This window comes from Melozone crissalis, unplaced genomic scaffold, assembly GCF_028551555.1.
Source record: "Melozone crissalis strain CALT ecotype California unplaced genomic scaffold, PUWL_Pcris_2 ptg000007l_1, whole genome shotgun sequence".
Taxonomy (NCBI): Eukaryota; Metazoa; Chordata; class Aves; order Passeriformes; family Passerellidae; genus Melozone; species Melozone crissalis.
The window spans coordinates 10,068,023-10,212,201 of record NW_026535785.1 but is presented as its reverse complement, the minus strand read 5'-3'; the positions used below and the strand labels follow the sequence as shown (position 1 = coordinate 10,212,201).

Below are 144,179 nucleotides of genomic sequence, written 5' to 3'. Positions count from 1 at the left end.
AGGATTCATACACTGGCAGAAAACACAAAGGCAAGGAGATGGCCAAGCTTCTTCCAGGCCTTCACTGCAAAATCCTTGCCCAGTTCTACCAGTAGAACACCATTATGCCTTTCTCTCTCTTAACTAGGCTGCCAAGCTTTTCCCACTCTAAATCCAAAGATGCTCAGAAGTCAATATTGCATGCAAGCCTCGAAAATGAAAGACTTGTTTTTAATCAAGGCTAACAAAATGATGAGCACATTGAAGTTATCATTTAAGCCGTCTGGGCTAATCCTGTTCTTAATTAAAAAGACTTTCCATTCGAGGAAAAAAAATAAAATCAAGATATATACAGTTAAATTAAAGTGTTACATTTTGGGAACTTTTTTTTTTCAGGTTTTGGAAAGAAGAGATTTTGTGAGAGATCCTATTAGCTGATACTATTCTTTGTTTCTCCATTAGCAGCCTACAGGCAGAGATTTCAGGCTCGGATACAAATAGAATATGCCAAAATAGTTGTTTCTGAATAACTTCACGTGTGGACACTTTTATTCTGGAATAAGAATACAGTTATTCAGAAATACCTAGGCCTACTTTAAATTCAGACCCTGCATTAATCCAAATTAGCTTTCAAACACAGCCATCCCTTAGGCTATTAGAAGCTTGATTGTGCCTGGTATTACAAAGTTGTGTAAGAGCCCTCTCCAGCCATTCTGCCTGTAATCAAATTTATTCTGAGTTGCACTGTGGGGAAAGCAAACTGAGGCTTACATTATAAATGATTTTGAGGCTTTGAATCCATGTTTTTCTTGTAGCTTTTTCATAATGATCTCTGTCAGCTGTTCAAAGTGCCTCTGTCACTACCATCAGGTATCGCTACTTGCTCTGATTGATTTCATAAACCAGGGTTCAAACATGCACTGCTGGATCAGAATTAAATGTATTTATTGTGAGTCTGTGAGCCTCTATAAACTCAGAGGATATTTGGGGGGCAGTAGAGAGTCTTCAGTGCTGCAGTGCTAATGGAAAGGCTTTTCATTTTGGATGTGTCACTGTCATTTCACTGTTGTTAAAGTATTGTCCAGCCAGGAACAAAGATGGGAGAATTTTTTGTAAAAGTCAAAGTAGAGAAAATATGTAGTTAGGCTGCTTTGGAAAACATTGCCTGTCTCCAAGTGTGTTATTTTCTTCCAGATGCCATAGATACTTTATAAACAGAGTTTAGCAAGCAGCTCCAAGGGCTTGTCTACACTTGAAAATTAATTTGGATCAAGACAGAAATGAGAATTTATAGTACAATATGTCTTTATAAAGTTGTTCTCCTCACATTAAGCCCTCTGGTGTTTTTTCATAAATATATGATTTTTGAGGTCCTGTCCAACTCAAGCCATTCTATGATTCTCTGGTATTCCTTAATGAAAACTACCTTGTATTACATGCACAGCACATAAAACAAGGAAGCAGGTAATTTTTACATCTTTTGCTAAACAAAGAAAACCACTGGAACCCAAGTTCCACTTGGGAAAATAAAAAGAAAAAAGAAAAGAGTCCATGTTAATCAGTGCAGCATTAAACAAGTTTTAAGTGTGGTCCCACCCTCAACATTTCTCACCCATCACTACATCAGTATAAACCTTGCTCATTACTGACAGCAACCTTAAAGAATGTTTATTTCTTAAAAAATAATAAAAAGCAATTTAAAATGTAGCAGCCATTGACCAGCTGGCAAAGAAAAATGCTGCAATCTATCAAAGGGGAAAAAAAATATGAAAAAAGAAAGGAGATATTAGGGCTGCAGAAAATAGACACAAGGAAGTTGCTTCTGCCAACAGAGTTTAGTAGAGATTGTGGGGTTTTTTCCAGATATACTTATTTTTGATATATCTGGGGATCAATCTATCTTTATAATTCCAAATTAGAGCATGCTTGGAGTTACTTTTATCTATGAAAAAGCAACAAAGCAACTTAAAAAGTGACACTCTTCAATGCTTACTTAATATTCTACTTTTCTTTCTAATTGAGTGAGGAAAAGTACCTTCACCTTTAATACTTCTTTCAATGGATTTTCATCCTCCACATTCCTAATACTTGAGGCACATTCTACAATCCTGTGAGAGGCTGCTGATTTTAGCCAAAAAGGAGAACATCTGTTACAAACTGAGTGATGGAGAAGGAGATGTCATCTTTCCTGCAGGCGGAACATAAATGCAGTGTCACCAGCTGACCACAGAAAAAGAGAAGGATTTGAAAGTGACAGAGATCCGCACAACCAGAGGCCTGAGAGGAAAAACTCTCTGGCAAAACTGATTTGAGTTTAGTGGAATATGGAGCATCATGTTGTATGGTCCTTCAGACCATGATCTCAAAAGGCTGAGTGAGGGTATTTTATGCAGAGTGCCATTGAAAGTCAATGCACAGTATGTAAAATTAAACAAGAATAATCCTTTGCAGAACTGAGGCCATGTTTAGTTAACCTTTTACAGAAAAAAAGAGAAATCTTAAGGTTATTTTCTAAGATTCTATTAAGTCCTGCTGTATTTTAATAGAAATGAGGATTTTGTTTCATTTTTGCTGCTCAATATTTACACAGTTGAAAAGAAAACAAAATATTAATCCAGTCTAATCTTTTCAGGATCAAAATCCCAAACAACACGTGTGAGAAATGCGGAGGAAGAGATAAGCAAGAGGGAAGGTCTCTTATATACAGCTTTGCATGGAGTCAAATCCATTTCAAGAGTCTAATAAGAGCTTTAGAGATCTAAAAAAAGACAAAAATTTATTTTTTGCATGTAGAACACTTTAAAGAACAAGTTGCCTTCAAATTTCTGTCACTGACGACAAGTCAAGGAGAGCATTAGGGAATCATGACCATAGAGATGCCAGAAAAATTAGTCAGAATGGATCATGCTGCCAGATCAATCTGCTTCCCCAAACCAAGAATGTGGTCTGGACAGCAGAGAAAAGGAAAAACACAAACCACATTTTTAGGACAAGGAACCAGCAAAAAAGAGAGTTGTTTTTATTAAAAAAAAAAAAAAAAAAAAATTGCTAGCCTAGAAATAAATACCAAAGTTTAGGGAAAGAAATAGGAAATGTGCATTTCACCTCAAGTGGCTGTCCTGGAGCCTCAGAGCCCAGACCTCCATCTATAGCACCTCTACTTTGGCCACAAAGTACAAATCTGATTCCCATCTTCTGAGGACATAATTGTTGCTTTTCCCTAAGAAAACAATCCTTTCAGGATGCAGAGTCCATTTTCTCTTCATCATTGAACAACCTTCTGAAAACAAAGAATTTGGTCAACAAACTGTCAGACCCTAAAGCTACAACTATTTTATTTTTCAACTTTTATTCAACTACAAACAATGACAAAAACTCCAAAAGAAGTGGAACCACAAAGACAGCAGCATTCCAACCTTCTATGGAAATCTTTGACAGATAGACATGAGCTGAAAGAGTCCAATGAGGTCTCTGGGGAGGAAATTAATTGTGTGTAGGTAAAGGGAGACTTTGGTAGAAAAAACCATCCTTTTCCATTTTGACCATCCATTCTGTTATGGCAGTTCAGTAAATGATGCTCGGGGTGGAAAGATATCTAGGAAGAATACTGGGCATTAATGTTTTTCAAAATACAGCGAAAGAAATGCTACCAGAAAGCCAAGAAAAGCAGTATCAAGCAGAAGGAATATGTAAAAATTGATCAGTGAAAGGAAGTATTAATTAAACTACTTCAGACAACAGAATGGAAATGTCCTGAACCCCCATGTTCACACAAAGGAACTGCAAATGACCAAGACAGCAAGGGAATCTGTCCAGAACAGCCACAGCTGAAACAGTTCTGTGTCTCACCCTGTCCCTGTACCATCAGTAATTCCTCTCCTTCAAACCAAGGCTTTTGGGATAATAGATGAGGCCAAAATCATCCCCACCTTGCCTTTTTCTAAGGCAAAGCAGCTTCAGAAGAAGCTTAATGCAGGTTCAGCCCAAATCTCCCTTGTCATGTGGGAAATGATGCACAATTTTAAGTCAGGCATCCCAAGAGAGTGGCAGGCAAACGGATAGCTGCCTTTGTCCCTGCTACCACGCTCCTTGTCAGACACCCTTCCTGAGAAAGGAGCTTTCAGAGCTTTCAGCAGCTTCCTGACAAGGGGTTCTGAAAAGAAATGTGTGATCTAAAGCAAACCAAACGGGGTGCTGTTCTTGGCAGAAAGGGATCAAATCCCACGTCAGTCAGAGCACAGCAAACTCTCTTCCACTCTGTCAGATACAATTTGCCCATTTCCCTCCAGCCAACTGTCCTCAAAAAGTAAACATTACCACAAAAAAGCAATTCAAGCTGCATCACCAAGTCAGGTTTAGCTTATTCCCAAGTCACCTCTCCCAGATTCACTGGACTAGATCACTGCATGTGGGGTAATATGGCAGAAGAGAGCACACACAAACACCACACAGAAGATAATTGCACCCACACAGCCTACTGCAATCAACAAGATTATAAATGGCAAGTTTTTAACTCAAGAAATTAGTTCTCTTCTTCTACTGACACAATGAGTTAGACACTGTCTCCAAATTTCCTCCTAAAATAATTAACTTTGCAAATTACATTTCTCAAGTTATCCAAACATGGCTAATTATGTGTATTTCAGAAACACACACACATAGAATGGCCTGGCAGATTATATGGCATTGGTTTTCTACAAACCTCCCTCTTGACTGGAAGGCAGAAGAGGAAAAGTCATGAGAGCTACTAAAAACTCTCAGCAAGAGGGAACCAGGACCTGACAAAGACACAAGGATGCATTTAAACCTTCTCTTGGACAAGAGTGGACACAGCCAATTCATGAGACTTTCCTTGGACAATTAAGTGGAATTTAATTCCTTGTTACCTCTAGGACAGCACAGTGAGTGTGCACAGACATAGTTCTGGTTGCAAGGTTTGCCATTTTCCCTGTTTAAGTGCTTCCTTACAGGGAGCAGGGCAGGAGCCTTGCAGACTGTGACCCTTGTGTGTCACAGAGCATCCCTATAGATGCTAACACCAGTATGAATGTCCAGGGCAGAGAAGTGCACACAGTCCTGGGAGCAGAGCTCTCACATGCTCACAAGCACAACCACAGCAGAAACAGTCTCAACTTCAGGAGAAAATGCAGGGGATTCCCTTTTATCTGTGTAGTACTCATCCTAGCATCCCACATTGCTTTTGTTTTCTCATTTTTACCAGTGACACCACAGCTCTAATCAATGCCACAGAAACATGTCTAAATCATGGATAGCCTATGGTAAATTGTAAGAACCCACATCAGAGACCACCAAGATGCTTCTGTGCATCAGCTGAAGCAGGAGATCCCAGCTCCTGTAACATCCAAACACTCACAGAACCACAAAGCTCAGACATTGCTTGGGTGGCAAACAGAAGATGCTCCATCCACTGGATATGGTCTTCCCAGAAGTCATGGGGTTATCCAAAGAGAGTTACTTTAGCTTATTAAGTCAAGATTAAGAAATACTTTCTAGGAAAAACCCTGAACAACTCTCATAGTTCATGATGGGAGAAACATTATTTATCATGAATCAGAGCATGCTTAATTCACACACGTGCCTCAAATAACACACATTATTAAAATGGTCTTTCTTATGAGCAAAATCATCATCCAAATTTTTTATCTAACACTTTACACGCAAACTGGTCAGTAAGAACATACTGCCTGAGAGCTAAACATATTGCATAGAACACGGCCCACTTCAATCCCTAATCCCTCCAAAAAATGAGCGTTGTCAGTCCATTTCAGGTGGCCACATTATTGCTTTTATATATATATGTAGTCTAACCACAGTCCTATTTCATCCATCACTGTTACAATCCAACTAGAAATACATCTTTATGCAACATAAATACATGTATGGTTATTATCTGGACAAATATTAGATACTGAGATGCTGACCTGCTTCTTTGTAGACTCCCCACTATGCTCAGGACCTTTGTTGTGCGTCAGTACTTGGTCCATTCTCAGTAGATAAATGGCCATGAATCAGAGGAGACATTGCCTCCTTCCACCTGCCCATTTAACTGGAAAGGTTCACAAAGTCTGCATTCAATTCCTACATTCAAATTATCACCAACATCGACAAGATGCTGAAAATTCATTTGGAGTGACCAACCTAACTCTTCTCTTTTACTTTGTTATTCTCAAATGACTCACTATTTTTGCCATGACTCCCATTTGGCAACGTGTACTCAACAGGAATGCTCCGTTATTTTTTTGAAGTTTGCACTTGTTATAGCGTGGTAACGTCTCACCGGTATTTGAAAAAATGTTCTTTTCCCAGATACCAAATATACTCAGCTGTCTGTGAGCAAAGATTGTAAGGTATTTGAGTAGATCAGCTATTTTACTTTTCCCTGCTACATTAAGGAAAAAAAAAAAAGGCAACTACAACATATTAAACACTAAAGCAGACTGCAAGGAATAAGTTCAAAAGTGAAATGTTCCCAAAATCCAGTAGGTATCTGTAACAGCAGGTTTCACTTAAAGTGGCTATCACTTTACTAGTTTTAACAAACTTCAAAGTAAGTGTCCTAATGCTACTCATTTTGTGTGTCTGTTTTACATCAGTCACAATTCTGTATCATGGTTTCACTTCTGCCCGATGCTTATAATGAATTTTTGTAACTGGAAAGCACATTTAGTGTATGGATTAAATTAAGAATGGTTTTACAAAGCAGCATGATAGCAGACATTTATGTTATTAACTCACTTTTTTACATATCTGCTGATATGTTGTTGGGGCACGTTAAAATATGGTATGGTAATCCATACCACATCCACCAGCAAGATAAATATACTTAACTGAAATAAAATCAGAGAATCAGAAATCAGTTTCACTAAGCTCTGTTTCATGTCACTGAAATATGGGAACATTTTTCAAATAGAACTATTAATTTTTAATTCATTATACTACTTCAATTCAACGCAAAATGGCTAATTTTAATAAACCAAAGTGTCAGTGCTGATGGTGAAATCTCATACAGATGGAAAGCTATTCTCCTAGGAATGCAGCCTGGGAGTGATACCTTGCATACCAAAAAGGTATTTCCCCAACATGGAATTTTTATGCTATTTGCCAGCACGTGGAGTGTGCTGGGTGATTTCACAGCCCTTGGTCTTTCCCACCCTGCAGGGCAGTTCAGGGGAGTTAAAGTCTCCTAAAATGAGTTCAGGAGCACTGGGCACAACACTTTCTACATTCCCTTAGAAGAAGTCAATCCCAAAAGAAATGTTGTGGCTCTACTTTCTGTAAGTAAAACAGCAAATGAGGAAGGAGCTCCTGATTCTCAGTTACAACTTATTTTGCCTCAGCCTTCTTCCAAAACCAACTCTGCTGTGTGCCTGCAGTGACCCTACTGCTCTGGGATAGGGAATGGCCAGCACAACAAGCGCAGACTGGAGTTCGATGGGCTCATTGGAGATGAGGGGTTGGCACACCTGGCCCACAAAACACTTGGAGTTCAGACACAGCCCTGAAGAAGTGATAACAACACAATGAGCAAGGGGAAAAGGTGTTCCATCTGCTCTGTCAAAGGGGCAAAATGTCATCTTATTTTTTCAGTCATGATCCTTCAGGTGCTAGTGTCCCTCAGTGCATGTACATCTACTAAGGTCACTCTAAGCAGTTGTTCATAAAACTTTTCACTTGGAGAATTTTTTTCCCCAATCACCTCCCAAAAAGTAGATCATTAAGAGATGGTGTAATTAATTCTATTTTTACACCTTTCATTTTACTAGAAACACTTGATTCTGCCTGGGCCAGTTACCCTGTGTCTGAGTCCTCTAGGACACGCACACAGTGTTCACACTTTTGCTGGTCACCAAAGATCACCAGCACTCATTTGTTGAAGGGAAGGCAAAAATCTTCTTACAGATCCCAGGAGCAAATGGCCACATCAGATGTATTTCTAAGGCAAAATTAAACTATTCCTTAAGGCTGTAATAAAAACCAGCCATTGGAGCTTATTTTAGGAGCATTTCATTGATCCAACAGTATGAAAAAGAGAGGCTGAACTCCATTAGCAGGAAGAACTTTATCAGGCACACATGGATTTATGCTGCAAGACTGAAACTTGTATTCCCCTCTCCTCTTCTCCCTCACTACACAGGTCTTGTCCCTGGAAGCAGAGAGGAGTCTTGGAAAGGCTGAGCCCTCTGTCCAAACACACACATCTTTGCCTGCCTTTTATCATAGCAGCCAGGTCTCTTAAGCCTTGTGTGGACATAATTTCATGAAGGACTCGCAATGCCTGGCAGAATACAGTGAGGAGAACTTGACCTCAGGCCAGTCCTTTTCCCTCCTTTGTGCCCAACTAAATGGTGGTGGTGAGGGTGAAAATAGAAAATACACTTCATCTTTGCAGGATAAGTGGAATAAGGGGCTTTTATCTTTGATTTCAGAAGCTAACCAAACCTTCCAGGCAGCTGTTGCTGCTGCTTGCCTCCATCCAGCCTTAGCTGAGGCTGTTGCTGATGGCCCAACACCAGAACTCATAGATAGCCTGGGTGTGAATCCACAGAATGCACAATAGCAGGAATTGTCCATGTTTTCCTGTGCCCTCCCCCAGGTACATGTAAGTGTGGTATTTAAAACTCTCAGACATCAGCAGTTCTGCATATCCAGATGTCATAGCTGCCTCCATCCAAGAGGAATTATGATTTATTGTAATTTTGAGATTATACAACAGTTTAGTCATTTTAGAGTACAAACAACTACTTTAAAAAGCTTACAGATAAGTTATTAGTGTGGTGGAGAACTCCTTTGAAACAGTAATTTAATTACTCCCTCCCTTGGAGGATCTACAACATCTAGCACACATAAAAGGAGCCATCTCAGGTACTGACTTGTCCAACAGTTATAAAGACATAGGGAGACATGAAAAGAAGATGTTGAAAAATGTGTAACCACAGAGTTCAACAATAAGAGGAGTCAAAATGATAAGATATCAAGGATCTTCGCAGTCTTTAAATACTGCTAGAGGCCACATAAAAAAACCCACCAAAATTGTTTTCAACTGTCTGTATCAGTGGTTGAGCCCTATTTAATCAGTGTTTTTTGGAGCCAGAATCCTCTGTCTCAGATGCACACAGCTCCACACACCCTGATCCTCACCTGCAGCTATCAGCACACACAAAGAGCAAAAGCAGTACTAAGTGAGGATTTTAGATGCCCCCACAAGGTACAGAGGGCTGGACAATGACAGCCAAGCCGCCCAAACATTACAGAGGAAAGAAGAGAAGGTTATCCCAAGGGACGTATAGCAAATATTTTCATGGCATTTCTATATTTCAAGTTTATGGTGATGAAATGGAGAGTTTATTCAATTCATTTGGGTTCTGGGCCTTGATTGTCCCAGAGACAAGAGCTCCATTTAGCAGCACCTTGCAAGTTTAGGTACTCGCAAAATTATTTCAAAGAAATTCTTGACAAATGTTTTGTCAACTTTTCTGAATGCAATATTCAAAATGTACACTCTGTAGAAACAATATATAAACAAAGAAACCTGCTAAGAGGAGGAAACATCTTAACACTTAAAAAATAATTAAATGAAGCTATAAATCTTGGATCTTTTTCAAACAACCAAGCATGTTGCAAATATTTTATGTTCCAGATGAATTTTACTAGAATTTTTATGAATTTACAGTTTTCAAAAGCCTGCAAAAATGAAAGACTGGTGAAAGCTGAGCATTTGATACACATTTAAGTTCCTCTTCTTTTTTTTTAAACTCAAGTAGGATAGTTCACTGACTGTGTAATAGTTCCTCCCAAGGTAATTTGCTGTGATGCTAAAAATGTTCCCATAATACCAGAGCCAAGATTTTATTTTATGATAAAACTAAAAAGCATATAAATTATGGGTTGCAAAATAACCAAGGATAACACTAATTTATGTAAATGTGTACTGTACAATACAAAGAAATATTCATTTTTGAGCAGCATATAATAAGATTAAAAAATCCTGCTGATTAAACAAATAGCCTTTTTAATGCATTTGGGGTTAGATGGAGAACGTTTCCAACATGAAATAGAATTCTGCTAAATTAAAAACACGAATAAAAGAAAATTAAAGAATGAATTAGAAACAACAAGCTGTATTTCTGATCACGGCCAAGAATACAAACCAGGTAAGACAAAAGAGAATTTTATATGAAGTATTGTCTATCACCCACCTCATCCGCCTGTGTGATCACAACCTCCGGCATGCTGCTGCTGTTGTCACCTTTTCATCCTCTTGCCAAGCTTCTCCTGTTGCTCCATGATGCAGGAGATGCAAAGACGCACAGTCCAGCACTTGAGCAGCACGCTCCTCATCCTCTGTGCTGGCTGAAGGCTCAGTGCCTGCTCCAAAGGCTCTCAGGGCCCCTTTGTTGGCACCCTGCACACCTGAGAGCTTACCTGAGCCTCCTCAGAGGTCTTGGTGTCACCATGACAAACTTTGTGCCCTGCAGAACAAAGAAAAGACAAGACATGAAGGCCCTTTCAATAGGACACTGACTCCTTTAGCTTTGCCATGAACTGTATTTGATACATGAGGGATCCTAAGCATGTGTGATACAGAGAGACTGCAACATTTTAAAACCTGTGTAGAATCTTTCTCAGGGACGGATTCTGCAAAACAAAAATTTTTACAGCAACATTCTTCTGTTTCATAGAGAAATCCGTCATGCACACAAAAAGACACCTGCACACATTCTGCATCAAATAAACAAGCAAGTCCCAGCAAGTGGAAGAGGGTTTTTTGAATGCGCTCACTGCTACCACAACAGTCAGACTACACTCCCTAGCCGGAGCACTGTGAGGTTTTTTTGCAAACACCAAACACCTGGTGCAGGCTGAGCTCTGGAACCCATCAGAGAGCTGAGCACAGCTCTCCAGGAGGGATGCCAGAGTGGTATTGGCACCACAGTAAAACTCCTCTTATTAGCAATGTGTTTATATACAAAATACAACACATTACACATCCAAGTAATTTAAGCTCGGGGCAGTGTTGTTGAACTCCTTCATTTCCCACATATGTGATATTCCAGCCCCCATTAAATTCTAAGTTTCAGCATTGCGAGGATTCTCACCTAGAGCATTCAGCACACATCTCTTCAGCCTGCAAGCATTTATTGCTGGACATGTGAGAAAACACAACCCCTCCTTTTAAAAGCTATCCACAGACATACACTATGCAACATAGCATTATAAAGACAAAATATTTCATTACAATTATTATTCTAATTCTTTTTACTTTTGTCTCTGACCAAACATAACTTGACATTACTTTCCCCCACAAAAAAAAAAAAGTTGGCAGAGTATCTCTTTCCAAATGACACATGACATAATTTACTACAAAAGGGAAATGTTCTGTGACTAAAATGACATAATGTTGATTTCCATGCAAAGCATGGTCTCAAGGATTTACAGATAAGACAAAAATGACCACATATACGTCTAGAGTTTCACTTAATAAATCTGTGTGGCAGATTTACACCAGCCATTTACACCCCAGTGAAGCCATGATGATCCCTGCTCACTCAGACACCAAAATTCATATCTGCATTTGGGGACAGTCCAGGTCTTTGGAAACCACAGCATGGCCTCAAATGCACACAAAACTCATCCTGGAGGAGCACCACCACACTATAAGAAGTAACTTTCCATAACAGTGAATTCACAAGGTATATATGTTCAGCCCTTTATATGTGCTGCCCAGTATCAGGGTTACTGGGCAGAGAGCAGCTGTGTTGATTAAAATCTGAACACCAGATACCACTGAGTTACTACTACATATTTTCATGGTACAACTTGCAATTACATCATATCTTGACCCACAAATGGAGCAGGAACTCAGATACTCTATTCATTATTTCCTAAGAATGCTGCAGATGCCCAAACACTTCCAACAGCTTCAGAAAACCAACAGACAAATTGCAGGACCAGCTCAACTTCTCAGAAACAGGTCCAGCTCAGTTCCTGCCCTTACATCTCCATGAACAATCCCATTTGCTGTCAGTTGTGTTAAATGGGCAACTTTCTTACTAGTCAAGCAGAAAAGATGGGGTGGGGAGGGGTAATCCTGCACACCCAGTGTGACACGGCACTGGAGGAACGAGCATTAAATTAGAGTGAGAGGTTATAAGTCTGACAGAAATCTGATCTGTATTCCCTAATTATGGAGGCTCACTTCCACAAAACTGACACAAATGTTAAGCCAAATTAAATGTTGTCTAATTAACTATCATACACAAGCCTTCAGAGCGGGATGTCTTCATGTTATTTAGCGAAGGAACACGAGCGCTCGCAGATTATCAGCCGAGGCAGAGCTGCCACCCCAGCTAACTGTTACAAGGTGAAGCCATCCCAGTCCCACACATCCCTTCCACGAGTTCTGCTTGTAATGTTTACAGGAAAAGGCACATCAGTAAACAGGGCTGGGGGAGCTGCGATTCAGTGGCACCATGTCCCCAGCCAGGTGCCACAAGCTGTTATGAAAGGCCCAACTGATGGGCTGAGGGCAGATAAAGAGAAAAAAACCACCAGTGTTGGTAATTCATGAAAAACTACACACTGCCATGACAGCTACAAGTGCCAAGTGACAGCTGTCAAGGTAAATGGAGTTTGGGAAGCCTTTCTTAAAGGATCATCTACATGTACATGTTATTTTGGGGGGAGGGAAGAATTAAGCGTGAAGATTTTTGTATCTATTTCCTCCATTGGGACACAAGTGAAAAAACTAATTTATGATGCTCTTGATTTCAGCATAATCATTCTGGATTTTGACTGGGAAAGATAGAAAAGCATTTACTTCCTTAATTTCAGATCTTGCATGGTGCTAAGCCCTTCCTGTGTCATCAATACCAGGAAGAGTCTTGAGTATGGCTGAGGCTGGAGGGAAGAAGGTGCCAAGGCTGGAGGAACCTTGGGTGTGGGAAGGGAGAGAATTGAAGGCAAACCATGCTATGACATGGTAATGGAGAGCAGAAAGAGATGCCCTTCACAAGGGCTGCATTATCTGCAAGAGAGACATCACCCAGATTAGTCTCAGTGCTAATCCATAGTCTAGAACTGGGAGGAGCTGAGCGAGACAAAGCAGCATCTCAGCATGGGTCAGGCTGCCTTGGCACTGCAGCTTTCCCAGCAGAGCAGGGAAGGGCTGAGGGCTGCCCTGGCTCTGAGTGGGTAGCAGGGCTCAGCCAACATGGATCTGATTGATTTGAAGGGGTTTTGTTCCTACCACAGGAGGAAACAGCTGCAGCAGCCCGAGCAAATCAGCCGCCATTTCCCATACAAATCACTTCTTATCCTGTCTCAGCCTCCTGAAAACATGATTTTGTTTGTTTAGGAGCAGCCACATTAAAATGCAATAGCCAAAGCACTGGAAAATTGATTTGTGAAAATTTTAGAAGATCTACATCCAGCCATGGTTTAATGGCTAACACTGACCATGCACAATACAAACACACAGAGCTCTACTGTTTACAAGCTCTCAGAGCATGGTAGGAAAGGCACCTCACAAAAAAAAGGGAAAATTGGGCAAGGAAAGTGTGAACAAAGCCTGCTATTAACATAATTCTCCCTAATTGTTTTACAACTGTTAAATTGACAGCATAAAAGGCTCTACTATTATTACCAGCTGTAGTCTATCTCTCTCTATCCACCCTAAGCTTCCAAACACTCTAGCTACTCAAAAACAAATGGAGCCAAACATTCAAGCTTAAGTCAAACAAAAAGGAGGATCTTGGAAGTTTAACACCCGCTCACACCCAAGAACAAATAAAACCTTGCAAGGACCTATCCTTTCCTGCTGTCTCCAGTAACAAATCCATCTAAGCTGATGAAATTTTGCATTGAGCATCTTCTTGAGCTGCTATTCACACCATTCCTGGGGCCTCACCCATAACAGATTGCTGCCAGTGTTTCCATGTCACTGTTTCCAGGAGATGTGTGCTGGGAGTTCATTCTCATTCCTGACTAACCATCATTAGACTGACAAGAAACAACAGCACCTCGCTGTAAAACCAAGCACCCGGCCTTGCCCTCGGCGCCTGCCCTGCACAGATCCTCACCTGCAGCTGCTCTGCTCCCCAGCAAGGCAGCCAGGGGGGCAGATCCTCACCCTTGCCCCAGGACAGGGGGTGGTGTCCAAGCTCCTCTGCTGCCACACGACTACTTCACAGAAAAAAATGACACCATATTAAAAGCATTAATGTCAAAGGAAAAGCTATTAATAGAGTCCACCAACTGATTACAGCCTCACAGGATGGGCTGAGTGGGAAGGGTCCCACAAGGATCGTGGAGTCCAGCTCCAGCCCTGCACAGGGCCATCCCCAAGACTCACACCATGAGCCTGAGAGCTCTCTACAAAACTCTCTTGAACTCTGTCAGGCTGGTGCTGTGACTGCTTCCCTGGGGACCTGTTCCAGTGCTGGCTGGCCCCTGGGAAAAGAACCTTTTTCTAACACCCAACCTAATTACAAGAGGTGAAGCCTGGCTCCCTTTGCAATCCAAATGACTGAGGAGCCCTGTGTGAATGGGATGATGCTGACAGCTCATGGGTGAGACTGTGGCCTGGGGAGCAGCTGAAGGGGTTTTCATTCTCTTCTGCCTCCTAAAATAGCTATTTCCCAGTTATTGGAAACACCAGGATAAAGAAGAAATGGTGCAGGTCTGGGCATTTCTATTTATGCTTTCTATTACTCAACACATTGTGCTTCCCAAAAATAAATAAACTATAACCACTTTTGCTTTTAAACAGATATTCTAAACCCCAGTGTCTGACTGTGCACAGTGGAGTGAGACAGGAATAAGGAGAAGACACTTAATTTGGGGAAGGGGGAAAGACAGTGGAGAAATGGGGTAAAAATGAAATCAGGATTCCATTTTTCCAGTCAAGATGCAGTTTGCCTCCACTCTTACAGGTCTGATCCTCCCAAGATCAACACAAGCACACAAGCTCCTTACACCTGAGTATCAGCATACATGACCTGACTTGTCAAACAAAAGAAACATTAAAAAAAAAAAAAAGCATTTTCTCAAGGGAATCAAACACGCCCTGTTTCCCCTTTTACCACAGCCCCGTGCTGAACTTCAGAGCCTTGCCAGAGGCACCTCTCCTTCCCTCCTGTCTCACACAACTCCTGTGTCCCGGCCCAGCTGAGCTCTGCCCTCTCTGCAGTGTCCCACAGCTGAGAGCCCATCCCACACCCGCAGCCTCCCTCCCCACACAAGTGAGTCTGAGCACCTTCCTCCGGTGTGGTTTGCCAACCATGCCCATCACTTAAACCCTGTGAAAGCAGGGAGAGCACACAGCCCCTCCCATTGTCCTCATCCCCATGCTGGAGGTCCTACATCTACACTGGATTGGATTTGCTCAGGATTATGACAAATAATGCATAATTAAAGGCAAAGCCCAAGGCCCAAATTGCTCTGGAAGGCAGAGCACTGGCAACTCTCAAAATCCTTCTGAAGCCATCAAACAGCTTTCACGTTATGACTGAAAACACCATTTGCAGCTCAGTGAGCAACTTCCTGACATGTGGAGTTCCCTGCATGGTCTTCATTCTCCTTCACAAGAAATTTTCTGTGCTTTCTAGTTTTCCCCAGATAGCCAGAACCCTGGTCTGGACCCAATCAGATCCAGATCAACCCTCCCACATCCCCACAGTGCCTAGAGAATTCTGGAAACACAGTGCTCACTATGATGCTTCCTGACAAAACAAATAGGTGTTTTGTTGCCTAGCAAACAAATGTGGTTGATCTTCAAGTTATGGTTGAGAATGATGAGAATAATGTTCTTTTAATAAAGGTCCCTTCCCCACTTGTAGGTAATATCTTGTGAATTACATGCCAGTTTAAAGTTATCCTTTATATTTGGATTAGAGCATCACTGCAAAATTAGTAACAAAGTACTTGGAAGATATTGCCAATTGTTCAAATTATGGTATAAGAAACTCAGAAGTAGAGAACATATTCTGATCATTTTTTAAAAAGTGGTTTTAAACAAAAAGAAACCCTTTAGAAATATATAACAATTTCTTTACCAATGAGCATCAGAAAGAGGAGGTGAACAATTTCCATATAATTGACTACAAAGACAACAACCTGCTGAAATGCTGAGAGAACTTTACCAACTTACAGTTTGCTTGTGAAAATCTAGCAAGGGCAAAATAGAACTACAATCAAAGTCTTATACCTATTGTTTTAATGGGGGAAAAAGGATGTTTCAAAGCCTTCCTGCAGTAGCAAACTGCTAAGATCATCAGCCACAAACATTCACTGTGTAGGAGATGGAGGGGAGCTCGCTGCAGCCAGGCAGCCACCAGCAGTCCTTGTGTGATGACTGCAGGCTGAAATAGCTTTCTATTGAAGAAAGCAGCAAATAAACCATGTGTCCCTCTTATCTACTTGTTCATAGCATCATTACCTTAGATTTTAAGCCCAAGACAGTAGCACCACTGAGATTTCCATACCCATGGGATTGCATTCCACTGGAAGCCCAAGGCCAAGTTCAAGGAAGGCTGTAAGAGCACCCTCCCCAGCTTCAGCAGTTGTGCCAGAACAGCAAAATCTCTACCCTGAGAGCATATTTTCCTGGAGGCCATGTAATCACCTTCCTTTTGACCCCTTCCCTCTCTCCCTCCTCCAGCTGTTCCCTTTCCAGCCAATCTAAGCTTTCTGTGTTCTGTGTAATTTTTCCTCATCTAAATGCTGCAAACACAAGAGTCCCAAATTATAATATTTTTCAATAGATGCTTTTATTTCAAAGAAACATACCTCAGTGCTCAGAAATTAATATTTTCAAGGTATAGATAACATTTATTTTTACAGTTATCTCTGGCTCAAGCTCTGAATTTCTAGAGAGAATAATCTGTGTATTTCGCCCTCGCACAAGTAACGTGCCTCTCCTTTTCCACCCCAAAAGAAATATAATAGCAACCTCAACCACTCAAAGAAGTTTGTAACATTTCCATTACAAACTTATTTCAACCTACAATTACCAAATTACTTAATTATCATAATTAGATACGAAGCTTTACTGTAAATTAAGATTAAACTGGGTTGTTGAAATAAATGCTAATATATTTAATTGTGGTAATTATTTTGGCTTCATTGCTATTCCTCAACAGCAAGTATGACTGAATGACATCTCTACATGGAGTTACCCAAGCTCACCATGCAGCAAAGAGCAGCAGCTCAGTGTCTGAAGCAGAGGGCACTTTTCCCTGTGTACCTTGACTTCCAGTGAACAGATATTGATTTCCACTGGAAGCTAATAGCTCTTCATTTTTACTTTCAAGGTTTCAAATTAATCTGATAATGGTTGAAACCTCTTCTCTTCCAAGGCATTACTGGTAGACACGAGGAGTTCCTCCCAGAGACGTGGACTGAAGCCAAGGATTGGAAGTGAGCAGGTCTGCTCTCACTTTGTGTGGCTGATGAGGAGAAGTCACAGCCCTAACAAAGCAAAAGGCAGCAAGGGACTGTTATCAAATGCACTTTTACCCCTGCCCTGTCTTGTCCAGATCTGCATCAGGCTGCCTGTTTCAGCACTTATATTTGAACTGAAGCACAATTCTAACTGTAGATAATAAAGGATGTTGCAAGGCTCACAGGAAGAGGAAACAAACTGCCTGTCCCTCACAACCTGTAGCAACATTTGAGGCCAGATCTCTGCTGCTGCAGCCACACTGTGTACTAGCCAGATCCATGCTGTTAGCTTGTTTAGTATATACTAAAGGCAGGTACAGTAAATTTGATTTGCAACCCGTCTCGTCTCATTTACGTGATGAAGGCAGTGCAATAAAATACCTCTGACACATTACACTGGCCTATGACATGATGCCAATGGAAAATGACATGTCCCACCATGCTGAATATGATAACATTTATCTGAATATCTATGATGCTTTTTTAAAATCTCTGAACAATTCTAAACTTAGCCAAAATCTCTAAACTTAGCCAGAAAACATAAAAAGATAAAGCATGGAGTGAAAAGAATACTTATTTTCTCACCATCTCACTTGACTCTTCAAAATTAGCACAGGGCTCAGCAGATGGGGTCAAGCCACTTTCAAAAGGCATTAAGAAGCCTTTAGAGATATTTTCAAAGTAAACATACAAAATTAATCCTAAAATAGAAACCTTTCAATATTTATTTTCAATATTCTTTGGGATTTTCTTTTATGCAAGTCCTGGAACAGCACAGAGAAGATTTAGGTTCATGCTAAAAATGAACTCATCAGCCACAGTCTTTATCCCAGGGCTGGGGAGCCAAGGCCTGACCCCAGAATCTGCACATGAATCAACATTAAGCCTTCATGGGCACGCAGCATTTCCCTCTAAAGGCCCGAGAACGCTTTCTAAGCACTAATGAATTAAGTGTCCAGCACTTGTGTGAGATAGGGAAACACCATCCTTCTTGTAGGGACCGTGGGCAGAAGGAGGTTAAGTGATTTGTACAGGGTCACCAAATAAATCTGTGTAAGGCACAGCAGAACTCATGTATTCTGTCTCCAGGCCACCAGCCCTGGGGTGAGGCCATTCCTCATCTCCACCCCAGGCACGAGGGCTGGGGCTTGAGTCACCAGGTGTGGCAGACAGAACATACATCTCACACATACATCTCCCATCTCCCCCTAATTACTGGTACTTGGAAATAGTCACATTTTTATTTCTTTCTCCCATGACAAAGTTTTACCAGGCTTAGAAAGGTCAAAGTAATTACATGTAAATGTGTCATATGTGTTAGAACACCCTGCAGGAACCAGTCAGGACTCTTGAAGGCCAAACAGATGAGGAGTCTGTAGGGGACTGGAAGAGGGTCCATCAGAGCCTTTCCAACCTGGCTGTCACCTGCAGACAATTCCCCTGGAGACACACAGGGTTTCAGGCTGCTGAGAGCTTTCTGAGCAACCAGCAGCTCCCTGCTCTGAAAAATATTTTGTTTTTCTCGCCAGCTTCAGTAATGAGATTAAATTAAGGAAAATTTTAAATTGAATACCCAGGGCAAGAAACCAACTTCCTGGTACTCTGATGTATTGAGCAAGGTAATCTCCCAGAGGAAGTGGCAGAGCCCAGATTGCTCAGAGCCAGACAGGGCCAAACAATCAGTTCCCTTGTCCTGAGACAGACAATTTCTCACCTGCAAATGGGCATCTTTCCAGCAGACAAGCTCAGCCTTTAACAAGATAGGATTTTTTTCCCTTTTGTACACTCACAAAGAAGAAAAGGCACAGCCAGTGGAAGGGAGACAGAGCAGCCAAGAAGGATCCTGTGAGCTTTCCCTACCAGGAGCAGGTGGGCTCACACACAGGAGATGGGACAAATTGGTCAGGAACAGAACTGACTAAACAAGTACAAGAAATCCACATAACCTCAAGTGAAAAAGATCATCTGTTAACTATTTCTGTGACTGCATGCACACAGCCAAGTGGGATTATTTTACACAACTTTTATTTACTATTCTTGCCATACTTAATTAAAAATGCTTTCATTCATCCAGTTTCATTAAATTATCCATTACCTCAGAAAGGCCAATTTAGACTTACATTTCAGTTTGAGAGCTCAGAAATCTACTTGTGATCTGCTAGAGCAAGCAAACCAGCAGGAAAAGTTTCAAAACCAGAAGGAATAAAACCCCAGCGCTGCTTACTCTCACTGCTGGCAAACCCAATATATTTGAAACACATGCAGAAATTCAGAACTACTCACAAAGTGGGTTTGAGCTGATGCTGGTGAATATCAAATGAATGGTTTTGCAATATGTAAAAGACTCACTGGGAGCCTGGTATGATCTGCCAAAAGCAGCCTTGGAAAGCTGATCTCCAGAATGTCAGTGACCCAGCTGCAGCACTAAACCCCACCAGGCACTGTGGCTCCTGTTACACCCAGCTCAAAGGTTGGGGCTTCAGATGTTTGCTCTTGTACAGGGCTTTAGAAACCTGAAAGAATTTCTCAGATGCTTTTTCCAACAAAGGAAAGGAAAAGAAGGCAAAGCAGTTGACATGATGCTACGTGGTTTTTTGTATTTAAAAACAGTCCCTGTGCATTATTTTCCTCCACCTTTTAACCATCCAGTTTTGTCACACCCCTTATTCCCAAGCCACAAGGACCAAAGCAAGCCTCTGCTGGAGAAGCATGGATTACCTGCACTGCCATGGGCAAGCTCCTGCAGAGATAAGGCTTTTTGGGGACTGTAAGGAGAGGAAACAGTGCAAAAAGACCAGCTGTGAGACTTAGAATGAGTTTCTACCATGTTGTTCTTGGTCATATTCCACAGATTACCCATTCAATCATTATTTTACATAAAAAACATATAAAATCACTATTAAATGTCAGATAAGTTCAGAAACTAAAGCTAAGAATTGTAGAACATCCTGTGCTGTTGGTGTCCAGCCCAACTGGCAGGTCCTCCCTTGTGCTGCCAGAAAAATATCCCCTTTTCTTCTGGCTAAACAATACTGACTACATAAAGCCAAATAAAATGTGTGACCAGAATTTGTGACTACAAATAACTTCAGTCAGTCTGGGAAGGGCAACCATCAGGGTGTAAATATGTCCTTCACACACAGGCTGCCCAAAACCAGCAGGTTGCAGCAGCACTCTTAGTGGCACTGGGGACACCTAAGTGCAGCAAATTCTCAAGGGAGGTGGTTCTCCCCCTCTACAGGTTCTCATGAGAGCCCACCTGAAGCACTGTGCCCAGCTTTGGGACCTACAGCATAAGAAGGACATGGACTTGCTGGAGTGAGTCCAGATGAGGGCCATGGGGATGATCAGAGGGCTGGAGCACACCTGTGAGAGCTGTGGCCGCTCCGACTGCAGCAGAGACAGATCTGGGGAAGCCTCATAGCACCTTCCAGTAGCTAAAGGGGCGCTAAGAGAGGTGGAGAGGGACTTGAAGGGCATGGAGTGATGGGACAAGAAGGAACGGCTTCAAACTGACAGAGGGCAGGGTTAAATTAGATATGAGGAAAAATGTACATAGAGATGTTTAGCTGAGATGTTAGGAACAATTGCCATGAGGGTGGCAAGGCCCTGGCACAGGGTGCCCAGAGAAGCTGTGGCTGCCCCATTTCTGGAAGTGTTCCAGGCCAGCCTGGATGGGGCTTTGAGCAACCTGATCTAGTGGAAGGTGTCCATGGCAGAACAGGATGGTCTCCAAGATCTCCTCCAACCCAAACCATTCCAGGATTGCTCATGAGCTGCTCAGAGTTGAACGCTTAGCTGGATGATCAGCCCAAATGGTCACATTGTCTCCTCTTTCCCATGGGCACCTAAACCACTGCCAAATCCAGCAGACAGAGCTCTGAAGCTCCTTCCCCTTTCTTTCCCACCTCCCTGAGAACAGGCTACATCCATGGTGTGTCTGCACAAAGGCCAGGGACAAGGAGGGGCAGCTCCTCCAGCAGCCCTGTCCTGCCTCAGCCATTCCCCGATGGTGGCACCTGCACCATCCCCAGCTGGGGCAGATCTGCCTGACCACAGGCTGAGGGTCCTGCAGCCTCAGGGTCACAAATGCAGCTCGACTGGAGGTCTCTTGTCAAAATTCAGGCCTTTCTCCTCCAGAGAGCTCAGTACCTGTACCCAGTGCTCCAGCTTCTCTTCACCATGGAGCTCACTGCAGGGTTTATACTTATCCAAACAACAGGTTAACAAAACCCTACAGCTCCTTCCTTTGCCCCATCCCAAAAGAAACCAACATCAGAGAGTGCATTCTGCATGGCTTCAGCAGGTAACCCATATGCAAAAGTCCAGCCAAGCCCTCCTTGCAGTTTGCCAAATTTCATCCATTTCACTGCCTTAATCCAGGCTGGTTACATTATTTCAGCTTTTTCAAAGTTCAGCAACAAATGTGTAATGTTTCTGTCTATCAAGAACACCAAGTTCCTTTGCTGTGTTGTGTCTGATGGGTCAAATCCCCACTAAATCAAGCTCATCATAAAGCAATACTAGCACACATAAATTTGAGCCTTTTAGTGCAGGCCTTTCATCAAGTCATAATGCTGTCCATGCAGCAAAATCTAGACATTTTGGAAAGCCTAATTGTAAGTTCAGGCTATGAAATGCTCATTTTCCTATTTACACCTCTTTTTATCACCACTCCTTGTTGCCCTATGCTGTATATTGATTATATATTTATACAGCAAGAGAGAATTGTGGAAAGAGCTGTGTGTCATTTGAGAAAAAGGGAAATAAATAAGTCTACTTGGCAAGACTGAGACACACTGGGTGCGTACATGTCACTCTTTCTACAAAAACACACAGTGATTGCAGGCTCTGCTGTAACCTAAATTGTAACAATTACAAAAGTAATTGTTAAATTACAAAAAGACATCAAACTCTCAGACCTCCCGGGGACCCTGTGCATTTGGCCATCCTCAGCAGTAAAATGAAAGGTGGGTGTCCCCTTTGTCACTATATCATGAAAACCAGACCAGGTGGCTAATCCTCCTCAGGGAACTTGAACCTTGGCAAAGCATCTACCAGAGGCTGAACAGATGCTCAGGCACTCATTAACCAATTCATTTCACCGTCACGCACACAAATGGGAGTGTAACACAGAGCTCACAACTCTGCTTCCACCCCCACCAGTGAGACCCAAAACCTGCCCCTTGCTCATTTAACATGGCCAGGTCAGTGACAGGAGTTTAACTTTCCCAGCCATCTGGGAACACGCTGGTCAGCAGCACAACGCAGCAGGAACCCAATTTCAGAGCTTTTGGAGCAGTCGGATGGAAGTTTTGGGATTATTTCGGGGACTAGCTGCTGTATTTATAACAAAACAGTAGCAAAGCCCTCAGATCCCAGTCTGCAAGCCCTGTTAGATGAGCTGCCACTGCCACACCACTGGCAGGGGCACTGCTGCAAGCAGGACAGCGGCAGCTCCCACCCCATCAGCACTGGCAGCTCATGGGTTTGAGCAGGAGACCCAGCAGCAGCACCAGGACTGGGTCTTGAAAACTGCTCAAAGATGACCTGAAGCATCACATTACAGTATCAGGGTGGCTCTAATACCTCTAGCAATTACCTGAGGATGGGATTGTTAAAAAGAAAAGGAGCAACAGAAAAAAACAACCAAACAAAAACACCCAAACAACAGCAACAAGAAACCTTCCCATCCCCTCCCCCCCCCCCCAAAAAAAACCCAACAAAACAAGGCCACCAACAAATGACACACAATGAAAGCCTTAGGAGAGAATCAGAGATCTAAAATACTGCAGGAGTGTGTTTTTAAAATATCATTTCAATAATATAAATACAACAGGGGATGTGAGCAACAAGTCACAATAAGCAAAGCAGATTTTTTTCCTAAGACTAGTTTTAGAAGTTTAGGCCATTAAATAAGAGGCAATATCTAAAAGGGACACAGAAAAGAAGTTAACCCTGTCTCAAAATACAGTTATAAACAGAAACAGAGAAAAACTCTCCTGTCCAGCTACTTCATTTTCATGCTTGACAATAACTGAAAGAAGAGCATCAGTATCAGCAGAAGCAACAATGTAAGGAGAAAGAAGGAGCAGGACTCCTGTACACAGCTGCACTTTACTTTCAGTTCATTTACTTTCTCCTAGCATAGCATCAACAGAGAGCTGCTCCATTACTTTGGTAAAACCAACAAGCTACTGGAGCATCATTCAGTCAGGGCTGCAGGAAAACTTCCAGCAGTGCCCAGATATTTTTGCAGGTAAATCTCATTTTTTGCACTAGGTTCACTTGTTTAAACAACAGAAACATCCATCAGTATAATGCTGGATGTTTGGTCAGTTAGGTGTTTTCAAAAAAACGTGGCTATGACCAACACCACACCACTACCAACACCACTGCAGCTCCTTTAAAGGTGTTAGCCCAAGTTCATATTAAAAACCATACTTTGAACACTTATTTCCTGAAAAAATTATCTTAATTGGTGAAATGTAACGAAACGTGCTAAAACTAAACCCTGCCTTAGGCATCAGGGGCTGTCAGAACAACCAAGGCTGGACAGGAAGGAGGTCCCAAGGAAAAGTTTTGTTTTGTCTCTGCCTATGATCTGCCTGCCTGCCAGAGAGCTCAGAGCACAGTCATACCCACCAGGCAGCAGCCAAGGCTATGGAGAGCCTTAGAAGTAATTTTAATGGTCTTTGGCAGAACAAAGCTTCTCTAAAGTTTGTATTTTTAGTCTGTTTAAGGTAGGAGTTGGTGATGGAGTAGCTTGTAACATGCCTCTGAAGAGGCAATGCTGGTGGATTTTGGAGCCAAATAGGGAATTTTATCTTCAAAGAATGAGAAACCAGCAAAAGTCTGAGGCTGCCTTTGTGTGCTTTACAGCACTGGGCAGAGGGGGTACAGAGACTGGAAGAAGAGATTCCAAAGAACAAAAATAAAGCAGAAGGGAGAAATGCCTTTCCAGCTGCCAATCTCCAGGCAACTAAACCCACAGCCCCCCTCCCTCCCCGTCCTCAGGGAGAGACAGACCAACTGCTGCAGGACTTACAGAACTGATCCTGCCAATGACAGACACGACCCAAGCCTCAAAAACCTTAGGAAAGAGCAGCTCTGTAGACACACACTTTAAATAAATAAATAAATCTCTCATCCCAGGCCAGAATAGAGACTTAGACCCCAGATCACTGACAAGACAGGCAGCAGCGGTGCCGCTGTCACGTCAGTGCAGCTGTTGGCTCATCCACAGGAGAGGCTCAGCACAGCTCCCAGGTGCCAGCGCAGAGAGCTCAGTCCAGGTGCAGCTCGTCCTGCTGCAGTCAGGGCTGCTGGCAAGACCCAGCTCTATTCCCAGGCCTCCTAATTGCATCAAAGGCAAGGAGAGTGGGAAAATGCCACCATTTCATTTCAGAAAGTAAGGGCTGATGAGGATTATTTACACACAGCAATAATTCACAATTACATCAAACCCTTGGGTACCTTAATTCTGTGCATCACACAAATTACAGAGCACAAAGGGTTTCTAATTGCAAGTCTCTGGGAAAAAGCTCAGGGAACTGGATCAAAGTAAGTGGGATGGAAGCACCCAGGAAAGCTCAGAGATACTCCACAAGGTTCAGTGTACTCAGAAAATGCTCCTTCCTACACTCTGAGCCCCAAATTCATAAACCTGTTAGAGAAAAGCTAATTTTCTCAGGATTTTTCACTTGCTCAGGAAACAAAACTGAAGCCCCTGATTCTCTACAGAGTGACCTGCAGCAGAAAAAAGTGCTTGCAAAGCAGGAGAGCAGCAGCTGAGGCATTGCTGGTGCTGGAAGTGGCACTGAGCAGTCCCTGCTTGCTTCTCCCAAGAAACAGACTGTCCTGGGCCAGTGCCATCCACACAGCAGGTCCTTGATGCATGTTCAGCTCCAACACGAGCTCTATCCTGCCAGCAGGTGCCAACTGGAACAAAAACACCTTCAAAAACAAGTAGTCCATTCCTCTGCTCAATTGTCCTATTTCTGAGGAACAAATCAGTGCTTTAAGGTCAAAGCATGCTGTGCCCAAGTACAGCTTTTTTATCTCATTTAGAAGATGCACAAGTGCCTTCAAGCTTTCCTCCTTCCCCTGCCGTTCCAGGGGAAAAAGGCCCAGCAAAACAAAAGAGAAATGAAGTCAAATGTGCTTTATTACTTATTAGTTGGTAACATAATACTTGTGACAAGCTGAACAGTTGTAGCAGGCGGCTGTGGAAGTCACTACAGTGTTTAGAACAAAAACAGGAATGAGAGACAGCTCTGAAAGGGAGATTTTAAGCACAGCTCAGCCATCCTACCATGCCCAAACCAAGCACTGTTATTCAGTTAATTTAGTGAATGAATCCCTCAGGGTCTCCAGCCATCTACCACTACAGCTCATTAGAGCCCAATATCCGACTTTTCATGTTGTATCACTGAAAGCACTTATGCTTAAAATGTAATTAAACTTAAAACAAACAAGGGCTGGTCCCCCCCCTCGGCTGCCCTGGGACGTGCCCCAGCCCTGCCCCACGGCCAAAGGCACCCACCTCTGCTGGGGTATTTGGGAAAACACCCCCTGCATCCCACCCCACAGGCTGACATTTGCCCCAGCGTTCATCCTGTGAGCAATTAGAAATCTAAATACTGGGTGTAATGCCTGGCTGTTGGGATTTAGCCTCTTACAAAAGAGTAATGCAGTAAGACTTGCTGTCCAACAAGGTGTCTTATTGAAATATCCCAGGCTGGTTTGCTTGTCACAGCTGTCGTTTCAGCCATTTGCACTTACACTGTATTGCTTTCATTACAAAAATAGAAATTTGTGTCCTAAGTGCTGTTACATTACTAATGCTAAATATTTAATTCCCCGGGGTTCTAATTATGGTTGAGCACTGGCAACACTGATTCTACTTTTTAATAACAACTGTAAAAGCAGTTTGAGCATTTTTCAATTAATTAAATACATAGTGTACGAGTAACCTCTTGTCATTTTGCCCTCCAGGACCTGAGCTAATTTGCGTGGAATAAAATGTTTTGAAAATTAACTGATATACTGGTCTGATCATTGTTGTTCTATTAAATTATAGCCTGCCAAATGAGTGGTGTATAATAGTTACATACTGTACCATTCCCTTATTTATGATGGCATGGTGATTTTTTGAAAAAAACTTCTCCAGCACATTTCTAGAGAGCACACTGGAGATGCCTAATTAGCAGGCAGGAGATGGTCCATGCACCACGGGCATCAGTAGACTTAGAGTGCAGGGAGACTTCAGCAATGAAAAACAAAGCCTCTCTCCATTCTCCAGACCTCATTTTCACCTTCTTTCATAGCTGAAATTAAAAGTGTTAATTAAATGACTTTCTGCTGCATAAACTCCCACGGATTAGTTAGTAGTTTACACTTTAACACATGGGAATTGACTCGCAGTATTAAAACACAAGTAGCTTAGAAATGTTTGTCTTCAACTTGCAGAACCCAATGTGAAAAAACTTGTCCATAAAATGGGTTTTTTAGACGACAAAACGACACTTAAAAATACCTAGCCTGCTCATGCAGACAACTAGGCATAAAACTAACTTCTCCTGCATATCTAACACAATGCTAAAATTATAAAGTGTATTTTCCATTTACACAGTCCCAGAAGTTTAGAACACTGACACACAGCAGCACCTTATGTATCCTGGTAAGGGGAAACTCTTGTCAAAGTCCCACACTAGAGATGGGGACTCAACTGGGAACAACTTGGCAAAAAACCCTGAAATTTTGAAAATGTCTTTTCCACATGTTTATTCATAGCTGATGAAGAATGCTCTTTCAGCATGTATTTTGATAGCATATTTTATTTTACAGTGTGCAACAATGGTAAATTGAACATATTGCTTGAGAAATGCTTAAGGTCTAAACATTACAAAATATACAGGCAAAAGTTTGCTCATTTTAGCCGAATAATTCAATAGTAATGGCAACATTCTACTCTGAAATCACATGAAATACACATGATAGATAAACAAGTCTATTTTTTCACAACTTGCAAAAGCATCATGCTGGAACATTGCACTCATCATACTAGCCAAAATGAAGCCCAGCCTCAGTATATGCTGAGTAAGATTCCTTTCTTGCTACCAAAGCACTCACACAGTAAGAACTGCAATCCAAACTAAGAAGGGATGTATTCCAGTTTAAAAAAATAAACTAATTAAAAAGCCCCACAATATAATGCAGATTACTTTTCATACCAAGAAAATCGGGATTTTTAGTCAGCATTTAAACACTTTTTTCCCCCCAAATAAATACTAAATAGAATATACAATCACTGCCAAATGAAAGTGCCCAGGTCAAGCATTTGTTTGTAGGCGTACAAGTATATACATAAAACACATACAGAGATAAATACAAAGAACACGAGCAATGTATTGCAATAACAGCTCTCTTCTTAAAGACAGATTTATGTAACAGCATAAAACTTGGAAGTTATCTTTACTACTATTAAAAGCTCCCCAGTATCTCTAGATGTCTGCCTTCAATAAATCCTGGAAGCATTCTGCTCACATACTGAGTTTTAAGGAATGTGCAGCATATGTCAGCTTCAATAAAATCAGTACAGTTCTTTAATTACTCCATTCACCCAGCAGCTACTTTAACAAAGTATTTCTCTGAACATGTAAAAATGTAAAATACCCAAAAAACCAGTCATCTATGTACAATAACCACTCAGCATCTAACAATAATGGATATACTGAAGGACAAAAACGTGAGTTGTGCCAAGCCCATATTTCTCAGTGACTGACTGTAAAGCATTTCGAGTCAGCACTAAGCTTTTAAGAATCTAATCCTAATCAATTGTAAACAAAGAAATAAAGATCATGTCACAATATACAATGCAGTTGAGACAGCCACAATGCACAGAGTGTCATCATACCATTTCAGAAGACTTTAAGCATTCTCCCAAACAGAGTAACACCTTACCTCATCAGAAGGCTTCAGGTTCTGCCCACACAGAGTAACACCTTTCACTTCAGAAGGGTGCAAACTTCTATCCTTCTTGTTCTTTAGCCCAGCCCTTTATACCCTCCTGTTAATGCCCTGCACCTGTGTGCCCATCATGGTTCATGCATTTCACCTGTGTGCCCCTCACTGTCCATGCCCTGCCCCTGTGTGCCCCTCACTGTCCATGCCCTGCCCCTGTGTGCCCTCTGCTCCCTTTGGTGGTTGCTCAGTGCCCCTGGGCACTCCATGGCTCATTGCTGTCAGTGCTGCTCACCTGCTGCTCACAGCTGCAGCCCATTGGGGATGAGGCTGGGCCAGCCCCACCCCAATTATCACAAACTGGGCACCTACAAGATCTCACAGTTACTTCTAAAATCTTAAACACTAGCACCTAACTTAAAATACTTTTCTTGCTTTTTCTGATTTGCACAGCATTCTTCCCAAGTAAAATATGGACTTCTGCGTGAAAACAGGCTTGTATATACAAGCTGAAAAATAACAACACCTATTTAAACACATGAGCTAATTATACCTGGCATTTTGGACTTTGGTGGTAATGTATTGATTGCCACAGAGCAGAACATACCCCTGTTGGCCAAAACCAAAGGTGCACAAGATTCAGAAATCTACACGGAGACAACCTCTCCCCTTCTCCAAACACTTCTGCCCAAAAGTCTTTTCATGGTACAGGACAGCAAACACCATCTCCCCAGGCTGTAGGGCACTTGGAAAAGTATGACTTGCACACATTTGGTGACAGCATGGCAACAAAAAGCCTATTAAACAGAAAAAAGGCAGATAACTGGATACAATCAACTTGCAATCATTTTCTTGTAATGTGTTAGTGAATGGATGCCAGCTAACTAATCTTAGTAGAGAGCAAACCTAATTTATCCACAGCAGGATGTTGTCAGATTATTTTCAACCTAATAATTATTTCTAGCAGAAAGGCAATGTTACACTTTGTAGAAGTAGACACTCTGTAGAAGACACTTGCCCTGGAAAAGATGTTCATGCGCTGTTTGATTAATGTGGATGGGGCGAGGATGGATGAACCAGATAAACCCACCTCAGCCAATGAAACACCCCACAGGAGCAAGCAGTCAGGTGAAAGAGGATCTTTGAAAAAGGCATGGCACTAGGAGACAGGAACATTCCCAATGCCTTTCCCAATCTTTTTTTGAAGATAATTAATTACCTTTGGGTAACTTTTCAGTGGAAGCTGCTATTCTATTCACATATATTTGCCACACTGAGACTTCGCACTCCCTTCCAAGCCAGAAGGATGTCTAAGATGACCCAGTCTGACCCCAGGTGTTGCAAAAGCCACAGAAGCCAGTGAGGTATTCCTCTACCACCCCCAGCCATTTGTTCAAGCTTATACTTCTATAAAAATATCATCTTCATTCAAAAGATAGAAAATCTAATGTTCACTTTCTAATAATTTCTAATGATTCATTGGTCTTATTAAAAGTTTGCTCCTTAGTTTGTCATAAGCTGATTTTTATCTCTGTGTATTGTCAACACATATTGCTGTAAAAATGTTGTGTTATGTCTGGAGTATGCAAACAGTCATATAAAATCAAGTGTTCCATTACAGATGCAAAGATTATTGTCAGGAATGCACTTTTTATTCAATCAAGTTAGAACTGAAATTAAAGGAGTTAGAAAGTAACCATACAGTACCAGTTAAGAAGGTAAACTATGTTTTCTCCAACATATTTGTGGAGAACTTATATAAATGTCATGTGTTTATAATACTAAACACACCCTTATGATTGGGATTCCTGATAGATTCAGACCATATTCAACAATCACCAAAGAGCCAGGAAGTCTACCTGAAACCAACCTCTTATTTAGAATATTTATAAGAAAATCTGCCTTCCCTGAAGTTTTACTTTGTTGTCTTTTTAGCACTACATAAACAGTATGGCAGTTTAACTATAGTATTTGATGGTTTTAAGTGCTTGGATGTAAAATTTTACTCATCAGCTTAACATCCATGACAGTGCTCTATGTAAGATGTTATTTTGCACTACTGGTTTACCTGTGTATTACCACTTAGGCAGGAAAATAGATTCCTAGGCAATCACAAGCATTTCCTTAAACATTTCAATCTCAGTACTTTAATAATCCATTTTAAGATAAAAAGTCATATGGATTATGGGTTGTCTCAGAAAGCTGGGGAGGTCATTTACACTTAGTTCATGGCCAGGGGAGACATGTGACAGTCATCACTCCTGAACCCAGCACTGAGAGCTCAGCCATGGCTCAACCCTGGGCTGCTGCAACAGGGCTCAGCTCTCACACCCTGGAGCTGCCCCTTCCTCCCACACCTGGCACTTGATTTTCTTCCCTTCCATATGTACAGCATGGCCACTGCATATTCCTCATCCTTTACCTTAAGGACAAATAAAAGATAATGGCCAACTCAAAACCTGAGCTGGAGGTTCAGTCCTTTCTGTCACTGTGTTTTCACCTGGCAGTGCCCCAGGAGGAGACACAAGCAGTGCTGCTGTTCTCAGCTTTGTCTTGTTCTTTGTATGCCCAGGAAGGCACCTACACTCCACAAGAAGGGTCAGTGTGGAAGAAGCTGTTCAGTGCACTGCTTTCACTCACTATGTCTCTGAGTACTAAAGATTATCCATACCATTGTAATTCTGGCACAGGGAATAGCAAGAACTTGGATGCCTCACCAGACTCCAGCATCTACTGATTCAACACTGTAGAAAAGCAACAGCAGCCACTCCTGCTGGAGCTGTTCTCCCTTCTCCACTCAAGGCAGCTGATGTGCCAAAAGCAGTTCTCCTGAGGCATGTGTTGGCTGAGGCAGCCTCTTTGATGAGTAAAAAATGTGTTCTCCAGAAAATGCAAACACTTGTACCATTCCCACACCTTGACCAGAAACATTTTCCTGAAATAGGTGCCTGGCACGTACACACACACACCAGTTCTCTCCCCCCATCCTGGCACACACAAGGAGTAAGTCAAAGAGCATGGGTTTATTCTGCATTATCCAGGGTGTCCCTGGAATGTGAATATTATGCATGACAGATCTGCACAGCTTTCTAACACGTCCAATTTTTACCACATCCGAGAGATGTAACCGCACCTGCTGAAAAGGCGACACAGCAGGGCCAGCCCTCAGCAACTCTTGTCAACACAGCACCCTTCCCAGACATGACGTCTGCACAGCTGGTCTGTGCACGCCCTGTCCTTTCATCACACTGACCCAGGGCACTGATAACTAATATTTGATAACAGGATTCACTTTGGCTGAAGCCAGTCTGCGTGTGCTCAGGGAAACAGCTCAGTCTGCTTCCCTAGCAGGGAGAGAATGGGCAAGCAAGCGTGCACGAAGCCTCCTTCTTTACCCAGCACAGCTGCTGACAAAGGAGCCTGTATCTCTCGCCTTCTCTGAAGTTAATCCCACCAGTTTAAAGCAGACTTGTGAAAAAGCATGAATCTGAAGTTACTCTGAAATGCTACTCCAAGGACACATTAGTTCCACTAGAGTCAAAGTACGCGCCAGACGCAATAGGTCGAGTTCTAGTCGAAGAGATTGCACAGAAAGTAAGAGCTAATAATTCTTAATTTGGCATAACATGACATTCCCAACAGCTTCTCTCTCTCCTTCCAGTAATTGTATCTTGGCAGTGTACATATTAAAAAATCATTGCACAAAAGACATGTGCTGTTGGGGAAAAAAAAAAAAAAACAAAAACCAAGACACCTTTCTGTTGTGTCATTCCAAAAACTGAAGACACCTTCACTGAAAGGGAAAATATGCTGCTCAAAACACAAAATGGACAAAACCTCATTCATTTGTTATTTGTTTAAGAATTACTAAAAAGAAAATTTTTGCAGGAGGTTAGGGCAACAATAATTCAGACATTAATAAATTAAGCATTGTAACACTAAGTATTCCATTGAATAAAAGAATTCCAGCAAGAAACTTTTCACATGGCATTCAACAGATGTTAAAATAAATGAATGATGCAAGTTAAATTACTTCAAAAATAGACTTTCCAGCCTTTTACCATAATGACAACATTCAATAGTAAGATACAATAGCTCTTTGTAGCCTAAAAACTGTGGTTTTATTTTACAAAAATTACTTCCAAAAGCATCTTGTCATGACAATTGGGTTTTGAGGAAAAAACAACCTGTCATTTGATAAACAGTAGAAATTAATTGTCATTAAAGCCACTTAAGCACTCCTCCTTCCTGTTATACTTCTCATCTTGGCAGTAACTGGTAAGATTTCAGGGAGGCTCAGTCATTGATGGCAGGATCTAGAAAAGAAACAATTTTGCATACAGTTATTCTTGTTCCCAGGTTCCAGTTATTGTATTTCACCAACCTGCACTCAATTGGCTTCCTTCTGCCCCTGGCATGGGCACAGTGGACCATATAAATCACTGTTCCCTGTTACAGCTTACCCCATGAAAATATCCAGGTGGCTGCAATCCTGTGGTGTTAATATCACACACAAAGGTAACAGTAACAAAGTCCTGGTAACAGAGCCCTGTTATCCAGCAACTGTGAATTGCTAATACCAGCCAGTGCTTTAGCCAACAGGGACCAGACATTACTCGTTATCATGCAGTTCATTACTTATGGAACATGGTTGAACTTGAGCCTGTAACTTCTGGAAAATGCACCACTCATCCACAGGAACATACCAACAAAATAAATGGAGAACCAGATGCAATGGTTACAGCAGAATTAGAGAACAGGCAAACTAAAACTGCACATTTCCTTCCCCTGTTCCCTCCCAAAAAATATTACCCAAGATTTTTTCTGACTAAGCAAGCAGCTTCAAGAGGAAAGGAGGACATGGATTGGGCAAAGAAAAAAGCTCTGAGCCTTGCATACCCAGACTAAGTCCCGTTCAACCCCAGGAGGTTGTGTGCATGGCAACCCCATTTCCAACATACAGAGTAATTAATTGTATTCCCACATTAAAGCTACCATGGCACACCTCCACCTTGGCAGATTTCTAGCTGGCTTTAATCCTTTCCACCCTCCACATGCCAGGTTCCTCACACCAACTGGCCCTCAGTGACAGCTGAGTTTTCAATGCCATACAGTACCTTGATGCAAATGGGTTTTGCCCTTTTTTCCACCTTTTGCTAGGCTACACTGCCACTTAGTCACTGCACTGACATAACAACTCCACCTTCTCTGCTGCAGTGCAGCTGTACATCCACTGATGTGACAATGGAAGTGAGGGCTTCATCCCTACAGGAACAGAGCTGCCTTTCAGTTTGCAACTTGCATCATTTTCATGCTGAGGACAGAGCATATGGTCCTTCGAAGGGACATCAAAATAAATATGACAGGTCAGTGCAATCATCATACTGAATGAATTCAAATGATGCCGTATCTAAAATGAAATGTGTGCACATAATAAAGATTCAAATGACAAAAAAATTCCCCTACCCTTTATCCTTCTCTGAATTATTTATGAATTCTGCAACTCCAGCTGTTGCCACCAGCCCAAGGACACTACTTCATTTTGGGAATGACACTTCATATTAAAAAATAAGTTAACAAAAGGAAACAAAAAAAAAAAAAAGAAAATAAGGACACTGCGGGCTTTAAAGACCACAGAAAAGCACAATACATCTTTTCCCAGCTCTTACAAAGGAAAATAATCAACAATCAATTCTGTTCATGTTTCTCAACTTGTTTCCATAATTCCAGACAGAGATTTCAACACTCATGCATTAAGTCAGCCATGCCTTTTTAACCATTGCAGTTAAGCAAGACACTCACAGGATCTTGGATCCCTCACAGATTTTTATAGGGTTATCTCAGTCTTACAGTTCACCATAAGCCATATGCCAACACACCAAAGAGTGTGATACTATCTGCACTACTGACAGCTTTTAATACATAAAATGGTCATTCCAAAAGAATAAAATATTTGCATGTATGGAATTGATTTTGGGAAAGCAATAATTTGTCCACAAATTGAAACAAAAAGAAGCAACACCTTCAAAGTGCAGTTTAGGGCACAAAGAATTGGTTTCAATAATCATGACATTTACATGAGCAAATTCTACATAGAGCTGTCTGCCCACTTGCAGACTGCTCTGATTTGGATTCCATCACACCTTAGTTCTTAGATTTCAAATAAGTAATTTGGCAATGGGAAGGAGGCAGCATGGAGAAGGCTTAGCCAGCAAGCACAATTTCCATCACCTACAACAGCATGTTCTCATCTCTCACTTCAAACTAAACTTGTTTTAGTTGGCTGGTCTGTAGAGCAGATAGATAACACAGAGGCTGAACAAACAGGAAAAGAAATTTATAAATCCACCATTGGTTTTGGTTGCTACTTTGTTCATAATGGAATCAAGATCTGAATTGTTACACAAAACCACCTACAAGAACATACTGATGCACTGTGTTCACTGTGATACTGACTGAAATGGTCAAAATTAGCAAGTTGCTCAGTGCTGAGGGACATACAACCCCTACACAGGAGCCCTTCATGACTGACCAATAGCCTCATTTCTGCCACAAATGATATCATTCTGTTTTCTACCCATGATCTTAATTTCAGTGTTTTCTATCTTTACCTAACTGAACAGCAATTGGGCTTATGTTCTGCTCCTAGGAGATTCCAAATGCCACAAGAACTTTTAACCAATTAATTATTTAGCATTTTTTGTCTGAGGTTTTTATTTTCTCCTCCATAAAAGTGGACTAACGGTTGTCCCAGTTCTAACACAGAAAGATGTATGAATAAACTGCAGAGCTTCCAAGGCACCATCATCGGACATCTCCAGTATCACCCACAAATTAAAATAAAAAGCCAAAACCACACCATTTGCCTTTAGTGCCATGGACATGGTTCAGGTCTGAGCTGGAATGTCAGATATTCAATAAATAAACTCATCATTGAGAAAGGCAGCAAAGGCAGAGTTGTTGCCTGTCTCACAAGTGAAAAATGCCAATGGCATGCAAGCAGGGATCTGCTGTTACTCAGTTTGGTACCATGAGCTCATGCAGCGTTATCCAGGAAAAGGAGATGTTGTTAAAACAAACATTTATTTGCCCTTCAGTCTACAGCAGAGCTGGCACCCAGCCCTGAACAGTCAGTCTCCCTCTTCCTCGCTACTGTGGGAAAGCTACTGAACAAGAATCCCCCCCTTCCATCTCCTGCTGTTGGCCAAAGAAACAAAAAGGTACAGAAACAAAGAACAGGCAGAGAACCTGAGGTGTGTAAAATGTCACTGAGCAGGAAGTTAAGGTTCAACACTGGAACATTTGTAGACCTCTTGCAACATTTACAAGAGCCCCAAATTCTCCTGTTGTCACAGCTATATATTTCAGTTTATTAAAAATTATTAATATTCTGCAATATTTCAGAAATATGCACTACAATTATTTAGTTGTAACCCACTCAAACGTTCATCACACTTTTTTTTCTGAAAACTAGCAAATTAAAAACAGGAACATATCTCACATTCCAGGGTTGCCATTTAACTCTCAATGCCACAGGTTCTCAAGTGCCTCCTGAAATAGTTTCTAGCTGTGCTAAAGGAATGACATTTGGAAAAAAATCACCTGTGTGCTGATAGGAAAACATCCTTCTGAAGATTTTCACAAGCTAGCTGGATGCAATTGAAGTTAGTCCTCAGAAAATAAGAAAAGTCGTCTTCATGCCCAAACATGCTCACTAAATGCTTCTGGCTATGACATTATTTCATAATTGACACATTACACACAAACAGCCCAAGAAAATATCTTTTTGTCTATGTCTGGATTACACGGCTATTTATACCCAGAGCTTCTGCAGAGCCTTCCCCATGTTGCACGATGCTCTTGAATACAAATGACCAATTGATCCTTTCACATGATAGGGTGGGGGATTTTTTAGTGTTCAATACTTCTAATGTTTAAAAAAATTGCACCTCAACATGGTCTTTAATCCTTACCCTGAACAATTTGAGTACATTTGTATTAATCTATTAGATGCTTTTCCACACCACACCTATGGCACTGCATAAATTACTGTAATTTAAATGAATTACTGCTTCACAATTCTCATATGGTAAGAAACATGCAGTATTATATGTTATGGAAAGAAAAATGTGCATTATGGTAACTAAGTTTTATACCACAGTATATCTAGGTGCTCATAAACCAGCCATTCTAAACTGTTGAAGGACAATATTAGACTGATCACACAGAACACACATCAGTATGTCAAAAAGTCAATAATAGGAAATTAAATCTACAGTTTGTTTAGATATATTCCCATGCCCATATTGAGATTCCACATTAAAAATGCCATTAGGCTTGCTGAAGAATATTACTGCAAAAGATATTTACACCTATAGTAATTCTATCTCTGCCCTGGATAACTTGCATTTTCCTGTGTTTAATCTACTGAAACATATTGAAGAAAAAACAACTTGGAGAAAATAAAAAAGAAAAAATAAACAGTAAAAAAACCCTGAAGTTCTTTTGTTACACTACTCCACTTATTACCAATGTTCAAGGATGACTTGTTTAAGACTGCACATTTCAACTACCTAACAGTAAAGAATGAAAAGCTTCTTGCTACAAGCTAAAAAGAAAGTCTTTACCATGCTCCTTGAAGAGCTCATTTTCACATTACTCAGGCTTCATTATGCTGAATCAATATTCGTTTAGTCACTGGGTTATTGACATATTTTAAAATAAAAGTATACCCTTCAGCTACTGCACTCATTACGGGTAATTTGTCTTGTCAGGGAGCAGGGAATATTATCCCAGTCTTTCAGGGGCTGACAGCCCATGGAAATACCTCCCCTTGGTTACAACTGTAAATAATTTTAAGGTAAAATATTGAAAAATCAATGACTGTTTCCTGCAATCTGTCACAAACAAATCAATCATAATCTGCACAGCCAGAGAGTATGATTTGAAGGAGATGAGAGCAGATGTAATTCTTGGCTGGAATCTCTCATTTCAAAATCACCTCACATAATGGTGTCATCATTTAAACACTTAGCAGTCACTGCAACTGCCACTCATAACATCTAGTTGGACAAAACCAAAGGAAGAGAAGGAGAAATGCCACTGCTGTTATGTAAACAAACACTTTATTTCAATGGTTGCAACATTAGCAAATTTCACAGATATAACAACAAGGCTTGCCCCTCCACAAACGTCCAAGGTGCTTTTCCTTCTCAGTGGAAGACTGCCTACAAATGAGCCTCTCCAAATGCAAAGCACTCTGAATTTTAAAACCAAACTATGCCTCATAAAAGGTGAGAAATAATATCTGGTACTAATACTACCTCTAAAAATATTTTATTCACTCCAAATTGCTCATAACAGAATTATGCATCAAATTCTTAAGAGATTAAGACAGGAGAATTATCTGAGGTACCTTTGTCTTTTTAAGAGCAATAAGGATTTCAATGCTTCTTTGTCCTCTACATATTACATTTCACATCTAATTTTCATTAAGCACACACTGACTCAACTTTAGGGCAGGAACCACTGCAAAGTATGTACGAAAGAAAGTCATAACCTACATAAATTAATTGCTAATATATTTTCAACTTGCATTCAAAGTTAAATGTTGTATATGGAATTACATCTGTATAAAGGATCAATTTATACATAAATAATTAGCTACTGCACTCAGAATGCTATAAACTGACCTTTGTAAATGTGAATAAATTGTGTAAAACTAATTTATTTTTACAGAGTAACACTTATGCTTACACTAAAATTATTTCCTCATTTGTCCCCCCACCTCACTACATTTTCACCCCAACATTACAGTGTTTAAAAGAATTCTCTGCAGATAAAACAGGATAAAACTGTTGTGCAACTGCAACCACAGGCCTAAGACTGTATTTTTTGCACAAAAAAAATTTACAAATGCTCATGGAGTGTTTCCCTCTGGAGTCTATAATTTGAGCTCTTAATCTTTAATGTGCAGAGCCCGTTATCATATACTCATTTTAATCACATTAACCTTAGCAACTCCTAATTCTGAATATTTATCTTACAACTGTGAGACTAAGAAAAAAATGCAACCAAAAAGATGAAATTATTTTCTCTTTTCTTGAAAAAATCCCTTAATACTGTTTTTAAAAATCAAAGAATAGGGCATATTGTACATCTAAGTAAACCTCTCCAAGGTTTGCCTTCCTTTAAAGCAGGCTTTAAGTCTCTTTATCTTCTACTTGGAAAACATACATCTCTAACTCTTTATTGATATACATCAAAACCACTATTGTTTGTAGCAGCTGGACAGATTCCCTTTCTCAGCAAAATAAATTATTAAAAAAAAAAAAAGAAACTGAAGTCTTAAAGAAGCAGTTAGTGCCTTAGAGGCTAACTAAGTGTAAATATCAGCCATGAAGAAAATCAGCTTATTGTGGGGAAAGGCCACTCCACAGCCAAAGGAAGCAGGAGGAGGCAGTGGGTGAGCAATTGCTAAAAACCAAAGTAGCTCCTAGAAATGAGTTGCAGTTCCCCACTCTTTCCCTGGATGAGATCTGTAATGAAGCTATCCAATAGACAGCCCCAGGCTCCTCAGCCCCCTCACACGTCCTCCCTGGCCCAGGGACAGTGACAGAGGGAAGCCCTGCTCCCCAGGCTGAGCCATTGTGCGAGGGGAAGCGCGGCGCGCGCAGAACGTGCCGGCAGCTTCCCCCGGTGCCATTCCCCTGAGCCAGCTTCTCATTTCTTGTGACAATCACCTAATTAGGTGGGTCAAGAATTGCAGAAGATAGAAGAGATTCATTCTTCCTTACATGCCAGCTCTGCTATTTGTAAAAAGGAAGGCAATGGCTCTTCTACTCCATTGTAAGGCACTTAATAAATGTTAATAATAATTAAGTCAGTCACATCTCCCAGACAACACAGTCAGTTCTTTTTTTGCAGTATTTCAGAACTATTTGGCTCAGGAGGGAGCTCCCACAAGCTCCAGACAGAAAAGGACTCACAAATTCCATCCTTCAATGCAAGAGGTCACAGAGGGCTGTGCCACAGCAGACATTTCACAAGCCCTGAGGAGCAAGAGCAGCACATGCTGCTGCACTACAGATGTTAATAGGTCAGCACTGAGAGTGCAATTTCCTGCTGGACAAAGCATTAAGATGCTCTAACAGCTAGTAGGACTGTGAAGTCTTTCTGGTTAAGAAGTTTAACTAGATTCAATTTCTTGAATGAAAAGATGTTGTTTGTTTTTTTGGTGTTTTTTAATATCTCTATCAAGAAAAAAAAGCACTACTGGTTATGCAAAGAGCTGAAAAAAGAAAGACACTGGATTTGAAGAAGCTGTGAGCATTTCCTCTAGTACCCACCTTCTCCACTTACTGCTCTCACTCATAATGTTCATTTAAGTCACTGGCATATGTTCATTTATTTAATGCAGCTCCACATGATCACTAAACAACACAGCAATGCCATATTACATCATGCAACATTACTGACATGGCATTATTAGCAATACTCTACCTAATGAAGTTTATAAAGTCTTCATGTTTGGGCATTACAGAAAGATGAAGAATGCTGCTTTGAAATAGCTCCTGCCTTCCAATTCTGTCCTTCCCTTCTTCAGCATTGCTGAGACCATCTCACTGAGCTCATCTGGAGACAACAAAAACAGAAAAAAACAACATATGTGCACAATATTACATGCACTGTGCAATTTTCTCAACAGAAATGGAATAAAGTTGATGTATCTGGAAACATTAATTCTACATTTTGTAAGTGACTAAACCCAGCACTACAAAGGGAAGTGCCCCAGCTCTAATGCTTTGCTTAATGAATCATATCATACTCATAGCAGATTACTTACCATTAACTCTGAACAGGACTTAATACGGTTAAAAATACTGCAAGCCCAGCTGCATTCTGGCTTTCTACTGGGTCACTTCCCATATTCAGGCAGGTACAGGATAGGATGGACTGCTGGGTTCATTTTCCCCACTGTGCATCTCACTGCTTCTCTCTTGGGTGCAATCTAGAAAGGCAAAAAAAAAAAAAAAGGGATATGTGGACAATAGGGGCTGGAACAAAAACACAGCATTTGTCACTAATTCAGACAGCATGTTTCTCTGACAAACAAGGATTACAGACTGAGCAATGCAAGGGTTTCTTCACCCATTGGTCCTGTATGTTTGTTAAATCCCACAGACACTATGTTAGTGCCACATCCCACTGGATGGTGTTCAATCCTGCACGTTCCAAGAGGTGCACCACGAACAGGTGTCCATGGAAGTCCAAGATCTGAGCAATATGGTGGTTTAATGGCATTTTGCTAATGAAATAGTGGCAGCATTGATCACTTGCTCAAAAGCACAACAGTCTAACAATTATATGAGCATGGACACCAATTTCCATCTGAACAATTCTGAGACAAGCAGAGCTCCTGTTAGGTAAACTGAGGCCAAGGTTACACGAACAAATCTAGGTCATAGGATGTGCCAGGAACATCCAAGCAAGGAGAAAACAAACCCAGGTCTAGCCCCTTGCCTGCTATCAAGTCTTCCAATCCCTTCTCAGCCAGCCTAAAAGTCTCTCCACCCTACCGCAGCCTCCTCCCAAAGAATGGATAACCTGGATGACCTCAGCTTAAGTTTTACTTAGGGACACAGCAGCACAGTGTATATTACAGGGAATATCAGCTGAACTTTAACTGAAGCAATAAATTAAATACTGAAATAAACTTAAGAAAAAGCATAAAGGAAAAAAATACCTTTAAAATTACTTTTGAAACTTAGGCTCTACAGAGCTGTCCTCTTCCCAAGAGACATTCATGAAACCTAATGCCCACAGGAGCTGGGAGACAGCAAGGTCCTTCCTAGATAAAAGCCAGAAAGTCAGCACAAACAAAGCAATTCTCACACTGCCAATATCATAAAGAAGTCATAGGCACCTTTTTATAATGACAGAGTATTCTTAATAAAAGCTTCAAGCAGGTTTTACAGCTGCATATTATCCAATGAAACCAGTAATAAACAGCACTGTAGAATTATTTAGTGCAACTCCAATACGCTGAGAGTCTCAAGCTGGGTTTTATTTATCACACAGGCTAAAATGTTTGTTCTTGGCTTTACAGTAGCAGCCAAGCCTGTAGCTATCTTTTATCCAGCACACTGCCATCTGGATATTGATACTTTGCTATGGGATATGAAAGAAGAGCATAGTTACCTAATACAGCTTAATTGAAAACACAGGACCTACATATTATACCGTGCATTATTTTACACAAAATTAAATCTGAAGGGCATGAAAATTTCTGTAGATGTCAGCAGAGAATATTTCAGAGGTAAATGCTGTGTTCGTCATCTGCGCTAGAAATGCTAAAAAATACTGTGAAAAATATGTGCTTACAAGAAGAAAAAGCTCGGTTTTGCTCTGTTGGGAAAAAAGAAATTGCTCAGAAAAGTGCATCTCCTTCAAGAAGAGCAGGAGAGTAATCAGTCACATATTTATTAGCACAGTAAACTCTGTTATAGTGATCCATATTCACCTTTCCATATTCACCTTGAAAGGTGAATATGGTTTGTTTTTCTCCTCAAGCAATGATTTAATAATAAAAAAAAAAAGAAAAAATGCTGGTTCTATAAATACATTCACTTTAATCTGCAAAAAACAGCTTTAAGAATCACCTACATCTGCACCACTCACATTAAGGAATACAGACTAAAAAGCTCTAATAAAACCCCAGAAATTATGAACTGTTAAAAAGAATTCCTTGGCTGTAAGGCCAGAAAGGCTACCTGGCTTTATGTTTCTCCTCAGAGAGGTACTGCTGAGCTCTTGCAAACACCAGTCATAAAGACTGCAAATATATGTAAGTAAAGTAGATAAAGCACAAAACCTTTGGAACACAACGCTGCTATTAAGACACTCATCTCTGACACCCACACTGAAGGCCAGATTCCAGCTGCAGGAGCTCCCACCACACTGCAGAGCCTGCAGGCAAAAGGGAATTTGCTACCATGAGGGAAGCTATGGGCTCAGGGAGATCCCATAAAACAGCACAGGGAGCCACAGCCATCCTTCCCACTGAACTGCTCCTCATTTGCTGTAAGAGCCAACTAACAGTAGATGTGGCTGGCTTTAAGTGAAAAACTTGTTCAAGACATGAAAGAAAGCAGTTTTTCACTTTTCACTCAGAGTCTATTTTCTGCATATGTCCATGGAACTGTAAGTAAAATAAACCCTAAAGACATTCTTAACTTAGTCCATACTATACCAACAAATTCAAGCAAATAATGCCATTTAAGTTAATTACAGGAAACTTCAAGGAAACTGAAATGCAGTTTCAGGTTCTCCCATGATACTGTCAAGATCTTTGGAGTTACATGCTCAGTACAATAACTAGGTGCTTGAAAGGCTTGTCAGCTGCACTTCTGTATTTTATTCCACACACTAAAAAGGCTGCTGAAGCAATTTCTTAAAAAAAAATAAGACTGGAGCTGATAATCACACTTCTTTTAGCAGACAAGAAGTAATTTAAAATAGAAAGGCTTGGAGAGAAAAACAAAACTCAAAGCTACCTAATACCCAAATGCTAGGCACAGAAGAGAAATTCTAGGTGTTCACGAGTTTACACCTCTCTCTCAGACCACAAACACAGAGCGTGTGAACAAGGAGCATCTCAGGCAGAGGAAGTTCAGGAATAAGAAACAACAGAGCACTGAGGGTGTCTTGCCCAGAGAGCTCCTCCTTGACCCAGGCTGAGAGCCACAAAACACCAGCACTTCCACTGCACCTGGAACTCCCAGCACAGCACCTGAGGGAAGCAGCAGCAGTGTCTGCAGGAAAGGGCCCTAAGTTTTACAGCCAATATTTTACATGCATTTTTTTAGCTCTTGCCCAGTTAATAATGTATTGATTTAACATAGAAATACACAGGCCCCTCCCTCCTCTTTGCACACTAATTAGTTTTACTTCTATGGTAGTGCACAGATGAGAAAGAAAATTTTCTCTTCATGCCTAATTAAAAGAATGAATATTCACATGTATTTATTTTTCTCTTATGAGTTGTTAATACTTTAAAATATACTGTATGAAACATCCCTTATCAGATGTTTCCAGCAGTAATTTCCCCTACCATCTGAGTCTCACAGATTTTTTTTTTTAATAGGACAGCTTTAACTGAAACAGGGTATCTTGTAGAGGAATTACTATTTTTTTTTTCTTTAAGAGGACTCCCTTTAGGCTCACGTACATAATTGTTGGGTAATACTGTCCCAAACTGAACTGGAGAAACGAATTCAGTGTCTAAGGTCAGGTATTCTGATAAAGAATTATCAAAAAGGTTTTGAGAAAACAGCCTCCTTCTCATCTACCCCTGTAACAAGAAAAAAAAAAGGAAAAAAAAAGTTGAAATGATCTCCTAATGCATCTCCCTTCATAATTCATGCCGAAAGATGACATTTTCTCAGGATCTTAATTAAGATAATGATGAACACCTGTGTCGGCATTCTTTGGCAAGGCAGCATTATCCATCATAATCTTTTAAGTACTCTCAAAAAAACCCAACAAAATCGTATGAGGGAACCAATCTGTTGCCTCTCCTTGCACTAAGTTTTACATCTCAGACACACAGAAGAACGATTAGATCTTTAAGGACTGCAATAAAAACAGGATCATTAGATTTTAAAGTTTCAACAGAAAGTAGCTATTAAATTAATTAAATTAAGGTGTATCATATCCAAGATAGCCAAGTTTAACTCCATTCACTATAAGCCACCTGGAACCAAACCACTTACAGTTAGAGCATACCAAGAGCTGTACTTTTAAACTATAGTTTGCTGTTACTTTTAGGATCATTCTGCCTCTTTCCATTTGTTTCTCCCAGAAAGAAAATATTCTCAGCTGTACATTCATGCCCTGATTTATTAAGCCATTTTATGCTGTACTCCATTTACACAATCTAAATGAAATCATGCAAAAGAAACCAGCGTAGAAAAAACAAATATGCAAATCTAAATGTTGCCATATTTTGGGTCACGTTTTGTGCGGTAATCTCAAATCCAAGTTCCTCTCATACCAAAAACCCTACTGGAGTCCAACTACTAAACTAACCAATGACCCTTTTAACAGCTTTGCAGGACCAACCGATCAGACTGAAGGCTATAAAAACAGGGACTTTAATTATTTATTTGCAGAAGCTGAATCTAAATTCACATGAGTAAATTTAAATAGCATGAACAGGGCACAGCCAGACTGTAAATCTTTCCCACTGTTAAATAAGATTTTAAGGGCAAGTGTTTTTTCTATTGCATTAGCAATTTATCTTCCAAAAAATTATGAGAAAAAATATACAAAGTCCAGAATTTTAATATCAACCTGCACTGTTATAGTTTCATTGGCAGCTGCAAAATGCACAAACTCCTAATGCCAAGAACTCATCCATACCTTCAAATGCACGCACGTTCAGCAAAAATGCAGAGAAGCACCAAATGCATCCTCAAGCCCCACGTTTGTTAACAGCACTGATGAACAACATAAGAGTCTTGAAACAAACTTCTTATTTCCCTTCCAGCAAGTGGTTGAAAAGTCCTGCAAAGCAGATTAGTCTTAGGCTTTCACATTTTAATATGCTGCTATCAGAGGAAAAAGTTGCTGTGACTAGTCATTCAGTAAAGCTATCAATGTGCAAATAAAGCAGAAAATAGAGACATCCTTAAGAAATGAGTCTCAAATTTGATATAAAGTGAAGGTGACAACCACAGCAATAGAACTATAAACTAAATGTTTCAATATCTTGAATAATTATCTACAGTTCTTTTAAAACTGCAAAGAATATAATAGTGGCATAATGTAGTGAGAATGTCAGTTTGATAGGCACTTACAATCCTGACGGCATAAGAGTCCTATCACTACCGTTTATTAATCAGCTCTGGTATTATGTTTGCAAGGCATGAAAGTATGCATGAACTCACCACAGTTTCCAAAATGTATGCCTACAGAAGAAAGATTAGTGGAACATCAGAAATAAAGAGGGTAATTTTACATGACGTTAACCTTACCTCCTCTTCAAAAAAGTCAGATGCCATGGGAAGATGGTTAAAACTTCTGCTTCTTCCTACAAAGAAAGGAGCACGGAAAAGCAGTTAGTTATTCTACTCACATATAAAATGAATGTTAAATGTATAAAACTTGACCAGATGATATCTCACTCCCCGAACAAGGGGGATTGTCAGAGGATTATGACAGAAGAGCTTTCGAGTGGAGAAAGAAATGCAGTGCTCCAGAGCGATCGCTATAATGAAGCCGGGGACAAATACCGGTGACACCGTGCAGTCGAAAACTGATGAAAGTGCACACCTGTGTGGATTGAGCATGTAAGGGAGCGTGCGAGCCGGGGACGGACCCGTCCCATTTACCGGGGCAGAACCACATGGAGTTTAAAGAGACGAAATTCCGCACACCGCACATGAAAAAATTAAATTAAAAAAAATCAAAACAAAAACAAAACGGAAGGCGAGGGAAACGCAAGAGGATAGAGGCGGGAACGGCCAGACCGAGTGCGGCTCGGCAGCAGTCGAGGAGGAGCCGAGCCCAGTGCGGCCCCGCCAGTCCCGCCCGGAGCTGCCGGGACCCGCGCGGGGCCAGGGCCGAACCGCGCCGCCCGTCAGGGGGCGCCCCGCGGCGGGGCAGCGCCGGCACCGAGCGCCAGAGCGGCCCCCGGGCCCCGCTCCCTCACCTCGGGCCCGGCTCAGCGCAGCCGGGCTGCCCCGGGCCGGGATCAGCACAGCTGGGTCGGGCCGGGCTCAGCGCAGCCGGGCTGCCCCGGGCCGGACCGAGCTCAGCGCAGCCGGGCTGCCCCGGGCCGTGCCGCTCCGGGCCGGGGGCGGCAGCCGCGGGCCGCAGCGCCTCCGCGCGCCGTCCTGTCAGCGCCGCCTCCGGATTCCGCCGCAACCGCGCCCGTGATGCCACCGCCCCTCCACACCCCGCGCTGAGGGACAGCTCCGCGGGCCCGTGGAAGAAGCGGAGCGCCCGCCGCTGGCGGGGGCACAGCCAGTCATGCGCCGGGACGGCCGGGGGCGGGCCTGGCGGGGCCGCGGCCTGATGGGTACTGTAGTGCAGGGCAGGGGACGGGGTTGACTTCGCTGTACGGCGGGCAGCGCCCGCCCCGCCGGCTTCGGTCCTGAGGCGTCCCCCCCGAAGGCAGTGCGGACAGCGCGCCCTTCCCGCCCAGCCCCGGCTCTGCAGCGCGGCCGCTCGGCGGGTCCCAGCCTGCGCCCGGCTGGGGGCTCTGGATGCTGCCGCCGGGACGGAGCCCCGGAGAAGGAGGGAGGGAGGGAGGGAGGGACGGACGGAGAAAGCGGGGCGGTGTCGGTGTCGCCTCCACAGCGACGCGGAGAGCTCCTGCCCCGGCCTGCCCGTTTTAAAACACAGCCCTGCTCCTCGCGTCTTCGCATACGCCCCGCGGGGGAGGGCAGCGAGAGCATTAGGGTCGGGAAATGCAAAAGTTAAAAAATAAAATTAATTCTGAAAATATAAATCTTATGCTATCTCTCCCTTCCCTCGACCGAGAAAGGCACGGCGGATCCCGATGGCCAGGGGTCCGCGGCCGCTGGGGCAGCTCCTTTCCTCAACTGCAAGGGAACAAATATGCGAGGAGGGAATAAATCGGGATATGTTTCTATTGAGAAATATATCTGGTGGAATCACAGGAGATTACATCTTCTGATCGGCAGGGATTTATCCCGGTTCATATGGTTTTAATCTGCTTTCGCCTCGACCCTTCATTGAGCCGAGGGCGGGGGGAGGATACCCGGTGTGTTCCTTAGATCCGCGGGCAAACCCTCGCTCTGAGCGGTGTCTGCGGACCCATCTCAGCCCCCTCCGCTCCCCTCCGGATCGCCCTTCTCCTGCGGCCGGCGCTGGGAGTCTAAATCCAAGCCCTCCGCGAAGCTGATCCCCGCTCCTGGCCGGACCCCGCCGCCGCTCCTCCCGCACAGCCGCCGCAACAGGTCCGGTGGCGGGGTGGCCCCTGTCCCCGGGAGGGACCAGCCGAGCAGCCCAGGGACAGGGCTGCGGCTCTTCCCCGACGAAAACCTCCTTTTTTGTTAAGAAAATCAAAACTAACAGCACCAGCGGTCCGCCGTATATCCCACCTCCAATGATTTAGCGGAGGGAGGGGCAGGGGCAGAGAGCACGAGGAGGGGTGGCTGTGGAAGAGGGGGAGCCGGGCGGCTAATAAATCTTATTAAAGATCTATTTTTTTTTTTCATATACTGATTGGCTTGCATTCCGGCGCAACGCGGCTCCGCACGGTATTTAGCACATGCAGAAAGTTGGAGCTGATCTTAAATGGCTCGGAGGTGACTGCAATCCAGGAGCCGGCGCACTTGAGCCTCTGAGCGCTGGGGAGGGCCAGGGAAGCGCGGAGCCCTCCCGCTGGTTGGGCCCGGCCGCGGCAGCCCAGCGGGGTCCTGCCAGTCCTTCCACTGACAACACCCCGCGAAGGAGGAGCCTCGCCGGGCCGTGCTGAAGGCGTCAGGAGCTGCAATTTCCAACTTAGCATCTTGGCAGGACCCTTCGGAAAGCGAGAGCGAGGAGGAAGGGGGAAAAAAAAAGCCCCCCAGTGCAAGGGGGAGAGAGAGAGAAAGAGAGGAGGGGGGGAGGGAAAGAGGGGAAAGCGAGGGGGGGAGAAAAAGGAGGAAGCGGTGCCCGGCTGCAGGCGAAAGCGGAGCAGCAGCCCCGGCGCAGAGCAAGGTGCCGCCTCTGCCCAGCTGGCGAGGGCGGAGAGGCGCCCGCGAAGCCCCGGCCGCAGCCGCCCCAGCCCGGCAGCGCGGCGGCTCCCTCCCGGCGCCTTGGGCTCCCGGGTATATGTGCGCGCCTGGCCATGTCGTATCCTCAGGGTTACTTGTACCAGCCGTCAGCGTCCTTGGCTCTCTATTCCTGCCCGGCGTACAGCACCAGCGTGATCTCCGGACCCAGGACCGATGAACTTGGGAGATCTTCTTCGGGCTCCGCTTTTTCCCCTTATGCCGGATCTACCGCCTTTACCGCCCCTTCCCCGGGTTACAACTCCCACCTCCAGTACGGCACCGACCCGGCCGCCGCCGCCGCCGCCGCCTTCACATCCTACGTGGTAAGAGCAGCCGCGGGCAGCCGACACCGCGCCGGGCACGACGGCATCCCGTGGGCGCCTGTCCCCCCCTCCCGGGCCTGCTTTTTGTTCCCATTTTATTTTTGAGATCTCGGGGACAAAAGGGAGCGCGGCTCACCGCCTCGCCGCCCAACTTTCCCGCATCGCCGCCGTGCCCTGCCTCACACTGTTGCTGGCGGCAGCGGCGGGCAGGGCCGGGCGCGGGGGGAGCCGCCGGCACGGCCCGGGTGAGCAGGACCATGGCAGGCGGGAACCGGTTTCATTCCCTTAAAAAAAAAAAATTAAATGTGTAAAAACCACCAATCATAGTTCTGCAACAATTAGCTTGTTGTGATTGAAAAGGGAATGAATTCAGGACGGGTCGGCGATGGGAGAAATGCGGGTGATAAATCCAGGCAACTTTCCCCTGCCCGGCGATAATTAGGCTTAAATATTGCAGAGCTCTAATCCCATGGCCGCGAGCTGCTCCGCGGGGCTGCGCGGGGAAGGGAAGGGAAGGGGAAGGCAGGGCACTGCGCCGCCGTGCGCGCCCGCGGGGCACCGCGGGGCCAGTGCGAGTGCGGGACATCCACACCGCAGGGCTGCGGCCACAGCCAACGCCCCTCAATTCTCCCCAAAAACCGGCGACTTTGGCTCAGCTTCTCGTCTGTGTTTAGGGCAGAGTTTTACAGTTCCTTCTTTCCTTTTTCCGTATCTTTTCTTTAGCCTTTTTATTGTTTGCCCTTCATCTCCCCCTTTTTTGTTTCTCTTTTATCTTCTTTTCTTCTCTCTTTTCTTCTTGCTTTTATTTTTTCCTCCTCCCGTCCCTGGGCAGGGAGGAGCGGCCCAGGCCGCCTGGGCCCAGCAGGTTGTCTGCCGCGATCGCAGGGCGGGGGGAAGGCTCCCGTCCCCTTGCTGCTGTCCGCCCCCACGCCGCGCTGCCCACTTGCTTTTCCGCTCCTGCATTTGGGGGAGAACCGCTGGATTGCTGCAAGCAGCCGGCGGTCTCCTGGGCTCGGAGACTACGGGCCCCGGAGAGCCCCCAGGGCCCTTCCTCCCGGGAAAGAATCGGGGGACAAGCCGGGCAGGGCCCGGCGGCGGGGGAGAGGCTGCGGGGCGCGGGCAGGGGCTGCGGGCAGGCCCTGGTGCTGCCTTTGCCCTGTCATTGCCGCCCGCGGCCGCTGACCTCGCCCCGCCGGGCCGCTGTCCCCTCTCTCCCCAGGGCTCGCCCTACGACCACACGCCGGGCATGGCCGGTTCCCTGGGGTACCACCCGTACGCGGCGCCGCTCGGCTCCTACCCCTACGGGGACCCCGCGTACCGCAAGAACGCGACGCGGGACGCCACGGCCACCCTCAAGGCCTGGCTCAACGAGCACCGGAAAAATCCCTACCCCACCAAGGGCGAGAAGATCATGCTGGCCATCATCACCAAAATGACCCTCACCCAGGTCTCCACCTGGTTCGCCAACGCGCGGCGGCGGCTCAAGAAGGAGAACAAAATGACCTGGACCCCACGAAACCGCAGCGAGGACGAGGAGGAAGAGGAGAACATCGACCTGGAGAAAAACGACGAGGACGAGCCCCAGAAACTGGAGGAGAAGGGGGACCCCGGGACTCCGGACACAGGTAGGACAGCGGGCCCGGCGGGGTCAGCGCGGCCGCGCCCTCGGGGCTGCCCCGGCGCGGTGCGGCGGTGTTGGGGCGGCCTTGTTCCCCCGAGCGTGCGGCCGGAGCGGGGGGAGCCGGCGGGCAGCGCCGCGGGCCTGGCCACGGCGGGGACCGAAGGGTGGGCGGCGAAGTGGGTGGGCGGGTTTGGGGGCGCAGGGCGAGACCGAGAGCTGCCCCCCCACCCCTGTCCTTTCTCCCCCTACCAGGAGCGGCGGATCCCAAGGCAGCGCCGGGCTGCGAGCGCCTCCAGGAGTCCCCCGGCCCCCGGGAGGCCGAGAGCGGCCTCAGCGACTCGGATTGCAAAGAGCTGGCGGAGGAGCGGCTCGACGGGCCGCCCGTCCCCCACAAGGCGCCCGGCGCTTCCCCGCTGGGACCATGTCCGGCGGGCCGCGAGGAGCCCCCGCCGTACCGCCCGCCCTCGGCCGCCGCCGGGCCGCCGCACGCCGCCGACCTGCACCCGCTGCTGCCCGCCGCCACCGGCGCCTCTGTCATCCACTCGCCGCAGCAGGCGGCCCTCGCCAAGCCCAAGCTCTGGTCGCTGGCCGAGATCGCCACCTCGGCGGACAAGGCGAAGGAGGCCGGCGGCGAGGCGGCGCCCCCCGGCCCCGCCGTGCTGGGCGGCAGCGGCCCGTCCCGCTCGCCGCCGCGGCCGCGCTCGCCCGCCGCGCAGTGCCCCTTCCCCAACGGGGCGGTCCTGCCCCGGCCGCTCTACTACACGGCGCCCTTCTACCCCGGCTACACGAACTACGGCTCCTTCGGGGCCCTGCACGGGCACCCCGCCGGCGGCCCCGCCGCCGCCGCCCCCGGCGCCCACTTCAATGGATTAAATCAGACTGTCCTCAGCAGAGCCGAGAGCCTGGCTAAAGACACTAAAATGATCAGGAGCCAGTCCCAAGTAGACCTTTGCAAAGACTCACCTTACGAACTGAAGAAAGGTATGTCCAACATTTAATATCGCCTATCCCCTCCTGGGACTGTGGTTTTGTTCCTTTTTTTTTCTCCCCTTTTTTAATTTATTTGAGAGAAATAATAAATTGCTTTGGCAGTTATTTTTCCAGTACCAAAAGAAAAACAAAACAAACAGAAAAAGACCAGCTCCCCCCTCCCTCCCAGCCCCTCTTCAAAAGTTTATAGAGTCTATTTGAAATGGCTGGTGGAAACCGCCCAGAAATGTCTTAAGCAAGTGAAAAGCAAACGAGTGACACGCTCTCTCTCACACACACAAAGAAGAAAGATTTGTATTAAATCTTATTCTGTATATTTAATGTAGCTTTTTTGTATTTAAATTGATAATACAGTATCTTTGAAGTAAATTATGAAATCAAGACAACTGTACAGGCATTAATGTTGTTTTCGTAATATAAATATATACATTTCTGTGTCTTTTTCCGAATTGTTTCATAGTTTTAAAATATATATATACAAGTTTAATTTAATTTTTTATGCCTATTGTTTTTTTTCCTTGGGTGTGAGTTAAACTATAATGCAAAAACGAGACAAAAAAAGGAAATAGGTTATACGTATTAGATTTAAAAGAATCCAAACCTGCAGCCGCCTTTGTAAAATGCAAATATTTAATTAAAAGAGATTTTTAACAGAATCAAAACCGCTCTCTTTTTGCAATGGGCAGATACGTGCATAGCTGCGGAAAAATAAAAGCATGTCTTAAAAGAGACGCGGGGCTCCATTTAGGACCTCTCAGTAGTACCTGAAGCCTTTTTGGAAGTGGCAGGAAATTTTTAAGAGGTCGGGGGGCTGCGGAGGCGAGAGCCGCCCGCGGGGCCGGGAGAGGCGAGCGGCGGCGGCGGCGGGACGGGGCCGGGAGCGGGAGGGACGCTGTTCCCAGAGGTGAAGGCTTAAATCAGGCCACGCACAAAGGCACTTGTTAGAAACACCAAATCGAAGCGCAGTCCCATCTTTTAACCTAATTACTTCCAATCAGTGTCGTGTTTTATGCAAAGCAATCAGCTGGTGAACTTTGCTAATGAGTTCGATTTTCTGCCAGATTTAGCCCGCGTCGCTGCAGCGGCGGTGCTGCGGCGGCAGCCGGGGCTGCCCGGGCGAAGGCGCTCGGTGCGGCGGGGGCGGCCGCGGACCCTTTCCCTTTGCCTCTGCCTTGTCCCGCCGCCCGGCCCCGGTGGCGGCCCCGCGGTGCCCGGCCCGCGCTCTGGGGCGCTGCCGGCGGGCCCGGGGCGCGCAGCCCCGCGCAGGGCGGGCGCGGGCGCGGTGCTCCCGGCGCTGGCAGGTAGGTGTCACACTCGGCCCGGCTTTGGCTGCCGCCGCCCGCTCGGCCGTGCGGGAGTCCCGCGGGGCCGCGCTCCGCTCCGCGCTGAGGCCGCAGAGCCGCGGCCGGTGCGGGACAGGCGCCGCGATCCCGGGGCAATGCCACCACAAATCCCTTGGGTGCGGGGACAGAGAGCGCCCCGAGCCCCCCCGCGCCGTTCTGCTGCTCCGCAGCCCCAGGCAGGGGGAAGCTGTCCCCGAGCGGATTCGGGGCTCTCCAGCGTGGAACCCCCAAGCAAAAGTCAGCTCCCGCTCGTGGGGCTGCCCCAGCAGCCCGGGTCCCCTGCAAAGGAATAGTGGCGAGGGCTGCTCCAGCACTGCGGGAACGGGTCCCTCCTTGTGCCGTGTGCATTTTGGGGTGTCAGCTATACGCTGACATCCACACTGCTGATGTGATGGGAGTACGACTGGGACCTCTGGGGCTGGTGCCGAGACACCCCTCCGTTTGCTTGGATTTTTTTTTTCTTTACGAGCCAGATAATTATTTTGTAATCTCCTCAACTTTGTCAGAGCCATTTATTAGCTGTAACAGGTTTATTCATGCATATTTACATTTAAGGGAATTTAAATAGTAGTTTGTATTTTGAGTTTTAAAGATGTTCGCTTGGTTTTACGATTTTTTGTAGATAATTTGGTTTAAAATCAAAATTGTTTCAACTGAACGTTCAAAGAATCAAATACTCCTGGGATAATAGTATGTTATTTTGCCATTCTCTTAATGATAAATGATTTTTTTAAAAAACGCTCGAATTCCTCCGTTGGATATTTCATTTCCAGTCAGTGAGACCTGCAGGAAGGAGTATTTTTCGTGCAGCAGTGAGCTTTACTGGACTCACCTGCCTTGTTTAAACGGGACAAAGTTCTGGCAGCGAGGGGCAGGGTAGCGCTGGCCCCTGTGCCAGAGGGAGCGACAGAGCCCCTCAGGACCGCGCTCCCCAGACAACAGGTTCCGCAGAGGAACGACTAACCTCAAAATAAATAGGTTTCAATTATTCATCTAGCTATGGATTTTTTTTAATTGTCGCGCTACCTTTCCACAGATGATCTTCCGATCTCAGAAAAAGCTATTTTGCAAAGCAGCTTAGGAGCTTCGCTCGTTCAAAAGCCTTATTCCTTATACTCAGGGCTATTCTGAATAGGTCTATTAGCGATCTCAATATGGTTTTCGTTTGATGTATAAATTCCTAAGGGAATTAACCGTTTCCTTTAGGTTGCAGCCTGTCGCCTATTTTAAACCATAACTATTATTGTAGCCCAAACGATTTCATACAACAATTTTATTCATCACCCTTTTCCCCTGCCACAGGAGATATACTGTATAGCCATCCTTTAACATAAGCACGAATTTACCAGTTTCTTTCCCGTAACAGAGTAGGGGGGAGGGGGCAGCATTCGCCTTTTTTGCCTCTGGCATGTTAATTTGTTGTTTAAAAAAGGAAAAAAAAAGACGTGAGGATATATTAAAATAAAAATAACGCCTGCTGCCAGTTAGAGCTGCCGCGGGTTACTCGGAACAGCTCTCGGAGCAGCCGGGAGCGACTCTCCCGCTGGGAGCAGAGCCCTCCCGGGCCGCGGCTGCCCCGCGGAGCTTTGGGGAGCGAGGGCTTCGCTGCCGCTGCGAAGCGCTTTTTGGGCAGCTGAGGGGGAAGAGAGGGGATGGAGGTGGGCTCCTCCAGCCTGGGCTTTCATCAGCTCGCCTGGCAGCAGGTGCTTGCCCAGGGGTGCAGGTGGGAACGGCCCAAGCTCCGCTCCCGGAAGAAAGCGCTGGCCCCTTTCCATGCCCGCTCCTTCCCCTTGCCGTCCCGGGCCCCACGGCACGGCCCTTGCTGGGGCGGGGGCGCCGCGACCCCTTCGCTGCCCGCCTGGACGGCGCGGGTGGAGCGGCGCAGGTGGCAGCGGGGCCGCCCTGTCCCGCAGGTGACAGTCCCACATCTCCCCAAAACCCCCCAGCGCGGCCGACAGGCGTGGTGGCGTGGCTGGCCCGGCTGGGCCCACAGGAACAGCTCAGTCCCCAGGTCCCGACCGCGGGCCGAGGATCCGGGACCCCAGAGGAGACGAGCGGGGGCTCCCGGCGGCAGGCGGCACTCGCCGGGCAGGGAGCGCAGCTCCCCTCGGGGAGCGGGGGTCGTTCCCCTCCTCGCCCGTCCCAGCCAAGCGTCTTGACCCCGGGGAAGGATGAGGCTTCCCCGGAGAAAGCCGGGCAAGTGTCCCGAGGTCAGGCGTGCCCGTTCCGATGGGCCTACCGACGCCTCAGCCCGCCCGGGATGAGGGACCGACCTCAGGTGGACTGCGAGCCCAGGGCTGCAGCCACTGGTCCCATCCATCCCAGCCACGGCAAAATTCTCTCAGTCCTGGAAGGAGAGAGACAGAGCTGGGGGTGCGGCCCAACACAGCCCCCGGGCTCGGGCAGGGAGTCCCGGGTACCTCCAGCCCCGATTCTCGATCGCGGGGACGGAGGGCGAGAGAGGCGGGGAGCCTGGCGCAGCCCTGCTGCTTCCTCCTTCACGCTTAAAAACAAAACAAATCCTAATTTAGACCCTCAACACCCCGGACCGTGTTTACATCCCCCCCGCTGCTCTCCCCGCGAGTGTTGCCTTTCCAATTGTCACGATTAACCTACGGGGCTCCCGCTCGGCGCGGAGCCTCCGCCGCGGCCGGGACGGCGCGGTCGCGTCTAATTGGCTTATTGGAGCTCCCCCCGCACACCTCCCCCGCCCCGGCGAGAGGTTCTGAGCAGCATCTTCTCTTGCCGTGCCTAGGAAGTACGTGAAAGCCCCTCTGCCAAGAAAACACGGGAAATCACACGGTCAGCAAGTTTAAAGGAGACGAATAAAAAAATATCACAGGGGTTTGCAGAAGGGAAAAGTAGAGGAACTTCAACGCAAAACTAAGACGAGTTTAGGAAAAAACAAAAACAAAAACGAAAGAAAACAAAGGAAAATTCATCCCCACGGCCCGGTCCGGCCGGCGCCCAGCGCGGGTGCGCAGCCGCGGGTATTCCTCAGCCGGGGTGCGGTGCGCCCGGCTCCGCAGCGTTCCGCCCGGCTCCGTGGTGTTCCGCCCGGCTCCGCAGCGTTCCGCCCGCCCCAGCAGCAGCAGCCTGGCTCGGGCCAGGCTTGGAGCCGCACGGGAGTGCTGGGGAGCCCGCCCGCCCCCCTCACCATCCCCCTCCCGCTCCCCTCTTTCTGTGACCTGCCACGATTATTAGTAAGGACATCTGTGGCTGGCAAGGGAACAAGTGTTACCAAAACCAGAACCGGCTGTTTTTCCAAATGAGCAATATGTTAATTCCTCATCCCCCCTCTGGTTTCTTTAAAACCTGGCACAAATACATCAATGGCGGAGAATAAGGAGCCTTTGCAGAGAACAAGTGGCAGTTTTGAATTTACCTTTTGTGTGCGCCTCAGATGCAATCTTGAGGCATTTTTTCCCTTCTCTCCCACAGAAAAAGAGTGTTAATCTGCCCTATCTTGGGACCCAAAAGGATTGGAGTGGAGTAGATATTCACTGGAATCACATAGGGGAATAAGGGTCTTGCTTTATTGAATCATCAAATCCCAGGAATGAAGCTCTTAATTAATTATGGGTGCTAAAAATTCAGGCCAGCTGTTTCTTTTTACTTGGCTCTGACAGAGAAAGACAAAGTCTACATCGAGATCTTCTAAGGCGCATTCAGCATAAATCAGCGCCCTCGGCGGCGCTCCCGGCCGCGGCGCGACCCGGCGGTGACAGATGGCGCATTGTCCCCGCATTCCTCCACCGCGCCTCCGCGGGCGCGGAAGCGGCCGCCCGGCGGCGCGGCCCGACTCAAACCGGGGACCTTTCTCTGCCAGGGAAAGGGGGATTGCCCGGGACCGGGAGGGACGAACGGGCCGCGCCTGGCCGAGGTGCGGGCCCTGCCCGACGGGGCGGCCGCGGCAGAGGCTCCTGCGCAGGCTCTGCCTTTTCTTGCCCGAGAGCGCTCCGCAGGCGCCTCCTCCGCCCCCAGCAGTCCCACAGCGCCGTTCTCAGTCCCTGCCCCTGCTCCGAGGCTGCGGTTGGAGCCCCGGCACCTAAGGCCTCATCGGCCTCCCTCGCTGCACCCAGCACCCTCGGCGATACCTCCGCGGGACCACCTGGCGCTGGAGCGAGGGGCCCCCAACATGGGCCCTTCTGCTTTTCTCCCGAAGGCAGAAGCGTTTCCCTGCGCGGCCGCGGAGTCCCTCCGGGAGGGCTGCGCCGGGCCCCGCAAGGGGCGGGAGGCAGCGGGGTCGGAAAGGCGCGGAGAGCCGCGCAGGAGGTGCCGAGAGGTCACCTGCATCCCGCTCCCCGTCCCCTCTTTTGGGGGGCGGCCGCGTTCGCTCAATGCCCGGTGCTCAACGGGAGCAACCCGCGCTATTTTCATGGCCAGTTCGCGGGCGAGGGGCTGCCCGAGCCCCTCTCGCCTCCTCCCGCACTTTTGTGCCAGGGAAATCTCTGCGGGTTCGCCTCGGCAGGGCCGAACTCGGCAGGCTGGTGCGGGGGTGCTCAGCGACTCCCCGGGTTCGTACCCTGCCGGGCGCTTCCAGCCTCCTCAGCCGAGGATCCCTTCACCTCCAACTACCAGAAAATAAATGTCCTCCGCACGGCGTTACTCATCTGTTATAATTAGAGCATGTGCGAACTCGCAGCGTGCCGGGAGCCCGGCTCGGGTTGATGCAGGCACTTGTGCAAGAACCACCTCGTTGTGCCGTGGCGCGGGCAGCCCGGCAAGGGCCGGCTGGGGCCGCATCCTGCCCCGAGCCCGGCCTGGCTCGGCTCGCCCCTGCGTCCGCGACGGCAAGGGAGCGGCATCGTCCTGATACTTCTTTTCCCCCGAAATTGGCTCTTATTTGCCTAAAGCTAACCACAGACCTCTCCACGCTCATGGCTGATGGATGCAAATGTAAATGTGCACTTATTTAATTGGATCAGGTCCCAAGATAAAAGAGATAAACGGCTCCCAGTTTGCCAAGTTATTTTCAGAGGCATGCAGTGATGTGTGGAGGGAAAGTTAATGAAGAGGAGAAGAGACATACTGTACTTAAAATACCTCAGGTCTAGACTCGGGGAGAGGGAAGCACCGAGCTCCGCCGCTGCGGACCGGCGGGGGCTCCGCGCAGCCCCGCGCAGCCCGGCCCGGCCGCAGGTACCGCACGTAGCTCCTCGCCCGAGCCGCGGAGGGCGGGGGGAGGCTGCGCCCTGCGTGGCAATTAATGCTCTTCCCCTCTTCCCTCCACCAAAATTGTTCTCCGATCCTGCCGTCTCCCCTTGTTCCTCCCCGTGTTCTACATCCGTATGCATGAGACATTAACAGACGGTTATTGATACAAACATAGTTTTTGTTGCTAAAGGCCTTCCAAAACAAATTCTCCGGCTGAATGCCAATGTATGCATGTTGGCTGGTGACAGCTGATTAGTGAAATGATTTACGGCCAAGTTAAAAAAAATGATACTGTCAAAGGCAGCAATTTGAAAAAAAGATAAGACGGTACAGCCTCAAGGCTTCCCACTGTAAAGCCACCCAACAAATCTAAACCTACACTACAAATACCTGAAACACTCAAGGAATCAATTGGTCGCAGATTAAATACAGTCTGTATTCTGACTCGCCCTGGTAATCTGTAACTCTCCACAGGAGCAGCCCCTCGATTTATGCCTCCAGCCTCACCTGCGGCAGGGCTGGCTCCTGCCCGAGCTGCCCTGCCGGCCTCCCAGCATCCCTGCAATCGGAGACTTAGGCCTCCTTTTTGTTTCAAGACTTTTTCTCTCATTAATTGATTAAAAAAATCCCCCTTCCTTCATTTCTCTGCAGCTCTTCTTCATAAAGAAAGCTTTTGCTCTGCAATAAAGTAAGAGACTTTGATCCCAGATCATCCTCTTAGGCCTTCCAGCTGAAATCAGCGGAGAAACTATGTGGAGTTATTGTTCGCACTTGCTGCACTTCTGATTCAGAAAGGGCTGATTTATTAGCTTGTCAAGGGAAGCATTGTTCAGGAAGGCAATCAAAAAGCACTTACCTAGCTAAACTAAAATTACTGCCTTTTCAGTGGCTAATTTGTATAACTCCCATGGAGGAACTTGGGTAGTGTTTGATGAGGCATAAAATGATGATTAATGAATTTATTGGCCTGCTGCTCATCAAATAGGAGTAGTATATCTTTCCTCTATTGGGCGTTGGGTCTAATGCTACATGTCTGTGTAAAGCAAGTCCAATATGATCTCCTTTTTAGCCCCCTTTTAACCCCCATGACCTGAAGAATATCACCGTGTAACAGAGGCAACATCAGGGGACTGCAAAGACAAAGAGCCCGTTTGATAAAACGCTAAATGAGAAACGCGAGGAAAGTTGCTGCAGGGACAGATCTGCTCAGTTTTCGGCTTTCAATCACTTTGACTACTGAAGTGGGAAGAATGTAGAAACTAGATAAGGTGTGAGAAGCGAAAAGAAAATGATAAACCAATTTTAACTTTCATAAAGGATCCAGCCAAACAACTTCATTGCTACTTGAAAGAACGAGCGAGTGCGGGAAGTGCTGGGATTCCCGAGCAATCAGGCATGCTGCAGCACCTCACCACCCAGCTGTGCATGGAGACACGGGGAAGATGCCCCCAAAGTGGCCACATCCAGGTTACTGGTATGCCAGGTTACTGGCATGTAACCTGGTTACTGATACTCTGATCAGATTTGGTGCAACTATTTTGAGCTGATACATTTAATGTCCTTTTTCCTCCACTGAAACAGCTTTCTCCTCTGCTCGGTGTTTAATGCTCAAATCACTGTTTTGGGGCTAAGGGCTTCTGAGAGAAATTGCTCACTTTCTCCCTTTAAAAACCCCTAAATACTAGGTCCCTAATACTAAATTAATTATGATTCAGTGCCCACCTGGATACACGTGTGACTTACAGGGTATCTTATGCCCTACACATTGCTGATTTGAACAGATTGAGACCCCCCAGAAGATCAGAAATGTTGCTGACATTTTCAAAAACTTGTTAAAATAAGTTTTCCTGAGATTTAAAGTCAGAGATCTTCTCAGGAATGAATCAATTTAGCTCTTAGCTTCCATGCACAGTTCCCTGTTCCTGCAGCTGTGAAGCCTGTAGAGAGATCTGCAGCTTGCACGTCTCCCAGTGAAGCTGCACATGCCTTATCTGGAGCCTGTTGCCAAAAAGGCAGCATGTCTCATTACCTTTTGAGGTTTCTCAGAAGAACCCTCAGGCCTGTGTGTCAGCAGCCCACCGTGCTGAAGACTGAGAAGGTGCAAGAACATTTTGCAGAACTGCTGATGTGATCAGCCCTTGCTAGATGATGTGATGTTTCAGGCTCCCATAAGGCCCAGAGGAGCAGGAAATGGTAACGTGGGGGTACCTGGCAATCCCAGCAGCTCTCTCTCTGCACCTTCCCTTTGTGCTCTGCATGCAGAGCCACAGCACAGCCTGCTCTGCACTCCTTCAGAGGCGACTCAAGAACTGAAAGCAGGCTGTAGATGATCCTTCCTTTTGCTCTCTTGTGTTACAATGCAGTCTCTTCTATATATTTTTTTTTTCTTTCCATGACCTGTTCTGTTATGGGCTGTATTAGATTATGTTTCTGGAAAGCTGCTTGGGAATTGACTGAGTCAAGTCCAGATCTCAGCCCAGGAAGGCAGGAAAATTGCTCTCCTTAATTTTAAGGGACTTTAGCTCATATTTTCTGAGAAATTCTTCAATTTGGCTGTTCCATATTAGATAAGAATTGTGATTTCAAACATTCTTGTTTGCAAAATACAAGGTATGTAGCAAACCAAGAATTGTTCATTTTTCAGATCTGTTTAGAAATAGTTTCTGGAATGGTAAAAGGAATATACTCCTGACCAATCTTTACTTCATCAAAACAAAACTTTCCTGAGAAAACACACTGGCTTCCTTGACAAAATGAAAAAGGCACCCATCTTATGTTAACAAGATCAGAAAACATTTATTTTCATTCTACCAATTGGTATTTGTCTGAGACACTTTTAGCTGAAATGATCCTCTGGAAAATAATGTTTATAAACATCCTTGAACAAATAGCACTCTCCTGACACAAGCCTACCATCAATGTACCTCTCAACAAGTTTTATCTACAAGTCCTTGACTTGTGACTGCTTTTACAAAGGCTCTCTGTTCATTAGCAATTTAAGGTCACTTTAAGTACTTGTGTCATGAACACACAGCACAGCCATAAAATATATGTATTAAATGCCAGCTGCATTAATATAGGGGTTTATTTTCCTCCACTTGGCTCCCCAAAGCAACATGATCTTACACATTGATGAAAAAAGACGTAGTTATATTTGCATAATTACAGCAATATTGTAAGTCTTTAGTGCAATAGACCTAAGAGGCTGATTTATGATTAAATATGTATGGCTAAAAGTTACCATGCTGGGTGGTGTGCATAGCATTAGACAATGACAGTTTTGGGACATAATTGCTTTAATGTGGGCAATTAAGACTAAGTGCATGTGATTTTAGTGTCTGCCCTACATTCCTCTGAATGATTACAATGATCAATACACATGATTTGTAAGTCGCTTCCTATTGATCGAATGGTAAAATGTTTGACCTTCCTTTGAGGAAGTAATTTGCTAAATTATGACACCACATAAAGTCTTTCTTGGTTCAGAGGTGAGGGGTAATGGTGCTCAGAATTAGAAAAAAATAAAATAATTTTTCCCCCTTTTCCTGAAAGTCAGTCTCTGTAATGTCTCCACCAATTTGCTGACTTTCACCTGTGGAGGGAGGAGTCTGACACATTCATGTTTGAAAACAGGGAAAAAAAGGGAAAAATTGAATTGCAAACCCATTCCATGTTTGCAAGAAATCCTCTTCATGAACTTTATCTGTTTGCTCTATGCCAAATCATGAGGAAGTTCTGGACCACAAGATCTCTGTTGTTTGCAAGCAGCTGGAGAAGAATGTGCAGCAGCAAAGCTGGGGAGCGGAGCACACGGGGAGCGCCGTGAGCAGCTGGGACACGTGGCACTGCTCCCTGGGCTGCCTGCCAGGCCTGATTTAGCTCTGCATGCACAGGACCAAATAGCCTCCACTATATCACATTAGCAGGTACGAAAAGCAAACCAACAGTGTTCATGAAAACACATTAGCCAATGAACAGTAACTCAGTTACAGCTGAGGACCTTCCTTCCAGGCTAGCATTGCCATCCTAAATGCACACAGTTGCAAATTAGATCAAAAGTAATAGACAACAATGCAGTGAGATGTGTCCGGTTCCAGGGGTTCACAGAATCACAGACTCAACTAGGTTGGAACAGACCTTTGAGATCATGGAATCCAACCTATGACCAAAAACCACCTTGTCAACCAGACCATGGCACTGAGTGCCACATCCAGTCTTTATTAAACATCTCCAGGCACAGTGATTCCACCATCTCCTTGGGCAGCCCATTCCAATGCTCAATCACTCATTTTATGAAGAACTTCCTAATGTCCTAACCTCCCCTGGAGCAGCTTAAGGCTGTGTCCTCTTTTCCTGTTGTTGGTTTCCTGGGAGAAGAGGCTGCCCCTCACCTGGCTGTACCCTCCTGTACAGAGTGATGAGGTCTCTCCTGAGCCTCCCCTTCTCCAGGATGAACACTCCAAGCTCCCTCAGTCGTTCCTCACAGGACTTGTGTTCTAGAAATTTCACCAGCCTTGCTGCCCTTCTCTGCAGGCGTTTGAGCAGCTCAACATTCCTCCTGAACTGAGGGACCCAGAACTGGACACAGCACTCAAGGGACAGCCTAACCCGCCCCAAGCACAGGGGAGGAATCACTGCCCTGGTCCTGCTGGCCACACCATTCCTGATACAGGCCAGGAGCCATTGGCCTTCTTGGCCATGCAGGCACCCTCCTGGCTCCTGTTCAGCCTGCTGTCCAGTCTCCATACTCCATCTCAGAGACAAGCCTTCCCAATACAATCCACTCTTCCTGCACTAACGCTCCAGCATCAACACACTGCCCTCACCACGGCCAGAATGCAACCAGCCGGTGCAGAGCTGCAGTTGCCTGTGCAGATCAGGCTTCAAACTTCAGTTCTTCTCCACCTTACCCAGAACTGGGGCATCCCCAACCTCCCATGAGCTCAACCTCCCCATTCCCCAAGCTCCTGCCTTCCTAGTCCGGCCTAGGTGAGGAAAGTAGCTGGAACACAGCTACAACATGCTCACTTCCACACTGCTGGCAAAGGCAGTGTAATGGACTACAAGGACAGAGACACTTAAAAATGATGATGAAGATGAAAACATACCACAAATCATGTAGCTAGCAAGAAACATCCTATTTACTGGCTGTTGTGCCAAGCACACACACCGTAACACAATGTCCCACTCTTAAATCCTTTCCGTAAGGAGAAGACAGCATCAAAGAGTTCATAAATTTCCTAAAACAGCCATACTGAACAATGAATTAAACTACAAAGCAGTTGGAATTCCTGGTTAGAAAAAAGTTCAGTCAGACAAAGGGCTGACTTGTTGGAAAACTGAAGGTAAATCTGTTTGCCAGATCTAAGAGGACAGGCCCTCCTGGAGCTCACCAGCCACTGCTGAAACATCCTTGGTGGAATTCCTTTTCCTTCTAACCACAGACGATGCTTGGACACCAGGTACAGACAGACTTTCTGGGGTGAACAGGACTGCTCTGAAAGTCGACCTTTCCCCACCTCTAACTCTATGCCAGTCCTATGCCAGGAGTGAAGTGTATGACTCCAAACCATAATCATCTTGTATCTAGATTTTGAACATTCCTTTTGGGTTCCTTCCAGGGTCTTAATGACCCTCACAGAGACTTAGATGTTGCATTTTTAAGAAATCTTACAGACCAATGTTGTTAAGACTACACAGTATACTGTAGTCACTCTTAGCTGCAATTAAAAAACCCAAACAAAAGACACAGCCATGGATAAAGACTAAATAGATAATTTTACACTCAAATTTCCATTTTCTTATTCATGGTATCATGCCCTTGGCAGTAATCCATTCTAAACAACTTCCCATGCAACTCTAGGCTTTGGTCCTATTTCTGAATGGTCCAAGTTGAGCTAGGTGGTGATAATCACTGGATAAGAGGACAAGAGGATGGAAAACTGTTAGTGGCAGTAGTAACCAACTGTAAAACATGAGAAGCCCCAGGCAGGGTAACTTGGTGCTGAGAAAGTTGTTTATGCTCCACTTCGGAAATTTTCCTAGCACAATGTACTCAGATAGACATGTTTCCATTACTTTTCATCAAAACTAATTCTTCTTTACTCATGAACACTTCCCTTGCTTTTCCATTGAAATATTTATGGAATAAGATAAAAATCCATGACCCTTACCCAGGAATGCTCATAGTCACATACTTAGCTTTAAATATAGAGCCATTGAACTTGATGAGACTTCAACACACAATTAAACTGCACACTTCAGCCTGGACTGGTTCCTCACACAGCACTTTATGTAGGAGATTCAGGTTCAAAAATCTGGTTTTTTTTAAGGTGTGCATAACATCAAATATATGATTAATCAAATGACTGCATCAAAACTAGTTTTACCCAACTAAATAACTAGATAAGATGAGAAGAGAAAAAGGGAAACATTAAAATGTGTCAGCATAGGAATGGAAAAAGAGAAACTTTAAAAGCAAAACTAGTAGCAGGATTTGTGGTATTCTACAAGTTCAAAATACAACTGACACATTTCTTTGTTGCTGTTAATTTTGTTTTGCCTTCATATTAACTGCATCTCTTTGATGAATATTTTTAAAAATAAAATAATGGTTATCACTCAGGCTGCTTTGAAGTACTTCTGAGTTGAATGACTGGTAGCATTTATTGATTTCATAGTGTGACACTAGAAGTTTTGATATGGGATTTTAAAAAACGATATTTGAAGTTAAAAGAAGACATCTTGATTAAAGCCAGAACAAATTGTTTGGCTGAGATTCAAACTCTGGTTCACATGCCTTTCCAAGTTTGTAGATTCACTTGCTCGCTAGGAAAAGCCCATATGCTTTCAATGGACGAGTTCAAAATTCATGCCATGGAAAGGCAGGAAACTGCTTCAAAGTTGGGAACCAACGGTCCAGCTTAAACCCTAAGGGAAAAACACACTCGTAGACATTAGATATAAGAATGAGGTAGCAAGGTCTTGTGTTTAAGGTGTTCAGTTCTGAGACACAGACAGCGTGACCTTGAAGCAAATCCCAAAGTCTTCTGTGCATCCGGTGCCCATATGCAAACTGATAACATCGTTATCTTCTCCTGGGCAGGAAGCTGTGAGGATGAGCAGCAGCTCTGTGGGGCTGTAAGTAATAGGGCTGGCTGGAGAGATGATCTGTTGGGTTATCACTTCAGGTCTCAGAGAGACTGAGATGGATGTTACAGATCTGGTGGTGTAATCACTCCTTGCCCGCAGCCTGGGTAATTTTGGTTCAAAAGGTACCTCAGACTCCCCCACACAGGGAACTGGGTTTCTGTGCTGCCACTTCTGCTGAGATACTTGATGTGCTTCTCCAGGTGAGGGGGGAACATTTAACCAAGGACTGGCCATGCCTGAGGGCTGCTCAGAACTTCAGGATGAGCAGAGCCCTGCAGCTGTCTCCTCCTACATTGGGTATTGTCCTGTGTGGCTTAAAGAACAAGAGTGGAACTGGTTCTTCAGAATGGACCAAAAGCACTAAACCTTTACAGAGATCATCTGCTCAAAAGCCACTTGGGTCCTCAGTCTTTAAATAACTGACCTAAAGCACCTGCTCATAAAGCAGTTTCTGCATCCTGGGAGATGATCATCACTTCTTTTCCTGACCTTCTTCCATTGCTGGTTTCACGAGGGATGAGACTGACTTTTAAAGAAAAAATTTACCAGTGCCATTTGGGAAGGTTATGAAGAAAAAAAAGAAATTTGTCAGTTTTAGCAGTGGAAGCTGCAGTAAGTCACCAGCAGGCTACTGACTGAGTTGTGAAACTCAGGGGGAAAAAAACTGTTAGGTGAGCTGGTTAATATCAAGGCTCACCACTGACTTCTGCATACTACAGACCATGTCAAAAGCTTTCCAGTAATCAGTAGAGCTTAAGAAAAGTCTCTGATTAACTTTTCTTTCATCTTTCTCTTTTCCATCTGGTGTTAAAGATCAAACCTTCAGTTCCTCTACTCTTTTAAGCCTTGCCTGTTTGACAGAAAACCTCTCATCCATCTTAAATCTAGTGTGGGCTAGAATGTCTTTCAGCAGTGGCTAGAGGGTAGACATATTATCAGATAGTAACCATATTGCTCCCTCTGCTTTTACTTTAGCTCTGTATTTGTTATTATAGGATATATCTGGGGTTTGTGAGTGTTCAGCCTCTATCCCTCTACTGCAGGGATAGTGCTGCTAATGCTTTGCAAATCACTGCACTATTTATTTCCAGTTTAGGAATGTCCTATCTGTGCTTTGCATAACTTCTTCCAATTTTACCAGCAGCCCAGAATACTTGTCTCCTAGGACTTGCAGCATCTGCACTCTCAAAGACGCTGTGATTTGAGCATGATGGTGACTTTGAGAGTGCTGGGGCTATATCTGTTTCAAACTGTACCACTGCTGATTGTCAGCTGAGTAAAAGCAGCATCTTCCCCTTGCACATGGACTCCAGGAGGGTGGGGATGCTCAGCCACCCCTTGGAAATCATTGCCTGCTTGGTGGGATATGGCCAAAGGCTTCTGGAACTGCTGGGATTGATTGGCACCTGTCATGGCACTCTTTGAGGTATTTCTTAGCAGCAGAAGAAAAGCAGCTCTAAGTGTTTGCTATGTGACTTACCCAAAACAGAAAAAGAGGTCACACCTCCCCAGCACATTGGGGCCACCAGTTAATATTATAGAGTACTTGGATAATGGTAAATATAGATAATTACAAGATAGTTACATTTCTCATTATTTCAAAATAAGGCATCTTTTCAGGAAGAAAAATTCCATTTACTTCCTGGCTCTACCCCCTAATATCACTTTTAAGCTATGACTTCATAGTCCATGTGATTATCAAATCTACTCAAAATATCATTTTCAGGCTAGTTATTTTACCAGAGATTCATAAAATGTCTTAATGACTTCGCAGAGGGAGGCAAAACACTTAAAAATGAAAGATGCTAAAAGATGTGGGAAAAAGAGGAAAGCTGCCTCAGGCAATTTACAGTGGAGTGGTGATGACCACTGTATAAAAGCAAGTCTGTGAAGGCCAAGTCATTTTTAGAGGATAGTGCAGCCAGCAGTAGCCAATCTAAGGCACTTGAAGTGCACAATACCAGGGCATCTACTCTGATTAGCTCTACTTGATCCTGTGAACTGAATTAACATATTAGGTGTAGCCCAGAAGAGCATTATCTCCTGTGGTTTAAGCAAAGGGAGCACATGCAGTTTGTGAGCCATCAGATCTCTCCATGATATAAACCACTGAATTGCAACTTGTAATAATCAAGAATTTTTCTTCAATGGTGCTCAAATTAAACACTTTTTCTGTCATACCCATGACAGGATTTTTTCGTTAAGTATCTGTGCTCCATAGGCAGGACACAGTATTGAGTCAAAAGCTTTTTCATGCAGCTTGCCCTCTCTCTCAAAGGTGCTGGCCTGCAACTCCACCCTCCATAAATCAGAGTGATGTAAACCTGCTCTGCAGGCCAGTTTCAAATCTTAAATTTCCAAAAGTAGTCAGACTGACCTTGAATCCTTCCTGTCTGTAAGGAAAGTTAAATGGGACCTTTGGAGGAAAAAAGGTATGATGCTGTATGTTTGAAGATCTTTCTGCCTTGCTTTTCTGAGCATGGACTAAAGAATTGGGGTGCAACATCGTCCTGCTAGGAAGAGTATGAAAGCACTTTTGGAAACAATTGGTTCTGTGTCTGAACCAAAGCAGCAGCTCTTGCCTGATGCTGATCAGTACTTAATATATCAGGAGATATGCAAAAGCTCATTATTGGGCAGATGTAAGCAGCTTGCTTTCATATCCTGCTCCCCAGCAGTTAGAGACTGATTTACATCCTAGAACATGTGGTTCAATATCCTTTTCACTATGTGTTGTATTATATACAACATTAGGTATTTCTGATTTCAATATAAACATCTAAATCTGAATCCTAAATCTCAGTCTGAACAATTTGCTGTGGCAGACGGGCTCACAGTTAAATCATGTGTTGTGTAAAAAAAGCATTTCCATTTATCAGTGCTGAATTTCATACCTTTAACTATCAATTTAGGTGACACTGGAATTCACTTAAAACATTTCTTCCCAGTGTAATAGACTCTGTATGTGAAGTTCATGCTCATATGGCAATCAATTGTATTTACAGTTATAAGCACAATTACTCTGCAGCACCATGCTACTGTTCCTGCAGCTCATCTTAATGTGGATGCAAGGATTATTATTATTGAGGACTGAGAGAAGGGTTAAAATAATAATAAATGCAAACATTCTGGTTAAATGGGAGGAGACTGTGAAACATTAAACCAGCTTTGGAAAGGAGCAACTCCTTTCAGTTTTCATTGGCTCACATCATTAAATTGGGGGCATGACTCATCCATCACGACAATATTTCGGATTTAAAGCAGCACAATTTGATTGCAGGACAGTTCTACTGATAGAAAACCCAAAGGGATATAATTGTGGGATAGATTTCTCATTTTTAAAAATTTCTTTGTTCTATGTTACATGCAGATTACAGAAATGTTTCATGTTACAGTTTGCCAGACTGCATTTTATTTGCTGAAGGGAACTGACTGTGAAATTAAATGAGCTGTTCTGAAGTTGAGAGTGTGCACAGACTCCTGGGTAAATGCTTGGAGAATACACTACCTTTCCATACTAATTTTAATTCTCTTGATAATATTTGGATGGCAAAACATGTATTTTAAATGTATATTTATCATCTCAGGAAATTTAACTGACAGCACATACCTCCTCTTTTGGTCGTAGGTAAGTATTCATTTTGACAAATCTAAATTTCCTGTAACTGGTTAGCAGAGTAGCCAACATATTTGTCTCACAAAAGTGTTTTCAAGATTAATGTGTCAATAGTTTGCACTTCTGTGATGTGTGCAGTCCACATAGTAATTACAACTTATTTCACACATTAGATTAAAGGTTAATATACTCTTTTCCTCCCAGTCATACAAAACTCAAATTCCTTGGTTGTGTTTTTTTTACATTCTTATTTTAAAATTTCTAAACTACAGTTTAAGTCTAGGGACAATTCCTGGCTCTCCAAAAGCATGGAAGGATGTCAAACTTTCCAGAGCTGCTGTTGATAGCAGGAAAACCAACACAATCTGGGCAGAATCATCTTCATCATAAATAAAAGAGTAATGTTTTGATTTTGTGCTATAAATAATGAAATAAGCACCTGATTTTTATCCAAAAAATTAAGAGGCATAATTAATTCAGGCATGCTTCAGGGTAATTCTAACATGCACTCTTTGTTCTCGTGTTTTATGTTCCATTTGCCTCAGCTGCTAGGATGTTCCTGCAGAATGATGAATCTTGAGATGGGCACTGCTGGGTGCTGTGGGGTGACAGGGTATCTATCACTCTGTGAACTTCACTTCTCCTCCAGAATTGATAATTCTGCCAAGCTTGGTGTGAGCCCAGCCTCCCACACCAACCTGCTTTGATTAGGTGGAATGAATGAATGAATGAATGAATGAATGAATGAATGAATGAATGAATGAATGAGACTCCTGCATGCCTGGAGGGAGGGTAGGGGTGTGGGAGGCCTCCTTATCCCCAGCCCAGGACAGGGACACAGCCCTTGGGGACACCTCAGCAAGGAGCAAATGCTGCCTACACTTCTCAGAGGGTGAAGGAAAAGCAGCCAGAGCTGAGGCTGAAGGAGCAGAGATATCTCCCTGACACCCTGAAGCTTTTGTAAAGGTCTGCCCTGTGGAGAAGATGCTACAGTACAGCCCAGAGTAGGATGAGAAAGTTCCTCAATCACCTTCAGCCCTTTCTGAAATATAAATACTCCACTGTCCTCCTGGAAGAAAGCAGTTCTGCTCCAAGAAGTCTGTTTCCTAAAATCTTCATATTCCCTCCACCATACAGCTGTCACCTTTAGGTCAGTAGGAGCAGGTGAGTCTCCAATTCCAGCCAACAAATTTCATTAATCTTTTCCTTTCCTTTTTGCCAAGTGAAGATTCATTATTTTATCAACTTGTTTGCTAGCACTCATGAAGCTGATGAATCAGTTGCAATCTACTTTGGCTCGTGCTTACTGGCAACTGCACACCAAGTCCTGAGGAGCAGGAGGGATATGAAGCCTCCTACAGTCTCCACAGTTATGTCTCTCTTAGCTCATGAGTTAGGAGGGAAAAAAAATTCTGTCACACATAGGCAGTTCTTTTCTGGCTCTTACAACTAATTATGCCAACTCAAGTTCACACAGGCAACAGCAAACTATAGAAGTTGGATGATTTTAACAGTGTATCAAGGAAACTGCTCTTAATGTAATAATGGTTCCAACTTCCAAAGCCCACATGAAGCAAACTAAGTGCAGAGAATCTGCATAACTGATTATATTAGATGGTTTATCCTAGTCTCAAAGTGCATCAGGTAGGAAACAGACACAATTTGTGTGATAAAATTATCAGCAAAATTTAATCTCTTGTTCCCACACATGCACAGCTGCATCCTAGAATTGGTCTGCATGAAAGCAAATAGAAGCAGCCAGGGATTTTGGGGCAAAGCCTTGGCCATCAGGTGCAGCTGTGTTCTTGTGTTCATGAGGGAAAACCCAAGTGCTCAGGAGGCACTCAGCCTTGCAGCTGCAAGAACAACCACTGAATATTGCAGGTCAGAGCACTCCAGTCAGTCCACAGTGCCTGAAGTTATTATCATGCAACACCATGAAATCAGTCAGAGTCTACTCCTCACCACATACCTGGTACAGCATCCCCACAAGTCCTGTCACAGGAAGACCAAATCCCTCTGATTTCATGCTCAGAGTGCATGCAGAGCACCCTGCTGTTTTGAGCAAATCTCTTTACCCTACCATTGTCTCACTATCTCTACTTTTAGAGTAACTTTTCAGAGCCAGAAAAGCTGAAAGCAGTGCCATGCTCAGATCCCTCTGGTAGCTTTGCTCTGCAGAGTAGCTAAACTGATCAAGCAGGGCCTCCTGCCTGTGGAGCTCACCCCTGTGCAGTGGGAATCAATGGTTAAAGAGCACTTATGTCAAAAATTGGATATATTTCTTCCCAAGTCTCTAGTCCTCTTTAATTTACTAAATCTATTTTCCATACAGAGCTCAAGCCAATTGCAAGGAATCCTATCTTAAAGTTTAACCATTCATTCCTATGTCTGGAAAAGACACTCTTTTCTATGACTGCTCCAGTTCAATCTCATCTCTCATTTATTCAGTCTAGTTTCCCCTCTAACCCATGTTTTGTCTGTCATCCCATTTCTCTCTGCATACAGAAAATACCCTGGCATGGAGGCCCTGCTCTTCAGGTATGCCCATGGAGGGTGTGCTGTCCTCCTGTGAGCATCCTTTTGCAGCTCTGGGGAAGTGGTCACACTAAGAACACCCTCTGCCAACATCCTGGGAGCCAACCCCCCAAAAATGTGCCACTGACTCTCAGATTTGTCTCCTGGGCTTTGCCCTAAACTCAATCCAGTTCTCACTCAAAGAAATGAATCTACTACTTTACCCTAACTTTTCTTTGATTGGGTTGAAAGGTTAAGTGGCAACCGAGTAAGAGTTTAACCTGAGAGACTTATTATGTACTGAAAGGTACCTATTATATTTCCTTTTAGATATCATGTAAGAGAGACTTTGCATTTGCTGAAGTCACCTCCTTCCTGCTCTGTGCTGTCAGCCAATATTTTGAGCAGTCCAGAAAAGGTTTAGCCAAAACACAGTCTTTAAATTGCAAGACATATTTTTTATGCATAGTCCACTTTCCATTTTGACATGACAATATAAACCTCTTTCACATAGCTGAAACCTACCCTTTTGTCTCTATACTTAACTCACCCAAATTATACCTGAATGATTGCAAAGAACTTTAGGAAGAATATTGGTCTATTCTAAGACTTGAAGGAAATAAATATTGTGAAATATGTTTTTCATTCCCTTTGTTCTGAAGTTTTATGACTAAGTGCTGTGCTGGTAACAGAGGTTTATCAGGAATGCCTGACTTGTCCAGATCTTGAACTCTAATAAAATAATTCAACAGAGCAAGAAAAGAAAAAGGGGGAAGGGGTAGAAAAGGGGAAAAAAAGAGAAGAAAGAGTAAGCCAACTACAATACATGAAAAGTCTAGTTGTTACTTGTAACATACGGTCAGTGTTTCCATCACAGCTGTAAAATAAAAAAAGCTGATGTTGAGCTGGTAACATCTGCTCTGTATCCCATGATTTCTATATTCCTGTTCACACTAGCTAGAGCTCTGGCCTTAATTATTTAGGCTTGGATCCTACTGGTTTTGGGGTTTTTTTTCCTCTAAAGACAGATGCTATTATTGAAAAATACATCTTGCAGAGTTGATTGACATGGACAAATAAGGTCCCTAAGACTGCTACTACAAAACATGGTCCTTGGTTCCTGTTCTACAAAATACACAGAAAGAGATAATTTGCAGTTGAAATTCAGTAGGGTATTTCTGATAATATGACAGTAAGTAATTAATTAGAATGGTTTGCAAAAATCTAGAATGATGGAAGCCTAATGCAACCTGGAGCTTTACTGAAAGAACACCCTGTTAGTGACCAAGCACGTCAAAACCCTCCCTGTGTTTTGTACTGTGTCCTTTGGGAACACTCCTGCTCCACTGGCAGGAGTGTTCCCAAAGGACACAGTACTCACTTCTGAAATCTCAACATAAGAGAGGCAGGAATAATTTTAAAGCAGCTCAAAAAATAATACCTCAGGCAACTAGGCTGTACATAAATAAATATTTAGCATAAGCAGATTCAACTGCAGTAATAACAAAATTAACTAAATTGAAAAGTGAATTCTCAGGATCTTCTTTGTGGATAGAAAAATGCCATGCCTTGAAGACTTGATGCACCTCTCTCTTTTCCTCATTGACAGGAAGTAGCTAACAATTAGGATGTGTTCACCAAGCCTGTCTGATTACAGGTACCCTACCTGAAAAGCTGCTCACCCCATCCTCCATCTGCTCACCACTTCCCTGTGCTGCAGGTTGCTATCCCTTCTCATCTGCTTGCTCAGCTGCTCACATAATTGCTCCTCACCTCATTTCAGGCACAAGGAACCACATTAATAAGGATCTAGTACTGGCATTGTTAAAATAACCTGCCTTGCTCCAACTGAAAAAGGTCAAGGCAGAAGACAAAATGTTAGAGGTGACAAGAACTTGGGGAGGGGGTGAGGGAGCATGAACAGGACGGCAGCTAAAGACCATGTGTGCACACACTGATTAGAAACAAAGAGATATATAGCTTTGGGTAAGTAAACAAACATCTCCCATTGTCCTCAGCAGAGCAGAAATGAAAAAGAGTGAATATATGGGTCACTGAACACTCATAAGTCTGTTTACATATGGTAATTTGGAAAACGCATCAAGCCTGGGTACCTATCTTAAAATGAAACAAAACAGTATCTTTGCCATCCCTCACTGGCCTGTTTTTCTTACTTGATGAGCTGTTACTGGAACAATCAGTGCATCTTTCACTGCACCCATTCTGCAAGTAATCCTGCATCCTCCTGTGAATTTCTAAATTGGTTGAACTGAATGCCAACAGAACACCAGCCAAGAGTGCTACACATCATAAGGTCACTATATCATAAAAATAACATTCAGTGGGGATAGATTGTGAAATTTAAATTTACAGCTGGGCTGTGTTTTGGTTAACGTAACACTCTTAAAACTGAAAAACTGCTGAAATACAAACAATATGGATTTTATTTTTAATTTTTTTTTATTCCAAGTGTAAGCATTCAGTTGCTGAGGAAGCTGACCTGAACAACTCCAAGTAATAAGAACATCCTCTTCTGAGATGCTACTGATGTATCACAAATTGCTTTAGAAACCTGCTACCTTTTATATTGTATGAGACATCCAGGGCATTTTATGAACACACCTCGAAGAAACTTGGCAGAGGCTTTGAGAAGCAAACAATGTTACTTGGAAAACATTAGTGACCTTTATAACATCTGGTGTTTGATCCCAAGATAAACTTTGGGCAGCATCCACCCTTCCACTCTTCCAGTGCTGTCAGGAGAAGACAGGGAGGGTTTTCTCAGGTGGGAGTGCCAGGTGGTCCAGGTGCACCCAGGGAGAAGAAGGGCTGGCCTGCACCCACCATGCTCCCAGTGCCAAGCCTTCAGCAGCTGAGCAGGTTGTGCCAGGATGCACAAACCAAGGCTGCTGGGGCTGTGCTGTGATGGCTGCTGAACTGAGGTGTCTCCTCTGGGGTGTGGCCATGAGTCCAACCATGTCTGACCTGGTGCTGTTTCACTCCAGGAAAGAAATGACATTGTCTCCTTCTTGCCTGAAGCTGAAGCTGTATTTCATGGGACTCTACCTTACAGACCCCATTCTGCATGGTTCACAAGGCCTAAACAAAAACTTTAGCTGTGTAGAAAAGTCTAGAGAGCTTATGGGAAAGAACCCAAAACTTGGGTGAGCACTCTGTACCTGTGACTCAGGTGTACTGGAGTTAGACCAATATTTAAAGAGATAAAGACTGACAGTAGAAGCTTCCCTGTGACTTTCTTTCATCCAAAGCCCATGTACAAACAAGAAATCTGCCTTCATGAATAAATCTTAGATGGAATAAATGAATGAATAAACCAATGACTAAATCTTAAATCTTATCTGGTTCAGGCTGGCTCTTCACCCTCCTAGGCCAATGATCTGCTGGTGAGCTACACAAGCACTGTTCCAACTCCCAAGTTCCACCATGAAATATCTCTTCAGTAAAAGAGAAAGAGGGGGAAATGCTAGGGAAGTTGGGTGGAAGCCATATGTTCAATTGCCTTTTGCAACTCCTCTCTCAAGGGTTTCAGTTCTTGCTGTGAAGTGGAGGAATCTTCCCCGTGCAATCAGATGTACCATTCCCAATAGATAATTGTCTCAGCTCATTACTCAAAGGCCTGTGTGCTGTCTCACATGCCTGATGCTCTTCGGCTCAGGAGCTGCCTCTTACACCATGGACTGTCTCCCACAGCTTTCAGGAAAGATTTAGGCCAGAAAAATCCACCTATACTAACAACAGAAGCCACCCCAGAAATGTGCATACATTGGATTTCCAAAATGATCTTACAGAAGTACAGAGCTGTTTTAAAGCAAACTTGTTTTGTCTCTGCAAAGCTAATCAGTGGATAATAAGTCAGTTTATTTCCATTGCCACTTGGTGTCCCCAAACCTATTAGCAGCTCATACAAGCTTGGCAGGACAGGTACAACCTGGATGAATACATGTGATTTGATGCTTATATTTTGTTTTGCCAAAAGTCTGTGCTGACACCAGCTAATCTCACAGTGCGTGCCAGGCTCAGCCTGCACCTCCTGCAGAGGTTGCTAACTGCAAGAGTTACACAATGCCTGAGCACTGCACAGCCTGTTCTCAGGTCCACCAGGTCTCCAGAGGATGGGGAAATCCCTAAATGCCATGAATGCCTGGGCTTTTGTGTTACAGGCCCAAATAGAAAGCTCAGTCCTCCAGCACACCTTCCTCCTTGCCCATCCATTCTGCAGAGCTAATTAAAGCAGTTTTATCATCTCTGTGAGTAAACCTTAGCAGGTCCATGCATTTCATGACAGGGATGATACTAATGGAAACTCCTAAGCTTCCCCTTTCCTACCATTTTCCAGGCTCTGCCCTTGCTCTCTGCACAGCTTCCCAGCACTGCAGTGTCAGTGTGCTCAGCTCTAACACCAGCAGCCGGGCCAGTGCTCCTGCTCTTAACAAGCAATGGGGCTCCAAATTCCACGACAAGTCTCACGTATCACACTTCCCTCAAGAATGTGAGCAGGCAAGCTGGCCAGACAGCTCTGGCATTTGGACATGGGTATGGCCTGATCAACAGCTGAGTGGAGTCAGAGAGACTCCTCCTGTTCATTACAACCAGTTGTAGAACGGGGGCCTGTGCAGCACAGACTGAATGCCACCATTGCAGAGATCATCCCTGCTGGCTTTAGCATTCATCACCCTCAGTGAGTAATTAATTACGTATTCTGTAAAACACCACTGAGTGTGCATCTCATCCTGGGGAATTACTGAAGCTCCCCTGTGCTGACCAATGTTCTCCCACCCCAAACCCCCCAGACCAGCTGGAGCTACCTGGAGGCCAGGACAGGGAGGCACCAGCCAGCCCCACAGGCTCTCCCCCCTCCACTGACTTTCTAAAGGGCCACACTCTGCCTGCCATTTCTCATCAGAGCCATGCACCTCTGTGTAAATGGGAGCTCTGAGTAGTAGCCATAAAGGAAAAGAGAGCAGGTGGGAAGATTTCCTTCTGGTGGGTTATTTTGTGTAGCTGGCAGGTTCATTCTTGTATTTTCAGTCTGCCTTCACTTTGGTTCTAGTACTTCTCTCTCTCCTGCTCCTCCCCTATACACAGAGACAGAAAAGCCCTAAAGAATAATTTGTGACTGTAAATGATCAGGAAGCCTATAGGTAACATGCTTTTGTAAGATTGCAAGTTGCTCTTTTAATACAGTAAACTGCAAAACAAAATCACAGGTGCTGCAAGATTGTTTCCTATAAGGCCATATTAATATTTTATACCACTGTCATCTCTGAGCATTCTTGGCTGACTTGTTACCCTGCACAATCTGGAAGGAGCAGTTTGGCAATAAGACAGATCAGTGGGGACAATGTGGAACAGCACTTCAGCAAGAGGTGTTGCACTCATGATGCAAATGAGTCTCTTGACCTTGAGTTTCCCCAAGTGTGAGATGTCACTGAGCAGGTTCATGACAGTGTAACACCAAACACACAGCAGGGATGGGATGGGGCTGAACAGAAATAATCCTTCCTTAAATTTCCTTTAATTCCTTAAGCACAAAACCCTATCTTTTAATTGCTAAGCATATGGCATTTTTAAGGCAGCCCTGGCTCCAAAATATGTTATTCTGAGATAACACAATATGACTCAACACAGCAGCATGAGACAGAGCTGACATGTGCAGGTAAGTTGTCAAAACAGGTGACAGATGGAGTTGTGCTTAAAAACATTCAAGATATTTGCTTCTTAGCTTTTTCCCAACATGCATCTCCCACACAGTTTTAAAAATTTACCTTGAAGTGCCTCTACATAATCTAATGTGATGAAAGAGAGAGAACACGAGTGAAAGAACGAATTGCAGAGTTGTTACAGATAATATGAGACATACAGCAGATACCAGCACACAGCAAATAGCCCTGTTTGCTGACAACCTATATTGCTTTGGAATAGTTTGGCACAAATTGCCTATACGTGTATGATGTGTATTTTCTTCTTCTTCTTCTTGCAGCTTGAGTGATTTGAAAGGCAAACTCCTCAGTGATCAAGGAAAATTAATGTAATGAACTATATATTTATTTGTATATATAAATATATAGTTCATTACAAAAGGACGAGATTTAGCACAAATCCTCACTCCATGTTTTCTTGTAGGACAGTGTTCTTCTGCCCTTTAAAAGGAAGTGACATGACCCTCTGTTTATCTGATTGACATGGTTTTGACAAATATATGTATTTCATGAATACTGTACTGCACTATTCCACTTCTAATACAAACATCACAAGGATGCTTTTCTACATTTCTTCATATCTGGAAAATAAATACTTTGAAATGGAATATAACTTCACCCAGATCTGTTTGTTGCTGTAATAGGCCAGTATTTGTTCTGCAGAAGCACCTGATGTTGTAACAAAATCCACCCAGAGAGGAGTTCAACTGGCATCAGGGAAGCAATTACCACAGGATCAATGTCCCAGATAGTCCAAAATACTTAAGTGAGAGAAATTTCAAGGGTTTAACTAAAGCTCTGTTTCATTATGCATTCTTTTCATTTATTACTTTATTTATGAATATTAAAAAAATTGCCTAACTCAGAATATTTATGCATTTCAGTACAGATTTGCATCTAATAACATCTCCTACAGTTCCAAATTGGAAAGAGGGGATTGGGGAAGGTGGTATATCCCTTTAAATAATCCAGCAGCTCTTTCCTGATTCTCACAATGACATTTTGGGGATCTCAGTTTCACACTATTAGTGGCTGCATTTATGATATTTGAAGCCTGTTTGTATATAAAGAAAAAGCAGCAACAAAGATGACACCCTAACTTAGAAGCATGGCAAAATGGAAAGTCTATTGCGATTCAGGAGATGAAATACAAAAGCTGTAAGTTTAGTGAGCAAAAGAGATTGAGTTTGTAAAGAAGTGCTGCACCTCAAGGAAACGTCCTTGGCAATGAAAGAAACAAAGAGCCAGAAAAAGAGATCTCAGTAAAGTCTGTGTGTTTGTCTCCAGGTGGATGTGTGCCTGCTCTGCTCATCCTCATGCCAGCCCATCTAACACAAACACTCTGCAGCCATGCTAATGCAGCACAGCCCAGGCAGGGTTCATGAGCTCTTGCTCAGTTTTATGCTGACCATGGCTTCCTGCACAGTGCTGGGGCACCTGGCTGGCTTGATCATGGGATCCTGGAACCATCCAGCCACTTCCCCTTCAATGAGCAGTCAGAAAAGGCAAAATGCTGTATGGTTTGATGAATGCTGTCTTAACCATCCCCCAGGTGGGATTTTGTAGGTTGTGAAAAATTACCTGCTCCCAAAGCCACTGGCAACAGTTGTCAGTGAACTCGTGCCACTAAAAACAGAAGCAGTGGGGACAATTCTGCAATGTAATTTCTGGTATGTGGCTGAATTATGGAAAATAAAAAACACGGCAGAGACCTGTGAGCGTGCAATGGGCAAAATGGAGCAATGTCAGAGCAACTGCTGCAGGGTTGATATGATCCTGCTCCTGCATGCTTCCATGACAGAGCCTGTTGTGAGTGATGCAAATCCAGGAAGCAGGAAGGAAAAGGCCATTTGTGCAACATCTGCCAGGCTCCCATATGGCAAGTTCCAAAGTCACTATTGCCTGATGACAGCATGCAGATTAGGGCATCAGTGTGGCTTGAACTGGAACTGATCTTTCACTGACTTTTGAATAACTTTGTGGCATGGATTAAGAGGGGCGTAAAATTCATCTTCACATCACTCTTGGTCCCTTGCCCATAAAAGTTATTCCAAACTCAAAAGCATTAAGGAAGGGTACTTTGAAAACACACAACAAGAACTGAAAATATTTCGAGCTTTTATTTATACAATCCTCACTCAGCATAGTGCTAGGTGCTTAATTCAGCTCTTGGGTAGCTATGGATGTTTTTTGTACAATGTATAAAGATATGTCAAGCCTTGGATAAGACTACCAGTAGCATTTTTAACCCTTGTAGCATTAAATCCTTAGCTCTCAAACAATTATTTCAATCTGTTCAGCTCAGAGCACTCACAAAGGCAGGGAAATGTTCACCATCTCACTCAGAGAAACCAAAGTGCAGAAAGGTGATTGGGAAATCAAGTCCCCTGCCTTCCACGCCACGTCTACAAAACCATTCTTTTTATGGGCAGTCTGAGGCACTGACCCCAAACACTGATAATGTAAAAGCTATTTACATCTCATGTTACATCTACACTTTTAGTACGACTGAGCAACCTGCAGCACCCAAGAGGGGGATGCAAAGCTCGTCTGTCATCATGCACGTTCCCCTCAATCTTTCATTTAACTTCACCTTGCCTGGGAGATTGAGAATTGGAGTTTATGCTGCTTCCAGGGACTGCAGTGGCACAGTGCTATGTCAGCCAGAGACAGGAAAGCTTGCTTGGCATCATTTGGTACCCAATGAAACTTTGTAAGTTGGAAAGTTTCATTTGAACTAGAGCATAACTGAGTTTGTCTTCCCTTAAATAAAGGCTGATAGAGAGAGTAAATGGAGGGAGAAGTGGGGGAGGGAAAAAGACAAGAAAGAACCCACCGAGTCTGCAGACCTGATAGTCCTGTTTGGGGATTTTTTCAGGAGTCTCCTGTCAAGGCTTGCTGACACATGAGCTCTGTTGAGTCTTACAGTGGTGATTTAAGATGTTACCGCATCCCTTGCTCTCCCCCCACTTCTGCTAAAGGTTATGGTCTACAAATCAGGATTGGCAGAAAAGAATATTTTCCTCTGTCTTGGCCACTCCAGTTGAAATTCTGGCATATTAGTTAAAATATTTTGATGCAAGCAAAGAAGGATGTCACTGGAAGGACTGTGGAAGTCACCTAGTTGATGCTTCTGCCTGTAGGCTGAATCAACTGTTGTGTCCCACATGACAGATTTGCCTCACATTGTCTGAAACACCCCCAGTGTTGGAGATACTGCAGCCTACATGCTCCACACAGCTAATGAAAGTACTGAGAACTACAGGGCCTGCAGCAGGCTCCCACAAATGCCCACTAATGCTTTCTTGCTAGTAACTATAGCTTTTCAACATTTTTCAACCAATTCCCTAGATTTCAGATGCAAATAGCACACGGGATGATGTCAAAAGCCTTAAAACACTCCATGCCTAGTCCTCTGGAGAAAGACACCACATTTGCTGTGCTGTAGCCCAGTGACATGATCTTCATTCCTGGAAGCTCTGTGACTACTCCAGCTTCTTACAGCAACTACAAGGAAATTTGTTAGGCCACTGATATCCCAGCTGCATTGCATTTTCTGCATTGGTCTGTCTAACTGCATCCCATTCCACTTACAAATCATAAATCTTTGATCTTAAGGCTATTTTCTCTCCTTTTCCCTGTGTCTGAAGTGAAACATTTGTGATTTGTTAAACTGGATTTTTACTATCCTTCCTCCCTTTTGTTTGTACAGGAACTCTGCACTTATGCACTTCATACTGTTCTTGAAGGAGCTCCTAGATCTGTTTGACTTTTTCCTTGGACAAGATTTCATGACCACACTGGAACTTTACTTTGAGGCTTCATACACAGTTCCTGTCCTTCAGCTACAACTCATGTACCTGTTCTATTGCATGTCTTACACACAGAAAATTTATACTATATTTCAGTACCAGCCTAACCCATCTGCTTCCTTTATTTTCCAGTGACTGGCTAAGTGAGGCTTCTCTAACAAAGCCTGTGTTCCAGAGGTGTTAATTTGTTGTTCACATAGAACCTTATATCCTGGACCTTCCTGGTTGCCATTGCAAGCTCATATGGCAACTACAGTCAGATTATTTTCCCCCTGGTAGTTTTTACAGGTCTGTCACTGTCTCTAACCTGGCCCTGAGGCAGCTGTGCACATCCTGGAGACCAACACATCCCATCTCCATGCGCTCCTCTTGCTGGCTCTCTGGGCACTGGAACAGCCACAGGCCACGGGGGCTCACAAGTGGGGAAGTGAGCCAGAGGACTCAGACCCCTTGCTCTGTAAAAAGCACAGGGCTCTTTGAAAGTAAATCTTCCTTGACAGAGTTTGGACTAAATTACAGGAGTGAGACCTTGACAAGAGCTGGGTTCCCCTGCAGCACTTTGTGCCTGTGCTTCTAAAGCACGTGGAGAAAGCAGGGGGTCGCTGGCTGGGGACAGGCAGAGCTGAGTGTGTCCCTTTCCAGGGACTTGTCCCCCTTCTGTGAGACACATACTCAGTCCTGCACTCAGCTCCCTGCCTTTTAGGGGTGTCTGTTTGGGGTCACACTGAGTGCCTTCCCTTGTCTCCATAAGACCTTTAATTGTCACAGGAGGCATCCTGTCCCTGGGGTGACTTTCCAACTAATATGCAGATGTGGCAGTCCATGTTTATTTCCCAGGCTCTGGGAATTGCTCAGGTGATTCCTGAGTTTTTTGTGTGCTGCCACATTGAGGGTTTTCATTAAATGCCAAACAGAGCTTGCCTTCCCTGGGAGATGAACTAAAATGATCTCTAGAAGTATTGGTATGCACAACAAAACTTTTACATCACCATTAGCAAAGCAGAATATTTCTGTTCCTATTATTTCAAGTTGAATAATTTAATGCTCACCCTTTTTAAATTTACCACTTTTAAATTAAAAACTCATTAAAATGTTTCAATAACAGTTAATATTAGCATAGCAATAAGACATACCAAGTGGGCATTACCAGGAGATAATTGACCTGATCTGTAAATTGGTGCCCTTGGCTTTACCTCTGGATGTCAATCAATTAAAGCAGTCAATCATCCCCGAGTAGTGCCTGCCTCAGCACGTCTTATTGCTTAATCATATAACTGTTGAGCTAATACCATTCATATTTCGGGACAAAAAATTCCACTAGGAATTCCCATTTATTATCACATCAAAATTAACAAGATCTTGAAATGCATATTATATTATTCATAGCATAATACTCTGCCAAATGGAAAACATAAAAATATATCTCCCCTTCTTTTTTTCTCTTTTCTTTAAGGCCTGCCGTTGTTAATTAGCCATTCTTTAGGATGATCAAGTAATTGAGATACAGGTTTTAGATCAGGTTCACAGGGAGTATGTGGTCAAGTTAATGAGTCATGAAGAGACTAAAATGTCACTGTATAGAAAACTGACTTGTGCTCAGCTGATATTAATTGCAGTGGCACCGGTGAAGTCAATAGCTCTATGCCAATTTACTGCAGGTGAAGATCAGGCCTTATGTTTACAAGAGTGTGGAATTTAGTGAATGACATTTAATCTTCCATATAATGAAATTTAGTGCATGTAATTTTTTTAACTCTTCAGATTCTGCCTAAAAGCCTTTGCTTGGATGAATTGTTCTACTTAAGCTAATGACTTGGCAAAATATCACATGAATAGAGAATGAAATGGATCTGCCTGTGCCAGTTAAAGCTAACAGATTCAGACCTTTTGTGAGTTGAAAGCTGACTATATATATTAGAAAAATCCTTGCCTTCAGGACAGCCATGCAATCAAATGGAGCACAGGACCTCAGTCTTGCACTTATTTATTCATGCATATTGTTTACTGGAAGGGGCTTGTGAGTGTTGAGCTAACATACACACACATAACCAGGATGAGGGCCTAGCTTCCTTTTTAAATTCAGAGATATAAATGTGCCTGATTTTGAACATTAAATAGGGTGTAAATCAAATAGGCTTGATCATTATTGAAGTGCTGAAAAGCTATCATTCTGAAAGGAAGCATCTTGCTATTTTCTCGATAATGAAGCAACAGACACAACATTATTAATGATAACTGCGTCTGGATTGTGCATTCAACTAAGATAAGAGTCAACATGTTTGGTAACATCAAAGAAAACCTGATACCTCAAGTATAAGAAGATTAGTATTTACAGTGATCTGTAGGGTTGGCAGTTCCAAGAAGTTGAACAGACAATGCCAGGAGGGACAATTAGTAATAAATTGGCACTGGGATTCTCTCCTGTGCTTGAAATCTGGCACAGAGCATAAACACAAGTTTGAAGGTTTTGTTTAGAGCTTCCTGCTGCAGCCAGAGCGGGGCTCAGCAGAGTGAGAGTTGTTCCAACACGCTGGGAAAACCAAGACAGGTTCTCTCATTGGCACTGAAAGGTGTCAGGTATTTTGTACAAAGGCTTCAAGGACAACATCTCCATCACGTTCTGGGAGACTCACCCAATTCTTTTGGACATGCCACTGCAAAGCTATCGTGTGAAAGTTCAGGGATGTGGAGATTATTCTGCAGAACGTACAGCTGGGCCATAAACCGTCCTGGAATCACGCGGTACATCCCCACAAAATGAAGGGCTCTTTATGTTAATCCAATTTTTTTTTTGAGACACAGTAAAATAAAAATATCCATTGTATAGTATTTATATTTACTTCTAATACCTCTGCGTTGACCTCAGCATGAAAAATACGGACAGATCCCAAGTCACTCTTATTTATGTGTAGCTGTGGTTGCTGGAATTTACAGCCCTGCTTGGAGATGAGAAATTAGAATACTGCACATAAGTATTACATCAGCTAAATAGTTCACATCAGTGCATAATTTTCTTTATTTTGATTTAAGTGGCACTAGCAATGCTGAACACAGTAGAATAATTTTAAAAGTATCCAGAAAAAAAGGAAAGAGTGGAAAATTCCTACACCTAATGCTCACCTTACTTGTGTTTGGCATAGCTCATTGTGAATGAAGCCAAATCATCCTTACACATTGATAAAGGTGAAACTAAACCACTGGAGATGGAAACCCAGGAATATTTCTGCTAAATTTGACATTTGCACCTCACATTATTATTGAATGCTTTTATTATTGGATTACTTTCACTGCATAGCGCACTGAAATCAATAGGAGGTATTGATGGTATCGAGCCCTGGAAATTACCTTTTGATGGAACATCTTTACAACATGAAATGGATCTTCATGATATCTCTCTGCAATAGATAAAGTGTCACTGGATCCAGTTACAGATGAGAAAAAAGTTTAAGTGACACAGACGAGGTACATGCTAGAGGTAACTAAATGCACATGCTAGAAAATTCTCTTTTCATTTAAGGCTAAAAGTCAAATAATTGGTAAATACATAGCATTGATTCTCCTTTTCATGTCCCTTAAAATATAAAAGCCAAACTATAATGACCAGATGTGTCAATGTGAAACCTAGAAGCCTCTAAAAACACTGGCTGTACTATTAGCAAGCCATATTTATTTCCTAACCCCCCTTTCATTTAGGCCAACATTGTCAAAGTTTTTCAGTACAAAACCCTTCATAATAAAGAAACAATAAAGAAGTAGTGATGGGTTCATGATGTTAATGTAGTATGGGCCCATAAAGGAACACAGATCCCTACAACAATTCTATATTAGTGAAGGAATCATGTATATAGCTGCTTTTGATGTGATTTGCAGACAGAAACAAGGATATTACTAGTTTGCAAAAGCATTTTAATTCAAAAATGTTCATGTTAGATAAATATTTTAAAAATTCTTCACGAAGACACTATTGATGTTTCCTTTTTCATCAGCAACTGAGCATGGAGAACAGGACCAAAGTTCATTTAAACTCTGGCATAGCACTAACTTCAGAATGCTTGAAAGGTTTATATCAGGTTTCCCAGATTATATAAACTACAAAGCCCCAATTACACAACTCGTGGCTCTTTCCAAGATGATCCTAGTTATTACACAGTTATTACACTTTGTTTCTTTTTGGCTGAAACATATTAAATATTTGCTGGTGCAAAAGTGTGTTTTCTAGAGAAACAGCTACTCTCATTATTGGAAAGGGAAGGGAAGGGAAGGGAAGGGAAGGGAAGGGAAGGGAAGGGAAGGGAAGGGAAGGGAAGGAAAGGAAAGGAAAGGAAAGGAAAGGAAAGGAAAGGAAAGGAAAGGAAAGGAAAGGAAAGGAAAGGAAAGGAAAGGAGAAAAGAAGAAATGAACAACTTATAGTGGTACAATTCTTCACTTACAACTGAAAGATAAGATTCTGAGTACATGATTAAAAAAGCATTCTAAAGAATTTACTTTGAAATATTGGTATGACATATAAATTTTTGGATTTGAAACTCATGTATCATGTTGTGTCTTCATCACTGCAGCATTAAAAGCTCCTGGGAAATCCAATATTATCAGCATCACTGCACACCATAACATCTAGGTCTAGGCATTGGAGGGGGGGTGATGGGTCAAACCTTTGCCACAGTTGAGATGTTTGGGTGAACAACACACAAAATCAATATGAACATTTGGGCCATATCTGAACAAATCAGCAGTAGTTCATTTGCAAAACTCAGCTGAAGGATATGTTAAGAACAGCATTTCGCACATGAGGCTTCAGTAATTCTGCCTTTGTTATGGATATGTCTGTAGCAGCCCTTTGGTATTTGGGTAGAAATCCAAGTAGAGTGTTCAGAAATGTGTAGCATTTAATATGAATCAAAGTACTCTGATAAAAAAATAGCTTGGCCCTTTGCTGCTTCTTAGGTTTCCATCTATTAAGTGACCAGGTTTCTCCAGCTGCCAGCACAAGTTCCATTGTTTAAGTACAACAGAGCAATTTTGGGGAAGTCTTGTGCTGCCTATCTCAGCAGGTATTAAACTTCCTTTCTGGACAGTTTAGGAGCTCATCATATTTGACCATTGGTTATAAAAGATGGACCCAGGGTCAAAATGTGTGGCTAAAAAAGCCTTTAATTAATGACATAACACAAATATAATTGAACTTTATTGCTTGAACCTTTCCCCATTTCAGGGTCAAACAAGAACTCAATTTAAACATCCTCAAATTTCAAGAATATTTGGATTCAGCTCCAGTTTTGGATCTAAACTGGATGGCTTTGATCCACTTGTTACAAAGTCTGATCTCATCCTGGATAAGAAGTAGCATTACTCAATAAGGAGAGTTAATACTGGAACCGTGACATTGGGAAAACCTGCTTGACAAGCAAGCTTGTTTAACCAACAGAAACAGGTTGCCAAGATCATAAGCCAGGGAACAGTTTAACAAAAATCAATGAAGAAATTACAAGTGACTAATAAATTCACACAATGAGTATAAGCAGCTGAAACTAGAGAAGAACCAGAGACAGAGACTGTAAACATTCTGCACAGAGGGTGGAACCTTGCCATTGCTGCACCCGTAAAACCACAACCTCATCAGCTTTCTTAAAGTGATTGGGTTCCACCTGGTTAAAACCTAGGGGATTTAACTAAATCTGCAGTAGGTGATTGTTGATGGTTTAATTGCTAGTCTACTTTCCTTTGCAAGTTTGACTTTAATCTGATTGTCATCACCTAAATAGAAGTGTCTGACAGAAGGTCCCTCTTTTTAATACCACAATTGCACCTCACAAAACCAGAGTGTGAACACAGTAAGTCACAGAAGCAGTAAGGAAACAGAAATTCCCTGATCCTAAGCAGAGAGATGATTTACTAGAAAGCTGTTGCAGAAATGAAAAATAAAAAGTCAACTTTTCTTTCTGAGAGTTGGAGGTTTTTTGTCTTCCCACAGCACTTATGGAAATCAATGAGCAACAGCTATGGCATGAGCCAAGGCATTTTGTTCTTGTGTCCTGTTGGCAGGTCAAGGTGTGAGCAGTGGTTAGGAGTGAGCATTCTTCTGTCCTACAGGTGTTACAACACAGTAAGCTTGATTTAAGTTTGTGTTCCTGACCCTTAGGTCTCCATGCTGTAATAGAGGTTGCACAACATTTGCCTTGATTGGAAGGATGGAGAAGGTGACCACAATGGACAACTTGCTCAGTAAAAACACAGCATTCCATGCAGAACTCCATTAAATATGAGATTACTTTTTAATATTGTTTTTGCATGCCCTACATGGATATATTTCACCCTGCACAGAGGCTGTGCCATCTACAGTTACGTGGCCTCTCCCTTGGCGTGACCCGCGGCGTGCAGGGACCTGCCCTGTGGAAACGCCGTTGTCTCACCCCACAAGGATGCAGCAGCTGAGTGATGATCCCTGCTAACCTGTCAGGTCAGCATTATCCTACAGCAACAGCAGGGCTGGGACAGTCAGGTACCTGTTACTCAGCAAGTCACACCACTACAATTAATACAGAACAAATCAGTGAATAAAATGGCTGCAGGCAGTAAAACGCAGGACGAGGTTAGAAAAAGGGCGGCACTCTGGTTACAGCACACTCGGGCAAAAGAAAAATGTTTGCTATATTTAATACATCTAAATGCATTCTATGTATATTTCCCAGCCTCTGGAAATTCAAATGAGCCATATGTCAGCTGTTTCCTGAAACTCTTGGTAGCACTGGATATGCCCACTGCATGCTCTCCTTATCAGGACATTTCCATCTCACGTACCCAACACCATCTCTGGAAGCTTTCCCCAATTGATTTAGTAACAGCTGAAACTTGCTACCAGTCATTAGACAAGTTCATTTGGATCATATGGCAGAGTCTCAGAGCTGTCTACAGCATGTTCAGGGACACATGGAGCCCGTGGGGCCTTCCCCAGATCCCAGTGAAGGGACTGGGGACCTGTGAACAGCACTCCTGAACAGCACTGCCCTCCTGAACAGCATTGCCCACCTGAACAGCACTGTCCAGCCCTGAACAGCCCTGAACAGCAATGCCCACCTGAAAAGCACTGCCCATCTGAACAGCATTGCCCAGCCCTGAAGAGCCCCTTGTACATGAAAGATCACTTCAGATTCAGAGAATGCTGTGATGAACACAGGCCATAGTCACTTCTCTCCTACCTTACCAAAAGGTGTAATCAAAGGTTTCTGATTCTCACCATTGCAACAGCACTAACAAAAATGTCATTGCCTTGCATTTCTCATCAAAGGCTCATTTTCTAATAGAAAGGGAAATACTCTCTGCTTGGGATGTTACAATGACAACAGCAAGCATATACACAGCTATAAATTTGACTCTGAAACATGTTGAAAGGTTAGATTTGTAGAAATGTAGGCAATTTGACACCTCTAGATCACAGCAAACATAAGGCAACAAAACTGAGCTTCCAGACCGTCAGTTAATTCCAGGCTCCTAAAAGTGTCTCTTGGAAACTATTTCCACAGAGAGCAAAATGACTAATGTAATTGGAAACACTGGAGAATCAATGGAGAATAAAGAGGATAAAGAGAGGCGGAAAATACACACCAAGATGCACAAATAGACATACAGTATAATTAGCTTAAGTCTATTGTATAACAGAGTCATAACAAATGACTCAGCTCCTTAGGTGGTGTAATTAGACTTCAGTGGACCAACCCCAATTTACAGCAGCTGATAATTATGATATATAATTATATGGACTGATTCTGATCTGTATAAATTATTAGTAAACTTCAATGAGGGCAATAAGGTCAATCCAGTGAAAAAATTGTGCAAGTGAGATACAAATCAGATGTCCAATAAAACAATGAAGCATCTTATGCTCACAAAGCTGCTCTTACCTCAGGGATTTTTTAAAATGAACTTTATGTGGACAGGAATTGCTTGGGGGCCCATTCAGATGTGGTCATTTCTGTGATGCCACTCAGCAGCTCTTGACGAGTTGCAGAAACTATATGCTATATGGGAATGGCAGGGCAGGGAAATGTTACATCCATTTGGAAGTGCAGGGGAAAGACTGTCTGGGAGGAAGAAATTGGCCATGCCTGATTTAGGACAGGCTATGACACCTGATTGCTACGTGCTTTCAAAATGCATCACCTAACAACCCGCTGGGAGCTCAGCGACTCCTGCCAACCGAAACCATCAACCCCTAAAACAGCAGAGGTGTGGGTAGAGTTGCCTGCAGTTCTCTTAAGATCTCCAGTATGAAATGAGTACAGAGACACACCTTAGACCCCATCTCTAATATTTATGCCTGTCTGTGTATCTTGCCTATTAGTGAAAAAACAAAGAGAACTCCAGAATAAGCTGCTGGATTTGGTATGTTGCTAGCTGTGAAAGCAAGCCAGGGTTCCTCCAAGAGCAGATAACAAGCATGTCAGGAATTGCTTCTGATGTCAAATCCATGTCCTTATAGCTGACCTCATTAAAGGCTCTATCATGCTCCCACTGAAACCAATGGCAATGACTTTTGCAGTTTGCTATGGGATATCTATGCACTAGTCAGTATTGAAAGTCAAAAATGCTTGGCTATTTCTCTGTCTGCCACTTTCACCAGAATTCTTGATGTGTTTTGGAGAGGGAGGGCTGAGGTCTCTGCAAGCACAGATGTAGCTTCAGGGAGTGCCCCAAGGTGCTGTCAGTAAATAGGAGACACCAAGAAAATCTGCACACTCTCTCCCACTCCTGGGGGAGGGTTGAAAAGGGACCTGGTGCCCCATGGGCCACCACAAACACAGACCCAGGGGCTGCACAGCCCATATCAGAGCAGTGCCGTGGCTGCAAAAATGTTGCTGCTCTCCAGCTGAAACCCTGCATTGCAAAAGCACCAGGTTGGGCTGCTAGGCCATTGCCTGACACTGCTTTCAGAACAACATCTTTTCTTTTCACACCCACTGTCTGAAATCAACACTATTCCCCATCCAAGTGTTCTGATCCCTAAACCTCACCCCACTGGGGTGGTGTACTGAGCTGGTACAGCCTTGGCTCCCAGCTCTACACTCCCTAAGGCACAGCTGCACCATTGTCTGCTGCGAGGGTTTTGTACTTGGAGTTACAACACATGTGCCACCATCTATCCTTCCACCTTCTTCCACTCCAAAAGAGGTGCCAAGACAGGTGAGAAGAGACAGCAGAGTGAAGTTTCTCACACTTGATGTGAGAGAGGGAGCTGGGAAGTCAGGGAACTGAAAAGAAAAAGCAGCAGCGAAGTAAAGCTGCTGCACCTCCCCTCACCTCTCCTGTCCCCACTCAAGTGTAAAGAAGCACTGTGCCAGGAAAAAACTACAGCCCAAATCTCCTGATAAATCAGAGCTTCTCTGGAGGGAGAAGCAACTAAAAAGGAATGTAAATGATCTTTGACCAATGACTTTTGTCTAGTTGTGGTTTCTGGTACGGCATATGTGGTTTCTTGTTCAGAACAGTAATGAGTGTGTGTACAGCAATGTGTTCAATGTGCACAGTGCTGAGAGATTAGAGAGTGAAGGATGGCATGGGACATGTCAATATGGATCTGCAATGATCAAAGGAGCCTGTCTCTTCTGGGCACAAGTCTGGGTTGGGTTACAGCAAAGGAAAAATGTGAAGTGCTTCTTAATGTGTTTTCTCTGTATTCTCTGCTCTAGGATCACCGTAAATGGAAGAACATCTTCTTCCCTAATAATCTATTTCCTGCATGTGGCTCCTCCAATAAATATATTAAAGTTTTGTTTGAACTATTCCTAGTTTGCTAGGAAAACAGACTTGCCATTGTTTAAAACAAAAATACTCAAGAATGCTGTTTAAGAACTAAAGAAAGGCTATGCACATATCTTTGCTCTGTCTAGTTATCAGCCATGAATCTTGTACTTAGGTAATTATTAGAGGTTTCTTTTTTAAAGAGATGATTTACTTACCCTGTATCCCTGCCAGATTTTCTTTCTTTTTTTAATATTTGAATTTTACACATTAAGTAGGGCATGTTCATTTTTCTTCTGCTTCTGCCCTCTTTTGAGTTATGAATCCCTTCAGTGAGTAATGAGCAGTTGGCAACTTTTATGCATAAGAAAGAAGATTCAATGAATTCCAAATATGCTACACGGATGCTCCTTCTCCTACATAAAAAGTATAACATTTTTATGAATTGGGCCCACGATGATCTGGCATTAAATCACTGCCCCCTTTCTTCTCTGTGCTCTATTTATGCTCAGGGGACGTGCAGTGGCAACATATTATAAATTCAGCAGAATTACTAATTAAAAAACCTACTGTACAAAAATAGAACAAAGGGTGGAATTAGAGCCAACAGGATCTGAGCCAGTGCAGTGGTCCTGGGGAAATGGTCTGGGCTGCAAGGCAGGTGATCTGATCCTCATCTGGGATTAACTAAGGGAGCTCTCTTGCTTCAGATGATTTACAATCCTACAAACCAAGCCCCTTTGCAGACTTCTGGCAGCGGGCGCCAGCAGGGCTCCTGGCCTCCTGTTTCCCATTCCTTCCCAAAGGGATGAGCAGCTCCCATTGGCGCCATGAGAACTGGAGCCTGTAGGAAATGAGCAGCACTTCTGGCCTTACTTGTTGGATTGCCAGACAGAGAGACCATGGGAGATTTCTGCTGAAGAAAAGGTTTCACACCATACAATGACCAGCAATCTAGGAATTGTGCTGTTGGGCACTCTGCAGCACTGTCAGAGCACGGCCTGGCCAGCACAGACATGGGAAAACGGAGTCCAAACAAGTTCTTGAGGTCTCAGCAAGAACAGTTGCTCCTACCCTGCTAACTTTCCTAACCATCTGCTCTAAAATGGAAATGTTCAATAGTAGGGCAAAAGAGTCACTCTAGAAAAGCAAAACATGCAAGGTGTGCAGTGGAGAAATCCTTCTTCCCCCACTTCCAAATATAAAACAGTCCCCTACAAACAGAAACAATAGAGGCTGAAAGATGCATGGAAGTTGGTTGGTATGTATCAAAACAGCACCTCCTGGATACTGCCTGTGGGCAGACACTGAGCTGACCAATGCATCCAAGGAAAGTATGCCTTCCTTCTGTCAAGAGTCTTCAAAATAATTATATGGGAGTCATATTAACAAAGAAGTGTCCCTGGGATGATTTAAATTCTAACAGAACTAGGAAAAATATCCTCTTGGAAATTCAATGTGGAAAAAAAAAAATAATTAATCTTGCAACTTTCTCTGCACAGTCAAATCTCTCACTCTCAGTTTCTCTGCTGACTTCAGTGGGTCCTGTACTCACACAGAAACCCTCTAGCACCTGGGAAAAGCAGTGAATCAAATGGCTTCCTCTCTCAGGAAAGGGAGAGAACATAGGTTTTGTAGAGACAAATACAAATTGTAACAAGAGCCTTAATCATTACCTCAGACTGCACAAATAAAAAGATGCTTAGCACCAGCTCTGCTTGATAGGCAAGGAGGCTTTACTGTCCCAGGCTGTCAGTCTCATTCTTGATACAGCAGCATTCAAACCATTTCTGCACTGTGGCTCAGCTTCTGAACTAATGTGCAGGTTAACCATAAACAATTTCAGCCCACTTTAAACCTCTGTGCTGTAGGAATCAGTGGCTCAGCAGCTAATTCACAAATGGCTCAGTTGACCATGCAGTGGGGACACCGCAGATAGCTGAGGGCAGTGACCTCGTCACTCAACCTCAGCTAATCTGTCCCCATTTGCCAGAGACAAGGAAGAAAGAACACAAAAAAGAAAAGGCTACTGTCTGATGTCTATTACAATTCAGCATCACACGTGCCAAAGTAAGCAGTTCTCCAGAATCAGAAAATGAGTTAAAAGTCACAAAACTTAAAAGCATTTCTGGATTCTTAGGTAAACCTGCTAAGCTCATAGGGTTCCTTTACTGAAGTGTTTTGCTGACTCTGAACTGAAAGCCCACACTCTTCCAGAATTGCCTGACTTGTCACATAGCTCAGCCTTTGGCAGAGGATAAGCTGCTGAAGCCAAACAGCACAGATCATACCTGAGTGTTTGCTATGAGATACATGCACAACCCATTTCTCTCATTGCAAAGAAGTTTCACTTATACTCTGAATTTATATTTCCCCATGTTTTCTTTTTTTTCCCCCATCTAAGTTCAGCCCAGAAATCTAATATATTGTAATAAAAGCGACTGGATAAAAACTCTGCCAGAACTACAATGAGAGGCACAAAGGCACAGGGCTTGCTGCACCCAAATCATCTGGAAGTGATGCTGCTAATCAGCCCAGGGCATGGGGCACTGAGTCCTTCCCAAATAAATTTATTAAGTACTTAATGGAGCTCTGCTAATGGGCAGAAGCTTCAGAAGGAAGGCAGCAGAGGTCATCTTGACACTCAAGTCTGCCTCTCTGATGCCTTATGGCACTGGACAAGTCTCTACCCCTGCTGGCTATCAGTCCTCCCACATTTATTCTCTTGGCTGAGGAACAGGCATTCTCAGATAAGGGACTCCTGTTGCATTCAGGCAGGTGGGACCTCTGGACTGGCTGAAAGGTGACATTATGCATAATATTCTTGGTCACACCTGTGTGAACCTGGAATAGCCAAGACCAGTGGAGTCTCTTTAGGTGTCTATGATTTAGGCTGAGATCTCTGTAATTTCCACCTCTAGACATCAATGATCCAGATCTTCATCTCTTGATTTCCATTATCTGGATTCACCATCCAGTCATCCAAACTCCTCCGCTTAACCACCCCAAAACCTTCAGCTTTTTCAGAGAAAGGGGTTTAACCCATGCAAGGGAGCCAACTTTCTATGAATGATTTCTTATTTCATTAATAACACAATCTCTTTACCTCTTATGTTACCAATCTGTCAGCTACTCTGTGCTCCCTTATTATAAAAAAAGTAATTTGCTGTAGTCCAGATGAGCAGCACACCCCTTTGGACAAGCTTTTGTCATTTTGGTCTCTCCCTGCTGCATGACACCTGGCTCACATGTCCTCAGTTTGCCTGGACACCAAGTAGTCACTCAAGTGCCCCTGAGCCCTCTGCATTTTGGAGTATGATGCCTGTTTGAAAGCTCCCTCTCCTATCAGTGTAGCTTGGAAAAGCCAGACAGCTGGACCTACTTTAGTGTAATTTAGCTGAGATGTCAGCCCTCTTAAGGAGGAAAACACTACTCAGTGTGAATAAAAGTGGCACCATCTGTTCCGAATGCTGCAAAGAGACCTTTGCAGCATGGCCTGAAGGTCGAACCCTGCTAGACTCCGAATCAGAAAGTGCTGTAGCCCACGTAGCTGTAAATGGAGAGTGCTCTGGCAAATCCCTCCATTGAGCACTGCTCCAGGATCTGCAGCCAGCAGCCCTAATTGAGGATTTACTTAGGCAGCAACTGGTCCTCTGCAGTGATGAGAGGTGTCAGGCTTTTGGAGGAATAAGCTCTCTTTTCTCTTCTCTCTTCTCCCCATTGTGACCAGTAGTTTCTCAAATCTCGAGCGTTTATTCAAGCAACCAACCTTCACTAGCAAATGGCTCAAGTTTTGATGTTTAATGTTGCAGAGATAGCAGTAGGCAGCTTTTCTTGTTTTCAGCTCTTTTAGCACACTGTTTTGCCTGAAGCAAAATATGGTTTCAAGCAGTCTCACTCCACTGGTACTTTCTCCTTGCCTCAGCTAACAGCACTTGTGTATGTATTAAAGATGCTGCAGCAGAAGTTGATGCTACAGGGCTTGCTCACTTATTTCAGATAGTCAGCAATCCAACTTTTTAAAAATGCACTTTTTATACAAAGGAATTATATGTTCCTTTTTTTGGGTTTACAACCCAATTTCAAAGCCTGTGAAAGCTTGGGTAGGGGGAGGGAGAACCATGCACTTGATTGGGACATCAACATAACATGACATTTTACAAAGACTGTCAATATGCCTCCTTAAAGAGACACTGACATATTAGTTTAAGTGACTGGGTTTGCTGAGATTTCTTTAAGGTTGACTTAAATGTCAGATGCCATTAGCTCTGAAAGTTCAAACAGTGTACCACTGTGAGCATCTTGTGCAGTGGAGGTTGAAAGGGTCACAGGTAAGCAAAGCCACACTAAACCACCATCTACTATGGCTGTAAAACATGTAGCTCCACAGTGAAATGCAGAAACCAAAGCCCTGAAGATAGAAAATTTATATTAATGTCTTCTCAAACAGACCACCAGGTCTAGATTTGTACTTCTGCAGCTTCTCACTTAGCTGCTGAAGTCTCACTGCTCTCCTCATCTACATGTGAGGGGGGAGGTCTGCTTGCGTTCAAACTTCAGAACGTGTGTGTGTCTTTGAGGATAAGAAAAGTGAACTATTGATTAGCAATTGACAAATGCAATAGAAATTTTATATAGGCTGAGAAAGACCCATCCATAATTTATGGTTGTGCCAAATATGAGTGACAGCGAACAGCAGGAGGCTTGAGCACAATATTGATTACTTTAAAAAACTGAGAAAGGCACCGTGCTGAGGACTGGAAGGATAAAGAGGAGAGGCAACAAGCAGAGAAAACAGGAGCAAAGCCATTAAGGATGTTGTGCTACCAGACACTGCCAGACTAGGAAACTGAGGAGACAGTCAGGTGGAGAGCACTGCTCTCTCCTTTCCAATCAATAATACCATGTCAAAACATAAAATGCATGCTTTTGCTCTTAAGTAAAATGTGTCTAAGATTTTTAAAAGCATTGATTCAAGGTGGATCAATGAGAATCTAGGCGTATTTTCCTGTGCAAAAAGGGGGTAATAACACTTTGTAGATAATCACACAACAGAAGAGATTTCCAATGCAGGTTGTAAATGTCCTATTTATATTACAATCTTTTTGTCAGTTAAGGTTAAGAATAGTAGGTCAAGGAGCCATGCATTGTTGAAGGGGGGAAGGCAAGCATGTAAATGTGGGAGCATAGAATGTCTTTAAGAGATGAATGCAAGGACAGGACTGAGCTTGGGCAGGAGAGGATGACATTCTCTTCAACTCCAATTCCAAAGTGCTTCCAGGGGCTTTTTCACTTAACTTCTTAGCAGTTTCAAAGCTCCAGACTCAAGAGCAATGCTCAGCTGAGAGGCAATGAATGAATGAATGTACTCTGCAAGGCCTGTTCCTGGGGGTACTGGATTTCTTCAGCAACTGCTCAGCTGCAAGGTCCTGGCAAGGCTGGGACTGGTGTTGAAAAGGCTCTGCTACTGTAACTATTCCAGCAAAATTTGTTCTAGCAATTTTCATCTCCCAAAAATGTGTTTGGTGGTAGAGTATACAATGGTCCTCTAATTAAAGAAGTTATGTGAGGATAATTGCAGCTTCAATTAGACTTTTTGCCTAACAAGGTTTTGGCCAGCATTGAGATGGCGTTAAAACCAAAACAGAAAACATATTTATAACTGGCATCATCTTACCAGTATGGACAAAAAAGGCTTTAAGAAAGAGGAAAAAGTGGAACTAAACTTCTAACTCCAATTCTCCCTCAGAGAGAACCCAGCTTGCATTTCCAGAAATGAGCAGCAAATTTAAGTGAACAAGATGTGCATTTCAAATGCTGAGAGAGAAAGAGAAAAAAGAGAAGTGCACCTGCAGAGGGCAGCTGGGGATGTGAAAGGTACCTCAGAGATGGCTCTCACTGCCCTTGCAGCACCCCTGGTAACTGCACAGCACACCAGCTACTACACAGCTGAGTAAGGAATTCCCTGTGCAGACAGAAACCTTTGGTTCCTGTGCTGGGGTCCCTGCACAGACCTGCCCTGTCCAATGCTGCCCTCGAGGGAAGCGTTTGTGCTGCTGGTTGCAAAGCAAGGCACTGGGTTTGTGTACTTCACACAGGCTTGCTCTGAGCATTTTCTCTCTGATCCATCAGGAAACAAAATTTGGTTTCTGCTTATTGGACTGGAACACTGAAATGGGACACTGGCAAAGGAAGAGAAAGAATTCTTCTTTCTTCTTTAAAACAAAAAACTTTGGAATGTTTTAGAACACCTCAAATTCCAGACAACGACTTCAAGTAAATCTCATCTTTAATCACTCATTCTTCAATAGTCACTGACTCTTGCTGAGTTTTTTAAAATGCAGGTGAAAATTTATCTTTTTTTTTTTTAAAGAGCTATCGCAGAGCTGTAGTTGAATGACATAAGAGGAAGGACAAGAAGAATTGTCCACAACACACTTCATCAACAGCATATTTCCAAATCACCCATACAGTCATAGACATAACTCTCTTACAACACTTCAATGTTTCTTTCTCTCTTATTCAAAGGCAAAATTTTTCCATAATAATGCAATGTTTCACTGTCCCGAACATTTACATGCCCCTGAAGTTCTAATACTGATGCAATAATTCCTTGGCATCAATAAAATATATTCCCTTTGCGAACTCCTGCTGTTTCCCTCATCACCAGTAAAATCTGAAAAGCCTTACAAAAATAATTATTTTGCTGCACACTGGTTTTCATTTTTGATAGAATCTTAACTGCAGACATTTCTGAATGCACATCTAAGAAAAACCTTGTCATTATTTCCACTGACCTGAGTAATGAGGCAGGAGCATGAGCCCCCTGCCTCCCAACTGGCAAGAGGTGCAGCACAAAGCGCACTGAGCTCCCCTCCAGCAGCCAGACAGCACAGGCTGGGGAAAGCAGAATGGGAGAAGCATTTGGAAAAGGGAGGGGTGTAGTCTGACTGGAGCTAGAGCACCAGGGTAGGGACAGAGCTCAGGGGATTCATGATGGGGCCCCTCTGGACAGCACTGGCTGCAGTGGGCTCAAAGAGCACCACGTTCACTGCAGTCACCTGCCACTTCTGCTTCCTCAGTTCCTTCCAAAAGGAGCTGTTTCCCCCACCTCAGATATTCCCAGAGAGGAATCTGCTCCAATCTCCATGCTCCTGGATGTGATGGCTCTGAACAGTTGCAGGGAGCACATCTGGCCCCTACTCTTCAGTTTTTATGCTGGTGCTATGAAAATGACATTTACCTATTCCCTTTACAGGGCTGTGGAGGAGATTGATCAGGCAGCTTATATATCCTGCTTTCTGTAATCTTCCAAACTAATTAGCTCCCAAAGAGATACCATGCTGGCAGGCCAGATCCCTCCAGCTTCACCAGTAAGAACAGCAGGTGGGAGAATAGCTCCACACACGTTCCCTGCTTGGCCCTTTCCACAACTGCTTGTGACACTAATTGATCGGTGCCAGTAGTGCTGGTGGCAGAGACGCTCACAACCCACAGGGAAGCTGTTCAAAGCTGCAGTAATGAGTAACCTATTGCTGCTTGAAAGCACAACCATGGGCTTTGAATTCTGCTATGATTACCTGGGCTAGCCAGGCCTCTGTCCCCTCACAGTGTTAGAGACGAATAATATTTTAACCTATTTGAATTTTACGCTAATGACCTGGGGAGGAAAGAAAGAAAGAACTCGCGTCAAACTACTTAGTGTTCAGTGACATGGCAGAGGGACTTCAGAGAGAGCCCACCTGGGAGGAGGCACAGCTGAGTCAGCACACAGAGGTGCTCCAGGTTGTTGCCAGTGGGGGACCTGGGAATCCTGCTCTGCTGGCAGCATTGCTCCATGCACTGAATCCTGTGCAGGCAGGGAGCCTCCCCAGCCAGCAGCAGCCAGGGATGGCAGGGCATACACACATCCGATGCTCTGGCAGCCTCGGACCAAAAAAGCAACCCCTCTGGAACCTTCCCTGAAAGCACCAGCTACAACAGCCCTGAGATTACTCCAAACTCTGCCCTGGGCTGGCTCACAGCTGCCTCAGCATCTGGGGAGAGGAGAGAACCTGCCACTCCTCAGAGGTTATTGGGAAGTTACTAATCCAAGCAGTAAATTAAAAAGCTGAGGAGACCAAATCAAATGGAAACAGTATCAAGGGTGCATCTCTTTTCTGGTCACTACTGCTCATAATTTCACATTTTACCCAGACTTGACACAGCTTCCAAGAGCAATACTGGCTCTGCTGAATGATTCATGCAGCTTCTGTTGCAGTAGACACTGACATTATGAAAAACTTCTTTGCAAACAAGCACAGTGATTAAAAATAGAAACAAAAATATACAACACCACAATTCCGAAATAAACCAGCTCAAAAGCATCCTAAAATACACCTGCATCACTCTGGATACCTCTGAAATCACTTTAAAGTATCACCATTCCAGGAATTACTGCACTTCAGAGGGAGAGGTCTGTGCTTCTGGGAAGCTTTGCAAGACAATGTCATCACCAGGGCAGGACAGGAGTTGTACTGGCTGCAGGAAAACTTCAGTGTCTCAGCTGCAGTGAATCCCTTCATGCAACAAAGTGTTTGCATCTTTTCTTACCCTGCTGCGGTAAAAGCTCAGCATTAAAATAAACACTGATCATAGTGGAAATAATCTCCTTGAAATGACAGTCTACACTGAGTACTACATTAGTATATAAGGGCTCTGCTTCAAGAGCATCCTAATATGTTCCAAGAAAGAAATTGCTCACTTAATTGTACTAATAGCTAATACAAAGAATTAATGCTCACTGTAATAAGGCAAATCACTGGTTTGCTTCAGCCTGTGTGCACAGAGGAACACAAAGGATGTCCTGGCCAAGCTCCTGCCCCAGAGAGCATGCACACCAAGGTGGGTCCTTCATGCTCTGTAGTGTGAACATAGCCCAGTGGAATAACAGCATGACCTGAGCCATGGGGACTGCCAGGACCCAGAGAGAGTGAGCCCAGAGCTCAGACACCCTGTCTACACCCACATTTCCCAAAACCACATTTTCTGCTCCTGCCAGTGCAGGTGACACAGGTCTTCTCCTACCCTAGAGCAAGCAGCAATTCGTGCCTCCCAGAGGAAGCAGTTTGTAGTGAGCAGAGTACAAGACACGCTAAGCAGGTAACATCTGAGCCCAGCATGGGGCCCTTTGCTTCTGAAGGCAGTTCAAGCCAGTGGCTTTCATCTGCAAACCCCTCCAGGTCCTCCTGGCTCTCTCAGAGTCTGATCTGCCCGATAGCTGAGATCAGTGCCTGCATCCTTGCAGTGAGCCACGATGCTGCTGCTGTTAACAACACAGGACAGCAACCCTGGGGCAGAAGGAGAGCACACAAAGGCTTGAGATCACTCTTCTCACCACAGATTGCCCGGCCTTTGCTCTCAGCTGAGCAGTCTGAGAGACTAAGCACCTTCCCCAGGATCATCTGAACAATTTAATGGGGCTTTGACCTTCTGTCTCTGATGTAGCTGTTGCAGCGCCCCTGTGGATTGCATATTCCTGTTAATTAATTCCTGCAAGCATTTGGTATTTACTTCTTTAAATAGCTAAAATGCTATCAGGGGCTTAAAAATGCTCTGTCAGAGTTGTGGATGTGCCATCAGACTGCAGTTGGAAACACTTTTACTTTTCACATCAGCTAAAACTCTACCTCAGGAATATTTAAGTGTTCTACCCATCCTTGGAGCACTTAAAGAGGGAACAAGACTCAAATAAGTCTGTGTATAATGGTCTTTTTTGCCTGATAGGGCAGCAAAGACAGTAAAGCTCCATTTTGTTGGAGAAACACTACATGGGTACACAGGATGCACTGAGCAACAAGAATTCTGGATCCTAATTTCTGCTCAGCAGATGTTTGGCTGCTAGTGAAGTAGTGGGCAGTAATTTTGCCAGTTAGTGCTTCAGTTTCCTCTGTATTTTAATACTATTAAATTAATATTTTTCTCCCTTTAAGGATACACTTTTCAGGGCAAATACTCTTTTACTTTGCACCAGAGCTCAGTTCAACAAAGCACCAAATCCATTTGGGACCTTGCTGTGCTAATGTAACACAAACCAGCCAGATTAGAAACAAAAAGTACTGAGTTCTGAAAACACATGTTTTTCAGACTGCAGAGTTTAGGCAGACACTAGGAGTTAAGCTGTTGAATAGCATATTTAAAACTCAGATGGAAAACAGAAACTTCCCCAACCACAAGTTGTACAAGACAATATACATAACCCATTGAATGGAAAAATAGACTGTCTTTATCATATTAATGATGATTTATAAAAGCAGATGTTCCAGAACCAACCAAACATTTCATTTCACTTCTATTCATTTATACTCAGCTTCAATGATGGCTTGCTATATTCTTGATTGTTTTTGCCTTCACACCCATTTCTGCTCCTGTGGCCCTGTTAATTATTGGCAGTTTTAGGCCTTGTATCTCCCTGGTTAAATGGCTCTGGGGTAGCTTCCTAGACAAGGAGGTTTAAGGAAAAAAATCCATTCTGCAAATAGCATCACAGCAGTGCTACCTGTAGGCATCCCCAGAATTATTCTGCTGGTTATTTAATTAGCTCACACAAAGGTTGCAGAGTGCACAGAAATCTATCAAGGGATCTGCAGTAATATTTGGAGATCATTTCTTTTACTGCTTCATCATTAATGTTTTATGTACTCTTGCAATTGATAGAAGCAATAAAACATTTCTGAAAAATACAGAAGAAACAAAAAACTAATATACATGAAATAAAATCTCATCTGAAATTCCGCTAGCACTGCACCCATAGCATCATTTAACAGTTTGCTAGGTCTGGTGCACAGACTACACTTCACTGCATCATGACAAAGTACTTAGATCTAAATAGATTTCCCCTACTTATCCCTGGTGGAAAATCTAAATGGAACTTTTTGAGTGAGAATGAATATATCACTGTTTAGTTTACAGAACTTGTATCTTGCTTCTCAGAAGTTTCTCTGAGCATGAACCTGGATTGTTACATAAAATAAAGAAAAATATTTCAGTAAGATACATCTCAATTAAAAAAACAGTTATGGTTGTAATTATATAAGGAATATATTATTATCTGTTGAAATATTTCAGCATTACCCACAATTCAAGTGGCCTGAACAGAAATCCTGAGTATGGCAAAATACAAAAATTAACTTATTATTTCTTAACTCAAAGTTCAAGTCCTTCTGCAGGACCCTTCTGCAATCCTCATAGTCAAAGAAAAGAGGAAGAAGTTGTATGATTTTAATGGCATATCTTCAGGTTTTGTAGAAAACACCAAAGCACCCAGCACTGGGGTAGTTAAATGGCTCATTTCATTTTAAAATCATCTGTCCATGGACAAGGTTGATGCTGGATGAAGAAGTGAATCTGATCAGTAGGATCTTTATTTCCACCCAGAAAAGCACATCCCAGAGAGAGCCCAGTGTAGTTCTTAGTTTCCAGACTAAGTTCACAGCCATTAAAGGCCCATCAACCCTTCTATTTGAATTTGTTGTCATTAAAATCTTATAAATATAGAACACAGCTTGGCCTTTTTAAGGAATCATATGTCTTGATTAATTTTATTTTTAAGAATATAGTTGAGGGATAGTACCTGCTAAGTTCAATATCACCAAATGATCTGCTGCTAAGCCAGTTACAAAACTTTTGCCAGTAAGTGTGCATAGTTTAAAAATGTTTATATTCAATCAAATAATTAACATCACATACTGTAGCCACAATGCAAAAAATGACAGAATGGACAATTTTTGTTGTCCTGGGAATTCAAAGTATATTCTGCAATCACAGCAGGAAAAGGAGGAAAATTTAAATAGTTTCTTTATGATAATTAAGTCAGATAATTGTATACATGTGAGCCTTGATGTCACATCAGCAGTGTCATGACTTTGCAATGTAGTAGGAACAGAATGAAACTCTTGTCAGCACTCTTTAAACACAACATATTTGACAATAATCAGTTAATGTTCAGCACCCATAATCAGCAGCCTCAGTAACATTCAAGACTTTTCTCATGCTTATCCCAACACCACGTCCCAATGGCAGTCAGAATTCCTGTTCCCAGATATAAACCAAACAAAGGCCAATATGTGCATGCAGAGGGAGCCCTTTACCCTGCCTCGGACATCAATGCTACTTTTCTTACATATTATGCTCTTTATTTTTCTTTTTTTACTAAAGCAGAAGCCAGCTGTTGAAATCTGGACTCAATTCATCTAGTGTGAAAGATCATGTCAAGTGCAGGCAATGACTCACACCAGGAAGAAGGACACTTTGTGATTTCCCAACTATCTGATCAACTATGGTTTTAGGCAAATGACTGATGTTAGATATTAGATTATGTCTTTTTGAAAGTGTGCCATAACCAAGTGTAGCTAGAAACTGAGGACAGAGAACACAGCTGAGTAAGGACATATGGGAAAGTCTCTGTGCTCATTCTTTCTGGAAATATCATTGCAGAATAGCATGGAGAAGAAAGAAATGATGATTTTTTTTTTAAAGTGGAATCTCTTTGCATTTGGTAAAAAATGGTCCACAGCATCCAGAAATGGGCTTTAGAGGTACTTTTGATTTAATTTTAAAAGCTGCTTCAAGGGAAGAACATGAAGCCGCACACAGCCAAGCAGAAAAAGCAGAATTAACTTTTTGGCTATAGCTGACACTGCTGCAGGAGAAGCCTGGTGATGGGGCCATGAGGAGGAGACCTGGGTTATTGGGTTACTTTCCTATGCCATTACTCTTCTGTTGCTACAGCACGCAAGACCTGTACTCAAGTTTGTGCACAGCCTTAGGCAACTCCTTGTGCTCCCCTGTGCCTTTACTGCCATCTATATCTTGAGAACAACGATAGCACTGCTTTGTCACAGAGATGTCAAAATCTTTTCAAGATAGACATGGATTTGTTTATTGGAGCAATAGGTTTGCTGCAAGTACCTGAGAGAGGTCTTCAGAGAAATTCAGTGCTCTGTGGACATTCTGCCACTGCAGTCACTTACAGTGACTCTAGGACAAAAAATGACTTAATGCCTTTGTCACTGTCAGAAAGTGAGAACACAGTGAAACCTTTTTCCTGCACTCATATTAGGGCTCTGTGGGAAAGAGAAAGCAGAGTCAAAAATAAAGCCATCCTGCTGCATAAGGGCTGTGACCTAAATTTCTTGCATTTTCTTTACAGAATAATTCAGAAAAGCTTGCCTAATGCAAAATGTTACAGCCACATCAAGGGAGCCACAGGGTCTCTAGGACAGATGGGGCAGCACCACCACCCTGGATCTCAGTTCTTGTTGTTCCTTGATGAATTCACTCAATTCACAGTAAAATGCCTGAACTGGCTGAGAGAGCTTGAGGCACTGCAATGGTAGAATTTCCTGTTATAAATTTGCAGTGAAGATAACTTAACCTCCCCTAGTTTACAAGTCTTAATATCCATGCCCCAAAATAAAGCAAATACAAGAAACCAACTAAAAACCACTGGTATGGACAGGCAGCAGTAAGGAGTTTACAAGTAAATAAAATAATCTTTTTCCAGTGTATTTATGTGCTCATGCATCTGTGCTTTATTTATCTGTAACTCTTCACAATCAGGAGGAAGTATAGGCTTTGTCTAGTTGAAGGGACTGGTTTATCTCTGCTTCTGACCCTTTAATTTGTCATCTAGCCAGCTTCTCCTTGGTGAGAATGTTTCTGGCACTCCAAGTCTGCAGTTAACTTAATAAGGAATGTAAGCACAGTTAGATAAATTAATTTCAAGGTCAAGCACACTGACAATGGAAAATGGATGCAAGTGGCAGGTAATAGAGGAAAATTCGTATGCATACTGATACAGTGTTAAAGGCAGATGTTACTAGATAATTTAATCTCAAATGTAACTGATGTTTTCAGTTGCCCTTTTCCATTAAAAGAATTGTACCAGATGCAAAAATCAAAGATTATTCAAAGAATTAAGATATGAAAAGCATGTTAGATCACTAAACTCCAATTAGTTAAATTAAATTGTATACCATTATCTACCTGTAGTTTTATTGGTAGCTAGCATTAGCACTCAGCTTGAGCAATAATAAAATTAGAGAATAACACTTTAATTGAATTGCACTTAAAAGGATCATGCTGACAAATGTGATTGTATCTGGCTGTAATGCACACCTTTTCCAACGATCATTAAATCCAATGAAATGAAAGTCACAGGATGTTGACAGCTCTCTGAAATAATCTGTGAACCATGCTATATCTCGCAGTTCCTAATCAATTTAGAGAAGCCTCATTAAGGCTTTGCAGCTAAAGAACACTTAAAAATCAAAACAAATTACAACATGTTATGGATAACTAGATAATCATATCGATACAACAAGGATGTATTGTGTTGCAACAATTCATTTCCTTTGTAAGAAGAGTTTGCCATGGATGATTTAAGAATTGTTATTCCTAACTGCAATCAGCCAGCCCTAATGTCAAGTTTTTTCATCTTTACTCATAATAAATATTTCTTATGCTGTTTCTTCACTGTATTCTAGATCTAATACTGGACTCTATGATCCCGTGGCTGTTAATTATTTGTGTGTCCCTGTACATATTTGTTTCTCTCCTGTGTTGTTTTTGCCTCTGTGAAGCATGCAGAAACAATGATGTGTGATTCTGGGAACAAATTAGACATTATCAGATACCCCTGTGAATATTTCTCAGCAGTTTTTGTTTCCCATGAGTAAGTACTTTGCTGCTGGATTATTTAACAGCCAATAACTCACCCTCGTTCTCTCCTACCTTCGGTGGCTGTTTCCTTTTCATATGGCAGCTAATACCAAATAGTGTACCTTGATGTAACACTTACACATAAGCAATTTGAGCTGGGTAATTTAGCAGATTAATGAGACCAGCCAACAGGCATTTAAAACTAAGACATATCTGTGGCACTCCTTCTTGATCTACTTAGTCAACGTGGGACTTGGCCAGTCACCTTTCCCAGTGGACTCATCTCAGTCACATGATAAATCATTCTTACTCAAATATTTCTTTTTAAAGATTCCCCCCTCAGCCTTAGTTGATAAAAGTCCCAGGCATCAGATGGAGTGCATGGAACCAGATACAAACTCCTTTCCTCCAACATGGACATTAGAGTTACTCTTGTGGTTGATTAATGTTCCTTTAGCTTCAAGCCTTTGAGGGATTGTTACAGTGTGACTTCTGCTCTCAACAAAGCATAAAATTGTATATAACACTAAAGAGACACTACATAATACTATCCTGTTTTCTCTCCATTGGACTGATTTGCATGGACCACTCCAGACTGACATGGGAACAGGCTTTAAAATGCAACAGTAGATTAAGACAGAATATGATACTGATGTTAAATACAATTTATAAAACAGAGGTTAAGCTATCTGAAGAAATATGGCTTTAATAAATACATGCTGTTTCTTCTGGTCTCTTTCTGCATGAAAAGCAAAGCAGGGTTCCAGACAGCATATGGATTTCCACATAGAGTTTAAAACAGTTTTTCATCTTTGCCCAAGGTACACGAAGTGTCTATCACACACACAGTGTACTGCTCAGCAAAGGCAACAGCCAGTCCATAAACATTTGAGAGGGGGTTAGAGATTTAAACATAAAGACAGCAGAGCCAATAATTGACCAGAGGTTTAACATCAGTTAAAAGTTAATATTATTGGCATCATGGGAATGCCTAGAAACCAGTCACACCAAACCCTTTGGCAAACAGTGAAAAGCAGAAACAAAAGACAACCCAAACATCTCCTGACATTCTTCTCCAGGAGTGCAAGGAGGGTTTGGGCCATGAAAAAGCAAGCACCCTTAATCCTAAGGATCTGACCCAGCTCTGATCAACTCTCGCTGCTGTCACCCTCTTCCACAGAGGGATGCACATTTTTCTCCCTGCAGTTTGCAGAGGATGAGCCCTTTCAATGTGTTAGCTCAGCAATTGAGGGTGTGAGTTCACCTGGGATACCCTTGAAAACAATTTTCTTGACCCCCTCTTCCCCCTCTTGCTCCCATGCTGTACCTGCTCTATTTTCACTGCCTGACCTCCTCCAGCATAACACACTACACACATAGTTCCATAATTTGGCAGATCCAGGGCTTCATCCTGCACATACTCTTACCTCTGACAGCCAGGATAAACACCCCTACCTGAGTTAAAATCATGGCATGGAGACCAGAATGTTCTGGACATGCTCAACTGTGTGGCCAGTGCACAACAAGAAGCTGTGCCCTTCCACCTGGGACTGTCAACTCTGCCCCTGCAGAAGGTGCTTTACAAGAGGGGCCATTGCACATAGTGCATAGAATCACACTTAATTCTTACTTTTCCCAGGCCTAAGTGGCACTGGATGCTAGATGGATGCAGGGCTGGAAGCACACAACTTGAGTATAGGTCTTACCAAAAAAAGAAACCCTGAAGGCAAAACCAGATTTTGGGAGGATAAACAGTTGTATGCCACTACCAGTAGGTCTCTATCTCATTATTTCAGAAGTCTCCAAGCTCATCCTCCAATGAGGTCTTGAAGGGCTCATGTTGTGGAAATCAGTGTCTGTTTACAAACATGTGCACTCTAAAGAAATATAACCATGTACTGCAACCAGGGCTCAGTGGGACAAGAACAGCTACTTGAGATAGAGAGAAAAATGTGGAAAGCTCAGCAGGGTAAGGGAAGGAATCTGACTGCTGTGTCAAGCATCCTGCTCCACTTCACTACATGGAGCACTCTTTACATAACCCAGCAATTAATTAGAAACAACACACATTTGTGGTTCCCCTTAAGGCAATGAAAAATAACTAATGTACATGTGCAATAACTTTCCTTTTAGCAAGAAATTTCACCAGGCTATTTCTGTTTTGAACCAAAACACAGTGTGTACATCAGGTGGCAATAGCTCTGACAGTGCTGAGTCCAGACCCAGTAACAAATGGGCTTTGAATACGTTTATGAACGGGAATCCTTTCAATATTTCAAGGCCTTTATTAGAGAGTGAATGATGATGATGCCTGCCAGAAAACATATAAAGAAAAAAAGGTCTGGGCCCCTGGGCTTTTCTGTCATCCCAGCCTGTTATCAGCAGTGCTGTGCCATGCACACACCTCCCCAGCCCCTCTGCCCTGAGCCTGGTAACAGCAGCTCTGAGATTTCCACATCCAGGAGAACTCCACAAGGGTGGGCAGGGTGTGAGGGCTGATTAATGGTCCCCTCCAAAGGAGGGCCCACCAAAGGCATTTCTGTCCTTTCCCAGTGTGCGTCCCCCCAGAATTATCAGGCATTTAGCAGATGGCCCAGCAGCATGGCCCATGTGGAATTCAGCCCCTGCACAGAGTGTCTGTTCACACGCACGAGCTTGGGGCACAGAAGGCTGAGTTATGATGTTTGCTGGTCCTTGACTGTTCTGCAATGCCAGTTCTGAGCACAAAGTCTAAACATAAATCAACACTTAGGTAACCAGTACACAAATTAGGTAACCAAACACAAATTTCCAAAAGCCTCAGATAAAGATAACTAACAATTTGGCATTTATTTCTGCATTCTCACTGACTACTTTTGTCAAAACCCTTAGTGTTCACCCTAATCACAATCTGAAATCTCTTTCTTCAACCACGAAATCTAAGTTTATTTTATAAATGGAGAATCTATTACATTTTTACCTATTTTCAGAAATAAAAGTTTTAAGAAAGCCACCAAGTCTTCACAGATTTCCATGTGGATCACCACAGCTGGCAATGCTGAGCAATCCCAGAGCTGCAATGTGAGCTAGGCCTTGGCTCCAGGCTTGCCTCTGGCTGACCTGGTCCATTTATGTCTCAGAAAAGCCACATTAATATGGGCCATGTGTTTCATGAGATGGGCTCTGTGCTCTCCACACGCCACCATGTGGGACATAGACAGTGCTAGAGGTCATTTTAAGCTCAAATCCATTTGTAACACCCATAACTTAGCACAGAGCTGTTCTGAACTGTTTACAACTTTTCTCTGAGAAAAACCTTCCCTTACAAAGGGGTTAAAACATATCTCTGAAATACAACCATACACATTTTTCATTTTTCACAATTTCCCTCTCTCTCTCCCAACCAATTTTCAACTTACTCCATCTCACACCCATTCTCAGCACCCAATTAGCATCCTTCTGGAGTTATTTGCCTGGTTAAATGATGTTGGAATAATATTAACAAGATTTTTTTTTTGATTGTCAGATTACAGTTCACATGTGAATCAAAACTGCGTTAAGGGTTTGATCCTGCCACCTTTGAAATCAAATGTGGTTCAATTCAGTGAAAATAAAGCAAAGCAGAAATGGAAGATGCAAAATAACAGGCATGTCCCTCTGAAGGGCTGTGAGTGGTCAAGGCACCTGAGTGAATTGGGCCCTGAAGGGCTGTGAGTGGTCAAGGCACCTGAGTGAATTGGGCCCATCAAAGAGGCAGAAAATGGGACACTAATTTCATAAACTATCTTGGGAAACCCTGCAGCAAGAAACTGCATCTCCTCCTGCACAGAGGTGTTGTGGACACAGAGAGCACTTCACCCTCCATTGAGCTCCAAGCTGGACTGACATCTAACACAGCAGAAGCTGCAGTAAAGCAGGTCATTTCAGAATTGCAGTAAACCTGAATAAAATTAGTAGTTCTGGTTTATGGCAGAGTCATTGAGAGAAAACCAAAGAGGAGAGGTGGAACAATAAAACCAGAACATTCAGGAAAAAAGCAAGTACACTTTTAAGTGATCTCAGCTGTAACAACTAACACACACCAGCTGTTACAAGGTGCAAACGGAAGGTCTTGGGCAGACCAACAACTTGACCATTCAGCTATGAACAAGCTGCACCTAAGCTGTGTGCCAGTAGATGGTGTGTTTATTTTAAACTAATAGTTACCTGAACACAATTGCAGCTCTCTTTACCACTGCTGCCTTGTTTAGAGCCCATATTGCTTCCTGAACGTGCTTCAGTTTTACCCTCTGAAGTTTCCCTCTCGTATTTCATCCCCTTGTGAAATGTCACAAAGAGGATCACTGTGGCCAATGTGATGGGAATGTTCAGATAGCTGAGTGTAATATGCTATTCCTATTTGCACTTCAAAGCATTGTGCTTGTGCAGTTAGACACAATCCCGTGCCATCTTTCAGAAGAAATGCCAGGATCTCTCCTCATATGCTGGCACAATATCTCAGCTCCAGGTTTACCTCTCCTGCCTTATCCAGGTCATTATTTATGTTAACAAATGTCCATGGCCCTAAGACCAAGTGAAAGCAGCAGGAAGCCAATGGGTTGCAATGTCCTCTTGACATGCAGCACTGCTTCAGAGACAGCTTGGCTCAGGCTCCAGATCTTGTTTTCACAGAAGGTTTCAAGAATTTGTGAGACATCTTTTCATTTGCTTTTATCTTATGATAGGTTGTTCAGCCCCCTTCACAATTAGACTCTGACATTTTTATGGCTCAGAGTGGCTGCATTTTTTTTAAAGTAGGTCATGTGAAACAGGAATGTGTTGCATCAACATATCAAGAAGGCTTGGTGTACCTCTGTTCAGGTGCTCAGCATTTGAGACCACTACTCTGAATGCTACCCAGCCATCACCCCCACTGGGTGCCCCTAGATCACCCCACACTTCTTCAGAGAGAGATGGAGGGAAAAGGATTCTTTCTCAGAATAATTGGCAGCTTAGTGGAAGAGCAACAAAGATGAGCCAAGAATCAGCAATTCTAGATCTACTCATCCATGACTGCTGCTTGTCAAAACATGACACGTCTCCCACCTGACAGCCACAGTAGGTCCAAAACATTCCTCCTGACAGCCAAGGTACCAAAAGATGAAGCTACTGACAATATATTAATTTTCTTCTTCTCTACCACAAAAGAACAGCCCACTTACTTCTTTACATCAAGGAGCAGTATGACTGGTGCACATTATAAACCCCAGATTTGAAGCTGATTGGTGACCCATAAGAAGGTATGTGATTAATTCTGCAAGAAAGTTCATCAACCAATTCCTGAGAAGTACCAGCACAAAACTTGAAAGCTAAGGAACATGCTCCTGCAACACACATTCAGAACTTCAAAACACACATACTTGTTGGACTTAAAGGACCAACAACAAAAATATATGCCAAAGCACTGAACTACTTGACTCACAAACAATTAAAGCATTCTTTCTCCATACATTATATTTTGTAGGGTCATTTTTCTCAGGCATTATATACAACAAAGTGAATATGCTCACAGGTATTGTATCAAGCTCTTAGATTTCTTTTCCTGTTAGTTTTGATCAGGCTAATTCTCCTGAACTTAAGGAGTTGTGGGCTATACCCACAAACTAAACTGGACTAAATCTCCCAAACTGGAGATTTTGATCCTGGAGACATTCTCTAGAGTAGCAGGGGATTTCATCTCATAAAAAGTTGCACTGGATTGTGTATTTTTTGCTTTCCTAAATTCAGCATAGGGTAATTCCCTTCCTTAATATCTTGGATTAGAAGAAAAGATACTTATAGATGACAAACCTCTCTTATTTTGGACCTACTTCTCCTCTAGCCCTTTCACAAAAGAATTACAATTCCACTCTTGTAAAGTTGGTGTCATTCAGCTTTTGACTCAGTTTGGCAAGCCCTATACCTAAGAGTCAATAAGTCAATTCATCTGTTGTGAATTTATAGCTAATTGATCCCACTCTCAAATGGAACAGCACTCAAGATTTAGTACTAACAGCTTCACAAGTTCTCCTTTGCTTCTAAATGCACAAACCAATTTTTTCTAACATTGTGTCCAACAAAATTCTTACACTTGCAACTTTCAGTACCAGAAAGTCAGGACAGACTCTTTCACTCCATTTTCTCATCACCTGCACAGCGCTAGGGATTCACTTTTACCTGAAATGCATGAGGGCAATAATTCTGCTCCATGGGTAACAGTTCCAGTGTAAGCATAGACATGAGATCACACTGCCAGGGCATTGTCTTTATCTTACAGCGGGTTCCAGTCCCAAAGGCAACAAGAATGGAAGGAGTTTGTTCACATCTGGCTACAAAAGATCTTATAAACACACCTGATGTGACTCAAGGTTAAAAGGGTATTGATCCTAGATCTGAGAGTTCTTTTCAAGTAGGTTTCTCATTCTGTTTACTCTCAAGCAACATTTTTTTAATCAGGTGTAGCAACAAGTAGAATAAAATAACCTCAGCATCTAGTCCTTTATGCCCAGTTAGCACACTTTGGCTCTCAACTGCAATTATTTGCCTTTCCTAACTTGAGATACAAAATGTACTGTCTGCCAAGAACAGCCCAGCACAGCTATGCCTGTCTTTGCTTGATGCAGACTGATTTTCCACTGTAGGTTCATTATGTCATTGAATTCAGTCACGGGAATATTAACATTTTCACACATGTGAGAACTCATCTTGTGAATGTAAAGCTCATTTATTACAGTGATTTCTTCAGAGGCTGTATGCTTATTTTATAACAAGGCTTGTAAAAAAAAGATTCTGAACCAGTGAAAGAGTGAAAGCATGCAAATTTACCTGAAATATGAAGTTTACAGCCAAGACTGTTTATTGCTGGTAACTGGGGAGGGGGTGTCCCTTCCCCCTCTCTCCCCCCCGTTTTTTTTGGTGTCATGAATATGAATAATTTAAAATATAATGTTATAAAGGAAGCTTAGGGACTTTGTGGCAGAGTGGCTTTTGATTGCTTACTCCAAACTCGCTAATTACTCTGTTAAGACTGAGCAATTTAAAGAGAAGGGCCATCTCCAAAGCTACATTGCAAGATGTATTAACACCTTTGTATGACCCTTGAACTATTGCACTGAAGCCTGAGAAAAGAACTGGCTATACTCTCCCTGTCCAGCAGAATGAACATAATTTAGACATAAATGATAACTTAATGTCATGCATTTATTGCAGCATCTGAATTAGAGCACATTTTTTATTTGGGAACATAACATTTGTATGCTTAGAATATGCAAACCCTTCATGTTATTGAAGTGCTCACCCAGTTAATGCTGTTAGCTCTAATTCTGAGCACTGAAACATACAAGGAGTTTTGGTCCGATATTCACAAATCCATGCAGCAAGAGGAAAATCAAAAGAAATCAGCTGCAGTTCTGAACACATATTTGTAAATCCTATTCCTTGAAAAATCAACAGCTAATTATCTGGGTCAGCAGAAGAGGGAGCTACATTTTTATTAAGAAGTTTAATAACACAGAAGTTCCTTTCACAGATGTCATAGCGATGGTTGGTATTGAAATAAATAATAATGAAAAAAGAACTCTTGTTTCAGTGAATTAGGAAGAGATGGGCTCCCTGGCAGTTTAAAAGAGAAAGCCAAGTAAAATGCTACTATAGACTTTCCTGGAAAAGTGATGAATTTAAAGTTTCAAATAAAGCAAATGTTCAAATTTAAATAAATTGATCTCTCTTTTTTTGCCACATGAAAGGAGATATTAAAGTTATAATTCTCTTGAATGTTGTACCTATGCTGTCATTGATATGACTGTAAAGATGTTTGGCTTAATTCTACACAATTTGGCTTAATTCTACACAAAAACTCAAACCCTATGTAAATTTGAATATACTCTTAATTAAGCTTATTTTAAACACTGTAATCTCAGCCTCATTTGCAAGAACAAAGCATCTAGTTATATCTTTTAAAGCACATTTTAAGGCTGCAGGGCCAGGTTTACTGCCCAAGTTGTGCCATGCCCCTGAAGCAGACACACACACCTGAGCCTGGATTAGGAATGAAGTTGACCACCCAGGGATGGACTGCTCAAAACTGGTTTCAGGTGCACTGTACCTGCATCCTGACACCAATAAACACACACGTTTTGAGAGAGTGGCAGGAAAAAAAATCACAGACAGCCTGCAGTAGGAACATCTGAACAGGTTCTTCAAGCTCTTGAAATCATACTAAAGGAAAAGATGGTCTACAGTTTACCCTGCAAATATGTGTCAAGGACATGCAACAAAACAAAATTGCCAAAGGGTTAATTTAGCCCTAAAATCATGTGTCCATCACCTCTGCACGCAGTGAATGAAATTCAACTCCACCCAGACCAGGGATCTATGCACAAGGGTCATATTTTCCTGTAAACTCCAGCTGATGAGTGGACACATGTGCAGAGGCTCTGCAGTGAGCAAAACCATCTACCAGCCTGCACAGATCCACAGATTAGGGATAAATGATGTCCAGTCAGAATACCTGACCTCTGCAGAAAAAGCATGACTTTATTATTTTCTCCATACAGTCATCCCCATGTGACCAGCACATTCTGCAAGGCTGGGCAATGTGGTGTGCAGGCAGCACAAGTACAGGCACCCCCAGCTGCTGTGTGCAAACCACCCGGGCCCCACTCGCCTCTGCCAGATCCAGGCTTTTGGTGCAGCCCCTGGGATGCTTCCATCCCCACTGCCAAGGGGTTTTTATGCACAGACAACACAGTGCCCACAGGCACTCCAGCTCCAGGCTGCACTGGGGCATGCCCCAGGCTGTGGCCCAGATAAGAGCCCTTCTGCAAACAGCTGCAGCAGGGAGACAGGCAGAAACCAGCTGTATCGGTGGTAGCAGGGACTTTCCATTATCTGCAGTGTTCCAGCTCTGCTTTACCTCATGAAACAAAGCTGGTTGTGTTGCTAACCCTCAGCATTGAAAAACCATAAAACAGGAGTCACACACATAAATCACATCTAAATGCCTCTGGGGGCTGAGCCTTTAAAGTTCCTTTTTCAGGCTCTTCTCCATAACCATAAGAATGAAAACTCTTTCTACATGAAAATTGAGATACCTTTCTCACCATTGGAATCCACAAGGTAGAACTTTAAGCAAATATTGAAATACTGGGGATGAACTCTTGAAGGCTGATGACACTGTGCTGATTGTGCAGTGGTTTCTGGCAGCCTGTGGGAGAGACCAGGTGTGAAGCCCTGTGATGTCCTTTGGGGAGCAGACCTGGAGTCCCCTTTATGGTGGGGTTTGTGTGCACCACCAAAAGTACAAGTCTGAACTTAGCATCTGCACTTGACATTCAGCACTAGCCCAGAGGGTCTAGTCTGGAGGTCAGCCAAGCTCTGACACAGATCCCTTTGTGAGGCATATCATGATTATTTTGGCTACCCTACCTTCATCTTGTTCTCATGCGATTGAGAAAAACCCTTCCACTACCCTGATTTTAAAATGGCTCTGTAATGGAGCCTGTAATTTATCAAAAGGTTCAATTAAGAACTCCTCTTTGTTGTCCTTTAAAACCATCCCTTCAGAAAGTCAAGAAACATATCCCACAATGTGTGAGGCTCTAACACTTGTAAGCAAATGGTCGTCTTTTGGGTATGCATCTGGGTCATTACATAAACAAAGCACAAGCAACACAATGGGGCCAATGCCTTATTGTCTATGGGATACTTTTAGGTAAATATTTCAGCTGCAGATGGTAAATACAGCTTCAAAGCATAATGATATCTAACTGTGAAATAGCTGAGTCAGGTGCATTTACTAAAGTGGGCTGAGCCAAACACTAATTACAGAGTGGTTGCACAGGATTAGTGTTACATCTGACATATTTTAAAAGTAGGCATAAACCAGAGCCAAATTAATTTGATGAACTTCCATGAGCTTCATCCATAGGCATTTTATTGTGGCTAAAGAAGAAAGTTGCAAGAGATACAGAATGTATTAGAAGGTATGCTTCTCATTTCTGAGAATCAGCACCAACTTTTCCTGGAGCTCTGACTAAGTGGCTGAAAAGTTTAGTCACTCACAGGTGTTTTGCTGCCATCTGTCAACAGCTGATTATTGCAAACCTGTTTACTCAGACTAGTGCTGTGAAAGAGAACTTGCTATCTTTGCTCGATCTCTTTATACAGCTCCTGAGCATCTTCCCCCAGAACCAAACTGCCCCAGGGCTTTGGGAAATTGCAATCCACATCCCCAGATGAGCTTCACAGCTGGCCCCGGCCTCTGTGAAGTTCCCAAACTTCAATTCTGGCTCAGAGTCCTGAATTTGGAGATTTAATTATAGCACTGTCATTCAGAGGGAAGTCTTCACAGGCTGGGGTATTGCCATTACTTGCCAGATGCATCCACACCCTGGTACAGATTACATACATTACTGACCTCAGCTGAACCATGAGAACAATAAGGCTGGCCCTGGTCAGGAATCTTCTGACAAAACCTGGTTGCACTAGCAGAGGCAGATGAGAATCTAACATGTTCCACAGAGATTTGCTGCATGCAGAGCTGCAGACAGTCCCCAGCAGGCTCTGGCTGCTCCAGCCAGCCCAGCAGGGCTCTCCCTGCCCACCCTGGCAACTCTCAGGGAATGACCAAGGCACCCAAGGTCCAACAGCCTGCAGACAAAGCTGGGGCAGGCCCAAGATGTAAGCTAATTTCTGTCTGAATTGGATGAGGACCTCAGCTCATGCCAAGGAGCTTTAGGAGGACACAGGAATAGGGCAGAGCCATAGGGTTTGCAGCAGAGTGTAGGTCTCTGCATGGCCTCCTGCTGCCATGGGTAGAGTTGGACACCAAATGTTTTAATTTACACTTGTTGATACAGAACACTTGCAAACCTTCCCTAGCAGATTGCTAATCTGGCCATAAAAATGCAGCCTGCAGTGTCTGACCATCAGCACTGGATTATTCTAATCTGGGTAGGATTTTACTAAACATATAAGTTTCTTTTCACAAATATTTACCAATATAAATTGTTGTAAAGGAGCACCTCAAACTATTAATAGCATCTTTTTATCTACAACCTTCAAAGAGGGCATTCAGCCTTTCCTCTTAAGTACAGGCACCAGAGCATTTGTTTCAATCTGATTATGTCTCCTTAGGTAGAGAAATTCTAATCTTGCTCAAGCATTTTGCAGAGTGAAAGGGGTGATATGCTGGCCTTCAGTTCTGTCAGAAGATATACATGCTAAATCTAGAAGTTTACAGGCTTTTGGTCTCTCTGCCTCCCTGAATCACTTTCCTCATCAACAGCATTACAGTAAGTTAGCCATGAATGAACAAAAAGCAGAAAAATGCTTGACATCAAATCATCCCAGTGTTAGAAACCAAGGTTCAGCATCACTGCACCTTCCCATACAGCACTATCCCATTAGGAATACTTTCATTTGATTAGACTGATCCATTGGCTCCCAGTCCATATTACTTAACCCTCAAACCATTATGCCCTATTGAAAATAATTGGTAATGACAGTTTCAGGTTTAATATTTAATACAGTGGTTAAATGGAGTCGTACTGTTTGTGGTTATAGTTTCCATTGACTAATAAGCAAGTTAGAGAGCAAAACACATTTTTCTTGAGTTGCTACATTAGCAGTAAGCTAAACACCACGTTACTCATAAGAGCCTTAAACATTTTCAGAGAAATAGCTCCCAAAACCAAGTCAAATATTGCATTGATTTGTGGTTCACTTGTTTTCCTTCTTATTACTGGAGGACAGTCTTTTCAGGGGCTTTAAGGACTGCTGCAAGGTGGATGGAGGCACTGAAAGTCATTTCTTTGCATGCCAGGCCAACTCTCAAACAGTGCCTTATGCACGGGCTCCTCCTGCCTGAGCAGCTGCAGGGCAGGGAGCAGAGTCCTCCGAGTGCCCCTGCCCATCCCACAGCAGCTGCTCTGCCCCCAGCCCCTCTGGGGGCTCTGCTCTGTGCCACTGACCTGGCCTGGCTGAGAAAAACCCACAAGGAAAACGAGATGGGACCTTCCTCACCCAACCAACGCCACCATCTCAGAGAATAACCCTTCTGCACTTTACTCCCTTTTCTGCACAACAGAGGAGGAAGGTTCTAGAAGAGCAGGACTTGAGCAGCTGTGAGATATCTAAAAGTAATGACAAACATATGGAAGTTTGTCCTGCAAGGGCTCACCCACCTGTACAAATTTTGGGTCAGGTTACCTGGTGTCTCGCCAATAGCTTCAAAAGAGCTTTATTTATTTACTCTAGCCAAGAATTTGGCGCTCTATTTTTTAATCTGCCCACATCTTTCACCTCCTCCTGTAGTGCTTGTTCTCCCAGGGCTTTTTTTTTTTTGCCATTAACACTCCCAGTGTTGGATGATTATTACATTAACAGGGATTCCAGCTGAGGGTGGGGTTCACTCCCAGCAAATTAGTCAGTGTGGATCTCCACTCCTCCATGGCTTGGTTCCCACCAGTATCTGAGCAGGCTTGTACATATGGCAACTGCTGCTGTGATTTACTGGAAAGAGACCCCTTATGTGTCATTCATAAGCTGAGTGGATGAGACAGCAATGACACCCAAATACCTGAATTACAGAAAGAAAACAAACATTCCCTAACCTGGTTCTGTATTTTATCAGTGCTAGATGCTGCTTCTGCAAACCTGTCCTGCTTGCTCCTACGAGCTGAGCTTTTGTGCACTACCTTGAGTGCAGGAGACTCAAAAGACTCTAGATACAATCAGAAGGATATTCCAAGAACTAGATCCTTCAAAGAGTTGAGTACCCTCCCAGATGTGCTAGCTGCCCATCTCTATGATTTTATTTGGGACATATAAAGCACTCAGGCTTGGACTCTGAATTCTTAGAAAAGGATTTGCCTGCACCAAAAAATTAGTATTGGAATTTGATCTTAAAAATTCTTTACCACACTGAGACAGAGATCATTTGAAAAGGCACATAGCATCATGGTCTGGGGAGGCCCATGAATCCTTTCAGAGATGAGGCCCCTAATTCCATAGCTGATAATTGAACTGAAGCCCAGATATATGGAGACATAACTCACACTGCTTACAGTGTGGAATCATTCCTCATCCAACCTCTACTGTAAGAGTACATTCAAATGAACTTCCTGAACTAGATGGTCAAGCCAAGTTAGCTTCACACATTCTAAGGTGGGAGAGAAAGTGATTTACTGTCATTGAAGCTCCTGAGGTCACACATTATAATAGAAAGATAATTTACCAAAAAGAGAAATAAGATTACTGGGTGGACTCAATGCTTAAAATGGATTTAGCATTGGTTTTGAACTTATTTAGATGCATGACGGAGAAACACAGCTTTGTTTCCATTTATAAATGTCCAAAATGACAACCTGAATTTAGACAAGTGCCTGACTTGACCAGTGCCAGGCTGACCTAATTGGTAACAGAAGGACCATATTCTTAGCTGAAATGTACAGACAGCATGGGCAGCTGTCAGGCAACCTGCCCCAACAGTCTGTAGCACTGGGTGGACAAAGCCAAGATGGAGAAATGCCTTATTGAGTCCCTCTGGTGCTCATCTGGGACATGATTCCCCCATATATACCTGTGTGTAACCAGTGATGTCCACAGACTCACATTAGGGTAGTTTTTGGATTTGTTTTTCCCTGACATCAAAAATTGAATAACCCTACCTAGACTTCTCAAGAAGGAAGAGACTATAGTTTGAGACTATTCCTGCAGTACTAAAAACACTTATTGCAGATTGATAATAGTTCCCAAAAGATTTCTTCTAAATTTCTTCTAGTTGGGCATACAAGTGGTATAATTCAATAGGACTTGAAAGGAAAAGGACAGTGTGAGAGGCCACCAATATTTCTCCTTGAGAAGTGCTCAGAGAGCAGCTGCAGTTGCTTCCCTGAATTTTGCCAGAAATGGAGGATTTTGTCAACTTGCCCCAGGGTGTGTGACGCCCAAGGAAGCCAAGTGAGGCATGAGGGGTGAAGGCTGCACTCCCTGGACAAGCTGCATGGGCTCAGTGCCTTGGGTGGCACATCCTCTTCCCACTGCTCCCTGTTTGCTATCAGCACCTGATAACACAAGGGCTTCTGTGGCACCAAGCACAGCAGCAGGGGTGACCAGCTCCTCTTCAGGCAGGCCCAGTTTCCCCAGGCTTGCTGGAGAGCTTCTCAAAGCTGTATGCAGTTAGTGACTTGTTTCTTAAGAATTCCCTCACCACAAAGTCATGTAAAATAGAGCCAGCCAAGAACTGAAATCATTACTAAGTATAAATTATTTTATCTTTCATTTTTACCTATTCACAGAGGGGAAATGCACCTTGTGCCCCATACAAATCCAATTTAAGCTCTGAGAATAAGGTCTAAGTAGGACTTAAGTAGTATAGAGGCCGTTAGGCTGACCCTCTACACTGGGGTTAATTTCATCCAAAAGCTTTTCCAAGAGATAAGGAAACAATCTTTCATGTACAAAGTGCTTGAGGAAACCAAGAAACAGTAAAAGAATCTGCCTGCTTTGAAAGCTTTGTATCTCACCTCAACACTCAATAGAGAGATGTGTTGTGTTGATGTACTGTAGATTATACCTTACCCAAATGGTGAAGTTAAAAGAAAACAGGATCCCTTGACACTGTCTTAGACAACACATAATACAGCACTATCATTAAATGAAGTTTACAAAAGGCTTCTATTTACATGTCTGCAGAAAATAGACCAGGGCACAGGATGCTGACTGCAGTGTAAATGTTAACTGAGGGACAGCACGGCTCTGGCTGCGCCGTGGAAAACCAAGGGCAAACAGGAGGAGGAGACAACGGGGCCCAAAGCAGCCCTGCATCCCAACAGCAGGCTGGCTTCCCAAGGAAAACAACTCCACCAAGCTACAGGAATGGAGGGCAAGGGCAGGATTAAAGAGAGATATCTGGCAATTTAAAAGGTGGCTGCGAAAAAGTAGCTCAATGCTGAAAGAGCAAGAGACATAACTAGACATAAATCAGCCTCCTTGCTGCCAGCCTCCAGAAGAAGTGTCCAGAACTGGTGGTCAGAAGTTAAAAGAGATGGCAAGGCACATCTGTACCTTGGTAATTAAATGTTTTCATGGCAAAATCTCACTGTTGTAAACACCTGGGCCAACCATATGTGTGGAAAAGTCTATGATGTTCATGTTGGAAAGGTGAGGCTTCTCTATGGGCAAGTGAATCCACATCTCTTTTGCTTCTGGAGATTTTTGAAATTGGGAAAGAAGAAGAAAATCCCAGTTCTAAGCAGATGTATGGAAAAAGAAGAAGAAGAAGAAAATACCTTTCAGGAGGAAATAGAAAAGGTATTAATTCAGGTGTATACGAATTGCTTTTAATTTCAATAACAAAAAATGCAAAAGAAGAAAATATCTGAGAATGGTATTGGTGAGGAGAATATGACTAGCAAAAATCAAGACACCAAGCTTAGATTATTTACAGACCAAAGTTATTTTGGGTAGTGCTGTGTCCTTATTTTCTCTTCCTTCCAAAAACATTTCCAACAAGGCTATACATAAGGACTCCTGTCGAGGTGAATGCTATTTGAGACTTCACTGTTTGTAACCAACTGCTTTTACCCACACACTCAAATAACCCTAAAATGACCTCTATTCATGACTAATCTAGGGCTGAATTGAAAGGACTGCCCTTGAGAGAAAGCTCTGCATCTCACAGCAACAGGCAGTGCCAGCCTGTGCTTCCCCCAGTCAGCAAGGCTGGGCCACTCACAGCAGCTCTTGCCTCCATGCACTGTATGGAACTTTGTAATACCCAAGTTTGTCCTAAACACAAGATCCATCATAATTTGACCCATTTTCAAGTTAAGACATCACTGTGAGAGGTGAAATTCAATGTTCTATTCTATTATGTAGCTATTAAGACGCAGCCCTGCACAGATCTGCTGCGAACAGCTTCCCTCAGAGGAGCACTTCCCTGCCAGGCCTTTGCATCCTAGATGTGCTGTGTCACACATGCTCCAGTATCATGTGCAGCCACACATTGTCATTAACCACCCTTTAGCAGGTAATAGGGTGAAACATGTCAGTGAACCATAAACCCAGACTGATTTAGAAGATAAATTGTAATGGCCCAGAAGTAGCTGTTACAGCCCTTCCTGTCAATACTTCACCTTTAAAAAAATTCCCTAAATGCTTACTAATACTACCAGATGTAATGGCTGTCAATAACATTTACTTTAAATAGTCCCCAAACACATTACATAACCTGCATTTAAAAAGTCCATCTCGCCAATATTTGAAGGAAGTGCAGCAAGCTACCCTGTCACCTCTGCTGAGCTCCTGGGAGCCATGCTGCTCTGCCTTTCCACATTAACCCTTCCCTGCCTGACCCACCTCCTCCTGAAAGTTCAGTGAGGATGAGAGAAGCAGAACTGTGGGTGTAGCTGCAAGATGTGTCAGGTTCAGTGGCAGAGCTGGTGTCTGTTCCTGCTCCCTCCTCTTCAGACAAGGGCAATTATCAAGCAGCACCATTTTGATGATGAAGGCTGCAGTGTGGGCACATTGATGGCAATGAGTCAGGAAATTGGGGTGGGAATGGATGGGAAGGAGCAGCCCAGTCAGCTAGGGACCCCTCATGGCAGTTTCTTGTGCCAGTAATTGCTGTCATCGCTAAGGACAGCAGCAAACCTGCATGGAGGCTCTGCCCTTGCTTTGTCCCATCCCTCAAACCATGGTTTTGTGTTTTAAATACCAGCACAGCAGTGCTACCACACAGAACCTGTAAGTTGGCAGCTGGGGGATCCGAGCGCGGATGCAACCCTGTGTGCATTACCACTGCTGAAGGTTGCTTTTGGTTAGGAGGGCAAATGAGTGGCACATCTGTGATTACACAAAATAGGGATCAGGATAATTACTGGATTGCTTCAAGAGGGAGGCAGAAGGAATCATTTGTCACATCACAAGCATTAACTGTCAGTGTTAATTACAGGTATTTATGTCTGCCACTTCTGGGATTAGCCAAGTAAGCACAGTGTGATGAAGAAGGGCATTGCTGAGGGAAGTGGAATCATGTTCCTTGGGGCAATAGCAGAGCCATAGGATAATCACAAGTGTCTTCCAGGTCTCATTCACCTCCTGTTCCTCTCTGGCAAAGCAACACTTCACAGTTCTGTATGTCAACAGCACTGAGCAGAAAATAACTTGGCTGAGATATCTGCAATTTTTAGATTTCACTCAATGCTCCACGGTCTCCAAAGAATGGGATGATATTAGACCTTTGAAAAAAGTGGCCAATGTATAAATATTCTACATTCAAAAGTCATATGTCTAATCCTTCTGTTGGGAGCCAAGACCTTGACTTCTGCAGTGTTTAAGGGCCTGGGACCAACACAGTCATATAAAGAGTAAAGTCCTCTAAGTCTTTAGTGCAGCTGTTTCAAACTCATCCAGATGTAGTTCCAGGTGTTGGAGGGCACAGCAGGAATAAAATCACACTCATGCCTGGATCTACCAGCATGCAAACCAGAGACAATTGTGACAGAAGCATCACCCTTTACCAGGGCCATTTCTAAAGGAATCAATACTCTAATTCAGAAGTCAGTGTTTCCAAAACCTAGCAAGGAGCAGTGGCAATAAGACAAGTTAAAGAAGGATGTGGACGTGATTTGTTGTGTGCCAGAAGAAGGAGATACCAAAGTATTTTGAGGAAAGTGGGGGAGAGTGGCTGGGGCAGAGGACAGGATCTGCACTCCAGGGATGGGCACTCCTGGATGCCAGGTGCTGGTGCCTGGCCTGAGCACCCACTGGGCTCTGGGGCACTCCTCAGCCCCAATCCAGGGGAAGAGTGAGTTACTAACCCTCACACAGATAACTGCACTAGAGGTGAAGGTGTGCACAGCTAACTGTATTCACACACATTTGCAGATCAAGCCTTATATGTACTCCTTCCCTTCAGACTAAGTCAACTAAAAAAGACTCTTAGGGTTGTTCTGAGCCCTACACATGTCCACTTGTGATGGCAGAATTATAGATGGAGGCTCTGAGGGTGCAACTTCACTTGTGGCATTGCCTCTAGGTCACTCAAATGTTCAGAAGTGGCTGTACAGTTCTTGTAAAAAAGAAGATCAGAGAAAGAACCACACTAAGAACTGTCATATCCCAAAAAACAATTCAACAATAAAGGTTTTTTTATGCCACAAATCAATGATACATTTTTCTGTTTCATCTTCCTAACATCCTTTAGGTGAGAGCAGGGGATGCACATTGTCCCATCTCTGTAGTAAATGCCCCAAACCAGTTCTACAATAAAGACCAAGAATACTGAGTTACTATCACAAGACTGTTATTGGTTTGGAAGATCTTTTCAACTCATGTCTTTGAAATAGGAATATTTCAAATTGCATTTTAAGGGATTCAAGTCTTCCTGGCAAAGCACAGTTTGTAGGCAGAGGTGCTGCCTTTCATTACCCCGATGCAATCTAAAAGGCTTTAGGGCAAACAGGGATCTTGGTGAAATGGCAGAAGAACCTTCCATGGATGAGAACAGTACAAGACTGCTCATTTGCACTGCATCTGCAGGATATGAACAAACTATCCCTCTTCTGGTGTAGGCAGTGGTAACAGTTTTCACCGGAAGAGGTGCAGTTTGAAGGATGCCTGTTAGCATCCTTCTGCAAGAGCATTAGTTTGAAATACTCACTGATTGTAAGCTTGCAGTATGACAAAGGCACTAAGAAAGCTCAGATGACAATTCCTCCCTAATCTAGATCTGAACATTCTCTGCTACTTTAATGAGCTAATTAATCATATCCCGAGACTTCTATTTTTTCTTATAAATCTTGAAAATGATGAATATAGTGTGAATCAGTCATTTGCAAATTTATTGCCTGAACTAGCACTTCAGTGCCTTCTAGTATCAAGGCACTGCTGGAAAGAAAGATGCACTTCTGAAAGAGTTAAATAAAGCAGGGTCAATTATCACTGGAATGCTAACCAGAACTCTCTAGGGCAAGATAAATCAGTAGTAAATACCATCTTACTAGGAAAGTGTGTGTCATTTTCAGTTCAGTGTACTGGACAGCACATTGCCCTGTTAAAGTAAGTAAGAATTGTAATAATATCTTGGCATGTAGTAGAAATAGCAGTAGGTGAAGTTTCCTCCATGAAGCCAAGAAGTGATGCAATGGCAGCTTGTATGGCTATAATTGTATATTTTGCTAGAATCAAAAATAAGGGTTTAATGTATTATTAAATTCTTTGCTTGGGGGCAGGCATCCACACACCTGCAATTATTTTAATTGCATGTTCCAGATTTTTTTGTTTTTCAGAATTTTATGACAGAAGCTGAAGTTAAAATTAATACCTCTCAATATACTTTCCTGAGTCTCAGTAATAAGTTCTTCTCTTTGAGTAATGGAGTAGTTTATTCAGTGTGTTATATTTTTAGTTTTATGGAAAGGTTTTGGAAAACATTGTGCCAAACAAAATACATGTGGTAACCAGTATTCAAACTACCATAAATTAGTCTGGAGAGCAGAGAAGAGCAAGTTTGGAAGCTGAAGACGTCACTACAGTCCAGGAAGGGGTGACAGTGGATTCACACACTGCAGCTTCTGGAGTCCTTCTGGAACCGTGTCTCTAAAGACAGGGAAGAAGCAGTGGCTGAACTGCAAGTAGGGGGTTGGCTCTGTGCCCTTGGTCCTGCTCATGGCAGCGCAATATCAGGTTTGCAGCACGTTCCTGCTCTGCACTAGGGTTTCATACGCACTCTAAGGATGTAGCTTATCTCACAACAGAGTGGCCAAGGGAGGGACAAAATCCTTCTCTCAGCACACAGTGCTCTCTGTGCTTAGCATGGAGCATCTGACACTCCACACATCCCACCTGAACTCCTGGGAAGGTCTGGTGAAGCTTTTTACTACCACTTAGCTTCTGTTCCTGGTTCAGCTGCTGAATTCAATGATCTGCAGAATACCAGGCTGCTTTCCCTTCCCAAAATCTCCTGCTGGATCCCTCAGATGGACATTTTCCCAGACCTCACCAACAGATATCTTTCATCTCCTCTGCATCAGCAGATCACAAGGACTATCAGGACCTGTTTAATTTCACTGACACCAGTGCTATTTCTCCTGATTTATAGCAAACTAAGTGCAATGGGAATTGGGGCTGAGCTCTGGGGGGGTCACACACATTGCCATTTGCCACCCCTTCCCACTGGGGCAGGAGGCTGGATAGCAAGTCCTCATATTCTCATGGCAAGGGCACCTCCTCTTAGGAAAAATATTCATATATACCCAAATCCTGACTTTCATTAAGCTTAATGCATTTGCAGACAATTGCATTTGATAGAAAGCCTTTCCCAGGTAGTATTTAGGCTCATCAAGAACACTAATCAATGGCTGGTAGTTAAATGCATTCTTAACTTTTTATGTGCATTGTCCTTGTGCCATGTGATGTGATGTCTTTATAACAAGATCACTAGGGAGAATCACAAAGATTAATAAAAATACAAGGAGAATTGGAGGCAAGGGGTTCCATTAAATAGAGCAGGATTACAGACAAATGAGGCTCTGTGGTATTCCGAGTTGTAAGATTTTAAGTGTGTTTTTGCTATGCTGTATTGTTTGTTGGGCTTTTTCTTAGTTCTTCCTTTTACAGCTGTGCTGAGCTCATGCAAAATAGGCTGGGCCCAGGGCAAACCTAGACTTGGGAGGAGAAAAAAGCTCATGTTCCCAAACTATTGTGTTTCTATCCTCCCTCCTGGAAAGAATACGAAACCAGGACTTAAAATAAAAGGCAGAAGTTCTAAACAACCCCTTTGACTGCTTTTATCCAAAGACAGAGTTTTGAGCTGAAAAATTCCATTGATCTATCAATATGTTGCTTAGAGAAGAGTGAGAGAGGAGACTGAATTTATTTCAGGAAGATAAACTCTATTTAAAAATCAACTAGTCAGCTCTGGGCTGAGCTCCACACACTGGCTCTGCCCATTACAGGATGTAAAAGCTCAGCAACAAGCAGCTGTACCCCAGACACCCTTCCAGCATGAGGAGCAGCAATTCCAGGTGGATGGAGCCTTTCTGGGGCAAGTCACCATATCTGCCTGTGCCTCAGGTTCCCAGTGTGAAATAAGGAATCATCTTCTCTCCTTTTGTCTTTATTCAAAATGCTACAACTGTTATGTCTCTTGCCACATGTTACACACAGTATAAACACAATGAGGCCAGAACTAGTTCTGGAGCCTGTAAATATCAGGGAAACACCACACTAATAACTTATTCACAAGCAATAAGGACAGTCCAGCAATCTAGGAGTGACTTGTGCCTTGGTTTGGGGTGAAGATTTAAGAATTAACTCTTTCAGCATTTTAATAAACTTGATGGGTTTATTTTTCTCTATTTTCCACAGAAAATCCTCTACACTATTTCTTTGTTTTAGTGAAGCCTTAGCTAGTCTGTGCTAGCTCTGCTGACCTGGGAACAAGCTTCAGCAGTCTTTAAGGCACCCAATATTAACATGAAAGTCTGTAATCACATCTTCCCAGCTGTTAGAGCCCACAGTGTCACTGGGAGTTTGCATGGCTAAACCAGAATTTGCTGTATAATCCACGTGCCGTGCTGTTCATGCATGGTAATTATGTATGACAAAATCCATAAGAAAGGAAGCAGCTACATATAGTCTGCTTTAAAGTGTGAAGGGAAGGACTTATTTTTACTATCCAAAGAAACCAGCTAAAAGGAAAATTTTTCCATACTTTTTTTCATGATTAGCAACCACGAAACCATCAGTGACCCCAAATTTCACAAGGCACTGTCTGAGTACCCTTCCTATCTCAGATGGTCAGCTATTAACCTCTTCCAGGCAGCAGATACAAAGTTCTGAGTTATAGCTGTTGTCTTTAGAGAGCAAATCTTTTACTCTATTCATAATACAACTTACAGGCCCACATGATAGAAAGAACATGGTATAGAGATGCCAGAGCACAGAATGACCCCATTTTCCTACTGCCAGCATCCTGCTACTACTGCTCACCCACTCCTGTGTAATCTGTGGCCCACAGAAGATCTTATTTCCATGCAGAGAGAGATCTGTGACCAGCTTTCCAATTTGACATTACTTATGAAATACTTCATGGAAAATTTAGACAAAACAAAACTGTCACTGTTATATTTCCTGCCATCTTACCTCTGCCTTTTTAGTATCTCATGGAAGTTCTAATTTGGGTGCCTAATTTAATTCTGTGGTCAGCATCTCTTAAAATGTATTGCTTTTGAGACATTGAAAGCTATGCATAAAAAGTCTTGTCATAGTAGAGGCAATCTGAGCACAGCCCAAAATGCAGCAGACATTCTTATGTATGTAAGAATTAAGCAAAGCAGAATTTCCACTAGGCCCTGAGAGTAGGCTTAAAAAGCAAAAATAGACTTGGGAAGAAAACTGAGTTTCTGGGGCAAGGTTTTTTGTTCCTAGCCTCAAAAACCCCTAAAAAACCCAAACAAAAAAAGCCCAAAAAACCACCCTTAAAATCCCACCCAAAACTCAATTCAGGTTTATGAGGAAAACAGTTACAAGTATTTTTTATATCACTAACTGGTTGTGATAAATCACAATCCAATTGAATATCAGGAAAAATAATTTAGGCAGCAAAGTTGGGAGCAGCTCTGCTACAAACAGCCTATGACTAAATATGGTGCTCATACATGGAAATTCAGAGTTCTTAGGACATGCTTTACTTTTAGGCCCCATAAGTACTAACTCAATATCTCAGTTGCATTTACTTCCCTGTTTCCAAGCCATGCTTTGCTCCCCAAAGCCCCAACTCCCCACCTAAACACCCCTGTCTTTGGAGCAGAAAGGGGCAGGGAAAAGAAGCAGCCTTCAGCAGAGAAATGGAGCATTCAGCAGGCGACAGCCTGGTGCTTGTGCTTTTGAGGCTGCTCCTGGGACTCTGGCATTGCCCAACAGGAATATTTCTGCTTTGTTTAACACAGTGAAAAAACATCAGTCGACACTGTAATGTTAAGAGTGGTGGATGCAAGTACGACCGATAAACAAACACGTCTTTGTTTTAATAGTGGGGAGTGACTTATCATAGTTAATTATAGGAATTTACAGCTATTTATGTGAACTCAAGAAAGCAGAAAACATTCATTTGTTGGTAGTGTAACTGCTGGGTGGAGGCAGCACAGATGCATGGAGATGAATGCTAGACTGTATCTTGTTTGCCTTGTTATGCACAACTTTACTATGTAAATTTGAACTTCAGTGAGTAGCTACTTGGCACATTAGAATGTATAATTACAGACACACAAAAAAACCCATGGAAAGTGACATTTAAAACATTATTTCTTTGTCACATATCAGTTAAATATAGAAAAAACCCCATATTTACTTTAATCCGCAGTAGACACTTGGTCTCGCACCTGCTGCTCACATGCAAAATGTGTCATTATCACTCAGTGTCCATCCTCTTACACAGAGAAAACAAAGTCACTTTGGTTCAGTTTTGTCTCACTTCAAGCCTCAGAGGAGCTGCACTTACAGTGGAATGTTAAGCAGAAAACAAAACCAAAATAGCACGACACCAACCGCAGTTCATTTGTGGGGGGAAAAAAAAGGCTGCTCTTGTGCACATTCAATAATTATCTCAAAACAATTATTATATGATGGAATGAACTCCAGAATCGACATTTCCCCCACTTTTCAAAGACAGAGCAGTGCTACTGATACACCACTATCAGCATTAGCAGCCACACCACTGCCGCAGAAAGGGCTTGGCTGCAGCACGGAGCTGGCAGGGCCAAGGACCGTGTGCTCCCCACACACTGCTGCCAGATAAGGAGCAGCATGTCCCACGTATTTCTTCTGGGCAGGAATCATTGTGAACAATTATCTAAAACACATAAACCACCAGTTTCCAAGGAACACCAGATCTTCTGCTAGGGAGAACCTAAAAGCATTCCTGGCTCTGTAAGGACAAGTTTCAGCGAGCAATCGCCTACATCTAAAACCCTTCGATATATAAATAATTGAACTGCAGTACTGAAGTGGCTACCTGCACCATATCCTGTCAATGCATTTATCCAGACCTCCTGGAAGAAGTGAAATTTATTATTTTGCAGAGGGAGACTAAAGCAGAGAGACATTAAGGACGGAGTGGATTGTTTGAAGCAGCACAAGAGCTGACTCCCTGAGCTGCCACTGACCTAACCTCATCCTCTGTGGCAATGTGCAGCTATGACAGCTCGTGCTCACAGACATGAGTCTGGCTGGGTTCAAGTTGGGCTCTTTATGAAATCAGACTCTCAGCAGGGTTTGACTACATGCTGAGGAGCAGTGCAAGAGACAGCTCCATCCCCACTGTGGGCACAGACATGCCCCCTGTGACTTGCCCAGGATTACACCCAGGGAAGCTGTGTAAGGAAAAGAGGTGAACCAGAATTTTCAGGGAAGCATTGGATCACCTTTCTTCCCACAAAAACAGCATTCATATTTGACTAGATCTTGCTTATTTTCCTTTCTTCTAAGTAAAACCAAGGAGTGCAGGGACTCAGGGTGTTGCGACCTGGATGCTGCAATCCAATATAATTTTGATTAAAAAATTCAAATAACTCTCATCCCAAGCCCATGTTTCTCCCAGCAAATAACTAACTCATCTCGATATCTCATTTACTTCTCTGCTTCCAAACCATGCCTTGCTCACCAGTACCTGCAGTTACTACTCAACTGCCTAAGAACAAGTTTTACATGTAATTCCCACAGAACATGGGACATGTCTATAAATCCCTCAAACTCTTTACATGGGATGCAGCCATCTCTGGAGTGGAAGAGGCAAACTGCAATTGCTGCAAAACAACAGCATTGAAAAGCAAACCCCTGTGTTTAGTCAAAGCTGCAGCAGGGGATTTAGAGAGCGCTGAGGACTGCCACAAGCCAACCAACTTCCCATGGCTGCCTATACCTTTTTCTTACCCTTTTCTTTTAAAGAACAAACTACATTAAGCTAATTTTCCCCAATCAGTTCTTGCCTAATGGTATCCTGTCTTGATTTCTTGGTAAAAAACCTTTCAGCCATTTATATATTACACCTTCAGCCTGCACATCACACATTTCAGAAGGAAAAGCGAGCAGCACCTTCTGGGCCACGTTCCCACAGTTTTGATCCACTATTTGTTTTGCAGCTCTAATGATTATTTTTAGTTAAGAGATCAATGGAAGCTCTAAAGATATTCCTGTGACATCCGGCGTACAGCTTGCATTCAGTCACAAATGAAAATAACCACACTGTGCGTGGGTGTCTGCACAGCAATGCAAACACCCAAAGCATAACAGGCCTGAGGAGGTACCACAGAGAATATCAATTCAGACTCAAAATGTCATATGGCATTATTACACTGTGCCTAACAAAAATAAGGCAGCAGAATGGAAAGGTTGCAAAACTGCTTGTAAACAACACTGCCAGGTGGGATGTTAATGCAGCCGCCTGAAATGGCAAGTGGAGCAAACCATGTAACCCTCAATTAATGTGTCTAAATCCAGGCTCTTCCCCCAGAGAAAGTGCCACTCAGTTGTAGGGAAAGAAAAGAGGAAAGTGAAGGGAGGGCAGATGGAGAAACTGTTTATCTTCTTAGAGATTTTATAGTTGGACATTTTATAAAACACCAAAGACATCTTCAAAGTCTGCTTCATTCTGCAGTAGTAATATTTATCATATAGGGTGCTTAAATCTTGTGCTGTGTTTGATTTCTCCACATGCTTAGTTTTCCATCCACCAATTTGTTTCAAGTCATTTCTATACATGTCTAGTTTACCAAATTTTTACAAAACTGCACTGTTTCTCAGGTCACACTTCAGTTTGTACAGAAAAAGATATCCATATCTGATATTTTTAGATCTTTCCTTAATGAAATAATACTTATTCCAAAAAGCTTTCTACTGATCTGGTTATATTTTTGTTTTCTCTGTTTCTTTCCCAGGGCAAAAATTCTAATTCATCCTTTTGCTACTGAGCTCCTCTTTAGCCAGTGCTAGACAATCAGAAATACAGCAGCTACTGGCTAAACTTCAAATTCCTGGAGTGTAGTCCCAGCATGGAGGATGCACATTCATGTTAAAGAGAGCTGGATGTATTATACACTTGTCTGACTTGAGTATTCACAGCTGAGAAAATCAGGTTGGTTGTTTCTGTCTCTTTTGTGAACTCTGACAGATCCTCACCAACATTTGTCATCTTAGTAATTTTATTGCAGCCATAAAAGCAACTTTATGTTCACACCTTACCTGCTCACTGGGAGGCAGGAGGCTAATTTATTAGGGAAAGAAGTAGGCATTAATCAAATAATTAACATGGCAGACACTGGCCAGTGTCTATCTGGTATTTCATAGGCTGGCCTATACCCATGTTTCAACTCAAATATATCCAGTGTTCAAATGCAAGTGCAGCCTGACCTCCAAATCGAAAGGAAAAGCACAAAAAACTTCATCTTTTACCTCTCAGGACTGGCCAAAAGGCTGCCTACATGCAGCATGAATGGGTCAGACTGGTCAAAGACTCTGGACAGAGGCTGCTGTCACCTCTCTCATGCTGCCTTCAGCAAACACAGATGAGAGATTTCCCCATTTTCCCACCTGCCTGCCCTTCTGCAGGGTGAAGGGGCTCAAGTGAAGCTCTGAATGCCCAGCAGACTGGGCTCCCCTGGCACTCACAACTTCTCCACAGCCAAAGCCCAGTGTTTGCCTGCACAGAACAACTTGTCAGAATCACAGGTCACCTTTCACATCTCCTTGATAGGCATGTACAGATCTGAAACTCCATTTCTGTGAACAGGCTGTTTGAGTTGCTTGTTTTTACCCTGTGAATCCCTGCCTGTGTCAGAGTATGACATTTCAAGAGGTGAAAACACCCATCTAGGTCACCTCTGGACCTCACTGTTGTCCTTTTTCTCTCAATGTAACTTTTTTTCTCAACGTTATCTCAATGGGATGTTTCCTGCTCATTCTCTGATTGCATCCCTCCCAAGGAAGAGGCTCTTCATGATTTCTGACACTGAGTCAGTACCAACTAAAGCACTGCACAGTTTGCCTTTGAACGGCAGGCACAGGAATTAATTAGGGCTAAGGGAAGCTTTCAGACTACAATTTACTAAGACAAAGCCATCTCCATCACCCTGCTCCTTACAGTGTTTTGATATTTTCAGACATGTTACTAGTGAGCATATATTGATCACCATTCCTTGAACAGAGAGCATTTCCCTACTGAGTGACTAAATGATGTGGATGTTGAAACATTTAATTGAATGTAAGTATGTTATTGGTAATTTTATTCAGGATTCTCACATGAGACAAATCACACCCATTACTGAGAAGTCCAGCTTCTGGAAAGGGGCCCAAAACTATATCTGAATTTAAAGACACTGGAAAAATATAGGGGGAGAAGGTGGAAGGAAAATTTAATTGCTCAAGTTTTGCAGGGACATAAATGGATTTTTCTTATATTACTTATACCACTTAAAAATTGTAAATCTAGACTTCTTTCCCAATACAGACAGAAAGCTGTTTTAGTTAACTATATGAAGGTGGAATGAACTGCCAAGTGAAGGCAAAGATAAAGGGTGAATCAAAATAAAACTCTTAATCTCTTATCAATGACTCTACTCTGTGCCCTGAGTCTACCCTGAGATATTCCTTACTTTACTTTCCCCTTGCAAAGTATTTCAGAAGAATAGCAAAACAGGTACAGAGCCACAGGGCTAGGAATTAGGTAACTGATGTATGCAGGTATGGTCTGTAATTCAACAGTTTGGATGTTTTGATAATACATATACAGCAGTATAAAACATGAATACTTATGCAGCAACAGTTCCTAATTTTGCAGAGGTCTCAAAGAGTGTGAAAAATACTACACCAAGCTGTGTGAAGACAATAAAATCTAGAAGACAAGAAATACAATTTATGCTTTGTTCAGCATGCAAATGATGTCCTCCCTGATGTTCACAAAAACTGCACACCTGCATTTACAAATGAGTGTAGTTTGAAATGCCTACAAATCAATATTGGGGCTGAAAACATCCCAAACAAATTCACAAGCTATTAATTTGAATTCTGATTCAGCTGACAACTACTGAATTTTCAGTTGTTGAAATGCCATGTTGAACACGCAAGAGAGAGGAGAGGCACACATTGTGAAACTGCATTTATGACCAAAGTAAATCTTCTGACTGCTTACCAGTGGAGTAAAGCAGCATGCAGGGCTCTCCAACTTCCCTCTGTGCAGAGTAATATCACATGACAGAACCTCTACTGCACGAAATGGCAAGCTGGGAAAAATAGATAAGGAAAGCATTGGTATTGAAATACACAAAGAACAGCAGATACTCTTTATTGTGTAACGCATTAAATTATAGCGGATGGTGTAAGTAATTCGCAAGCGTCACTCAAGTGGAAAAAAAGCACTTAAAGGAAAAAGTTTGCAAAATTCATGAAACCTTTCTTCCCCAGTTTCTGAATCCCCCCTTTTGAAATATCCTCAGGGTACAGATGGGAACATACAGATTTTTAAGTTGGAGTATGTACATTGCACGAGCCCAGTAAAATCACACGGCATGCTACGGAATCCAACAGCAAAATGGCAGGAAACAAAGATAGGATTCAAACTGACACTGAAGATGGAGTTCAATTTCTTTTTTCCCCAGTCCAAAGAAGTCCCTTTGCTATGTGGAGAGGGGAATGGCACCTGGATTCACATTTCTGCATCTACTCTCTTGTGCTGAGTGCAAGCTTGCTCATGCTAGTCCAGCATCAATGTGGTGCATGACCCAGCTTCACAGAGACCTCAGAAAGCTGCCTGCTTTGGACTTCTGCAAGTTCTGCCAAACAGACTTTCTCAAACACAAGTGGGTGAAACTTATTAACACCAGTTGTGTATGTTTCCTGTTCCTTTACTGGATGGCAGATGTCCACACCTGATTTCCTCAAAAAACTAAGAAATTCTCCATAACAATATGAATCACACTGAATTGCTTAACTGCCCAAGGTCACTGCACACATAGAAACTCACTATTTATTTCCCATAAACTATATGTATCATGGTTTCCAAACTACTGCTAGTCCAATAGATTATTCACCTTTTCGTTCACCTTCAAAGCTGGAGATAATACATCCCAGGAGGGTTGTTTTGTACTTCAGTGCAGACATGTCCATTCAGTGAGGGCATATCAACAAGTATTTTCAGCTTGCAGATAATGATCTCTACAATTTAAGTCTAAAACATTCACCACACTGTGTGAAATGATAACATAATCTCAGCTTGCCTGCACTTGCCAAAGTCTTAGCAACCAACCCCACTGAAAGCCCAGCTCTTGTACCTTTCCTTCTTAACTTGAAGAAAGCAACTTTATGAGCAACCTTTCCTCAGCACCTTTTTCCCAATAAGCTACTGGAACCTGAGACCTTACACGTGACAACTTGGCATACAGATCTTAAACAAAGAATCAGATGCTCAGGAACAGGACCTGCTAAGCCTCCACAAATGTTTGCATTTAGTCCTTACCCAGATGCTCAGCAGAGATTTCCATGCTTTGCCCTATGGGCTTCAGAAATGTGCTCAGTACCTGCTGTCACTCACAGCCTGCTCGGGATGAGGGGTCATTAGCCATGCCCTAAGCAGGAGCTGGCTTTGAAAGTGTTCAGTACCTGTAAACAGCTTCATGTTATCAGCCCTGAATAACCAGCCACAAGGAGCTGCCTTGTCACCCAACATGCTCTGGGTAAAATCCCTGGCTGGCATGGTTGCAGCACAGCTGAGAGCTGGCAGGTTCCTTGCATCTCACTACCCAACACCTCAGCCATTTTGAAGACTTGGATGTTTGAACATTAGCTTTGTATTGAAAGAACAGCCAATATTTAATATATCATCCACCAGCTGATTGCCATCATTTGGTTTGTGCTGTGGTGGGGAAGAGATCTGGGCTGAGAGGGAGGCAGCTGGGAAGGAAGGAGCCCCTGAGCCTGAACAGAGTGAGATCCCAGAGGCACTCCTGAAGTAGATGCTGGCATCTTCTGATGACACTGGGGAGTTTAGTCCAACTTAAAGCTGCAGTAGAGCTGAATCCAGAAAGCCTGTGAGTTCCTGATGCTCCTGATGCTCCCCGCACTGTGTCAGGCTCAGAGTGCCCAGGTATGCAGCTGAGGAAGCCCACAGCCAGTTTTTACCTGCCTGGCCAGCGTCAGACTTTAGCTTTCATTGACCTGAACAGCAAACACAGACACTACTTCCACATGAATGAACTATTCCTGAATAATTTCACCAAATATTTTAAGACCCAAATTGCTTGCTTTGAAATGCTACCTTTACCTATCCTCCTTTTATCTCAGAAGCCAGGAAGAGGAATGCTGCCAAGGCAGGAATCTGTTGGGCTGGAGATGAGCTCCTTGATAGGCTCCCTCTAACCCTGCAGTGCACTGCAGGCCTCCCGCTAATCATTGAGGTGAGTGAGCCTGAGAGGCTGCCTGGAGTGAGCTGGAGGAGGACTTGAACCCTCCAGAGGACAAAATTATTAAAAGAACACAGGCACCTAGGGCCAAATCACTTCAGCATGAGGGAGAAGCATTTTATTTTGTTTCAGTGGGTTTCTTTTGAAGTTCTAACCTCTCAAAAGTGAAAACTAAAAGCCATATCATTCATGTTTTTTGCATTTCTCCCCATATCATTCTGTCTAATAACTACCTTTATGTCTCCTTTAACTGCTCTGGATGCATTTGATTTCCACACACTGATTTTTTTTTCTGAACTTAGTAACAGATTTGTTTCCCTTGTCCAACTCACAAAATACTCTTTTATTGCTCACAACTGCTACTGAATTTCCTTTCTTCTCAGATTTTACATAGTCTAGCTACTCTCCTGAATGAGCACAACAATAAACCTCTTCCCTTGGATCCCATATGGAATCTGGATTCCTAATCTAACATAAAATTCTCAATGCTAAAACTGCTTGCCTATTTTTCATAGCATGTTTTTTTTACCATGACTCTGAAAAAATGAATATGAATCTCAAAACCAAAGGTTTACTTTCACATTACCACCCATTTGCATGAGTTTATGCATCCTTCTTGTGAACAGCCCAGAGACCAAAGCTGCTGGCAGGGAACATGATCATGTCTGCAGAGAACAAACCCTGAGGATGCAAAGGTACCACACTCCCATCTGGTGACATGGGACTCCAGCCTGACTTAAACCTGCTCACATTGTCAGCTGGGAGTAACAAATCTCTGCTTTTGAATAGGCCCTAAGAAGATAGGAAGGTAGAAAAATTTAATTAAGTGGCTCATTCTTCCACAGTCAGTCAGGACATTATTTGATGTTAGTAGGATCATTCCCAGCTTTTCACCGTCCTTCTCACTACAGAAGAAAAAGGAATGCAACCCCTTTGAAACAAACTGAAAGCAGAAATTGTAGATTCCTCTGGTGATCCTCAGCTACCTGTGAAGACTTAGCCTGCCCAACACTACACAACAAAGCAGCAAGTAAAGATCAAACTGGATCAAACTTGTAGCTGTATCATCAGTGACCATCTCAGTCCCAAAACTGGTTCAGAGCCTGGAAGGCTGTGAGATGGGCTCAACAGATGACATCCCAAGCATCCAGTGGCATGAACAGTCATTCCTTTGGTTATCTTGCATTATTATGCTCTGCATTTATTATCTGAATCAGGATAAACTTCTTCAGATTTATGTGTTTGGATTAGGGTTTGGTTTTTTCTGAAAAAAAAAAAAAGCCTAACAATAAATAGGAAAACAAGGACCTTTGGTCTTGTTTTCCTTCATTCTCTAACCTCTCTGTTCTGCCTGCATTTGATGTGCATGCAACAAGGACAGGTTCCCAAAGGAACAGAAATTGTCCTTGATTCATAGTTGGGTTAGTGGAGATGGAGCTGAAATCAGGCTCCAAATGGTTTGTTTAGATTTTTCCCCTCTGCTTTATTATGCCCACACTACAAGCAAGTTTGGCATGTGCATCTGAGTCCCTGCTGCAAGCACAGCAGAGCAGAGGGATGTGGTGGCTGCACCTCTGTGCTTCACACATGTGTAAATGAGAGAGCTGCACTGGGTTACAGAAGAGAACTCGTAAATATACTCTAGCCCAGTGGTTGGGAGATGCAATTAGATGTCTGCTTTGAACATAAAATACTATCCATTTTGTTTGCTGAGCCTGCCACATGTTTCCCTAGAGAAAAGAAGACACTAGAGGAAAGCTTTAAAACTTTTCATGCTTTCACAGATGCCCAAACCTCCATTATTTTACTCAGCCTGAGCTGTTGCTCACAGCCTTTCCTGGTAAGTGTTCGCACCCACTCTGGACCTTCTCAGCATTTAGTCACCTAAGAAAGCCCAATCCCACAGCAGATGATAGACAGTGCAAACAGCCAAGCCTGTTGGGAGGAATTTCACCAGAAATTGCTGTTGTTTTTGTTGTGTGGACTGAGTCACACTACAAACTTTCCAATCAGATTTCAAATAAACTGAAATTCATGGCAGCCTGAGTCAAGAGCTTGATTTTTTTTGGCTCAAAAAACAGGTCTGATTTACCATCACCCAGACTGCAGTCCCTTCACATGCAAGCACTTGCTCAACAGGGCTCCAATTAGGAAGGAGTCTGGCCCCATTAAGACTAATCACACAAACCCTTACCCTATTAATTTGAGTTCAAAACTTGACCCAGAGTCTGTATCTCACACAACTGATGACCAATATCTTAAATCTTCCACTTAGTGTCTAGAATTTTGGATAAAATAACTTTTGCTCAATGGATAGAAAAGGTTAAAATCTGGTGTACAAATGCTTTTCATTACAAGGCCACTGAATATTTCAGGCTTCCAAGGGTAAGATTTAACCAAAGTTAGAACTGAACCTTGGAAACTATATGGAAATCCCCCTTGGTCTAAGTGCGGACATGATAGTTTCTGCTTTTTTACCTACAATAGCAATATGCAAACTCATAAACAGTAATTTCCAAAGCCATCAGAAAAGGAATTATCAAAACTGTGTAAGACCCAGAGAAGTATCTGGAATCTTACACAGCTTTTATGCAAATTTTCCAAACAACTTCAAACACTTAGAGGCCCACAACAAACCTCATTCTCAGAAACACCTCTGATTTCCTTTTTGCAGTAAGTATTTAATTCAGTGAAAGCTAAAAGAGATTCAAGCATTATTTCTAGCTAAAGACATTGTAATGCATTAAAAACAGTAAAAAAAAAATAAAGTTAAAAAAAATTAATTAAGACAGTTCCTAAGATGCTTTTATTACAGTACCTCTACCTGGCCAAATCTCACTTGACATCTGTCCACTTAACATCCTTTTGAACAAAAGATATTTTTATTCCAGAGCATTCAGAGGCAGCTACTGCATTTTAATTTCACACCTTGCCTTAATAACAAATTAACTTGAAAGCATAGATAACCCTTTGTTAAATACAGGCTGCTGTGGGCCTGCAATCTCTATTTCCAATGGAATATTGTAGAGCCAGGTTTGCACTGTATCTATAAGCAAACATTAGAACGTAGGAACAAATTCAGGAGAACTGTTTTATTCTGGTGAACACCAACATGATCAGCTCTTACTCATACTGTCTGAAACAAAGCCCAGCAAAAAAGGCCCTGGATCAGGCTCACAAATATTTGCAGTAAGACAATTTGAACTCTCCAAATGGATAGGAATTGTGCCAATGTACTGTTAAAATTATTCTCTCCACAATGAGAAGAGTGGCCCCTTTCTCTGAGCCCCAGAAGTTGCTCTACCTGAGGACCTACATATGTTCACATGCTCAGCAGATTCCCCCACAGCTGTGATCAGCTCTCCTCTCAGATGTACAAATCAACAATCAAAGACAGTAAATATGTAATGGCACATGACTTGGGACACCTCCAATTTGTGACTTAGACACTCCTGTGCAGCTCCTGAGGTGACCACACGAGGAAGGTTCTGCTTGTTCTACTGCTAAGATGCCATGGAAGGACAGAGGCACAAAGTCACCATCAGAGCCCACCTCAGTATCCACCCAAATGGGAAAGCAAGTGACAAAAGTAAGTTCCAAAGACACTGCTCACTTGCTGCTTGCTGCAATGCGATGGCCTGAGGTCAGGCTATGGCCAAGGGCTCCTGCAAACGCCCTCCTCAGAGCCCAGCTGTGCCTATTCATCATCATCTGCTTCATGGGGATTTTAGTCCGTCGGGCGGGGGCACCTCGGCTTTCGTGAGTACTCGGAATGTTATGTAAAGAGAAATCTCACTGTTTCCACTGTGAAATTTTGCCTCGGGCAACTTATGAATGTTCCAGGGAAGATATTCACCATTTTCAGCAAAACAGCTGACAGATCCATCTGCTGCTCTTGGTGATATTGGGTGCAATTTTCAAGTGCCTCAGTAACATACACTCCTACAGTCCCAATGAAAAGCCACGTTCCTCCTGCATGACAATTTCAAGGGATAGGAGACAATAAACTTTTGCTCTAAATTTTTTAAATTATTTTAAGGGTGATTTGCTTTTGAAATATCTCAACATTGACAACTATGAAGTTTAGAGAAACTGGTTTTATACAGTTACAATGAGGTTTCCCAAGACATGTAGATGCTCAAAGGGGAAATTTCCAGTTCTTTTTGTCTAAATATTTTATTTTATAAAACTTACCCTTATTTTATCCAGAAAAAATATCCATGGAATTTTAGTTGCCTTAAAATTATAATATGGAAATCTTTTTATCTCACACTTTTTGAACAGTAAAAATGTAGGTTTATATCTATTGCAATATTCTTTGATAGCCTGGTGGATGTTTTAACTTGGTTGTTTTTAATGCAAAAGTAAAAATCCTTCTTTTGATATTAAGAAATGAAACATTCCAATTTGAAATTTATTTTCACTGTATGAAAACCAGGTTTGAAGATGAAGAGCTTAATTTGAGTTTAAATTACATGGTTTAGCCGAATTCATATATATTACTTAAGATTTTGATTAGCCAAACAAGCAAATTTTTCTGGCTTTGAAACCTTTTCACCGTAATTTTTCAGCATGATTCTGAATTAAAAGTGAGTCATTCACACAGATGTCACCACAAATTTATGGGCCAGGGAATTTTGAGTTTTCTCTGCCACAAATGTGTGAAAGAGAATGCTGCTTGAATGCTGCTCTATGGAAGTGCTCCCTGTAAATTCACCTGCAACAGAGCTACACAGGCACCTACAACAGCCACAGGCACACTTGTGCCCATGGGCTCAGCTGCCAGCAACCTCAGCTGCCAAACATCCTGTGGATGTGGCATCAGGGACACACATATTTATATATTTAACCCATAGGGGAGCACATCACCATGTCTGTAAGGGAGCCCCAAGGCTGGCATCCTTTCCCTATGCCTTGTGTCAGGTTAATAAATAAAGATGGTCACTCCTGCTTTGGTCCTCTTGACCCGTGTCAGCAAGCAGGGAGTAGGAATTTGCTGCATCTGACGGCCTCCTCACCTTGTGAATAAAAGAGAACAGTATAAAAAAATAGCCCACTGAAACTCGTGTTTGGCAGCTGGCAACCTCTCCTGAACTGCCATGGGGGCTTTCATCTTTCTATGAACACTGCACAACTGCTGGGGGAAGAGATGGCGACAGAGCAACAACAAAAAAATTACACACAACTGTGTTCATCGGTGCCAAATCTCACTCTCCCAGTGCTGGTAAAAAAGGCAAAGTTTCTCAGGCTTTCCTGTAAGGTCACAGCTGGTACTTCTATGAATCTTCTTATTACATGGGAACGAGGCAGAGGTTCATAGAGAGAGACAGATGGCGAGGAGCAATGTTACTTATCCTAATGTGCATGTGAGACAAAGAGCTGCTTGGCATACCTCTCACTCCCAGTCCTCGCTGGGCCATGGCGGGCAGCCGACCCCCGCCAAGTGTTTGTTCCCCTCCACTTTCTATTCCTCCCCTCCGTGAGTCTGATCCTGCTTGTCTTTGGTGTTTACATGAATCATACTAGATGTTTTTTAGAGATTTGGGCTCTAATGAGCAAGGCCAGCAAAAACAGCAGCAACAAACAAACAAGCTGGCCCAAGCCAAGCTTGCCCACCGCCGTGCATTTGCATCCACGTAGGCCACCCGCTCCGCCTGCCCCGTCTGCCAAACCCTGAGAGTGCTGGCAGCACTGGGAATGGGCAGCCTGGGATGGAGCTTCAGGATTTGGGTTGTAGATGTACATATTAATAACGCTGAAAACACAAACTGTGCCTGGGGTTTTCATGTGGGAGAGACAGGAGGGAAGCAAGATTTGTGTTGGAGGGAAGGGGGATATTAATTGTGGCTCAAGCCAGGACTTCAACTGTGGGAATTAGGAGAAGGAAAAGAGAAGGTAAAAATGCAGTTTGCATATTCATTGAAGTATAGCTTAGAATATGAGGGAAGAAGGGCAGACTTTGATCTCTGTGGTATAAGGCTATCGCTGGAAGAACCTCACTCATTCCAGCTGAATTATTTCTGTTTTTCAGCAGCAATGGAGAGGAGAATCTAGTCTCCTGAGCCCAACCTCTTTCTTCAGCTGCAAATGGAAAAAATTCACATAGCACTTCCACTGCCATCACAGTGAAAATGCATCTGGAATTAATGCTGAAATCATATGAGCAGGATCTTCCAGGAAAGACCTTGCAGAACCAAAGGCAGCACTTCTGAGAGAAGATAAGACAAGATATGGCTCCATCACATGGCAATTGCCCTTTCAGACCACCAGCCAAGGATGCAATTCTTCATTCACGCAAGTCACTATTTAAACCAGGCTGGCTGTGGAGGAACCCATCCTACCTCCTGAAAACGTGATAGCCAAAAATGCAAAGATTGCCCCTCAAACTGGCACTCAGAGGGAGGAGGAGGAGCTGGACTGGGAATTGGCAAGTTGCAGCAAGAAGATGAAGGGAATTGCTCATCCGAGGTATTTTTATCTTGTGGTTCTGTAGGCAGGAAGATAAATGGAAAGGCAGAATATGATTTGCAGCTTATACAGAACTTTGAGTAACTCCTAACTAGCATGCCATCATGGAGGGAAAGAAGACAAGATAAAAGCACAGCTTTTTTCTTTGCCTTTTTTTTCCAACTATTACTAAAACAGTTTAATTCCTCAGCAGAGCAGATGATATCACATTCACTTTAATACCAATTGCATTTAACTAGGTTTTACTTAGAAGTAACTAAAGAACTTTCTTTCAAACAAACTAAACAATGTTTAATATGTTGGAAATGTGACAAATGGACACATGTAGATGAAAGTCTACAGCAAAATTGTTCATGATCCATCCTGTACCAGCTCTATTGATTCACACACATTTCTCTATACACTGAGACCCCCATATTCCAGTCTACCTCAGAACCAGTGTAAATTTTTGTAGGCTCAGCAAAAGGCTGATCCCTGGCTCTATGTCATTCAGCCTCTGCTATCATTCTGCCTGCTGTCTTTGGATCACAGGCCTGGAAGTGCCAATAGTTCTTCCTGAAAAGAACTAGGCACCTCTTCATGAGAAGAACTAGTGGAACCATCATTCTCAGCTTCAGTGATGATGACTCCCTGACATGGGAAACCAAGGAATGGGGTCCCCCTTCCTGCAGCAAGGCTTACATAGACTCATTGTCACAGCTACTACAAACCTAGAGACACTGGGCTAGCAGTAACTTTATATTAATGAGCATCATTTCACTCAGGACTATGTACATGGCCACCCCCCAGGCATCAATGTTCCTGTGACTTGCAATTAAAAGGAGATGAGGCAGCACATGTGCTTAAAATAAATACTGAAAATGTTTGAGGAACTTTTGTGTTTACTATTTACTCATGATTTTTGTAACAAACACCAAGGAGGAGGAAAATAAAATTTCATTTGGCATCATTTTGGTTTCCTTCATGTTTGTAAGCAACTCCCACTGTCTCCACTACAAAAAAGCAGCACCACCACTTCTGGATGTCCCACAACACAGCATGGCCAGTTTCCAGCTCCCACTACAATACGTGGGAGTTTCCCTATTGGTTTCAGTGGGACATATGAGCCATCAGCACCTCAGAAAATTAATTAACTTCCATGACTCATCTGTGCTTTAGCCTAAGCTGACTTGTCAACATAAGGGGCTGCTGGCACTGACTTTAAAATTCAAAGCACCCTTTCTACCTCTGATATAATTTCAACAAAGACCTACTGCAGCCAAGTGCTTCAGGATTTGAGAGTCTCTGAGTTTGAAGGGCTGTTAACATTTTACAGGTTACTATTTCTTGCTGGAATGGGGTATCAGGTTCTGCTGCAGCAAAACAGGGTACTGGATTCATGCTAACACACCTTCCCCGCCAGCTTACCCAAACCAAGAACAACTGTTCAACCAAGAACAACTGAACAACTGTGAGACAGACCTTTGGCAAACCAGCACAAATGCAGCAATCTGGGTTTTCAAACACACAAGGCCCCTGGCCACAGCCACACAGTGGGGTAGGAGCCAAAGGTGCAGATTTCCATGCGCACAACAGTCCCAGATCCTGCCAGGATCTCAGCACAGCAGCTCTGCAGCCACAGGAGCAGGTGGGTGGGCTGTGCCATGGGTGTGCTGCCCTGCCTGGCACCAGGAGCCCTGGCAGAGGCAGGGCTGGAGCACAGACACCTCCTCACACCGAGCACAGCTCACACTGAGCGTGGCGCACGCGCTGCCGTGAGCAGAGTGGCGAACCAAACCAATGGGTTAAATATTTTCTTTCCTTTGAGGACAAAAGTAAAGAGAGTGTCATAAAATATCCCAATTTGGAAGGACCATCAAGTCCAGCTCTTGGCCCAGCACAGGACAGCCCCAAGAACCCCACCATGCTTACAAAAGATGCCATATATTGCTCTTCCCATCCATGCAATATTCCTATTTGTACACCTAACTCAGAGAACGTTTTCAGCAGATAAGTATAAGAAAGGCTTTGTTTAGAGGTTAAGTATTTACAATACTGCAGTATGTCTCATATTTCTGCCAAGCATCTATTTCCTAAGCTGCACTGAACACAGAGACTGTATTTCTAGTACAAATATTCAAACTTGCACCTTGATTTCTGCCCTTCTTTTATCACTGCAAATAGTCATAATAAAAACACTACTAGCAACAACACCATATTAATATACTCCATACTTAATAAGAAAAACCCTACAGTGAGCTGAATTGGCATTCATTATTCCAGTTGTTTCATATCTTTAAATGATTCTGGTAAATCGATAAAGCTCTGCAAAGTGGCTGTTGTCTGCTGATTTCTAACTCTAGTCAGTGGCATCCACTCTTTAGTGCACCACACACTTGC

The 144,179-nt window shown here is 43.3% G+C and overlaps 1 protein-coding gene and 1 long non-coding RNA gene across 5 annotated transcripts; one reads left to right on the top strand and one right to left on the bottom strand.

Annotated features, from left to right (window-relative positions):
- Nucleotides 1–31,402: 31,402 nt before the first annotated feature.
- Nucleotides 31,403–133,142, bottom strand: LOC128951157 (uncharacterized). Of its 3 annotated transcripts, XR_008484425.1 has the most exons (8): nucleotides 46,118–46,205; nucleotides 45,441–45,496; nucleotides 44,843–44,970; nucleotides 41,150–41,254; nucleotides 40,250–40,414; nucleotides 39,907–40,038; nucleotides 33,871–33,958; nucleotides 31,403–32,720 (listed from the first exon to the last, which is right to left on the bottom strand). It is a non-coding gene; the product is annotated as an uncharacterized LOC128951157 (long non-coding RNA). The 3 variants fall into 3 exon arrangements; XR_008484424.1 differs by lacking the exons at nucleotides 33,871–33,958; nucleotides 46,118–46,205 and adding an exon at nucleotides 133,067–133,142; XR_008484423.1 differs by lacking the exon at nucleotides 33,871–33,958 and having other exon boundaries at nucleotides 46,118–46,199.
- IRX5 (iroquois homeobox 5) lies at nucleotides 48,260–51,133 on the top strand. Of its 2 annotated transcripts, none has more exons than XM_054296398.1 (3): nucleotides 48,260–48,514; nucleotides 49,734–50,139; nucleotides 50,388–51,133. In XM_054296398.1, the coding sequence occupies exons 1-3, from the start codon at nucleotides 48,266–48,268 to the stop codon at nucleotides 51,131–51,133; spliced, it is 1,401 nt and encodes a 466-aa protein (XP_054152373.1). In that variant the 5' UTR covers nucleotides 48,260–48,265. The 2 variants fall into 2 exon arrangements, with proteins under 2 accessions (XP_054152373.1, XP_054152372.1); XM_054296397.1 differs by having other exon boundaries at nucleotides 48,266–48,514; nucleotides 50,391–51,133.
- Nucleotides 133,143–144,179: the final 11,037 nt, after the last annotated feature.

Excerpts from the sequence above, each read along its gene's own strand:
- IRX5 (XM_054296398.1), top strand. The coding sequence starts at position 48,266 with ATGTCGTATCCTCAGGGTTACTTGTACCAGCCGTCAGCGTCCTTGGCT. Across the intron at positions 48,515-49,733 it reads CCGCCTTCACATCCTACGTG|GGCTCGCCCTACGACCACAC; the intron begins GTAAGAGCAGCC and ends CTCTCTCCCCAG. Across the intron at positions 50,140-50,387 it reads CCCCGGGACTCCGGACACAG|GAGCGGCGGATCCCAAGGCA; the intron begins GTAGGACAGCGG and ends TCCCCCTACCAG.